Source organism: Sabethes cyaneus, chromosome 1, assembly GCF_943734655.1.
Source record: "Sabethes cyaneus chromosome 1, idSabCyanKW18_F2, whole genome shotgun sequence".
Taxonomy (NCBI): Eukaryota; Metazoa; Arthropoda; class Insecta; order Diptera; family Culicidae; genus Sabethes; species Sabethes cyaneus.
In genome coordinates, this window is record NC_071353.1 from 141,782,972 (window position 1) to 141,904,867 (window position 121,896).

The following is a 121,896-nucleotide window of genomic DNA, read 5'->3' on the forward strand; positions in this document are numbered from 1 at the left end:
CACTAAGTCAGAACAAAAATTAATTAGCTCCGGCTATTCAATAAAAATTAGTTAAAATCTTTAACTTATTGAAGTAAGTGGTGCTTATTATATAGCACGATATTTGTATATACGATCCGTAGCACATGAAGTGGATTAGCATAGTCAGGTATGGAAGGTTTACAGGTTACGGGGGAAAAATCAACCCTAACCTTAGTGCATAGATACTGACCAGTTTATTCTGTCCACGTGCTAGGACCCATTAATATTATTCGGCCTGAATACGCCGACCCGGTTTACCAGACCCCAGACGGTAGATCAACGAGTGATTGGCAAAATCCTCCGGAAAAACGCACCCGCGTTCGAACTCCCGCTTCTGAGGTCACACGCGCTCCAGGGGAGGCGGTGACGGGCCGGGGTGAAGCAGATAGTCCGAACCGATTAATACGTAGCTGAAACACCGCATCCGCGGTAGATCCCCTTCGCCTTTGAGGTCACACGCGCTCATAGGGAGGCCGTGACGGGCCGGGGTTAAGCAGTTCGATACAGCAGGGAAAACTTCGCACCTGCAGTCGCAGTAAGCAGATCAATAGCCAGAGGTGTTCATCGCAAGCAGCAACGGTCGGCCGACCAACAGCACCGGTAGCCGCAAACCAAAGCAAACACAGCATCGTGAGTAGAGTGGAAAAAAGTTAGGTTAATAAAAGATTGTAAAAGTTTAATTTAGGGTTTTGATCTCTTGATCCCGAAAGTAGACCCGGAGCCGACCCTGAAAGCCTTCGCGTTCTCAAGGTTGAGCTAGCCAGTGAGAAAAGAGGTCTTGAGAGCCCAGCCCCTACACGGTTCCCAGTGGTTCGACCAGGAACCTGGGGTGAACTTAACCGAGGCCCCTCCGGCCTCGGAAGTAACAGTAGAGATAGAAATGTGATTTCCTTAGCAAAATTATTTATCTTTATATTTTCTATTACTTTGCCGAAGAAATCATGTGTCTATCTACGAACACAAATAAAATGGATGTGTATCGATCCTTTCGCGAGCGCGAAACACATAAAACGTGTGCTTGCCGTACTCTCATTTGGGTGGTTAGGGACAAGGGGAATTCATACAAGTTTATAGCACTCGACTTAAGTTTTAAGGAGACGGGCTGATTTCATAACTCTGCTTGCTCTATTTTACCCCATGGGCTCGTGAAGCTATGGAAATTTAAAGCTTGAATATGCGATAACTCAGCAAGTAAAGGTCCAAGAGATTTGCGGTCTTCTGCAAAAACGTGTATTTTGAGAGCTTCGATAATTGCCCAGAACAATGTACACTTGTAAAATGCAACTAGCAAAAGCTAAGTATGAAAAACCAATTTTTAATGAAGTTTTAAAGAATATGGCATATAGTTCAGCACTCGATAAAGATAGAAATTTTATTTCTTCAGCAAAGTTGCTTGTTTTTACAATATTTACAACTTTGCCGAAGAAACTATGTCTATATTTCCTATCACAAAATTTTTTTTTTTTTATTTTCATTATAGTAAGCGATGACTAACTTTTGACAATTTTAGATTAAGGGGGATATTCATACGAACAAAAGTGCTAAAGACCATCAATGATAAAATGGAAACAAGAGACACTAGGAAAAAAGTTCCGCTTTTCGGCCTTCTGGACTACTGTGGCGTTGCCGCTTGCCCTGCAAGAGAGGTTTCAGTTACTCTTCGGGCCTCCTTCTGTATGTATCCCTTGCTGAGATACAGCTTTTGCCGCACTAGAGAGCCGCTTGAGCGCAGCTCGGGACCACATTGGTGCCCCATCGTCGTCTAGCTGCGTCGCGAAATCGGGAAGATTGTCCACACACCTTTTTGCCGAACTCAGGATTAGCGGAAGAGACTGAGGGTCCTCCATACAGTGAGTCGCTCTCGAACTTGCAATTTTGCACCGGCTCTTCCTCCATCGTTCTAGTTTTTTCTGAGTTGCCCTTGCTTTTCTGCCAGACGTTCTCCGAATTGTTTTAGAATATAACAGACCGTGAATTAAGGGATAATAATTATTGGATTATTCAACAATTCAGTTATTTCACGAGCGAATAATCCGAGATTTTCATTGCAAGCGTTCGACGTGATGTAAACAAACGAACTTACCCTGATGACAAATGTCTACTTTGATTTTTGTAATTGTTTTATTGAAAGCACGCTTCGGAGCGTTTCGAACACCAGAACACACAATCTGTTGTAGAGCCACATCTGGAACTAAAATTATGTTTTGAGAAAAGATATTCACACATCAGGTGCTGTAAAGCTAAGTCATCATCATATACGGAGCTGGACGGGTAACTGATGTTTAAATAAAAATGGTCTGCAGATGTCTGACATCCACGGAGGCAAGGAAAGGCACGATACACGAATTGATGTGGTGCGTAAATTACACAGCATTTATGACAATGACTATGCAGAAAAAACTACGCAACTCGATTAAAATATTTGCGATTTGCCCTCCACTTTGCTATATAGTATTCAGTTCGGGTTAAAGGTTGTCGCATGACATGGACGTTGGAAATTCTGCGGCTAAAATAAATCCGTTTAAATTTCAACATTACAACCGGAGAGGTGTCACACTATCGTTCTTCGCCTTATGACAGAATTAAAAAGAAACAGATAAGTTGATACCATTAATGGTTTCTTAAGAAAAAATTCAATTAACAGTTACAACAGAAAACTTTTACTTTTTGAGTCACCTAATGTACACAAAAAAATACTTAAAAGAGAAAAAAAAATTAACACAAACAAACTTCAAATTATGGGAAAAACTAACGGCAATTTCGTTACACATAATGTATGAAATAAAATTAAAGCACAAAGGAAAACTTCCTCGCAAGGTATTGAAAAATAGCTGCTAAAAGAGCCGAGATCTGTTTCATCTCTCAATTAACTCAAGATTAACAGACGGCTTCGCTACTGTCGCAAATAGGTTTCGACACTTTCAATATCTGTGTGTCCCGCGTTAAAAACGATTTTATCATGCAGACCTACCCGCTTCGACTCGATTCACTCTCAGCAGCAGTCAAAAAACGGCAGCGTCACCAAAGGAAGCCGCACATCGCAACTCGCAGTTACGTTACGATGAGTCATAGTCGTTCACGTTTACCTTCTCAACCGCGCCTCTTGCCTTCACTGCCTCGGTCCTCGCGTAGTCCCACAAAACCCCACCGGACGACGCCATCAACCACTTTCATCTTCAACGCAAGCTCTTTCCGCAGCAGCAGCAGCACCACCACCACGGCGGATCTCGTAGGTATCATATGCCGTGCCGCGAAACGACCTCGCCTCGCTATAGGGCCCAAATGGAGGAACCAGTTTCTTGGCCTCCCACGAGTTCGACTTTCTTCCATTCCCGTTGCTGCTGGTGCTGCTGCTGGCTCGAGCCTGGTTCGCTATCTCCCCGCGTCTTGTTTGACGTTCTCTTGACTCAATGTTTAATTTTCGCACGTTACAGTTATACTTAGCTCCACACCGCTCTCCAACGTCCCAACGCCAGCCAGCAGCGCCGCAGCAGCAGACCCGGCATACAAGCGCCGCAGCAGCAGGAAGGGAAAGACGCTCGATTAGATCATACAATATACCGGGGGCCGGGCGCTTCTTCGGTGTGAAGCAGAAGCAGCATTGTTTGCCGAGGAGTAGTCCATCTAGAAGGGTGCGATTTTTCGATTTTTCATCATCATAATGACATAATCAATATCCATTATGGATTAATTTTTGATGAAACAGTGCAGGAAACCGATGTCGTCTTCCATAGAAGGTTATCGTTGTCACTTCTGGCAAACAATATTTTGTCGCTGCTGTTTGTTAAACATTCAAGGCCACAAATTAACGATAATGGTTGGCGACGATTTAGACTGGCGTCCGAAGGAAATCAAAACATATTTCAAAAAATTTCTTAAATTTTCACCCAAGGAAAAGGTACTCTTCCTTAATAAAATTCTGAATAAAAGCGAACTCGTTCAGTTTACTTTTATATTCACTTTTGCACTCACATATTTAACGGTGATTTCATGATTTTTCTGTTCCATCAATCACACGAAAAGGAAAACCGGTAAGCTCGATTCCCATAATCATTATTCGCAAACCTCTCCGCTGCCGTCGGGGAGGATGAGGAACACCGATACAACGGTTGGGTTTGCAATGCTGCGCTGCAGATGCAGCAGCAACGAGCAGAGCACTTCGAACAGACCCCTGCTCGGTGCTGGTGCTCCATTGAACGGGAAGAGAAGAGCGACCTATCGCCGTAAAACCAACCGAGAGGCGCTTCTTCAGCAGACCGAACTTTAACTGCGCCGCGCCGTTCCATGTTTATTTATGCGGAAGAAAAACCAAACCGAAGAGGAGGAACGCTAAGAAGAGTGACATCAACCGGCACACTAATCGTACAATAACAATTAACACAACTGCTCGATGGCTCCGAGCCGAACGGTCCACGCGAGGGGCTCCGTTTCTCCACTGTTGGTTGCCAGATTGATTGGAAGAAATTGATAGGTTATTTCACTTCCCCGGATTGATAGCACTTGATCAAATGTCATATAACGTAAAACAATATTTACGAGCTTTGGCTGAAATTCATTAATCAATCAGCAGACCGTGCACAGGGAACAATTTAAATGTTCAGCTTAAGCCGGCGGGAGGTGAAATGGCGACCCTGCAAACCCATGGTGATTAATTTCCAGTGCACCGCGCCATGGTCGCACGTGTTTGGTTCATCGGTTGGTGGCACTGTGCCTCTCGCAAGCAAACACCGAATGTCTGTTTACATAATAAATGCGAGAAGTTTAAAATTAACACATGTTAGTTTACCACTTTATGGCACCTCCTCTAAAGTGGCAATTTGCAGAACTGTAACTCTCCCGTGAGGGGTTTGTTTCGTAAAAAAGCAATGCAATATACCGAGACAGTAGATTCATAACAATGTTTTATGTATATTAGCTACAATAAAACGAAAGTACTTACGTTTTAAGAATGAAACTCAATAGTCTAATGAGATTTCCACATTGGTCGTAAAAGGTCAAAATCAGTAACAATTTTTAACAAAAACCAAGCTTTTGTCACGTACCGCTTCATAATACAGAACTTTTAAAGACAGTGTTCGCTGGGTAAGTAATGGGACCATACTGGGGCATTGACATTTGACAAACAAACTGTTTTAAATTTAGAATTTTAAATTGCACAATGAATGTTTGTACTGGCTGGTATGTATTTCTGGCGAATCCACAATTTCAACATTTTTCCATTCATGCCACCATTTATCCATTTTCATTTCTCGTTTCCATTTTTTTCACTTGATTTTCTTAACTTCGCTTTCCCGCACACATTCCGCATTATAATGACCCTTTTATAATTTTTCATTCCTCTTTTCTTGTGTTTTTTACGATTTTTCCTAGAATAGAGAATAGTTTGTCATTATAGTATTGCCAACTTCAATTGCCTTTTATTTTTCTCATTTTTGTTTCATATGCTATTGTATTCTATATTTGTTTTCCTTACTTCTAGTTTTTATTGTTTGATTATAGTCACATTAACAGCTTGGGTCATTCGTGACTGCTGCGGAGTTGTGATTTAAATCTGGGTGCTCGGTAGGAGAGGCGTGAACGCTAACCAGTACACCGAGATTGACTCCTTTCACTTCTACTTATCCACTTTTTTACCATAATAATTTTCTAGTTCGATATTTCCGCCTTCTAATTCTCTTTAACATTCTCCTTACCCGCCTTCATTTTTCAGTTTTCAATATCTCTGCTCGTTTTACCCTTTCATGACCACTAGATTTCCCTATTTTTATTCATTCATTTTATATAACACACCGAAAATATCCGCCAGAAACGTTCATACATTCAGCGCAGTTTTCTAACCAGTTTGAGAGTGAACTTTCGATTGATTGTTAGTTTCATTACTGTTTATTGCACTTCTTTTCCTAGTTAAAAATTTCTCTTTGCGATTTCCATTTGATTTCACCACTCCGGTACCACTTCTTTTTTCCTGTTATTCTTTTCAGTTTGCCGTTCCGTTTTTACATTTTTCCGTTTCCCTTTTGTTTTTTTCCTTTTGTCATGTTTTTCACTTCTTTTCCCCTTGAGTGTTGTTTTCATATAACTATTTCCCATAATCCTATTTTTGATCCAGGTAGTCACACCCATAGATGGTAGAGTAAACATAGATGATCGAAGATGAATCCTTTGTATCCAAAGGAACTGTCCATGACGTCATTATATCCTTAGTTGGCAAAGCTGTAAATAATGTAAAAACAAGCAACTTTGCAGAAGAAATAAAATTTCCATATGCACTATAGAACATATTCTTTGAAACTTCTTTAAAAATTAGTTTTTCCTGCTTACAAGGAAACATCACTATCGGTCACAGGATTAGAGCTTAACCATATACACCATAGTGTAGTTCTGTCGATCCAGAACATCACTGTACTCCTCGTATAGCCCAAGTAACAATCCAATAGCAAATTGGTCTTATTCATTTCTTGTAGTAGTTTTATCAGAGCATTTCAAAGTCTGTTAGGTTTTATAATGTTTTCCCTCAAGTGAGCTTTATCTTATTTGATTAACATTTCTGAAGTATGACTGAAGGAGACTTGAAGAATCACCCATAAAACTAAATTATCAATAAGTGTAATTCACCTTATAAGGGGTTTTAAAGGATACTTCATTTTTGCTTATAAACGACGCTCCTTAAAACTTAACAATAGTTTTGACAAAAACTTATGACATTCTTCTGCAAGATTCGTTTATCTTAACAATACTGCCATAAAACTCTCTTAAAATCGTATATTCTTGTAAGAGAAATTATACGCTTGAATAAGAACATTCTAACGTAAACAACTAATCTGTCAAAATGGGCGTCTGAACCTGGAGAAAATTGAAGAATACAGATCTTTTAAACGAAAATTAAGCGAAAATCTGTGTAATATTTTGAAAACTCTTTCACATGAACAGATAGCGAAGTCACAAAACAATAAAGATCTCAGGCCTAACTGAACTGGGGAAGGACAGTGCCGGTAATGATGCATTTGCCAGAGGCGGTGCGGGTTTCCTCTAGAGCTTTTCGTATCAGATCAGAAGTCAGATGTCTTTGTACGGAAAATGTTTGAAGGCACTGAAGCAGTTGAAGCATAATTTTTAAAAACAGTTGTACCGATTGTAAATTAAACGCTTGGAACTGACGTGCAGTCCAAACAGCACAAACAACACGTTACGTCGGTACTTCGTTGATGTTTTCTTTGTTTTTACTAGAATGGTTATCTTGCAAAAACTTGGTGCCCTCAAGTAATTCAAACAATTCTTATTCAAGCGCAACGTGTCTTCTTCAAGAATACAATAAGTATTGAAGAACTTATCGCGCTCTTGGAAAAATTTTCTTTGTCTTGTGCAAGAAATGTTAGTCTAATAAGCGCTTTCGGGTTGATTTGGATTTGGACCATTGAAAAAATGGCGAACAGGGCTATTTTGATTACTTTTGAAATTGTAGGCAATTGCATATGGGCGCTTATAAAGATGGTATTATGCAATACCCTTAGTGATCTTATCTTTTTAAATAAATGTTTAGACATATAAAAGCCTTTTTGCCACAATTAGTTAAAAATTTGGTAGCTATCAACTTCTTCATGAAATCATTAATTTTTTTTATTAATTTAATTTTTCAATAATCTAGCAAAAATAACTGGCGCGTTAAAATTTTCTAACTTTCATGTCACAAAACATCGACAAACCGAGCGTGGCATGAAAAATTTCTCATTTATGAGCAACAAAGCAGCTGCTTTTATCACCATTTTTATTTTCAATTTTCATTTATACCCATTTCGAAATAGCAATATATGTGAATGCTTATAGTTTTTGGCTCTTGGTCAATTTAAAACATTTAAGGCTGTGAAAAGTGTATGATGTCTTGCAAGTGTTCTTTGAACAGGCAACCATAAAATCATCAACACTTGTGGCGGTTTTCTTTTTGTTTCAAGCGACTCTTGGAAGTCATTATAAAATGATATCGATAAGAATTACAAGTTTTAAAAGGATCTTTGGAAATTTTCTTGAGAACCTTCTTTAGTGTGGGCCTCCCTCGCCTTATAAGGGTTTTATGGCTGTTTTATCGCAGTTTTGTAGAATTACAAGTTTTGAGATCGGTTTTAAGCAGCAAATGCTGGAAACCTCTTCAAGTGCACCTTAAAATTGAAATTGTTACTTGGGAGGTGTAGCCTATGGAACTTTCTTGAGAAAACTTAACTTGAAATTTGTATGGGAATGTGACTCAATGGAGGCGCAAGGTACGTTGTGAATATGATACATCCTCAAGTAGCAGAACAAAAAGAAAATGATATTGAGCGAAAATGGATAATTTTATTGTGCAACAAGCGTTTCTAAAATCACTTTTTTATCCACCTGGAAGTGTTATTAAACTTGTCTCCTACTAATAATTTGTTAATTGCGTTACAAGTTATTCGTTTACGATACAGGATGAAATTTTCTCTCTATTTAACTAGATACTGTGGCATAATTGGGGCAAACTTCTCTGTGGGAAAATTTTTTTACAATGTTTACAATACGCTTGCTGCTGGATAACCAAATAAAGCTTTCTTCTTTATCATTTTATTGTTACGTATCATGTTGTTTAAACAGCAAGAAACAAGGTTTATGATAATTTTCATTTGCCAAACTTCGTATTGTGTTGTATTAATTAATTTCCCCATTGATTGGCTCATTGATATAAACGGTTTTCGGAGTTCCCACGAATAGTCCTTCGATTAAGGTCGAATCCAGCTGACACTTGGCGGAAAACTAGTTGTAGCCCGACGATGGCCTCGTTTGCTGTATAATTTGTCCTTCGCAACGGTACTTAAAGGAACATTCTGCTACGAAGAGATCGCGGTTAAGACTAATATGGTTAAGAAGCCATGGGCAATCCACCCTCGCCATCAGGATATCAGTTACAAGGATTGCTCGGCACAGATTTCTCCTGGTTGCTAGGATGTCCAGTCCAATTAGCATTAGGCGCGCTTCGTATCTTGGTAGCTGGAGCGAGTGCTTCCATGGCAGGCGACGGAGGGCGAATTGAATGAATCTGCGTTATATTTTCTCTAACCGATCAACACCGTTGAGATAATAGGGATTCCAAACCGCCGAGCAATATTCCAGCGTCGAATGAACAAGCGCGCGGTACAAATTTTTCGAGCAATGTATATCGTTGAAGCTTTTCGCAGTTCTCATGATTAGGCCAAGACTGCGGGATGCTTTAGCTTGTGCTGCTTGTTGGTGAGCTGTGAGTCAAGGAAAACTCCCAGGTTCTTGAGGCAAGACTCACTTTTCTCACCGTCTGGACCCTAGATGATAGTTGAAACGAATTGGCCGTTTTTTGCTGGAGAATGACACAACTGAACACTTGCTAATGTTGAACACCATTCTATTTTCATTAAACCATCTAGAAAAACTCTTCAGTTGCCGTAGCAGGAACACGTGAGCTTCTTAGTTGAAATTGTGGCGATAAATTTCGATTTATTACTAACACAACTCATTCTTTAAGTCAGAGATTATTTAAATTAATATTGCGCCTGCCAGCCAAATCTGTATTATTTACCCTAATGCCAATTGCCGTTATTGCTCTTTCTCTTTCTTACGACAGTGATTTCAGTATGTCGCAATTTAATCACAGTTCTGTACAGTCGCACTTTCAAACTGCGGAGTCTCATTTAGCGGAAAGTGCGGTATAAAATAACATGGAAAGTGTAGCGTAACGAGGAGAAAAGTTTAATAACACTTCCAGGTGGACAATAAAGTGATTTTGGAAACGCTTGTTGCATAATAAAATCATCCTTTTCCAAAGAATATCATTTTCTTTTTGTTCTGTTACTTGAGGGTGTAGGATATTCACAATGTTTCTTGCGCCTCCATTGAGTCACATTGCCATACAAATCTCAAGTTAAGTTTTCTCAAAAGAGTTCCATAGGCTACACCTATACGAGCAGTGCAGTGAAGTTCTGGATCGACAGGACTACACTATGGTGTATATGAGTAAGCTCTAAGCCTGTGACCGACAGTGATGTTTCCTTGTTAGTTTTTGTTAGTTGTATTTTACAAGAATACATTGTTTTAGGCAATCATCGAAGCATTCAAAATACACGTTTTTGCAGAAGACCGCAAACCTCCTGGACTAGGTTTGCCAAGTTTGAAAATCACAAAAACCGGTCGGTCGGTCCTGCCTTCAGAGTGACAACTACTTGCTTCTGGTGCTAGTCGCCAATTTAATGTATATTATCGCCAGAAGTAAAGTATTGTCACTGCAAAACTGGCTATCTTCAATGATCCACTATTCAGGATTGCTAATAAATTTATCAGAAAATTTAACAAATTAGGCAAAAAGTACAAATCGGGCTTCGCATGTCAGAAAACCGGACTTTTTGCAGGCCACTTGGCAATCCTATCCTGGACCCTGGCTTGCTAAGTTATCGTATATTCAAGCTTTAAAGGTAAAATGGGGCAAGTGGATTCTCCTTAAAGCTTAGGTCGAATACTATAAACTTGTATAGGTGCCGCTTCACCCACGTGAGAGTACGGAAATTCTTTAAAAATAAGTTTTTCATATTTAGCGTATGTGGATTGCATTTTACAAGAATATATGATTCTGAGCGATTATTCAAGGACTCAAAACACATGTTTTTACAGAAGGTTTTATATATCTAGGATCTTCCTTCACTTAGCACTTATTTAGCACTTATTTAAGCTTCATTTTTCCTTAACTTTACGATCCAAAAGCGATAACTATGCGTAACTTAATAAGTCAAAGTCCAGAAAATTTGCGGTCTGCTGCAAAAAGTGTGTTTTAAGTGCTTCGATAATTGCCTAGAACAATGTATTCTTGTAAAATGCAACTAACAAAAGCTAAGTATGAAAAACTAATTTTTAAAGAAGTTTCAAAGAATATTCTCTGTAGTTCAGCTCTCGATAAAGATAGAAATTTTATGACTTCTGTAAAGTTGCTTGTTTTTACATTATTTATAACTTTGCCGAAGAAACTGTGTCTCTATTTCCTAACACAAAAAAGTTATTTTTTTATTTTTATTATAGTAAGCGATAACTAACTTTTGACAGTTTAAGATTAAAGGAGATATTCATATGAACAACAGAAGTGAAGACCTTAAACGATAAAATGAAAGCAAAAGACACTAGGAAAAATGTTCCACTTTTGGCCCTTTTGGACCACTGTGCACCGTTCCCTTGCACGCCACCAAAGATGGTTCTTAACACCCGCCGTTAGAAAACTCCGAGTGCTCGCAGGTCCTCTTTTAGCAGTGTCCACGTTTCATGCACGTAGAGGACAGCCGGTCTAATTAGCGTTTTATAAAATGAGCACTTTATACGGAGGCTAAGATTGTTCGACCTCAGATGTTTGTGGAGTTTGTAGTACGGAAAACTTCCGCTGATCTTCCGCTTCCATAACGCGATTTACACTATCATATGCGGCTTTGAAATCAATGAGCAGGTGATGCATGAGGGGTCGAAATTCGCGGCACTTCTGGAGGATCTGCCGCAAGGTGAAGATTAAGTCCATTGTAGACCGACCCTCCATGAAGCCGGCCTGATGTTATATGCAATTAAATGCAATTTACAATGATGCCAAAAAAAATCATTGTAGTTTTTTCCGCTGCCCTTATCCTGTTACTTTTTCCTGTCTATACCATTCTTTTCTTTTCATCGTTACATGTATCTTACATCTCTTCTCAATTCTTCCCATTCCCTCTGTCTTTTTTGTTTCTTATTTTCCCATGTTGTTTTTTTATTTTCCCATTTGACATTCAATTCTTATCTTTTTCAATTTTGTTTTATTTTTTCTTACTTTTTCATTTTTGATCTTTCATTTTTCCTTATATTTACGTTTTCTAATTCCTTTCAAGCATCATCAGTTTACTTTTAAATTTGTTCTTGCCATTGCACAGTGGGCAGAATCGACCGAAAAAACAGAACTTTTTGTTGCCGCTGTTTTAAAGGGGTAAAAAGTGACTTTTCTTATGCAAAAAATCACGGTAAATCAACTGGTGATGGTCTCAACGAGCGGAAATGACGGGAAGTAACTCATTTTACCCCATTTACCCCTATTTTCTAAAAGTTTTGAAAGAATCATACACAAACTTTCTCTAATTTTAGATTCTGTGGTTAGAAAAGAAGAAGAATGTTAGGGAAAAGGTATATAAACAATTTTATTATATGCAAGTTAATCTAGTAGTCTGTTTTGCCTTATTTTACTCGACTTTTTTGTAGGGTAATGTCGTGACGGTCGGGCCACTGTTATGGTCAGGCCACCACGATTTTTTCAGTTTTAGTAGCTCGAGATATCTATGTTCGAGCAGTGTGAAACTTCTTACTGTGACAGCTTACTTTTCACAATATTGTGAGTTGCAATCGTGTACGCGTACTGAATTCAGTCGTTGAATCTTACAAGAAAAGTTTTTCAGGCGCAGTGAACTTTTCTTCAAGAAATAATTCATGAAATGCAATTATCGAGATAAACATTGAAAACGTATTAAGTGTGTTATGCTCCATACGAAGGCTATAGAAAACCCGCGTTTCAATAAAATGTTTGGGTAGGGTAAGGCAAAATTTGACAAAAGCGCTTATTGTAGAGGTCAGTCCACTTGTGCAGCCATGGTTGGGCCACCATAATTTTAAGCGCAAAAGCACAGTATTCGCTAGAGATCGTCAGTAATGTAAAATATGATGAAATAAAGCAAAATTAATATCTGAAAAATCTAGATTGTTGTTGTTTTTTCATTGTAGTAGCGCACTTCGGAAAAAGCCATTGTAGTAATATTGATTTTACAAGATCACCAAAATTTCGCAAAAACGTAATTAATAATAGAGTACTTGTACTTGTATGGGCCGTTGTTCACAGAATTAATTTTTTTCATATCTCTATATAGAATTTCAATACGTATTTCTTGGATTTGCAGCGGTGGCCCAACCTGTACAACATGGCCCGACCATGACAACATTTTTCGTCTTCACGTAAATACATATAACTTTATTATTTTTCATGTAATCAGTTTAAGATTTTTCAGAAATGTACCTTATTCTTAGACTGTTATAACGATGTGTTTAGATTTCCGAAATTCTGTTTCAAACGGGAGTTATGGGCGAATGCCAAAGCGTGGCCCAACCACGACGACATTCCTCTACTACAGACAAAATGCCAATTCGATACCAGAGATTTCAAGAATGCATGCTTGTTGGGAAGGTTTAAAAAATCAGAAGATCGAACGATGATCAAACATTTCACAAAAATGTCGTGTAAGGGAATGTTTTGCCCTGTTTTACCCTGTAACTTTTACTGAAATCTGAGAATGTATTAATAGAAAAAGCAGCAAATGTGAAAATGCTCTAATTTCGTTCAAATTTGGTGTGTTTTTTCCTAGTCGAAAATTTTTAGACCGATATTTTTATATTGGACGCCTAGAGTGCCCGTTTGTGAGTTAGGGTGGTTTCAAAAATCATCATATTTGCCATTCTTTCTTTCTTCGAAATTTCAAAATTTTTGTAGTTCAGAATGTGTTGCGCTATAGTCGAATATATTTTCTGAAAAGTTGACTGTAATATCTTTTATTTAGCACCAAAATCATTAAAATTGGTTCAGTGGTTCAAAAGTTATGAAGTTTTGAATGAAATAAAATCGGAAAGCATGACGATTTTTGTGGCCACCCCAACTTACAAAGGGGCACCCTAAGTGTCCAATAAAAAAATATAGGTCTAAAATTTTTCAACTGAGAACAAACACATCAAATTTGAACGAAATCGGAGCTCTTTCACATTTGCTCCGTTTCCTATCAATACTTTCTCAGATTTCTGTAAAAGTTGTAGGGTAAAACAAAGCAATACTTTCCCTTACATGACATTTTAGTGAAGAATAAATTGATCGTCTTTCGATCTTCTAACTTTTCATCCTGCCCAACGGGTATAACTTTATGAAAATCTCTGCTAAAAGTATCGAATTGGCATTTTACCTGTAGTACAGAAACCTTGAGTAAAATGGGGCAAAACACACTTGTAGTTATGTTAATTTAAAATAAAATTATTCAAAGACTTTTTTTTCACCATTCTTCTTCCTTCCTTACCACAGAATCTCAAATTAGAGAAAGTTTGTACATGATTCTGTCAAAACTATTAGAAAATAGGGGTGAATGGAGTAAAATGGGCTACTTATCGTCATTTCCGCGCGTTGGGACCAATCGATTTCTCGTCATTTTTTACATAAAAAAGTCACTTTTTACCCCTTAAAAACAGCGGCAACAAAAAGTTCCGTTTTTTCGTTCGATTCTGCCCACTGTGCATTGTCTGTGGACATTTCCCTTACATCTACCATTTTTCCTTTTCATTTTCTCCTTTCGCATCAGTTTCATTATTCTTTATCTGTGAATCTCTGATTTTTTTCACCTATAGCTCACCTTTTTATTGTGCTTTGGAAAAACAAAGGCATTTTCTTTTTCATAATCTATTTCTGTTTCTCTGCGACATCTCTTACTCGTTTATTTATTTGTTATAGTAATAGTTTCCCGAGTAAATGATAATAACAAAAAGATAACAAAAAAAGTCTCAATTAGACAATAAATAACAGAATTTGTCATATTTTTGATCAGACAAAATAATGAGGCAATCAGAATTATTACAAGTTTTGTTATTATATCAAAATTAAAATTGCCTGCCTTCCACAATTCTCATTTCTATTTCGTGCTAGAAATGCTAACTTAACTCGTACACTCATTTTTCGAGATTTTCAGACTATAGAGTCCACAGACAATTGATTTTATAAAAAAATTAACTCAAGTCATACAAATTATTTTTTGTCCCCCGATTTTCCAAGCCAATTTCCAAGGAAAGGGGGGTGACAAAAACTTTGAAATTGATTTGCAATAGCCTTAATTAATAAAAAAAATTCGATTTTTTGGAATTGTAAAAGTACTATGCCCCCTTAACCCTTTATAAGGCCGTGGCAATTATTTTGCCACCAACGGAAAATATTTGTTTTGCGTCTATAATGACATCAATATAATTATAGAAGCAAAATAAAAATTTTTTGTTGGTGGCAATATAGTTGCCACTGCCTTATAAAGGGTTAAACGGATTCGATTTCTTCTTCTTGATCACGGCTTTGGACCGAACACCGAACGCTTTTTATCTATTTTAATAGCCAGCTTGAATCAAAAACTGACAACCCCGAATAAGCTATCGGCCAAATCATATAAGCATTTAAGCTTCCTTCATTCAAGAGCAGTTCTGGTATGGGGATAAGACGGTTGCATTCTATGCGATTGTCGTGAGTTCAATCCCGGTTGAAGGAGGAGCAATTTTTGAAAATGTATGAAAGTTTTTTTCTGTGCTTTTTGTGAATGTTCTCGAAAGTAGCTGTCTATTTTTGACAATTACGTCGAAATAAAATGTCGATATAGCAGATAAAGGCAAAGAAGTTTTTGTTATATTTTAACAAAATTATAACAACACCTGTTAGATATATTACAACAAATTTTGATATAATTTTGTTCTAAGCATAAGTTCTGATAGAATTTTTGATATTTTAACTACTCACGAGACCAAAATTATAACCAATCATGTTAGAAAAACCGTCGTAACAGAATATCGTGATTTGTTATAATTTTGTTACGTTTGTCTGATCGGGTTGCTTCTTCTTTCTCTAATAAATCTTCTTTCCTTTCCTACCTGCAGTGTTACTTTTTCTCATTTTCTGTTGTTTGCATTTATACCATTTAGATTTGGTTCTTCTTGTTTCCTGATTTACGCAAACCACAGACAAACAGACATAACTCTTTACACAGACATAACATGTCGTCACGCACATTTTACGTGTACATTAGCACAATCTGTGATCGACATACGCAACTATAAACTTACAATAGAAGTACCCCACGGATCCGGAAGTACTTTACCAAGTGGCTTTCTCTACGTTTCGTTAAAGAGTGCCACTTTAGAAGAATGGGACCGTGAGTGTTATGTCCGTCTTGAAACAAATTAGGAGCACAGTTTTAATGTAACTTTAGAATTTTCAAATTAATTTACTTTAACACTTTGATTGCAGCACAATTTGATGTATGTATTTTGTGTCTGTCTACACTGAGTTCTAAGCTTGTACTAATTTGACCTCAACTTGTTGGCGTTTCATTTCGCATTTTTTTACTTATTTGAGATTTGTATTTGAATAATCTGAGCCAATCGACCGGACTGTATATAATCAAAATCTTAAGTAGAAAGTTGAACCAGAACTGAACGATAGTGTCCGTTTACCATCAAACACGAAACGAAAAATGTCACATTATTACGCCACCTGCACTTTGCTTCTTGCTTCATATGTACGGAGGTTAATCGCTTTATTCCGCTTACATCGTCATAATACTTGGCACTGCCATCCTGTATCCAATTTCATTCACGTCACCTTTGCCTTTCGAACCATTTCACAGACCTGTATTTCGCGCATTTCGTTCGCATCACGGTCATCCTCATTAAGATCCCTAGGGGAGATTGCAATTCTTAGATACTTTATTTTGAAAACCTGTGTCGTCGCGTAACTATTCGTTTTGCAAACGTTCAGTTTGAATCCATTAACTGTCACTTTTGAAAGCAAATCATTAAAATTAGCTCAAATGTTCTGCCCATTTTCTCCTACCCTACATTATGCAAGATTGGCAGGTAACAGATAACACTTTGCGAGGGTTGAAAGGGTGACGCCGGTCTGAGGTCATAATAAAAAGCACACAAAGACCTCGCTTACTTAACCTTCGCCGTTTTACTATCATCACCGAGGCACTTGTGCTTTGCAGTGCAATTTCCCAACGAAAAAGAAAGGCAAGTGTTTCGTTTCGCCACCGTAAACTGTTTTAAAGCACGAGCATATTTTATGTTGACATTTGCGGTCGAAATGTGGAATAAGGTCAACTCTGAAAAGTATAGTATTACGTTCGTATGACTCTCGAATTTCTTCCCTCCCATATCGAAAGCTTCACGGCCAGTTAACGTTGATTTGATATGATTTACTAAAAGCACTTTAAAATCAAGGAAAAATTAACGACTCTAAATGTGTTTGGAAACTAACAATTAAATTGCAGCAATTAACAAGCATTTGAGCACCCCGCAGCCCAAAACTGACATGGCATCCGGTTCCGGTGTTCGTAAAATATTTCGAACCCGTCCGGTAACGAGCTTCTCAACGCAGAAATACGTCTCTCTCTATAAAGTTGTCCATCGCTTCGTCGCACGATAATAATTGGCAATAATGAAGCCATGCCTGGAAAGTTTCTCCTGTTGTGAGTCTCCCAGGCCCAGACTCAGACCAGAAACGGGACCGAGCGGCAACGATCAACTCAATCAAGCGCCACCTGCACGCGCGTCGCCCGGACCCAAGTCTTTCGAGCAAGTATGGCACGGAAAAAAGCATTCCGCCCTCCGATACGACATAATGACAAGACGAGCGCCATCCAACAAACTAACCAACAATTGTGCTTACGTAATAACAAGGGAAAAACTATTTTTATTATTAAACGAGCTCTTCCTTCAATCTAGATGAACTTCATCTGCCATTTGAAGGCGATGGATAGCATTGCAATATCCACCTAGCGGACAGGCGTTCCATTGAGTCAACAGAGGGAAACATTTCCATATGGCATGTCTATTCTCGCACCGAAAAGACACAGCAAAAACCGGATCACTCGACAGCGGAAACGATCTTCACGGTGGACACGTGAAAATGCGGGGCACGGTATGCCAATTTTCAAGCTACATTTGGTGTAAAACAATGGAGAGTAAAGTGACCATATCCGTTTGCCATTTTCCGGAAGAGGAAAGTTCAGCACTTTCTTTATACTCCAGAGCAGCACGACCATCGCACCCAGCCGCTTGGTGCTGGCCGAGGCGATTGTGATTGTGATTAAAATTTCAAACAAGGCCTTAACGCTTGACTTGACTGTCATGTTTGAGAACAGCAGAGAAAAAAAAACCGGCATCAAAGGGAAGTTTCCTTGCACGCTGCATCGGCTAGGGTAAAAAAATTAATTTTACTCTTGAAAGTTGTCTGCATTTTTTCCTCAGTTCAATGAAGCCGGAAGAAAAAATACAATTTATGATCAAGATCAACGACTTTAAAAAACTTAATGGATGGGGCTTAAAGTTTCAGGTGCATTGCATCTACTAGTGTTAGTTTTTCGTTTTTTTCAGGATCCTGTATTTTCATTCAGCTTTAGTTACTCCAAATTTAGGAACCACTTGCATTTCCGCAATCGGCGGTGTTAAATTTTGACCTTTCGTTACTCGCGGCAACTTCGATCCATAGGCACGCTAAAACCTAACAGAATTCATTCGAATATTAATGACACTTGGTGAAAAAATTATGAAACATTTTCCCACCGTTTGAAATATCTTGGTCTGCGGATCAACTTTGCTGAAATACCCGTAGCACGAAGATAAAAATTATGGTAACAGTAGGATACAAAATACAGTAAAAACAATAAAATTTATCGTCCGAAAAGATAACCAAACTATCAAACTTATTGTTGTCCACCATAACTTTCACAGTTTTCAGAGATTTTAGCATAAAAATGATGGATTGTTAAGTATCTTAACAATAAAAAACTAGTTTTTCGCGAACAAACATTTTCATTTACAGTAAAAGTTATCGTCCTTTTATGGTAATTTTTGCAGGCGAAAAAACAAAATATAATTAAAAACCCGATTTAATCCACCTAGTGGTGAAAGGAACCTTTGTTATACGGTCTTACTTGCTATTTGAGATAGAAATCGACACATCTTCTGAACATAATTCATCTATCGGTTAACGTTGCGTAGTGCGTTGGTTTACATAAAATTTTTGAAAATTGAATAAGTTTAGAAAATTTGAACAAAATAGGAACACTTAAACTTTGATAGATCTTTTTTCATGAAATTGCTGAGTAAGGGTAAGTAAGTTGTTATTAATCTGAGTAAGTGCAAATAAAAGTAAGTTGTAGAGGAAATCTTATCCTTTAGCGTATGAATTGTCTAGTAAAGGTCTAGTTTATAGGTTTTTGAACTATGCATAGTTTCCTGTAATGCCATTCTATTTGAATCACACCAATAGAGTTTTCTTGAATAATTTTCATCAATTTTGATTAACTTTCGGTTACTCACGCTGTTGTATTTTATACAACACGTGTAGGTTTTTCAACGCCATATTGTTATAAAGTTACAAATCGTTATTTAACTAACGTATATTCTTCAACAAACTTATTGTGAGCAAAATATCATAATTATTCAATGCATTAATAATTTAAATTGTTGGGAAAATGTATGCAGCAAAACTATCAACAAATGTAAAATGTTTAAAATGTATCTGTCTGCTGGTAGTCAAGTAATTCGGAGTCAAAATTAGGGTATTCTTTATAATCAAAGTTCTACAGTTCCTAAACAAGCAAACATACAGGTATTTCAGCAAAGTTGTGTATTTTTACTACTTGTACATTGTACATGTACTACAACATGAAAAATTGCAAAAAGAGCAAAAATAGAAAAACTGATTTTACAAATTCGTATACAATACATAAGATATTTTTATCTTCGCTGCAGAGATAGAAGGTTCCTGTCTTTAGCAAAATTTCTTGTAATAATAGGCTCTATAACTTTGCAAAACACATCACAATGGCAACGAAGAAAAATATTTTTTTATTTTACTTTTAGCGGGATTAATCAAAATTTAAATTTCACCAGACGATAGAGCTTTCAATTTCAAAAAACTCTTCCAAAGGTTCGATAAACCTAAAACCAAGTTTTCTCAGTCAAAACCCTAGTGCACACGTTTTCTTTGGTTTGGGGCTATTTTGCGCGCGAGTAACCGTGTTATAAAAGTTGGCGCGAGTGTTCGAGGATTAATATCTTTTGACCGGTAAAACCAATTCTTATGAAATTTTGCATATATATTCGTAGCGTCAAAACCTCTCGTATGATATTAAAATAATTGAGATTAGGTAATTTATCTTGGTTAAAATCATTATATATTATTGTTAATTTTGGTGTGGTGTATACGGTTGCTCATAACTTTCAAATTAAACGTCCAATCAAAAAATCATTCAATAGTGATCTATTAGGATATATTATCTTTCAAATGAGACTAATAGCGCATAAATCGGTTTGGCCATCTCTAAGAAACAGGCGATAATTATTACCTTGTCAAAACAGGTTTTTTAAGCATAACTTTTAAACTACTTGTTTGTTTTCAATTAAAAATTCCTGAACAATTTAACTTTAATAAGGGCTTTCATTTGATACTAAGATCGTTGAAATCGGTCATGTAGTTTCGGAGAAACCCGTGTCACGTATTTTTCACATTTTTGCTTATAACTTTTAAACGAAACATCGTGTCACGAAACAACTCAATAGTGATCTACTAGACTATAACACCTTTCAAACAAAAGTAATAGCGAACGATTCGGCTCAGCCATCTCTGAGAAACAGGCGATAGAAAAAATCATTACATACATACACACACACACACACACACACACAGACATTGCTCAAATCGTCGAACCCTATCGATTGGTATATGTGACTTGGCCCTCCGGGCCTCGGATCAATTTCGTGTTTTTCGACCAATTTTTAAACCTTTGTTATAGTATAACAAAGGTAAAAAGGTAGTAAATTTATGATGAAGTATGGCCAATTCTATAGCATAAAATAAGAAACAAAAATATTTATAAACTTTGAATTTGAGGCACTTTTACAATAAATTTACCATAAGTTTTAATGTTAGCAATAAAAACTATTGTAGATGCATTGTTTCTACTACAAAATTTAATGTAAATTTTTTTGCAACAGCGCGAGTAACGAAGGGTTTAACACTGTGGTGCTGCAATCGATACATCTACACACCCCTCGTTGGCGTTGATTGCAAAACAATATTTTTAAAAATATCTTGCAACGCGCACGGACACTCTTAAAGTTTGTTTCTATCCTGGATATATAAAAAAGTTACTCACACAATACTTTACAACCGCCAGTAGTCCTAAGTATAAAATCGTAATTTTATGAGAAAAATTTTCCAAAATGAAATTTTCTTACATTTTCATAACAAAAATTGTGCTACGATGTTTGGTTGTAGAGTTACGAACTTTTGAAATAAGTCTGAGAAGGAGATGTCTGAGAAAATCGGTAAATTAACCTTGGATTTTTGTAGGAAAATAGCAAAGTTCTAATTTTTAAAACATTGTTCTTATTATTGCGCAAAATTTCCCAATACTTTGTATGATACATTAACTAGCGAATTGGAAAGCTGCCGTTACAAAAATTGTAGAAAAAAGAGATATGAAGATAAAGCAAAAGAAGCAAAAGATAGAGAAAAAACAAAGAGAGAAGAAAAGAGAGAAAAGAAAAGAAAGAGAAAAGCACTGAAAGAGAAAAGGACTGAAAGCGAAAAGGACTGAAAGCGAAAAAGAAAGAAAAAGAAAAGGAAAATGAAAGAATAAGAAAAAAGGACAAAGATAAAGATAAAGATAAAGATAAAGATAAAGATAAAGATAAAGATAAAGATAAAGATAAAGATAAAGATAAAGATAAAGATAAAGATAAAGATAAAGATAAAGATAAAGATAAAGATAAAGATAAAGATAAAGATAAAGATAAAGATAAAGATAAAGATAAAGATAAAGATAAAGATAAAGATAAAGATAAAGATAAAGATAAAGATAAAGATAAAGATAAAGATAAAGATAAAGATAAAGATAAAGATAAAGATAAAGATAAAGATAAAGATAAAGATAAAGATAAAGATAAAGATAAAGATAAAGATAAAGATAAAGATAAAGATAAAGATAAAGATAAAGATAAAGATAAAGATAAAGATAAAGATAAAGATAAAGATAAAGATAAAGATAAAGATAAAGATAAAGATAAAGATAAAGATAAAGATAAAGATAAAGATAAAGATAAAGATAAAGATAAAGATAAAGATAAAGATAAAGATAAAGATAAAGATAAAGATAAAGATAAAGATAAAGATAAAGATAAAGATAAAGATAAAGATAAAGATAAAGATAAAGATAAAGATAAAGATAAAGATAAAGATAAAGATAAAGATAAAGATAAAGATAAAAATAAAGATAAAGATAAAGATAAAGATAAAGATAAAGATAAAGATAAAGATAAAGATAAAGATAAAGATAAAGATAAAGATAAAGATAAAGATAAAGATAAAGATAAAGATAAAGATAAAGATACAGATACAGATACAGATACAGATACAGATACAGATACAGATACAGATACAGATACAGATACAGATACAGATACAGATCAAGATCAAGATCAAGATCAAGATCAAGATCAAGATCAAGATCAAGGTCAAGATCAAGATCAAGATCAAGATCAAGATCAAGATCAAGATCAAGATCAAGATCAAGATCAAGATCAAGATCAAGATCAAGATCAAGATCAAGATCAAGATCAAGATCAAGATCAAGATCAAGATCAAGATCAAGATCAAGATCAAGATCAAGATCAAGATCAAGATCAAGATCAAGATCAAGATCAAGATCAAGATCAAGATCAAGATCAAGATCAAGATCAAGATCAAGATCAAGATCAAGATCAAGATCAAGATCAAGATCAAGATCAAGATCAAGATCAAGATCAAGATCAAGATCAAGATCAAGATCAAGATCAAGATCAAGATCAAGATCAAGATCAAGATCAAGATCAAGATCAAGATCAAGATCAAGATCAAGATCAAGATCAAGATCAAGATCAAGATCAAGATCAAGATCATGATCATGATCAAGATCAAGATCAAGATCAAGATCAAGATCAAGATCAAGTTCAAGATCAAGATCAATAAAAATAAATGGAAAGCGTAAAATTTTTAAATGAAGTAAAAACGCAAAAGAAATGGCAACATAAAATGTTGAATGTGAAAAAAGAAAACACAATAAACTGGTGGATGGGAGAGAAGAAAGCGAAGGATGCAAAAGATAAATGCACTTTTTAATTTGAAATGTCAGAAACAAAAAGAAGAAGGAAAAGCAAAATGCTTAAAAGCAACTGATAAGTATAATTGGTGAACGCATTCGACGCGTCAAATTTGAGAGCTCTGGAATCAAGTCCCCAGGCCTACCCAGTCAATTGTTTTTCGCATTTCACATACACTTTTCGTCAAACTTTTATTGCCTTTGTCGCTTCTTTGGCGATTTTTCGGTATCTTTGCATCGTATTTTATCGTATTTCATCTTTTTCCACCGTCATTTTGCCTAGTTATCATCACTTTCTCGTTGTCTTTTTGCTGTCTTTTGGCTGCCTCTTCGTTGTCTTTTGTCTTATGTTTGCAGTCTTTTCACCGTCGTTTTGTTATATCTCAGTCGTAATTCATCGTTTCTTTTTTTTTGTTAAATTATAGTCACTTTAACTAACAGCTTATGTCATTCGTGACTTCTGCGGGGTTGAGATTTAAACCCGGGTCCTCGGCGTGAGAGGCGTGAATGCTGATCGTTACGCCGGGACTGACCCCGAATTCATTGTTTTTTAATGTCTGTTTTGGGCATTTTTGTCGCTTTCTGCAGCGGTTCTTTGCCATTTCTGTTGGTTATTTTTGTTGCTATTTTGGGGTCATTTCTTCGTCTGTTTGTCGTCTTTGACGTCTATTTTTGGCAATTTTTGTTATCTATTTCGACGTGTTCTTGTACCTGTGGCCTCTTCTCATAATTTTTTCGCCATGTTTTCATCGCTTCTTTGTCTCTTTTCAGCGATTTGTTGTCATTTTTTATCGCGTTTTATGGCATTTTACTTTTTGGGCGGCTTTGCATCATATTTTTGTCGTCTTTCAGCTTTTTTCAATGCGCTTTACGCATATTTGTCATGAATTTTTCGTCATGTTTTCGTAGTTTTTTTTTGCTGCCTATTTGCTGTCTTTTTGCCGTTTTTTCGTTGTCTTTCCATCATCGTATTGTTGGTTTTTCTTCGTATTCATCGTCTTTTTGTCATCTCTTTGTCGTAGTTTTGTCATATTTTTGTAGTGTTTTCATCGTTTTTTCGGCATCTGTTTTTGTTTTTTATTTTTTTTTGCCTCTGTTTTTGTTTTTTCGTTGTTGCTTTTTTCGGTGGCTTTCGTCTTTTTATCGTCTTATCATTTCGTTATTTTTTCGGTTGTCCTTTCGTTTCCGTTTTGCGATTTTTTGTACTCTTGTTTGGCGTCAGTAGTTTTATTACTGCCTGTGGGTTGTTCTTCCGTCGTATGTTCGACATCTTTTCGTCGTCCTTTTAGCATGTTTTGGCTACTTTTAAGCATGTTTGGCGTCTTTTTATCATCTTTTCGTCAACTTTTTATCCTTTTTTCGCCATCTTTTTATAACTTTCTCGTTATCATTTTCGCCGTCTCTTCGTCGTCTTCACCTGTTGCTGTCTTTTCGTGCATCTTTGGGCATCATATTGTTGTCTAAACTGTGCCTTTTCGTCATCTCTCTGTTATGTTTTCTTCGTGTTCTTTGTCTTCTTGTCATTCCTTCGTCGAATTGATATTACCTTTTCATGGTCTGTTTGTCATCTTTCCATCGTATTTTTGACAACTATTCGTCGTTTTTTAATGCCTGCTGTTGGCATTTTCTGTCGGTGGTTTTTTGCTACTTTTAATAGTATTTATTGTTATTGTTTTGGCGCACTTTCATCATCATTTCGTTCCCTTCGTTTTATTTCATCTTTCATTGCAACAAAAACGTTGTTTTTTACAGTCTTTTTGACACTCTTTCGTCGTCTTGCTGTAGTGCAACCGTTATCTTTTCGTTGTCTTTTTTGCATTCTTTTTTTGTCGTTTTTTGACGTTCTTTAAAAATCCTCTTGTCATTTTTGTCGTTTTCTTTGTCACTGTTTTAGTGTCTTTCCATCGTATTTTCATACGTATTTTCATTTCTGATAAATTATCATCATCTTTAGCTGTATTTTTGTCATCTTTTTATTGTATTTACACTATCCTTTCATCACTTTTTCGTCATCTTTTTGTCGCATTTTCATATTCTTCGCATTTTTGTTGTGTTTTCTGAAAGCCTATTTAACAATCTTTCATTATCGCGTAGAAGAAGCAAAGCTATTTTATGCGAATAAAGTAAGGATGCCAGCCAGTAGGTTATACAGTAGGTTATGGTACGTTCGCTTGACAATAATAAAGTTCTATCGCACTACAGAAATTCTATTAGGAGCTTTTGACTATGCAAAAAAATGCAAAAGTATTTCACTCGGCAGAATGAAGTTAAGCTTTACGAGAATTATTCACTAAATGCAGCGCATTTGTAATGAAGGAAGCTTAGGAAAAAATTTAGCCTTTTCCGTAAAGTTTACGAAAATCCGTAGATACGAGCACTTGTTGCGTAGGTCCACAGAAAATTCCAAAATCCATAGATGGCATCACTGGCATCACTGCCAAGTCGCACAGCGTTGACTAAGGGTACCGTCAGAGTGCAAGCGACAGGAACCTTAGGCCCCGTACAGAGTAAACGCGACAGCGACGCGACACGACTTCGCTCACATTCGTTTAAATACGCAGCCCTGATTCCGGCGAAAAAGGGCTCCGTATTTAAACGAATGAGAGCGAAGTCGCGTCGCGTCGCATGTCGCTTGCACTCTGGCGGTACCCTAACAATTGAATTATGTCGCAAAGACGTATCGATTGCCTTCTCAAATGACAAGTAAGATGGTATAACAAAGATTTCTTTCACCACCAGGATTAAATTGGGTTTTTGCACGAATTTCAGAGTTTCCGCGGTTGTAATTAACACGGAAGGTATCCTTCGTGTAAAAAGTGATGCTCATTTGACTGCAACACCTCAGCGAAAATTTGAAAAAATAGTGTATAGAGCATTTGTAGAGTCAATTATTATCTACAATACTGTTGAAGAAATTAGCTTTTTTTTATTACCAACGGGGTAGCAGCCCCATAGACCCGTAAATACAAAAGATAAAACTAGACTTTCTCGCTGTAGTCAACTGAGCATCTGCTAACCAAAACCAAAAATGAAGCCTACATGAAGCCTGGAAATATGTAAACTTATAACAAGAATTGCTTTCGCCCTTGGGCTTCGGTTCATTTGTTCACAAAAACGAATGACAAAGCCGGCGACATATTGCGATTGCAAATAAAATTTGATTGTTATAGCCCTCCTGACTGAAAAGGACTGACTGACTGCCTGACTGACAGACAGACAGGGCCATATTGTCAGGATTGTCCGTTCGATAGGTTCTCCCATGAATACTAATCGATACGGAGAGACTTGTAGCGCGGTGATTGCCTGTTTGCAACTCGTGTTGTATGAGCGCGGCGAAAATTTGGCCATAATGATGGACGGCTTCAGTCCTACAGCATCAGCAGCAACAACAGCACAGTAGGCGCTGATTATTACTCTGCGGGAGATTTCACCTATTATTGTTGTTGGACGTTCGAGTTGCCAAAAGCTATTACCGTGCGTAATTTGTGTGACTGCTGTGCCACAGCATCAGAAAAAACTTTTTATGTGCATTTATTGTTAAAACCTGTTAAAATGTAGCAACAAATTTCGCAACAACAGCTTGTTGGTAATTGTTTTGACGCCACGCCGCCAGAGCTAAATTCATTGAATACATACCTGAGTGTGTCAACCGTGCTACAAAAAGGCGTTATTTTGCGCCTAATTACAGTAATTAATCATGTTGGCCCACAATAGGGGCAATTAGTAATCACATTATTTTTTTTATAATGCTAATATAAGATTCCTCCAGCACTAGGTATTTACTTCGCAACAGATTGTTAAACTAACAATTAGAGAATAATGAAATGGAGTAAAAATTCTATTTTCAAATTACTTTTTCTTCCATTTCAGATGATCAAAATGATGGTCACCGTGGTAATCGTGTTCACAATCTGCTGGCTGCCGTTCAACTTTCTGATGGTAAGAGACTGAATAGCTTCAATAAAAAAGCATTTAAAAACAGTTAAAGACAAACTACAGAACCATCACCAAGCCAAACGACTGTAAAGCTCCTAAAATGAGAGTGCAAAGTTGCTAAATCAAAACGAATTCCAGCTAGAAAGCCTAGGTAGTTGGACAGTCTATGGTTTCAGCAGATGCGCCGGTTACGTCAGCGACGGTCTATATCTTATTTCCAACGTTCCCAACCAAGAAGTGTGAACAGGCAATTCGATATGCCGAATTGCCTTTCAACTACTTTTGCGCAAAATTGCAAACTTAAAGCCACAGTAAACACCGTAGAATTAATCACCTCTCTTCCTGCTCTGTACCACCACCCACTCGTCCCCGCAGGTTATAGATGTGGACACCGCCTGGGAGCTGCTGCCGTACGTCTGGTTCGCCTTCCACTGGCTGGCCATGTCGCACAGTTGCTACAACCCGATCATCTACTGCTACATGAACGCCCGGTTCCGGTCCGGCTTTATCCTGGTGCTGCACGGCGTTCCGGGACTGCAGCAGTTGTGCTGCTGCATCCGGCACAAACCGAACGCTCTGGCACGAAACGCCGGTTCCAGCGTGGCCCTCGCCGGTGAGATGAATGGAATTTACCGTGACAGTGCACTACTGTCGAGAAAGGCTAGAGTGCGAGTTAGGTGCCACCAAAATAACAAATCCACTCTGTTCTGTTCCTACTATATATACTGTTTCAGTTTGTTGCGCTCAAGCTCTAAATACCTCTATAGTGTTGTTGCTTTTCGACTTTGGTTTCACATTAATGCCACCATTAGTTTATATACGCGATTTGATCACTCATCTAGAGGCTTTTACTGCAGTCCGTGTATAGTGTTGTGACGCTTTCGTTGTATTCTCTTTAAACATTGTACAGGACAATAAGTCAAACATACAGACAGCTCCAGTGTCATTTGATGTTCAATTGTACTTAAAGGGTGTCCCACATTAAATTGCACCACAGAAGAAACGCTGTAGACACATTCCAGCGTTACGGGACACCATGAGCAACCGTTTTTTCGAAGCAAATTTGTTCATATCTTACCAACAGTCTGACGAATATCTTTCAAAATAGGTGTTTTGAGATGCTATTTAGTAGTACTTTCTCAATACGAGGGCAAAATATTTATTAGAATAAGCATCATTGAATAGTGGCGGAATACTTTTCGTTACGGGACACCATCGCAGAAAATGCGTATTCTGAACATGATTCAAACATTTGCAAAACTCTGCTCTGTTTCAAGTTTTTCAAAGTCGACATGTTCCGAAAATTTTTAGCTGAAGGCAGCCTGAAACTCAAAATGTAAAAGTATATTTAGGTTTTGCGTTTAGTTTTTAAGATATAATAAAAATCATTTCGTTACGGGACACCATGCGCTGTTGGGCAAACGGTATTCTGCAAATGGTGTCCCGTAACGGAAAAAATAAACTGCATTATATGGTTTATTTTCTCTAGCTTTCTGTTCAGGCCGTCATATTTTCTATATCTGGTCTAAATTCACTATATTTTGTAACAATAGTGTACTGGTTTGGTGTGTTATAGTCTGGTAATAAGACATGCGTAACGAAGTATATGTCAGGTAAAGTTTACTTCCAGGTAAAGAGAAATACTCATGTGAGAACTATACTGAAGTATTATAATGAAATGCTTGCCTAATCTTAGGGTTTGCACACATTAGTAATTAAAATGTAGGGGCTATGGATTAATTATGTAACGAATTTTCCCCATTGTTGACTAATCGCCCCCTCCCCTATGTAAGATTTTGCATGATTTTGGCCAAAATAACAAAATTCAAAAATTTTGTTTGAAAAAATTTAAAACGGTCAATAAGGTTCGTCTTGATGCGAAAGGTATGCTTTATTTGCGCTGCACCCCAAAATGGTATTAAATAGCAAATATTCGAAAATTAGGTATTTTGTTTTACTTCAGACGTATCAGTTAACGTATCATAACGCATAAATTTAAAAGTTTTTAAGCAACTCTACTATTTCATGCAACATTAACAACTCATGTTGCGAACTATAACTATAACATAAGTTGCTATAAAAGACTAATTTTGCCTATTCTTGAAAATAACTTTGTTTATAACTTGCAAATTATTCTACAGTCATAAAACAGTTATATAAAATATAAAAAAAAACAGTTGAAAAGGGTCGTGAAAACTTTCAAAAAAGAAACGCTAAAATAGTAGCTGAAAATGATGCCGTTCGAAGTACGACACTTACTATGCATTTTGCAAGCTAAAAATGTTCTCTGGGATAGGCTTTCTTGCTAGTGTGCTCAGCGAAGTCACTATAATTGCTAAAAAAGCTGACTAAATAACTTTCAGAAACGGAATTCCAAGTTTTTAGACTATTCAAGTAATTTAATGATAAAGTATTCAAGTAAGTCGCAATCGGCGTTAGGAATAAATGTCTTTAAGACTTAAACCTTCTTCTTTATCGAGAGACTTTCTTTCTTTTTCATTAACTTTTTTTTTGTTTTCGAGTACAGTGGGTTGTTAGCCTCAGGTCCCTATCTCACTGACGTGGCTGCCATCTTAAGGTGGGAGGAAGCCGCTCTGTCCCCTTCACTGTTAGCCTACAGCAACCGCGATTGCGTACTCCAGCCGGCAACACGTGGACGTACGGGTAGAAGTTAGTAAACATAGGTTATGGAATGCACATGTTCACCCTTTGCCTGGAGCCAACCTTAGTCGAGAGACTCTGCAGCTAGTTATTAGAGTACAAAACAATTAGGTTGATTTGTCTATTTTGGATAGGCTTTACGCGTACTTTATTTTGGTCACTTTTATTTGATTTTGCCGTAAATGTCCAAAATAACGTACGCGCCACGTCTGCCCAAAATAGATAAATCACTCTACGGGGCTTGTACAACGATCCTACTGACTTTGACAGCACCATCCAGTCGAGATTCTAACATACGACGACTGGTATCATACCTCGTTAGGTATTACTCATCAGGCATCACACCTTGTTTTGCGGTGTCCACCTTTCATATAATGTGTCCGTTTTTCTGTACAATGTCTAGAAAATATGATTACTAGGTAATGTTTTTGATGATAAAGTATTAGTTTTGAACAAAATTTACTAGTAGTATGGCTATATCAAACAGAGATACTTGTGTAGATATTGAATTTTAATCTTGAGGTACCCGTCTTTACCGCACATTCCTTAATATTACAATATATTATTATATTGTAATCATATTTATACATACTTATAGTAAATACATATTTACTTGCATTCGGTCATCAAAATAATAGATTTGTTATCGTCGATAAAGATTAGTTGAAACATGATGTGATAAGTGCTTTTTCATTCAATTACTTTTTGCCTTAAAAAAACGTTACGGGACACCATTTTGAAGCACCTATTTTATTTTACATAGCAATGCTTATCAAAAGTCAAGCACAGCGCGATTTTGATTGTACATATATGATTAAATAAAATCCATAGTTTCAAAAAATTTGGATTTAAACTCTCTGGTATATGGAAATAAATGCAAAATTTTCGTTACGGGACACCATTATAAAAGTACCTGTTTTTAAAGGCCGCTTATCTGGAAAATGCTTTCATTTTCCAAAAAACTCTGTATGAACAAAATGTTACCCTAGTAATGAAACATGTTTTGACGATATACAGTTTTAAATTATTTTGGCTTAAAACTATTGACAGAGAATTAATTGCAGCCTTGCCTAAATGATGAAAAAATCTATATTGTTAACCTCCCACTTGTAAGGTGCATTTTAGCATGAATTGTCAATAAACAATATGACAATTCAGGATTTTTGTAAGCTTTATAGTATGTTTGAACATACTAATACAAATATTTTTAATATTACTACTTTCAAAATTTGCTCTCATGGGATAGATGCGCTTGGAATGTGTCTGTAGTAAATTACCCATTGGGTGTTTTCTCTTGAAAATTTGAGTAGAAGTAGTTTAGAGTGTATTGTTTACACTTTATTTTAATCGCGGTCAGTTTTTGGAAAATTTGGAAATTTACTTTGCGCAAGAACCTGGAAAATCCTCAACTCCCTCATCATGAATGATGAGACTTACGTCAAGGCGGACTTCCGACAGCTTCCGGGGCTACTGCATTTCACCGCCCAGCACAAGTTTGATGTTCCGGAGGAAGTAAGGATGCAGAAACTTTCAAAGTTTGCCGAGATATACATGATTTGGCAAGCGATCTGCTCATGTGGTAAACGGAGTGCACCGTTCGTGACTACCGGGACTGTAAACGGGCAGATCTGCCTCAAGGAGTGTCTACAGAAGCGTCTGCTTCCTCTGTTGAAGCAACACGAGGGCCCTATGATCTTCTGGCGAGATCTAGCTTCGTGCCACTGTTCAAAAGATATCCTGGAGTGGTACGAAGCCAACGGAGTCACTTTCGTTCTCAAAAAACATGAGCCCCCCAACTCACCGGAACTAAAGCCCATCGAAAAATTGTAGGCTATTATTAAGCAGGCACTACGGAAGCATTTCAAGGAGGTAAAATCTGAGGAAGACATGAAGTTTCCGTACGGATGAAGCTACAGCCAGGTTGTACAAAACATTTTGAGTGGAGTTAAACGTGCGAGTTAAACGGTGCGAGCATACGGTTATGGTATTGAAGTAGAATGAAATAAATATGCCAAAAGTTTACTAATGGGTTATATTTTGTTGTCGAAAAGGATCGGTCGATTAGGCAATTTTCTACAGCGTTTTTTCCGTGGTGCAATTTGATGTGGGACACCCTTTATATATTATTTTCTAAACTAAAGTTATTCAACTGATTCAAGTACAAGCTAGAACTTTCAACATCAGCCTGCCTATTTTGGGCACGATTATGTTTCTGATTTTCTCTCTTTGAGTGTAAAACACGTATGGTGACAACCCAACACTACACATTCAAAACGAAATCACTAGATCGGTAAAAAAATTTTACCGAGATTCATCCAAGCATTATGATAAAATTTTATAATATATCTACCGTCAAGAAAAATAATCGAATCAATGGTTATACGCAGTTTATAGGGAACTCAACGGAAAAGGTTGCTAAATTCTCAGTTTAGATTTTCTTTTTCGATGCCCAATCTCGTCGAAATGGTTATCAACTTCGCGCGAAAGTGTCAACATTCCATATCCATACCAATTTATTCAAATTTATGCAAACAGAAAAACCTTAACCGAAACAGAAGCGGCCACCAAAGGGATGTGGGAATCTGTGATCATTCTTAGTAAGTAGGTATTGCTTTACTCAATTTCATTCATTGGCTTTCTCGTCTGCTAGCTATGCAAAGCATTTCTCATCTGCAACCTGAATAATTTGCAACACCTGATAAAGTTTTTCACGGTGCCTTGCTACTTACCTACCATGAGGTAGAGCCTTTGATAGTGACGAATATTCATGACAAATTTAAAGGACAATAAAATTTCAATTTACCATCTCAAAACCATCAAGCTTAGAAGCTAGTAAATCTCTCGAACATTCTAACACTCAAATTTAAAGCACAGGGAAGGAGGCACTCATGCTTCCGCCGAGTGTTGACAACAGGAATGGCCTTACCAGCCTTGAGCGGCTATCTCCAGGTTAGGGACGACACATGACGGCAATCCCACTGCTGTACGGTGGATCGTCGCTTCCTTATCTGGTACGCGATTGTATTCCAGGTTAGGGGCGGCTTACAATAGCGACTGATCCGGAGCGGGCGGCTGACTTTATGAAACACTGTGCCCCGCCAGATATATCCAAGACGGCAGACTTGTCGGCGAAACTAAGCATCGCAGTCCTAGCAAGCCTAAAAAACTTTATGACGAACAATGCAGGAAAGAAACCATATTGGAATAATCGGTATAGTCCCAGACAAATGATTATTGAAAACTCGGTACTTGGAATGTCCGCTCTTGAACCAGCATGCGTGGGTATCCTAGCAAGAGAGCTGCAGAAAATAAAGGTCGAAGTTGCAACCATTCAAGAAGTGCGATAAACGAAGACGGGAGAACGGAAATTCCGTGCAGTAGATCCTTTTGATCCTATCCTCAGTGACGGCAATAAATCACATAGAAAACAAATGAAGCGTGTCATTAGGCGAGGGCCAATAATAACCGTCTGTGCGTGTTGAGGAACAGGGGCAAATCCTTTAACCAGAGCCTAATTAATGTGCACGCACCGACGAACGACAAACCCAAAGACGTAAAAGTGGAGTTCTATAATCTTCTCGAGAGGACATATGATGAGTGCCCAGGACGTGGCAAAAAGATAGTCATTGGGGATAAATACGCACAAGTCGGACGCAAAGAGTTCTTTCGCCCCAATACCGGTAGAGAAAGCATCCATCATACCACAATAATTATCTCTGTAGTGCCTATTTTGTACGACGAAACATTCGGAAGCATGCCTGGAAACACCCTAATCAAGTGGCCTGCTTTATGGTTCGCCCACGTCCTGGTTGATGGTCGGCAATTTCCTGATGTCGCAGACGTGCGATCCTTCCGGGGCCCAAAGGTCGACTCGGACCACTATCTTGTAGTAAGCAAAATTCGTCCCAGGTTGTCCAACATATTCAATTCTAGACCAAAGATCCGACTGAACATTCGGCGGTTATCAGTGAAAGGAGTTACTGCAAAGTACTTTCAAAAACTGATAAGCGGATCAGTGCACAGCTAAGAGAGAATCTGAACGAGCAGTGCACTTTGGTCCAGAAAGCGATTTTAGACGGACAAAAATAATTGCGGCTAAACGGGATATTCTAGCTCAATGACGTCTTCAGCAACTTTTCGACTGATAAAATGATGCATCTTTTCAAGTGGCCGTTCAATATCTAGGTATTATTGTGATATCAATTCAAGTAATAATTTTTCGAAAAAATCTTTTTTCGGTTTTTTCTTATCTCTTACCTTATCTCACACTAACGCAGCCAATACTTGAAAGCATCCTGGAAAATGACGATTGCTTGAATCGATCATTTTTCTTGTCAACGGCCAGGCCAACTGCGCAGCATGTACCGCAGAGAGAATTCCAAAGAATCAAGTCGAATTAGAAACGAAATTTAATTCCATTCAACTCATTGAAATCAAGGGGAAGGCAGAAAGCGTGGACCTCCCGTACCAAACGCTTCCATTGAGGATATTGATAAATTTACAGATTATATTATGCAATATGCAGTCGTTGGGAGTATCTTTGCTAATAAAGGTTAAGTGATACTCCGGACCCTCGGGGATAAACTTATGGTTTTTAGGCCAAAAGCCAGGCTGCAATAGGCCAAGGTTATAGCGCCTTATTTCGCTCTCGGAAAATAGACTAAGCTCACCAACTATCATACCAAAAATGTTAGTATAAACCATTCTTTAAAAAATGACAAATCCTAAATTATAAACAAACGCAAAGAGGTAATTATTTACTTCCCGATTTGTGTCGTAAATTGAACCACCAGATAGATTGCTCCCGGATGGTATTGATCCAACTTCCTGTTGGACACGGCATAAAACATTTTGTTGCTGCTTCGAATTATTTCTTGTATTAACTGCGCCACTGTTTGCCAAGGAGACTCTTTTGCCACTCCCATAGTTGACTGACGAAGACGGCAGCTGACATGTATCCTTCATATTCAATTGATTCGCCAACGACGAATTCTTCATATTTCTCGATTTACACGGTTTTTTAATTTAGATTTTTCTGTATTCTGCAGTTTGTCTGGCACCGGTTTTAAACGCTGGACATATTTAACTTGCCCAATAATAATTCGCTGTACTTTAGACTCTCTTCTCCACGATAGCCTGGAAGCGCATTTCGTTAGCAGGAAATTTTAGCTGACGAAGTAACGACAGAATTTGTATTATACTAGTTTTCAATAACACTAACACGAACCACGCAAAACACTACACTTTTTAGAAATCGTTAAATGTAAAAAGTTTTAATTAAAAACGGAAAATTTGAGATGTCAAACTTTTTCACGTCCGCTCGCCCTCAAAAAAATCTTTTTTCGGGTTTTTCGTACATTAGTAAGATGATTTTGTAAGCAACACCGACACGTAAAATAACCAACTTTCTTTTGATCTGCTGTTGAAGTACAGCAATCCACCGAATAAGCCCTTGGGTGGTGCTGTTTGCTTATCATAATTTCCCAGGTTTCTTGAAATAGATATAGCTGATTTTTGGTAGACAATAAGACGGCGAATGGAGGCGGCTCGAACTCGAGGACCCAATAAAACCGGCTCTGACAGGAATGAGCAAAAACAAAAAAGTAAAAATTTTGAAACTCTATCAAATGTGTTGGCTATATAAATAGTTGTAATGAAATAGCAGACGTAGCTGAACTAATTTTTTTATCTGGATCTAGAAAATTAATTTGAAGTGATGTAGATGTAAACACAAAGTATACAACAAATAAATTGTATAAATAAATTATATAAAAAATAAGCCTTTGATAAACCCCAACAATATACCAACAATCAGCTTTATTGTTGATTGCGCAATTACGAAATTACGGTGGACGCCCGCGCAATACCACCCTTGGGGTTATTTGGGGGATTGCTTTATAACTCTTTTGGTTTGTACCGTACAGGCGTCTTCGGCCTGCCGAAAATTTAAACAACACAGACACCACAATAAAAAATGGATCATTTCTGGCGAACACACTATAACTCAAATTTAAGGGGACATAAACGACTAAAATTTTTGGAAAAACCATTATTTTTTTATTTCAGATTGTGATTCTACAGTGTTTTCCGCTTCTTTTGGTAGGGTTTATTTTTAATTCTCGTCGTAGTAAGGAAAGCCACTCTAATTTTCATCATTTCTTAGGTGGATTTAATGAATACCCCAAAAGTTCTTGTGCTGATTTGACTAAAACACATTTACCTTCCGATCCGTGAACTTTGAATTTACTAAAAAGCGATTATTAAAGCATTTTATTGAAATTACGCAACTGACTTTATTTCTCAAATTTGTCGTACCGTTTTAAAATCCGTCCATCAAAATTTTTCATCGTCCGAACTAAAAATCACAACAATGTTTACGAAGCTAGCGCGCATGTTTTTGTGTAGAACGGCATGACAAATGTTATTCTGCAAAATTTCTGCTGGTCATGCAAGTTTTCCCGGCTGCAAAATAACGACAATGCGTTGCGTGAGTTGTTTTCATTTTATGAATGACGGAAATTGAAACGAAAAAACGCAGGAAATTTGGCTGCTAGGAATTCTTTAATGAAAAAAAAGTATTTAAATAGAACTCAGCTCCCTTTGATTGATCGCGTATGACGGTCAACAAACTAAAATATTAGGGAATAACTAATTTTGCATTGTGTGTCATAAAAATCGCCGATATTTTTAATAATTTGTGTTGCATAGGACGGTAATAGGCAATTACGACGAAGCAGCAACATACCCTACTAATTTTGTGATGAACGAAAAACGATCACACAGATAAGCATTCCAGTGGGGCGTGGAACAACCTCGACGGAATAAAACGTCGCTCCTGTGAAACCACGATTTTCAAACTTCATGTACCTTTTTCTCGAAAACTAATTAACGTAATAAATCAAACTTTTTTTTGGTTTTATTTGTGAAAGTTTGAAGAAGACTTTTATAACTTTTGAGCTTTGTACACAAAACACGGCCAGACAAAATTTTATTTTTTCAGTTTTTTTTCTCAAGCTTTGGTTCCACGCGCCACTGGAATGCTTATGTGTATGATCATTTTACGGCCTCTTCCTGTGGTCGGATCATTACAAAATTAGTATCAGAATAAGTGGAACAGACTTTAACACTTCATTGCACTATGGACAAAAATTGCTTAAAAACGAACGAAATTGCGAAATTGTCGAGCGAAGATTGAAGCGTAACCCTAAATCTTTTTGGAAATATGTCAACGAGCAACGGAAAGATGACGGTCTACCCTCGGTTATGTTCCCGGGTGATAAAACGGCGTGCAACTCTCAGCAAATTTCTAAAATGTTCTCGATGAATTTCTCCAGTGTATTTACTGATGAAAGTTTGACGATTGCAGAGATATCCACAGCGACCGAGTGTGTTCCTTTCCTGGGTCATTCATTGAACAACCTCACCATCGACGAAGTGATGGTTACATCGGCCGCCGCAAAGTTGAAACTTTTTCGAGCCGTTGGACCGGACGGTATACCACCTGTGTTCCTGAAAAAATGCATCCACGCTATCGCTGCTCCAATGAGCCATCTTTTCAGCTTATCCGTTAACTCAGGTGTCTTTCCCTCAGCATGGAAATCAGCCTACATGTTCCCTGTGCATAAAAAGGAAAATAGGAAAAACGTAGATAACTATCGAGGAATCTCTGCTCTAAACTCAATTTCGAAACTGTTTGAGCTCGCCCTGTTTGAACCAGTATTTGCATTTTTCAAACAGTACATCTCTGATAACCAACATGGATTTATGCCCAAGCGCTCCATGACTACCAATCTCTTGACTCTTACATCCTACGTGATAAATAGTTTCGATGCTCGGTCGCAAACAGATGTCATTTACACTGATCTTTCCGCAGCTTTCGACAAATTGAACCACCAAATCGCTATTGCTAAACTGGATAAGCTTGGCATAGGTGGTCCGTTACTGCGTTGATTCCGTTCATACTTATCCGATCGCCACTTAAAGGTGAACATTGAGGGCAGTCTCTCTGGATCGTTCACTGCTCATTCTGGAATACCACAAGGCAGCCATCTTGGTCCTTTAATATTCCTTATCTACTTCAATGACGTCAACTACCTGCTTAAAGTCGAAAATCTATCCGACGCCGCTGTCCTTCAGGAGGAACTATCGACCTTTGACAAATGATGTGTCGACAACCGCATGCTGCTTAACCCCAACAAGTGTGAAGTCATCACATTTTCCAGAAAGCTGAGCCCGTTCACTTTTGACTACAAGCTGTCAAATACGCCATTACGTCGTGAAAACTGCGTCAAGGATCTGGGGATACTGCTCGACTCTAAACTTACAATCAAACAGCCCATCGCGTTCATCGTGGACAGAGCCTACAGAAATCTTGGCTTCATTATGCGCATCGGCAAGAACTTCAACGATGTTTACTGCTTGAAAGCTCTTTATTGTGCATTAGTCCGCTCCAATCTTGAATGCTGTGCTCCAGTTTGGAGTCCATACTATCAAAATGGAGTTAGCCGAATCGAGTCAGTGCAACGGAGATTCATTCGTTTTGCTCTTCGGAGACTTCCGTGGAATAACCCTTTCCAGCTGCCAAGCTACGAACAACGCTGTAGGCTCATCGACCTAGACCCTCTTCATGTTCGTCGCGATGTAAATAGAGCAACAATTGTCTCCGATTTATTGACCTCACGGGTGGATTGTCCGTATATATTGCAAAACCTTGATATTCACATCCGGAGTCGTACATTGCGCAATAGCCACTTTTTATACGCGCCGAATAGACGGACTAACTACAGCAGCTTCAGCACGATTACCGGTCTCCAACGCCACTTTAACCGCTTTTACTCCAGCTCCGAATTTGACGTCAGCCGTAACGTGCTGAAAAATCGCTTTTTTTCAATAGCGCGCAATTTTCAGGTTAAATTATCATTTGGGCAACAAGGCCTGTTGATGAACAAATAAACAAATTCAGAAACGGCCAGCCAGCTGACAAAATATAAGTGATTTAATGTAAAATATTATGATTTTATGTCCGATACGTAATCGGACGGCATTTTGTGATAAGTAATAACAAATCCGCCATTAGCATTAGCATTAGTATACGAGGTTGCACACATCGTAGATGGCTATATAATCGCATTATATACCTGGCTACGTCAGAACAACCGCAGGGGAGGTGGGTAGGAATGTTAGTGTAGCATCTGCTTTTGAAAGTGCAGAGTACCCATGCTACTTCCATAGATGTTACAGGAAAACAGAACATATCGTGTTAGTAGGGCAAGGCAAACAATAAGGATCATGAGGAAGCTTTATCCAATAATAAAGTATGCCTATAAAGTATGCCTATAAAGAGTTATGATCAGTGCATCTAATATCTTCTTCTTTTTCTTTTTCTTTTTCTTCTTCTTCTTCTTCTTCTTCTTCTTCTTCTTCTTCTTCTTCTTCTTCTTCTTCTTCTTCTTCTTCTTCTGCAGCATAGAGCCGGGGTGGCTTGTGATGTTTCAAGCACTCGTCTCCATTCAACTCGGTCTTGGGCCACTCGTCGCCAATTTCCTAGTCGTCTCAGAAGTGGCAAATTGCTTTCGACCTGGTCGAGCCACGTTGGGCCTCCCTGTTCCTGGTGCCGGTAGGGATGTTGATGAGGACTATTTTCGTCCGGCATCCTTACGACGTATCCGGCCCACCGTAGCCTGCTAACTTTCGCTAGATGTACGATGGGAGTCTCCCCAAGCAGTGCCTGTAGCTCGTGATTCATACATGCCGAATATCGTCCGCAGCACTTTCCGCTCGAACGCGGCAAGGGCCCGTATGTCATCCGTGAGCAGCGTCACGGCTTCAAGTCCATAAAGAATTAGCAGTCTAATAAGGGTTTTGTACGTTGTTAGCTTCGTGCGGCGGCGTATGCTTCCCGATCGTAGCGTTTTACGAAGGGCAAAGTAGGCCCGATTTCCCGCTTGGACGCACCGCTGGATCTCCTTACTAGTGTTGTTGTCCGCGGTCACCAACGATCCCAAATACACGAACTCCTCTACCACTTCTAGTTCGTCGCCGTTAACGGTTACCGTCCGTGAGAGACGCGCGTTTGTTTCCTTTGAGCCTCTTCCTTTCACGTATTTGGTCTTCGACGCATTTATTTTTAGCCCAATTCTCCTAGACTTCGCTTCCAGTCTGGCGTAGATTACCTCCGTCATCGCAAAGTTCCTGACTATGATATCGAAGTCATCTGACTATGATATCGAAGTAAAAAACGGAAGAGAGGAGACACGAAGAGAATCTCTCATTGTTACATAGGTCTGTTTGAAAAATTACCCGAGAAATGTTGCGATTGTGCAATGGAGACGTATGGTATTTTATTTTTACCCGCAAGGAAGCGGGTGTTTGGGCAATGAGGAACTTGAAATATTCATTTTCTTGCAGATCAACAAACAAATTTATTTTTTTAAAAATTGTGCAATGGGATTTGCAAATTTGGCAAGGGAAAATAAAACCTGTTTCAAATTTCGCTAATAAAACGTTATATAATTGTTAAATCAGATATCAAGTGAGAGCTAGATACGATTTTTTTAACATCGTTGATCTCCTTTGCTCGCTTCTCGTTTTTCCATTTCCAGCTTTTGTTCACAAATAAACTACCTTCTCGCAAGTCCCGGAAAAAACATTGAAAAGCAAACCACCGTAATGTCGGATCGGTCGAATTTCAATCGAGTCATTGGGATAGGTTATAAATAACACTCTATTTCATCGACATTTTGAACTTTACGTGTTATTAAATCACCATGTATTATTCAACAACAATTATACTGATAAGCTCGATGCCGTTTACGGAAATCATTCCACCGCTCTGTAGTGGCACAGTCACAATAAAGATAATTGAGCAAATGGAGCAGTTTTACGTCTCGTTGTAAGTTTTGGATTTATTTTGTTAATTTTGAGCCCAAATAAGTTTTTCTACGAATTTTGCAGAACATTTTTGACAATAATTTTCAAAGTGTTGGCAACTCCAACGCCGATCGAAGTAAGCTGTACAAAACATGACGCAGATCGTCACTGTATTATCAGCAACATAACCTTGAAATCAACAAGTGCCTCCCAGTACAGCTTTCCAAAGGAGTCGGTAATCCATCTGGAGAATTGCACCATTGATTATTTCTCATCGAAACTCGCCGAAAAACTATCGGATGCCACCGTTGAACTATCGATCGTTGACGGAAATGTACCCAAAGTATATGTGAAGCCCACTTTAAAAACATTAACTAGTTTACGGTCGGCAACCAGTGTAGTGCTTATCGATGCTGTTGAAAATCACAACTTGGAAGTGCTGGACATAGCAGGAGACTTGCATGCTGTTCCGAAAAAAGTTCAACATCTAAAAAATTTACAAGTTTTAGATTTGTGCAGGAACCAAATCGAACAGGTAACGTTGGATCACTTCCAAGGCTTAAATCACCTTAGAAAGTTGAACCTGGGACAAAACCGTATCAACTCGATTAGTTCATCCAGCGACGTCAATCTGCCGGCCCTGACCGAACTGTTCCTGCAGGGCAATCAGCTCCGCACGCTGGATTTGACTCATCTTAAAGCGGATAATCTGCAGCGGTTCTACGCGTCGGAAAATCAGCTTACCCGTATCGATGGCTTTCCTGGCCGCCGGTTTTCCAGCCTGGTACGAGTAGATCTCTTCCGCAACGAGTGGAATTGTGAATGGCTGAAGGAAACACTGCAAACACTGAACGATACCGAGGTGGAGACCCGTAGCTATCTGCCGAAGACCGAACAGGATTGCGATGAGAGGAGCACGGTTAAAGTAGACGCAATAGAATGTCAGGCTGTGGGAAACGCTTAGCCAGGGGATTACTGATAGGTGATATTTTGTTAAAAATAAACGAGTAAATCTTTTACTTTTCATAGTTTCCTTATACCTAAGAGCTCTGAAATAGTAAAAATCAAATGACACTGGAGTAGAAATGTTGGCAAAAATTCTAAGTAGTGTAGAACCGAACACACAATTTATAAACTTAATCTCTTCCATTCTGAAATAGTATTGTAAACTAATCTTTCGCTAACAAATTTTTGCGCTGCGCTTATTGCTCAATAGAAAGTTGTACGAAGCAGAAAATTGAGCTTAGTTAAGTAGCTAAAATTGCACTGCAAACAAACTTGAATAATGCAATATAAAATCTTACAGCCTTACAAAGCATTCCCGGCAAACAGACGCGTTAAATGGTATTAAATGTCTTAGACTTAGATTCTTTTCATGCATCTCTGAAGTGCTAAAGTTGCGTCTTGCTGCAAACTTACCGGCGGCATTCTTAATTTTTTCAATGGAAACGATCTAACTATAGTTATTGAACTTTTCGCCTACAGGAATCGATGAAATATCGCATCTGCATCGAGTTAACACATGCACCACATACATAAGCACCCGGCGGAAAACGGCTCTCAACGTGCAGCAGGTGAGATATTTGGGGGGGGGGGTTAAATCAATTTATTTTTCCACAGGAAATGGTGAATTAATAACCTTGGGGGGTAATACCAGTAGAAGATCTTCCTTTTCATCGTTTGGTAACAATTAATTCGGTTCTACTGTGCTGGTTGTTTCTCAAGCGAAACACTTTCATGAATTGTTCAACAAAGTATTGAAATTTGTTTGACGCAAACTAATTAACAACAGGCGGAGAGATTTTAATTTGAGATTACTGGCGTGCCCAGCCTGGGACACACTGGTACTAGTGCCCAACATTCTCTTTAAAATTTAATGTAAAAACAAAACAATTTCTATAACTCAGAAGTCCGAAGTTAAATGTAAACAGCCACTTAATTTACGAAAAGCAAATTGATTGCGTAAAAATAGTTGCATTTATCAAGTCCAATTTCAAGTCCAAAAATAAAATTTTGAATTTTGTGTCAAGCCTAGTTTGCGCCCCATTTCAAGTTCAAATTCAATTCATTTCATGCCCAATTTTAAATTTAGTTTCAAGTCCATTCTAAAAGCAATTCATTTCCATTTTTAGGTTCACTTTTATTTTAAGTGATGATGGAAAACGCCAAAGAAAATTTCAGTAAATTATGTTCTGTCCCATGGATTTTTTTCGAAACATTTTTTTCTTGTTTGATAAAATTTCTAATCTGAAGTTTTTGGAGCGTCTTAGTGGAATACGAAACCTGAAATTAAAGGAAAAGAAAACCTTTTCCAATTAAATTCCACTAGCTATTAATTTTATTCACGACAGATACGTATTTCGCCTATGACCTGCGAGCTTCACCAGTATCTGTTTTCGAACCAGTTCGTGTTTCAAACTTCTAATCTTTTAATTTTAACATTTTTTGTTGTTCCTCAGTTATGGCAGAAAAACTCGATTTTCCTGAATATTTCCCTGATTAAAAAGTACATATCTCATGAACCAAGCAACGTAGAGCATACAATTTCTTCTGAAAATATTTGTAAATTTTCTAAGCAAAGAGGGGAGAATCTCCAGAAACGGAAGCAAAAAAGAAAAAATGAAACTATGAATGAGAAAGAATGGAAAAATGAAAAACGAAAGAAAAAACGTGACAACATGAGAGAGAAAATAAGTGATAAAAACAGAAAAAAGGGCAAAAAGAAAAAAACGGGAAAGAGAAGTGGGAAAACGAGGCAAGAACCAGTAGACGGATCAGAAAAAGATGAAAAGTGGAAGAGAAATGATGTAAAATGAGAGAAAAGAAGGAAGAACCCAGTAGAGAACGAAGAAAACGAGAAAGAGAAATTGAGTACTGAAATCAGAGAGAATGAGGAAAAACTGGGCAGAAAAAGAGAAAAAATGGGACTAAAAAGAGAAAAGAAAAAAAGGGGTAAAATGAGTAAATACAGAAACAGGAGAATGGAAATTCGTGAATAGTAAAAGAGGAAAAATGGAGCAGAAAATAAAATAAAAACGGAAGGGATAAAGTGGAAAAGAAAAACGGATCGTGACAGAAAAGGAGGAAAATCCGGAAAATCAGGAACATAATAAATGAAAGAACCGAACAGACGAACAACGAACAAACAAAAAACGGAATAGAAAACGAGTTAAAAGGTGAAAAAGACGAAAACCAGGATCGAAGCAAAGAATAAAATCGAAATGGGAAGGAAAATGGTCTGAAATTGGGGAAAATGAAAAAAGAACTGAACAGAGGAAATTTGGGGCTCAGGAAAAGGAAGAAATCAGGACAAAAAAAGAAGAGAAAAAGGAAACAGCGGGCAGATAAAAGGAAAAACAGGAGAGAAAAATAGACGAAATGAGAAGGAAAACGAAACAGAAAACAAGAGAAACCAGAAGGAAAAAGAAGAATAATGCGAGAGAAATAAGAAAACCGATAGAAGTTCTTGTTTCTTCTATCGGTTTTCTTATTTCTCTCGCATTATTCTTCTTTAAACGGTAAAACGAGGTCAAATGGGATATAAAAGAAGATTCACTGAGTAGCTAATTCGATCAGCGGATCGCCCAGCTTGGATAGAGACTACAGAGAAGTACGGTATACTTAATTAAGTGTTACTCGCTGCTTTTCAAACATCGTCCAAAGTTGGTAGATCCACAGCTAGTCCTTTAGTGCATTAGTTCTATTATACTATTTATTGTTTCGGCCATTTGAGTTTCGAGCATCCGTAGGTAGGGTTGTTTTGGGCCTATTTCATTCGATTTTGTTGTAAGTGTCCAAATTATGTACAGCTGCTGATGGCGTCCAAAATAGATTGGTTACCCTAATCCTCTCAATTCGTTGTACGAGAAAACAGTTTCTTATAAAAATGTAAGTTTCATTTAGCATATACACAGATGAATTACCAGTGGATCTAGAGGTAACCCGTCTCTTGCTGCTTCTGGAGAAAAAATGGAAAAAATACCGGGGAAAACGAGACAAAAACTGAATAAACGGGATGGAAAAAGAGGAAAAACGAAAAAAAAACAAAAAGGAAAACTTGCATAAAAAATAAAAACCGAAAAAATCGTGACACAATGGAAGGAAAACGGGACGCAAAAAGAAAAAAAATGGAATAAAGAAAACTGAAAAACTGGAAAACGGAGCACAAAAGGAGAAGACTGGACAGAAAAAAGGCAAAACGGAAAGGAGAAGAAAAAGGAAAGAAAAGAAGTAAAACGTAAAGAAAATGAGGACAAACTAGACAGAAAAAGAAAAGAAACGGAACAAAAAAGGTAAAAAAAGAAAGTTGGAAAAAAAGCAAAACATACGGTAGCAAGAAAATGGAGAATCGGAAACAGAAATAGAGAAAAATGGAGAAAAAAATGAAAACGGAAAGCAAACGGAATAAAACGAGAAACAGAACTTGCAGAACAGAGTAAGAAAAAGAACAGACAGAATCAAAATAACGGAAAAGGAGTTCACGGAACAGAAAACAAAAAAAAAAGATACTGAAAAAACGGGCCTGAAAATAGCAGGAAAGGACGAAAACACCGACGACTGAAACCGGAACAGAAAAGAAACAACAGAAAAAGGAGACAGCAGTCAGAGAAAAAAGACGGGAAATGACATAAATAGAAGAAAGCCGGGAAAGAAAAGCAAAAAAACGTGCTAGAAAAGGTTAGAAAACGGAAAAGAAAATGGGGCAAAATAAGACAAGAGAGGGAAAATGGAACAGGAAACTAGAGAAACCCAAAAGGAAAGCAAAAAATTACGAAAGAGGAAAAAGAAAACCGATAGAGGAACCGAGGAAAACGGAAAAATGTAATAAAACAAGAAACTTTGGACACACTGGGTATAGAAAACTGAGGCTAGACCGCTGCAAGGTACTCTCCCAGATCCTGTTAGAAACCTGGTTTCGTAAAACGCTACGATCAGAAAGCATACGCAGCCGCACGAAGCTAACAATGTACAAAACCCTTTGAAGCCCAGTAGTTCTTTATGGACTTGAAGCCGTAACGCTGCTTACGGAGGACATACGCGCCCTTGCCGTGTTTGAGCGGAAAGTGCTGCGGACGATATTTGGCGGAGTACAAACAGAAAGCGGAGAGTGGCGGAGGCGTAGGAATCACGAGCTACAGGCACTGCTTGGGGAGACTCCCATCGTACATCTAGCGAAAGTTAGCAGGCTACGGTGGGCCGGACACGTCGTAAGGATGCCGGACGACAGTGCGACGAAAATAGTCCTCTTGAACAACTCCACCGGCACCCGGAATAGGGGGGTCCAATGTGCACGATGGCTTGACCAGGTCGAAAGCGATTTGCGATTTATGAGACGACTAGGAAATTGGCGACGAGTGGCCCAAGACCGAGTTGAATGGAGACGAGTGCTTGAAACAGAAGAAGAAGGGTATGAAAAATGGGACAGAAAAAAAGAAAAGAAAAACAGGAAAAACGGACCAAACAAAATGATAAAACTCCAGAAAAAGACGAAAAACGGGAAATAAAAGAGAAAAACCAAAGAACAAAACGAAAAACGGGATCCAATAAAAATGTAAGAAAATTTTCTCAATATATTTACTAGAAGATAACCGATGGGAAACAGGATGAAAAAAGAAGAATTTCCTTTACCATTTTTCTTCTTTGACTGACATTAAAAAAGAAAAACGAAAGATACATCGTGACAAGAAAACGGAAAAAATAGAAAACGAAAGAGAAGACTGGACGAGAAAAAAAACACGGAAGGGAAAAAACGACAAATGAGGAAAAAGAAGGAAAAACGACAAAGAAATGACGACAAACTGGACATAAAAGGGAAAAAATGGAACAAAAAAGGTAAAAACGGGATAGAAAATTAAGAAAAGAGAAGCAAAACCACGGGAGCTAGAGAATTGAGAAACGACTCCAACGAGAACACAAAAAGGAGGAAACAGAAAGGACGAAGAAAAAAATGAAAACGGAATAAAACGCAAAACAGAACGTGACAGAATAAGAGGAAATTCAGAGCATAATAAGAGGATTAACAGAACAGACGAAAACAACCAAATAGAAAAAGAGTTCACGGAACAGAAAACAAAAAACGAGACTGGTAAAGATAAAAAACAGGCATAAAAGTGGCACAAAAAGGACGAAAAACAGAGCAGAAAAGAGAAAAACAAAAGGAAAATAAGTACTGAAACCGGAACAGGAAAACAAGAGCAAAAGGAAACAGCGGCCAGAGAAATCGTGACACGATGGAACGGAAAACGAGACATTGGGCAGAAGAAAATGGAGAAGAAATGGAAAACTCGACAAAAAAGAGGAGATTGAGCAGAAAAGAGAAACTGGAAGAGAAAAGAAGATGAATGAGAGAAAAACAGAAAACGGAAACAGAAAAAATTGAGGACAAGCTGGACAGAAAGGAGGAAAAATGGATAGGAAAATAGGAAAAGAAAAGCAAAACTTACGGAAGTAACAAAAACGCAAGAAATACAGAATAAAATAAGAGAAAGAACGGAACAGATTAAACAGAATAATAGAAAAGCAGTTTACGGAACAGAAAACAAAACGCGAGACCGGTAAAGATGGAAAACATGCCTGAAACCGGTAGAAAATAAATATATGGTACTACCACCTGCCTTAGCAGAACATCCGTTCATAGCAATGAACCTATCATGTCAAAAGAGTTGTACGTATTCAACGATTGGTCACGCTTCCCAACTCTTGTATGAAGGGCCAAAAAGAAATTGGTCGATAAGCAACATCACTTACACGTACCAGGGATTTAGAGAATCTCCTTCCAAGGGCTACGTCAGCTGAGTCTATCGTTGAATAAACCGTCTTCATGCAGAATGACTCCAGCAGGTGGGGAGAAGAGCTCGCTCATTATCCACCATGTGATGTTAATCGGGCCAAGATTAACCCCAGAAAGTTGACTGTTTCACTCTCCCTAGGCCCTAGACAAGTGCTCTGATGATCCCTCTCTCTTCCCGATTCTAGTTTATTTTTGAAATGTGGTATACATGGGTAAAAATAGAACAATCTCACCAGCAGTCCTTTGAATGGAATAGAGTTGCGTCCTTTTAGTTTCCTTAAGTGCTTCTAATAATTAATTAAATTTTTTCTTCTGGTCCAATATCCATGTGCAGTATTAACACTCGTATTGGCCAAAGTTTTCACTATATAGCAGGAGATGCTTCATAAGCTAAAACGAAAAAAAACTAATTAAGATAACTTATTTTATGCTTACCTATTAACAAGGTCCTGTGGCTCCGCCGTCTACCCAAAATCTCGATTTTGAGATCAGGCAGCTGGGAACCACCCAGCATCGCACCTCCCAGCTTGGCTACTCTAAAGAGCATTACCGGGAATGGTCACGTAGGGGCTGGGTAGGGGCTTCGGATAGCTAGAGCTATATTGGACGCTCCTCATTTGCCTTCCCCATTTCATACCCATGCCTGAAACTGGTAGAAAAAGACCAAAAAACGGAACAAGGAAACAAGACAAATAGGAAATAGCAATCAGAAGAAAAAAACACTAGAGAGAAAATGGAACAGAAAAAGAGGGAAAACGAGACAAGAATGGGAAAACGGAATAGAAAACTAAAAAAAACAATGAGAAAAGAAGAAACACACGCGTGCGAGAGAGAGAGAGAGAGAGAGAGAGAGAGAGAGAGAGAGAGAGAGAGAACTAAAAATGAAACGAAGAAAATGAAAATAAAAGGAGAAAGATTGGAAAAACGAACCGGAAAAAAAGAAAAAACTAGAGAAAAGACGGAGCCAGGGAGATCAAAAAGGAAAAACGAAGAGCAAAACGAAAACCGGGATTCTAAAACAGAACGGGACATCTAAAAGAGGAAAATCGGAACAACCGAAGATGAAACACGAGAAGTAGAAGCGTTAAAAATAAACGGAAACGAAAAAAGGAAAGAAAAAAGACACAGTACGGAAGAGAAAATTCTAAAAAAGGTAAGAAAACAAGAAGAAAAGCACGACTGAAAATAATAAAAAAACGGGACAGGAAGAGAAGAAAAATGGAATAATGAAACAGAAAACACTGACAGAAAAAACAGACGAGCGAAAAAGTGGAAAAACGGAAGGAATAAAAAAAGTAAGAGCAAAAAAAAGGGAAACTGTACAGAAAAGAAGAAAAAACGAGCATTAAAGAAGTAAAGCGACGAAAGATCCCAATCCTAATTTCAAGTAAAATTTCGCGACTAAATTCTAATACAATGTCCAACGTCAATTTCAAGTCCATGTTTGCATATCCAATTTTAAGCCCAATTACAAGTTTATATTAATTCCAATTTTAAATCAAATTTAAACTCGGATTCCTAGTCAAATTTCTAGTAAAATTTAAATTTCAAGTCTAATGCCGAATGTCCAATTTATATCCCATTTTTACGTGAATTTTCAATTCCAATTTTAAATTCAATTTCGATCATACTATCGAATCCAATTTCATGTCCAATTTCTACTTTAATTTCAAATCTGATTTCCAAAAAAATCATCAAATCCTCTTTTAAATCTGATTGTATGTCTAATTCCAAGTAAAACTGCCAGTCTAAATTACTCCATGTTTAAGTTCAATTCCAAATCCTATTCTAGGTGCAATCTTCTCCCGCTGAATTGGAAATAAAACTGCAAGTCCAAATTATGGTCTAACTTAATGTCCTATGTCAAGTCCGATTTCAACTCCAAGTTCCAGTCTAAGGCCAGTTGCAAGTCTAATTCCTCGTCCATTTTCAATTTTGATTTTATATTGAAATGCAAAAGTCTAGAATTTTCAACTTAATCTATCGGTATTTTTGCACTGAGTAATAATAGATTCGCCATCCTACGATTATACTTCGTTATTTTCAGGCCGACACCTTTTTCTGGAAGGTCGGATGCTCCACTTTTCGTTTATGTCTGGACACGTTAGTGGGCTTGGGGGGTAATATCAGGACAGGATTTTTCTTTTCATCGTTTGATAACAATTATTTCGGTTCTACTGTGTGCTAGTTACGAAAAACTTACATGAATCGTTTAACATATAGCGAATTCATAAATTAACCTGGCTCAGGTCGATTAGCACTCAGTTTTAATCGAAGTGCTGTCAAAGCGTTCATAAATTAACCGAGATTGCATCTCGCTTAAACTGACAGCATTCAGTTTGAAGCGCAGGTTAAAACTGTTTAGCATTACGGTTTACGGGTCGATCTGTCAAACAGCCGTTCGTATCGTTCATAAATTTCGGGTTCGAGTTAGCACGAACCCAGGTTAATTTATGAATTCGCTAATAGTCTTGCATCGGTTGCATTATTTAACGCAAATTAATTAGCAACCGGCGAAAAGATTGGGATGAACCGGAACTGTTGATGGGGCGAAATCCTTGCTGAAAATTTACCTAACAGATGAAATACTCTTAGATAAGCGAAATGGTGAGCTGTATAGCTAGAATAATTAATTTATTTCTTTAATGCAAAGACTGGGTACAGAGCTAAAAATTGTAGGTTAAAGTTGATTGTTACCCATCTAATTTAATCAAACAATTTTTTAAAGAATACTCGAAAAACAAACGAGATTTGCAAAAATAAACCTCAAGCTTGCGGTGATGATACCGCATGAACCCGCATGGAAATAATTGGAAAGCACTTAGATGACTTTCTGGTGGCAAAGTTTCCAAAGCCGTCAAGCGGCAGCCTTCGTTGCATTTCAATTTTCAAATTGGTTAGTCATTTTTGTGACGGTTTAAAGGCATCAGCAGCACTTGAACGGAGTTTTCTTTCCAAATCAGCAGCTCGGCGGAACTTTGTTTACGATGCGAAGCGACAGTTCCCAAAGCCTGCAGCAATGAATTAAGCGCAGTTCTTCTTGTCTTGACGGCAAGAGTACTCTTTCAGTGCATGCCCGAAGGTGCACCCTTACGAGCGGCTCTCCTCTGTAAAATTGGCAAGTAGGTAGTTGCAAGTAGGATTGGCAATAGCAATGCGGATGTTATGCTGGGTCGAATACCATAATATGACTATTATTAGGTAATTGAACAGTGATATTATTCGTGATCTTTCAGCTTACGATGTGCAGCTGAAACGTTCCGCAAAATTTCCTCTTTTTCTCTCGTTTTCCTTTTTTTCTGTCTCGTTTCATTGTTCCATTTTTCTATGTTTGTTAATATTTGTCTACATGAACACTTATAAACTATAGGTTACAGAAATTATCATGTTTTACACTAAGTTTTACAGAAAAGGTGGGGCACGAGCACGTGTAACTCTAGTTAATTTATCCCAAAAAAAAGAATGACAATACATAACAATTTATGAGCGACAAAAATATTACCAAAGTTTGATATTTGATTGTTGCTGTGAGTACCTCTCAGCTTGACAAATGAGCATCCCTTCAATTTATTGTTTAGATCCGCAAATTAACTGGCTAACTTATAATTATCAGCACCTCAGATCATGGTCTCTTTATTTAGCATCTTAGTAGACAATGACAAAAATTCAACCCATAAAGAAACAAAATAACAGTTGTCGTCAATGGTAACTATGAATTGCTTTGAAGCAAAATTTACCTAGTGCCACTGCTCATTTGATAGGTTTTCCATAAAGCAAAAGCACCCCGTAAAACGGTAGCTTACCTGTATACCTCTTGCAAGCCCATTTCCCTAATTAGAGCTTAATTTCTTATTCCTAATCACCAGGTCCAATCAACCGAAACTTCCCTGCTTCGGTGATATCATCATCATCAGCTAAACTACGACTAAGAGGTTGGCAGTAAATAGCGGCAACGACGGAAGCGGCCTAAACTCTGCACACAGAAAAAAACAAAAGCAAAAAAAGGACTCGGAACGGAACGAGTTAGAGGCACACTGCCTCATACCATCATCAACAGAAGAGAAAAAAGAAAGGCAACGGCAACAGCATTTGCATAGTGAAGAGAAAATGCGCGCATCTAAGGATTCAGTTGAAAATGATTAAATGAAATTGCTCAGCTCAGTGAATTGGAAAAACTGTGTCGAGTTACCTAGGACGACAGTCGGAACCTCCAAGCAGAACCTAAAAACTAATAAACCGAAAAAAAAATATGTAAACGTATATTTACTTGAAACCTATTTTCAGATGAACGATATTTTCGTCTAGGAGACATTCCACCACCCACGTGAGCGTTGATTTAAAATGTAACGGTAGATAATAAAGAAAAATATACCTATACGTGAACCGTGATTAATTAATAAAAATGATTTTCGCTACCCGAGAAAAAAAACTAAGGAGAAAAAAAAACTATTAGATGCAATCAAACTCAAAATTATGCTGACAAAAAAAAAGTTGCTGTTTGTAAACCCCGCAATGAGCTCGAATTCTCCTTTCTAAATAAAGTTTTCGAATGATGTTTTCTGCAGGTAACTCATCCGAATACCGACCATGAAGATGACACGATAAAAAACTTTACGATGAAAAAGATTTATCTTATACCTAACAAATTACGCGCTTGATATGTTATAGTAGCTTTGACCGTAGGAAAGGAATGATATCACAGTCGATCCTGTCCAATAATGTTGTTTATCCAGACTAGTTATATAAAGTTGCCTGGGACTACATACACTTAATTAACTCTAGATGATACAATATGTCTCTCGTAAAACAAAAATGAGTGCCACTCCCTGTCGGAGGGAAAAACACTTTTGCCAATTTTCTCCCGGCCGATTGAAGAGTTTGACCAACTTACTTTGGGACATCCTATAGCAGAACCCGGGGGAAAAATATGAGGTCAAGTGTATTCCAATCCACTCGCATCGGAAGTTGCCATAGGCCCGGAAAATTGACTGAGCCCTTCGGCTGATGCGTTGCGGGCGCCGCGTGTGCGCGTGGACAGCCGTCCGTCCGGCACTAAATTGTCAATTTGCATTTTATTGCTACATTGATTCCCTAAACGAGCTTCAATCGTGTTTGCCGTGTTTGATCGGCCACACAGATAACAGCTAGTGGGGGTGGACGTGGCAGCAAAACATTGATAACGTACATACATATTCGAATCGTATGATAGACACTAAAGAGTAATGCTTTTCGACAAAGGGACAAATAAGCATGCGAAGCGCCAGAAAAAGAAATGCGACAACACTTTTGTGTGCCACAGGAGGAAAATCAAAATCAAGAGCACCTCCTTTCGAGGACATCGGCACGGATATGAATATTGTAGACCCATAAAAGCCATCTTTCTTTATCGTTTGTCGTTTAGAGAAGAAAATAAAACTTCCCGTAACGAAACCCGTTTCCGTGACCGTGACAAGAAATTGATTCTGATGAGTCAACCTTCTTCTCCGCTTTGGTTTGGAATTTATACAATTATTTTCTGTGACCAAATATGTCGTTTCAAACTATAACTGCGCCATTTTCAATCAGACCATGTTTACTTATGTAGTAATTATGTAGTCATTTTACTACATATTACTACTATGTAGTAATTTTATAACGAACGAAGTAGACTGGGTAATATCCTGGAGAATTCGGAACGAGTTCGGATAACAAGTGGTTACTCTGACGGCTGATAATAGACCGAGTATAATATATCTTGAGTATCGTTATTAAAGCCAATAAAATTCATTTAGTTTAGTATTAGTGTTATACAAATTAGTGGGTTCCCTCCGAAGCCTATAAATGTCGTTACAATCGGACGCTCAGATATTTGAGATGTCCTCATCGGAATTCATATTAATTAATTAATTTGAGATTCAATAATGTTTGATATCAATTTCATTTTATGTCGATCATTCGCCCTTCTCTTTCCCTTAATTAGAAAAGGTGTGAAGGTCTGTGCCAAGGTGCACGAAAGAGTGCCTCACGTAGGACTACGAATGCAGGTTCAATTTAAAAAAGCTTAACATTTTGCAAATGTTTGTCAAGTAAATTTTTAATATACTGTATTGTAATAGATAGGTACTCTGATTTCAATAAGTTTGATACAAGAAGATAAGTCTGAATGACCTAAATACCCGTGCTCTGTATATCAGTATTTAACTTCAATTATGGAGTCGTGCTAACGTAAGAACTGGTATGAATCTTAAGTAACTTTCGACACTTTACTTCTTGTTCTTATTGTACATATTGTAAGATACTAAGATTCTGTATACCAGTTTTATCCGTTTCGTAGAATTTGCGGTTCTACTATTAGTGTTTCATCAGGCCACAATCACACTTCTTTAGGTGATTGGCGACGATATCGCATTTTGAAAATTTTTGTGTGACTTGTAGCACTAGTCAACTCAAGGTCACTGGCTTGAAACAAACGTTAACTGGTTTCGAGCAGCAATATAAAATATTTGTCAATGAACGCACAACTTACGGCTGAACGGAAAAGTATGAAGGTCTGTGCCTAAGGGCATGAACGCTGCGCTAACGCAGAATTGCATATGCAGATACAATTCAATATCTCTGGACATTTTTCAAAATGTTCCACAGTTTGTTACGCAAATTTATAACTTTGTTAGATGAGGTCGAGATCATACTTTCCAAATGCCTGCATGTTGTGTATCAAAGCAAAGCCTTGGGCTTAAACGTCTTTCCAAGACTTGGCCCTTCTTTTTCGATAACTACACAGCCGGCTGGTAAAGTTCAGGACAACTACGGGGCTAGTGCAACAATCCTACTGACTCTATCTAGCAGCATCGCCAAGCCGAGATTACGACGATTGGATTGTTAGACCAGCATTGTACCACGAAGCTAACTGGATGGGATCTTGCGTATCAGTTTCTTCTAATTTGTAGTTCTATAAAGAATTAAACCATCAAGTCACAATCACACATCCTTTCGTGATACCACATTTTGTAGATTTTTGAGTAACTTTAGATAACTGGCTGGGAACTTCACACCAGCAGTCGACATACGTTTATTGGCTTTAAAAACTAGTTCACAACATAAAATATTTGTCATTAAACGCAAAACTTTTGGCTAAACAGTAAATAATAATCAATTGATCTAGGTTATCAATCACAAAACTAATTCACTCTTATCATTTTTTTCGAAAATAGTTAAAAACGCCATTTATTATACACTAGCTGACCCGACAAACTTCGTATTGTCACAAATTAACCTGTGTTGTACATAAATCATGAATCTCGGATGATCTTTGTCACAATCTCGAGTTTTGCAAGCCCCCCAGTGGGCGGCGCTACCGACGGCGGGTCACCGGCAACACTCTCAACCGTCTCGTCCTGAATGATCTAGTGTTACTATAGATAGTTTTTGTGGTCTTGTATTGACTAATGTTTTATGGAAGAGTCTCGAATTTCTCGAGTTCGATTAGTTTTTGAGTTTCGCAAAAATTTCTGTTTTATTTTATGAGAGACCATATCCCCCTACCACAGGGGTGAGAGGTCTCTAACTATCGTAAAATAAATTCAAGACTCCAAAATCTCCCACATGCCAAATTTGGTACCATTTGCTTGATTAGTTCTCAAGTTATAAGGAAATTTGAATTTCATTTGTATGGGAGCTCTTCTCTTAAAAGGGGAAGGGGTCGTAATTCACCATAGAAAAATTTTCTGCCATCTAAAACTCCCACATGCCAAATTTGGTTCCATTTGATTGATTAGTTCTCGAGATAAGAGGAAATTTGCATTTCATTTGTATGGAAGCCCACCCTCTTAAAGGGGAGATGGGCCATAACTCGCTTTCTAAAGAAGAGAGGGGTCTCAATTCACCATAGAAAACAATCTTGCGTCCAAAACCACTTACATGTCAAATTTGGTTCCATTTGCTTGATTAGTTCTAAAGTTATGAGGAAATTTGTATTTCGTTTGTATGAGCGCCCCCCCTCTTAAAAAGGTAAGGGGTCCTAATTCATCATAGAAAAAATGGTTGCCTCCAAAAACACCCACATGCCAAATATGGTTCCATTTGCTTGATTAGTTCTCGAATTATGAGGAAATTTGTATTTCATTTGTGTAGAAGCACCCCCTCTTAAAGTTGGGAGGGGTCCTAATTCACCATAGAAAATATTTTTGCCTCCAGAAACCTCCACATGCCAAATTTGGTTCTATTTGCTTGATTAGTTCTTGAGTTATGAGGAAATTTGAATTTCATTTGTATAGGAGCCCCCCCCTCCTTAAGTGGGTAGGGGTCCCAATTCATCATAGAAAAAATTTTTGTCTCCAAAAACACCCACGTGCCAAATTTGGTTCCATTTGCTTGATTAGTTCTCGAGTTATGAGGAAATTTGTATTTCGTTTGTATAGGAGCCCCCCCTCTTAAAGTTGGGAGGGGTCCTAATTCACCATAGAAAATATTCTTGCCCTCGAAAACTTTCACATGCCAAATTTAGTTTCATTTGCTTGATTAGCTCTCGAGTTATAAGGAAATTTGTATTTCATTTGTGTAGGAGCCCCCCTTCCTAAAGTGAGGAGGGGTCCCAATTCATCATAGAAAAAAAATTTGTCTCCAAAAACACCCACATGCCAAATTTGGTTCCATTTGCTTAATTACTTCTCGAGTTATGAGGAAAATTGTGTTTCTTTGGTACAGGAGCCCCCCCTCTTAAAGTGGGGAGGGGTCCTAATTTACTATAGAAAATATTCTTGCCCTCGAAAACCTTCACATGCCGAATTTGGTTCCATTTGCTTGATTAGTTCTCGAGTTATGAGGAAATTTGTATGGAAGCCCCCCCTTTTAAAGAGGAGAGGAGTTATAATTCCCCTTATAAAGAGGGGAGGGGTCTCAATTTACCATAGCATAAATTCTTGTCACTGAAAACACCCACATGCCAAATTTTGTTATATTTGCTTGATTAGTTGTCGAGTTTTGCAGAAATTTGTGTTTCATTTCTATGGCAGCCCCCCCTCTTAGTGGGGGGAGGGGTTTCTAACCATCACTAAAACCTGTCCTGGCCCCACAAAACCTCTACATGCATATTTTCATGCCGATTGGTTCAGTAGTATTCGATTCTATAAGGAACATACGGACAGACAGACAGAAATCCTTCTTTATAGGTATAGATACCGCTTTGATGTGTGCTTGTCTTCAACTAACATGTTAAATACTATTTAACCTTCTGCAGCTGAGGTGCCCTAATCTTAACGATTATACTGACTGCTAGACATCTAAACTTAAACTTAACTTAATACTTCTTATTAGACCATTGCAAATAATTTCAAAAGTTTTTGTCAACCTATGACATTCGATGATATCTATGATACAACCATTTTAAAACTTCTTACTGTGATAGCTAAGTTTTCACAATATTGTGAGTTTCAATCGTGTATTCAAAACACCCGTACTAAATTCAGTGACTAAATCTTACAAAAAAAAGTTTTCCAGGCGCAAAGAACTTTTCTCCAAGAAATGATTCATGAAATGCAATTATCGAGATAAATTTTAAAAATATATTAAGTGTGTTGTGCTGCACACGAAGACTATAGAAAAATCCCCCCGGTAAGGTGTTTGCGAAGGTTAAGGTGGAATACTAGAAAAGCGCTATTTGTAAAGGTCGAACCACTTGAGTAGTCATGGTTGGGCCACCATAATTTTAAGCGCAGAAGCGCAATAACCGCTAGAGAATTTCAGTCACATAATTGTGATGAAATAAAGCAAAATTAATACGATAAAAACCTAGATTTTTGTGGTTTTTTTAATTGTAGATGTACACTTCGGAAAAGGTGTAGATGAAGCAATATTGATTTTACAAGATCGCTAAGCCCCCCCTAGAAGACATTTAGCCCCCCCTAGAAAAATTACGCTGGATTTTTAAACTTAAGAAAAAACTATAGTTAGATATTTTTACATAATAAAAACTTGATAGTAATTTTTATATGCATCACAACTTAAAGTTCCTATACATCAATGTACATTTAATTTTAATATGCCAAGGAAATAAAATGGTCGAAAAAATGCACCCCTCCCCCTTAAAAATGAGCGCTAGTTCCGCCAATGGTTGCTATATTAATCAGCTTTTTGAAAAATTTCTGATCGATTGTTCCAAGTATTGCTAAAATCTATGAAAAATAGCTGAGTTCTAAGCTTGCAAATCATAACCACTTTTCGTTACATGGTCATTTCTCGTACTTCTACAGTGCACTCTAATATAGAAATCAAAAACATAGTTCTACGTTAAAACTCTTCCAGATCAACTGATTCACACCATTTCTTCATATGGTCTACCGAGTAAACCGTTGAAAATTCCTGACCACTCAGTCCTGGGTCGGTAGTCACTCTGTAACGTTAATTTGGCAGCACTTCGATGACAATAAACGGTCCTTTGTACCTCGGCTCCAGTTTACGATTGCCTCCTACGATGTATTGGTCTTTTACCACTAAGACCTAATTGTGGGGCAGCTCCGTAGTCGCAAGGTTACCGAGTCTGCTTTGACAAGCGAGTGGTCGTGGGTTCGAATCTTAGTAGAATCAGACTGTTCGATGTCAAGTGCAAAAGTCCCTCCTATAGTTGAGTGTACTGGTCAGAGTAACGAATGAGTCCTCGCCAGGGACGGCTATACCCATTGGCAGCGAGGAACGAGTGCGTAAAGTAGAGTAAGCTTTTGAAGGAAGATTAAAAGCCCCAGTCCTACATATAAGCACGCATAAAATTTAATACGCATATCGCTCATTCAATGGCGATTATAGCAAAAAGAAATGCAGTGCGGATCATACAGCAAACACCCGGGCAATATCACAATAGATCAACGATACTGGTCGCAGTGATGAGTCCACACATGAAAAAAACACCTAATCGTTCACCACATCCTTCGGTTTAAACGACAGCACAAGTATTGCTGGAGACATTCTCGTGGTCGCATTTGGGGTTGTATTGATCGTACTCTGCACGAATTTTACATTCGAAGTGCTCCTACGGCCACCAAAATGTGATCAATGCCATAGCCTTCACAATATTGTTGGAACACCGTCCCACGATCAGTGATTATACGAGACGATAATCCAAACACACTTCCCACATCGTAATCACTGGCAGCGTATTCGTGGATGTCACCGGCTTCACCAAGAGAAATTTGGAAAATCCACAAACAACGGCGAGTAAATGTACCGCTGTTTCCGATATAGGATTCAAGAAACCTCCAGGCCTCCCTTGCTTCGCTTCAAAGCATGCACATTGAGGACACGCTGTAACATAGGCTTGGGCATTTCTTCGCATTTTGGGAAACCAGAATAGTTCACTCATCATGGCTAATACCTTTTCTTCTTCAAAATGCCCCTTGATCGTCATGGTAGCTTCACAGCATTCTCCACCGTATAGCATTTGGCACTACCCAACACTTTCGTCTTTCAACTTTACGATACAATCGATGATGTTCGAACACATAGTTAACGAGAATTTGCATATCCTCATGGCATAATGGATCTCGCGAAAGTTCATCGATGATCTCGATGAGCCGCTCATCTTGCCTCTGCATGATGCTCACAAGAAAATCCGCGTTCGAAATCTCCAATACCACGACAGTGTTCGGTTACAGTTTCGATCTCTGCTAGCTCCTCGGTCAGTGATCCACTAAGACCGTCAACGAGTTGCATCCTTGTCCCACTTCGGTGTTTAATTCAGAAAACGTATTCCAACAACTTAAAAAAGTAACGAGCAATTCTCGGATTTATTTCTCTTTTGGTATATGTATCCCGAATCGCCGAACAATCCGTACGAAGAACGACAAATCTTCCAACCAAGTACTGCCTGAACCGCTCTACGCTCGCCACCACAGCCAGCAGCTCCAGTTCATAACTATGATATACGGATTCCGCACTGGACGTCTTTCTGCTGAAGTAACTCACGGGTTTTCTCCAATTGTATTCCAGCTAACTGGAAGCCTGCACTGGAAGCATCGGTATGTTCCATATCTGCATTTAGGTCGTACAACACGAGCAGAGGCTTACGTGCTGGTGTCCTCATATGTTGCGAGTTTTTGATTCATTTTTACAGCATTGTTACATAATTTCGCTTTTTGGATGGAAAACTACTGCTCAGTTATTCATCTTTTTATCCAGAAAACTCTCAATGCTGATCTGTCGATACTTGCGGCTTTTTCTATCTGTTCGCGCCTTTGAACGGCCTTCGGAATGTTTCTCGCATCGAAATGTCATAATCTAAAATAATGAAATTGCTTTATTATTATTTCGAGTAACTCTATTGTTTAGTTTAAAAAAATAGTACCGCTGGTATTTTTACTCAATATTTCTGTCAAGTGCCATACTTGCACAGAAAAATACGATCATATCTGTTGGTATTCTATCATTAAGTAAGCATATTTAAAATAATTAGTCCCGACGAATAGTCCTGTGTGCTATTCGTGCTTTCGTTTTGTCAAAGTTTATAACTTTATACGACTCGCGCTCTAAAAATCCTTTTTCTTTTTTGTACACTATACAACAATGTTGAAACTTTTGCTTTCGGGACACTCTGTCTTTTTTGTTTCAGAAAACGCATAATTACATATTTCTATCCCTTCACCGAAACCCAACTGGGGTGCACCTTCCGAATTCTTGCTTCGACTGCCCCAGGCAGGGTAACGAATGACCGTGATGGTGCTTGTACTAAACGATAGTAGAATAAATAAGGAAAAGCTTTCTCATGAGCTGTAAAACTTCTAATCTGGTTAGACTAACTTAAAATTTGGGTATACATAGATAGTTTATTTACACCGTATTGTTCAAAAAGAACCACAAGTCAGTTTTGGTTATTTTAAATATCTTTTATGCAATATTTGCTGCACAAGGGATTGAACTTGTTAACTAGTAAAGGATTAACCACTATTGGGCATCAAGGGAAAAACGACAGGAAAATTTGAATGTTTTTGTTCAATCTTTTCGTCTGCATATAAAATAGTTACGCAAATGCATGAAAGTTCTTTTACAAATATAGTACGAATTATGTAAAATACATATAGATACAAGTTTCATCGCTACCACTCCTCGAAAAAATAAAACAATTAGTGCTAAATACATTCAAATTATTCCGTCATTTCACCTGCAGTCGAACGTTATTGCTATTAGGTATTGGAATTTTTTGTTCGATGTTTTCTCTCAGTAAACTAATCGATAAACCGCTCCTACGCTCTGTTTAACATACAAAATTAACTGTAAATGTATTTATTTATCATCAGTTGACAAGATTGCTATGATCGTTTTAAAATGTGCTCTTCTATCTTAAGCTGACAGTTCGTGATGTCTTCTTCTATCATATGTGTCGAACGTTTGTTAACAATGGCACTTCTGGTTTTTTTTGTTCTCTTTCTCAGTCAGCTGATTTTTCTTAAACAACTTTTCTTTAGGAGGAATCGTACATTTTGACGAGTTACTTTTTCGTAAAGACATATAGGGAATATTGACTACGATATTGAACAACGGAAACACAGTTGGTATGCTATAGAGGAGACCCCAATAAAAACCATATGAAAACAATGATGTTCAACTTATCGTCAGAGGAAAGTTTGACGCAGTACTGTCAAGTCAGATGCAAGGTGCTCTAAACATCCCCATGTTATGGTGCTTACAAAAGGGGCTTAACATAAACCCCAGCAAAACCATTATTATACCATTCAAAAGGTGAAGAAAACATACTATTACTCTCCCCTCTTCTTCTTCTTCAGCATAGAACCGGGGTGGCTCGTGCTGTTTCAAGCACTTGCCTCCATTCGACTCGGTCTTGGGCCACTCGTCGCCAATTTCCTAGTCGTCTTAGAAGTCGTAAATCGCTTTCGACCTGGTCGAGCCATCGTGCACGTTGGGCCCCCCTGTTCCTGGTGCCGATGGGGTTGTTGAAGAGGACTATTTTCGTCGCACTGTCGTCCGGCATCCTTACGACGTGTCCGGCCCACCGTAGCCTGCTAACTTTCGCTAGATGTACGATGGGACTCTCCCCAAGCAGTGCCTATAGCTCGTGACTCATAAGCCTCCGCCACTCTCCGCTTTCAGTTTGTACTCCGCCAAATATCGTCCGCAGCACTTTCTGCTCGAACACGGCAAGGGCGCGTATGTCCTCCTTGAGCCTCGCGCGGCGGCGTAAGCTTCCCGATCGTAGCGTTTTAAGAAGAGCAAAGCAGGCCCGATTTCCCGCTTGGACGCGCCGCTGGATCTCCTTACTAGTGTTGTTGTCCGCGGTCACCAGCGATCCCAAATACACGAACTCCTCTACCACTTCTAGTTCGTCGCCGTCAACGGTTACTGTCCGTGGGAGGTGAAGGGATTATGGCAAATGATTAGCGATATCCCATTGAGTAAGCGAAATGCAAATAATAAATTTGCTGAAAATCCCACCTTTTGTAATAAACCATTTTAGCGTGCATTAACATATTGCTCACAACGCAGCAAATATCGTTCGCTCAGCTCGTGTGGCGAAAAAGCACACGAAAAGGATGATGAGCAAATGGCACGGAAGAAGTGCAATGCCTTTGGGTTACATAGGAAGAAGAGAGAACGAAAGAAATAGACGCGGGAAAATTCGGTTCTTGCAAATGTATAGAGCGAGAGAGGGATTGATAGCATTCAGTTGAATATTGTTGAGAACAACAGACGTTTATTTAAGTTCGAATTAATTAAGGTCACGACAGGAGGCACGCATTTGTTTCCTTTGAGCCTCTTCCTTTCATGTATTTGGTCTTCGACGCATTTATTTTTAGCCCAATTCTCCTAGACTCCACTTTCTGTCTGGCGTAGATTGCCTCCGCCGTCGCAAAGTTCCTGGCAATGAAGTCATCTGCAAAGTCTAGAAGCTACTCTTGGTAAAAATCGTGCCTCTCATTTCGATGCCCGCTCGTCGGATCACCCCCTCAAGAGCGATGTTGAACAGCATGCAGGATAAACCGTCACGTTGTCTCAACCCTCGCCGCGTCTCGAAGGGACTCGAGAGTGCTCTGATCAGTCGCGTCAGTTTGTCTGGAAAACCCCTTGTAGCCATTCCGAGTTTGGTTCACCTTCTCATAAAACTTGCGCGTGTCATTAGCTCGGAATAGTTGCTCTAATTCTTCACGATCTCTGTCCTCCTTTTGGCGCTTTTCCTCCTCAGGATCGTGGTCAACTGGTTCCTAGCTCGTCGGTATTTGGCCAGGTTCTCTCTAGTGGCAATACTTAGATAATTTTTCCAAGCAGTTTTTCCCCTCCACCGCTTGTTGGCATTTCCCATCAAACCAATCATTTTGTATACTCCGAGGCTCAATACCTAGTGTCTGAAGCCTCTCCGATGGCCGAGCGTATTCTGCCCCAAACGTCTTCGAGGTTTGAAGCACCTAACTCCTCGGAAGAAGGCAGTGCCTCATTCAGTATTCGCGCGTAGTTCTCGACAGCTTGCGGGTTATCTAGCTGCCGGATGTTCAGCCGAGGAGGGCGGCTTTGACGTATCCGGTATACGGTAGACAGCTTTGAGCGCACATGTACTGCTACTAGGTAATAGTTAGAACCAATATCTGCACCCCGTCGGGAGCGTATGTTCGTGATGTTAGAGAAAAGCCGGCCCTCTATGAGAACGTGGTCAATTTGGTTCATTGTATGTTGGTCAGGTGATCTCCAGATGACTTTGTGGATATCCTTGCGCGGGAAAAAAGTGCTTCGGATCACCAGGCCTCGGGAAGTTGCGAACTTTATACACCGTTGGCCGTTATCGTTCGGGTCGGTGTGCAGGCTATGGGGTTCTACCACCGGTCTATACATTACTTCCCTACCGACCTGGGCGTTCATATCCCCGATGACGATCTTGATGTCTCGTGACGAGCAGCTGTCGTACGTTGCCTCCAGCCTCGCGTAGAACATTTCTTTCTCATCGTCGGGTCTAGAACGGCCCTTTATCCTCAATACACACAATCTTTTGTTGATCGCCTTCCAATCTATCACGCGATCCTGCATTCCGCCCAACACTACAAAGCCCGTTTCCAGTTCGTTGGTTGGTGCCTCAGAATCTGCATCGCTTAATTTAGTTGATTTGAGCACATTTGAAATCACAACGGATATGATTATACTCGTCGCAAAACACTAAAATCCTCGTTTTCTGCTGGTCCAGATGGGATTCCAGCAATTGTTTATTGCCGCTGTACAGATGTTTTGGCAGAACCGTTAAGGCCCAGACACAACGCATACGGATTTTACTGCGTTGCGGCAATTTGACAGTTTTTTCATGGGTTTTCTGTCAAAATTCCGCAACGTAGTAAAATCCGCATGCATTGTGTCTGGGCCTTTATGTCGTATATTTAACCCTTTATAAGGCAGTGGCAACTATATTGCCACCAACAAAAAATATTTGTTTGGTTTTTATAATTATGTATATTGATATATATTATAGACGCAAAACAAATATTTTTCGTTGGTGGCAATATAATTGCCTCGGCCTTATAAAGGGTTAACAGATCGTTCGAACAAAGAAAATTTTCGGTGATTCGGCTTTCGAAATAATTGTAAGTACTGTTGTTCTTGCCCATACGAAAGCTACATTTTCTTCGATCAACATAGATTTACGCCAGGACGATCCGTTTGCACTAATCTTTTGCATTTCACGTCGACTCGCATTTGGAGCAGAAATTTAAAATCGACGTAGTTTACACCGATCTAAATGCTGCATTTGACCGCATAGATCATCGTCTACTTTTACGGAGACTTTCCCGGCTTGGTGCATCGCAATGTTTCGTCTTAAGTTTCGACTTAAGTGATCGAACACTACGCTCAACTCATATTTTTCCACCGCATTTATCAATAAATCGGGTGTGCCTCAGGGCAGCAACATGTGCCCTTTGCTCTTCTCGTTGTAGTTCAACGACGTAGGGGAACTGTGGGTAAGACGAACAGGTTAAGAAGAACAGCTAATATAATACAGAGAACTTATGATTTATAAAACCTAAATACAGTTTACTTCAGTTCAACATCTTGTTTTCAAAAGGAGCTAGTGAAATATTTAACAAAAAATGTTTTTCAATGTGTATTTTGAGTATTAAAAATGGTTCGAAAAAGTGAACTTTTTTAGTGCTGCGGGTGAAACGGACAATGTGTGGGGGTAAGATGGACAGGTATTGTAAATCGCCCCAACTGAGAGCATATTATTATTTTTGACCCTTAACAAATTGAATACGTAAAATATGGTAGTGTAGCGTGCAAAAAATGAAGGGGGCAGTCCACCCCCTCCCAATAGAGGCAGCCAATAGAAAATTGTTTGGCAGCGGCAATATGAACAAGCATTCCAAAAACTGTTTTATGCCTGGCCGCTGCTAATTTGTTTGAAGTTCACGTTTGCCGGTTAAATTTTCATTTATATGCTTGAGATATCACTAAGAAACAAAATCAACCATTTTATTATAATATGTTCATTGACCATCTTACCCACACTAGCAGTTGTCCATTTCACCCCATCATTATACATTTTTTTAAACTGTTCACAATTTTTCATACGCAAATAAAATTACGTATTATTTCAATGCAAACGTTGCTTGAAAAGGTATTCAATCGAAATACTTCATGCTATGGGCAACATTTTGGAATTAAACCACTCAAAAAGCTTAATTTCGATGGAGAAAAAGTTACATCCAGACGCAGTATTCTTTCCAATTTTTAGTTTTTCTGCACTTTATCAAAATTGGAAAGTTCTAAATGATGATGGAAACGTTCAGACATCATGAGATAGCAAGATGGTTGGTTGCCCATCAAAACATTTACGAATTTTAGTGCTTAACTAGTAGGATCAACCACCTGTCCGTCTTACCCACCCTGTTCGTCTTACCCACAGTTCCCCTAACCTTACTTTTAGGCGATGGATGTAAATTAATGTACGCGAAAGATTTAAAATTATATATCACACCATTCAGTCCCTCGAAGACTGCTGTCATTTGGAAAAGCTGCTGGATATTTTCGTTAACTGGTGGCGCAAGAACTGGCTCTTCGTAAGCACGGCAAAGTGTTAGGTTATGACATTCCGCCGAACTGTCAACCCAATATTGTTCAAGTACAATATTGATGGTCAGGTATTCAAGAGAGCCAATAATATCAGCGGTTTTATATTCAAAATTCAACAGAAATTGAGCAACACTTCACCGACCCAATTAATCATTTTGTCAATGCGAATGGCACGCTCTTAGATCACATTTACCAATTTCCCGGAATGCTTTGACATAATTGCGCCATATTCTCCGTTGTTGCCTGTTGATTGTCACCACGCACCATTACTTTTACTACTTGACGAGGTGGACGCACCGATTTCGGACGACCGAAGTGAACAAATCCAATTCGACTACTCTGCATGTGACTACGACATGCTGAATTCAATTTTTACAGACGTGGATTGGAGTAATCATCTTTCTGTTATTGGTTCAGTTGACCAGATGCTTTTAGATTTCTATGATTTGCTTTTAGACTGTTGAGCCGTGGTGGACTCCTGAACTTCGAAGCCTGCGTTACAACCTTCGTGAAATGTGGAACCAATACTTCCAACTAAAAACGAATTTGATAGAATTAAACTTCATGAACGCGAGGCAGAGTACAGAACTATTCTTTCTGCAGCACACGAAAACTACCTATAAATTACCTTCGCGTTTGTGGGATTTTATTAAGAAAAGGAAAGTCGGTAACAATGTTCCTTCCGTCCGTTAGTCTCGAGAAAACAACTTCTCACTCCAACTTGGAAGCAGCCAATCTGTTTGCCTCATTTTTCGAGAGTGTATTTAGCAAATATCATCACCCGTCTAGCGAAAAAACTGCTTCGCTCACATACCAGTCCTAAATATCAATCTGCCGCCTAAACAGTTTTCTGCAGACAAAATTCAGAAAGCTCTGGAAGGTCTCGATTCAACGAAAGGACCTGAAATAGGCGACCTACCTCCAATTTTTCTGAGAAACTGTGCCGTTTCGCTTGCGTTGCCGATTGTCGCCATTTTTGATCGCTCTCTCCAGGAAAGGAAATTCCCAGCTACATGGAAAATGACATCCATAGTTGCAATTCACAAGTCGGGATGTCACAGTTCGGTTGTCAACTATCGGGGTATATCCATCCTTTGCTGCCTTAGTAGAGTATTTGAAAAACTGATTCACCGAAATTTGTCCCAGAGCAATGATACCGATCATACGACTTTATGAAGCATCGCTTTACAACATCGAATCTAATGTGCTACGTGACAGCGATATTACATGAGATCGAACTCAGGCGACAAGTGGACTTGATTTATTGTGATTTTTCCAAAGCCTTTGATACTGTGCCGCATAATCTCGTCATCGAAAAATTGGATTCTCCGAATCGAACGCGTGCAGAAGAGATTCATTAGCTTTGCGTTCCATGATCTTCCTTGGCGTGGTCCTGTGAACTTTCCTTCGTATTATGATTGGTGTCGCCTCGTCCGTCTTGATACCATAGAACGACACAGGTTCAGCAAACTGTACCTATTTGTCGCTAAAGTGCTCAACGGAGAAAGTGATTTTTCGAACATTCTTTCGATGCTTGGCTTTCGTACTCCTCCGCCGTAAAAGGAGAATTACTGACATGGGAAAAGTTAGAAATACTATCAAGCACAGCGTTGATAGACAAGCTAAACAATTCATCTACCCAAATCCTGCAGTAGCTAAAAACTACTCAGCTTAACTCGTAGTGAAGTACGCACAATCACGGGACTGTAATTGCGGAGTCCTTGCATTTGGTAGGCATAAGTTCTTCGGAAGGAAGTTTCCTTCTTACTTCATATCAAAGCTGTGAATCCCAAAAAGGTCATTGGTGTTATTAACCAGCACACAAGTACAGGATTAAGGTAGAGGATCCATATTTCGCCAGGAAAATGGCGAAATATGGATCCTCTACCCTACAACTATCTAGCTCAATTCCATTCATGGGTTATGAGCAGTCCGTAAACTGTGTACGTGTACGGCAATCGGCAAAAGCCGAATATTAACACTTTCGCAATGGCCATTTAACCCAATGCCCTTCTGGCGTACAAAAAAACACCAATTTTAGATCCATACTCATTCAGGACAACAACAAATTCTGGCCCGGATAAGAAAGTGTTCGTGAGGTGTTCGCGCCAGCTACAGGTACAGTTTGGGCACAGAGAACAGACATCCAAACTAGGATTAGGGTTGCCAAGTGGCCGGTTTTTGGCCGGCCCGACCGATTTTTCACTTGCAAAGCCGATAACCGGTCAATCCGGGAAAACGCCGGTTTTCCAACATATGAAGCCGGATTTGTACTTTTTGCCTGATTTGTTAAATTTTCTGATAAATTTGCAATCCTGAGCAGTGGATCATCGAATATAGCCAGTTTTGCAGTGACAATACATTGCTTCTGGCGGTAATATACATTAAATTGTCCTCAATTATCTTCAATAATCCATTAAATGTTCGTTGTGGTTGCGACTGTGATGTCCTGCCGTTCACTATCTCCATAACGGACTGCTCATCCCATTTACACGGAAAACTGTCAACCAACTTTCACTTTCGCTCTGTGCTGGTTACATGCTACCGGCGACTACCCAAATAATCGCCTCTATTCTACATAGCGATCCGGATCCGATCAGAATTTGCGCTTCGATCGGAATACATCGTATGCTATAACACACGTCGATCGGGACGTATCTGATCGGAGCGCAGAATCGAGGTGAATACGTCATTAGCACTGCCGTCAAACCCCCCTATTTAAAGCTTTTTAGAAAATTTGATTTGCTGCTTTTGAGCAGTTTTTACGTTATTGACATTTGAAAAAACCATATTTTTTTGGAAAAAATGCCTGTAACTTCGGAACCGAAGGAGATAGCGACTTTATTCCTTCAAACAAAATGCGCGTTTTCCATGCGTGTGAAAGTGCTCAGAAGGCATGATTTGTGAGAAATAAACACGAAAGAAGATGTAAAGAAAAAACGGATTTTTTATGTCCACTCCGTCAAAAAAACATTAAATTGCTCCATCCTATCAACCACAAGAGATAGAGCTTTCATTTTTCCGGCAAAGTAACTTAAAATTTAATGTTCTTTAACTTTGCAGAACATTTTATTCAGCTAACTTAAGTCATAAAAAAGTTAATATTTTGCACTCGCTTACTATGATGGTCACCCTAATGTCATATACATCAAAAAATGCGAAAGTTAAAATAACAAATTTACTCAGAACATGCTATATACCTAGGACTAACGGTTTTAGCGTAATTAATTTTGTCCTCCTAGATCTGGGTTTCATCCCACGGTGCGTCCCAATGTAAAAATCTGCTTTTGTAGCGTACCAAGAATCACCTTGGGCGGGCAAAATACTTGCAAACAATACCGCTGACAAGCGCAAAATGTTTGTCAGCAAAATAAGAAATCATCTAGCAAAGCGGCAAATATTGATAGAATGATTTTTGTATGCTGAATTAATTTCGCGACTCAACTGCATCCCATAAACGATTACGTCAGATCGAGAAGTTCGACAATTCGAGTCACGCCAATTCGAAGAATCGGCTCGTTTATTAGCAATTCATCATATTCATATTACCCGGCCGGCCGGTTCGAACGCTAGGAGCCAACGCTCTGAGCAAAAGATTTAATCACACGTGAAACGCATCGATAATGTGCGCGTCTGAAAGCTACGAATTGTTATGCAAGCCGCCTATCGTGTCGATCAAATATTGTTATCTATTGTCTATTAAATCGTTGAATTGCCCATGTAAGTATGCTTAGAATGCATTGGTGAACTTTACGGTGCACCAGAGAGCCCGTCGTTCGAATGGAGCTAGTTATTCAGTTTCATTAAATATTTGCAGATGCAAATTTGGACCAAATTCAAAGAAATTGGAAACTAATCTTCATTGTAAATCTGTGCAATGCATTGTTCATCTAAAAACTACCGGCTTTTGACCGCACATTCAACTAGTTGTTACTGCATACCGGAAAAATAATTTACCTCAAAGTTTCTAATTTTAGTCAAACTTGAATAGGAAAAGTTCCGGTCAATTTAAAAAAAAATCTGTTAAAAACGCAATATTTCAAACGATTTTCGGTAAAATTAATGACAACGAAAGGCAACCCAAGCCGCTATGGGCACTAAAATAATTCCAAACATAACAAAAAACAAAACAAATTTGTCATTTTCATAAAAAGACCCTACCGCACGCGCTAGAGCGCCAAGATAACTCGTCAAAATCGTACGATACCTCCGGGGTTGACCGTTCTACAAATCCGTCACCGGACCGGTTACGCTGATGCCGCCGCTGCTGGTGAGATGCACGTAGGTCGGCGTAACCAAACTCTGCACCTGGGCCGCCTTTTGCGGTTTCGGCGAAGCGGCTTTCGGCAGACCCGGCGAGTTGCCACTGTTCTGGCTGTTGCGTAGAAAGAACGGATTGGTAGCAGCCGGACCGCCATCGCCGCCACCGAGGCCGATTCCACCGTTGTTAGTCGCTGCTTGGTGTTGCCCAACCTGGGTCGCTAACAACGGAGGCTGCTGCTGATGCTGGTGGTGAACAATGATGGATGCGTGATGCAACTGCTGCTGATGCTGCGTTGAAGCCACCGCCATCGGTGTTACTTGCGGGACCTGTTCTTTGAGAGTGCTTACAATATTTTCCAAACTGTGTTTGTGGGCGCGATTGTTTGTGTGTGTGTGTATGTGGATATAATGAAAAAAAGTAATTTTGAAAGGTGGAGAAAGTGCATACGAAAAAAGATGAACAGAGAAGTCCTGGTTAGAGCTACGAACTATTTACAACCGCGAACGCGAGCCATGCCGCTTGGCTTTTATGTTGTTTGGCGTGGAATTTGCATAGCCTATTACAAGAGGCCGTAAAGTGGTAATGACTATTTGACGAGCAGAAGGCTCGTTTCCGTTAAAGATTGTTCGAAAATTAACAGCAATATCATGTGGAGGAATCTACTGTAAGTTAAAGAAACGTTACAACAAAGGGAACATTACGCCAAACGACTTAATTGCAAACGGTATCGACCCAAGTATACGGCGCACAGTGGACAAACATTTTCAAAAACTGTCAGTTGTAGCTTTAAAATCCCATTTGAATAAATTGAATAGAATGAATAGATAGAACTGGAAAGTTTTTAACATAAATTCAACATGGAACTCTTTTGCTATGAGCGACAGTAAGATGATTAGCATTTTCCCAGCAAAATTAACAGATAACATTTGAAACTAAAGGATAAGTTAAAGAGCAAAAAATATTTACAACTGTTGCTTATCGTGATAAAACCTGATAATCCCTTAAAAGGGCCTGTCTATTTACAGACACGCACAAAAATTGCTTGTCCACTGTGTGCGAACGTAACCTAATCGTACAAAAGGGTCAGCAATGCAATGGCAGGGCATCCGCGAGCGGGCGCGCTAACGCGACTGGAGAAAGGCTTACGCTGTAATCCGGTTTTCCGACTCCTGCTTCGAGGCCAGCGCGTCCTGTAGCTCTCGCCTCAGTTTGAGCGCGTCCTTCTCCAACAACAACACCTGATCGTTCGAGGAGTCCGCATGCATTTCCTCACTAAAACCGCCACCACCATTAAACGTCGAGCCAAAATTATTCTCACCAAATTTTCGCATGCCACCGCCTCCGTTGCTGTAGCGCAGCTCGTTGCTCGTTACGTCACCGAAATTATTGCCGTAAAACTCGTCGGCATTACTGATTCTTCCGTAGTTCAAATGTAAACTGTTTCTCCGAAACTTGCTAGCAGCGGCCTGCGAGCCGCTGGTACCCTGTACAAAGGAATCCCGCTCCCGGAGGGCCGCAAACTGTTGCTGCTGCTGCTGTTGCTGATGATTGAGCTGAGCTTTCAGATTAATCACTTCATTCTCCAACTTCAACATCCGATCGACGATTTGATTCATTTCCGAACGAACTGAATGGATGGATTTTTTCATTTCTTCCGACTCTTTTTGCAACCGAAAATTGGCCTGGTTCAAAGTCCACGAGCGTTCCTCGATCATCGTCTTCATGCGCTCCATTAGGGCTTCCTCACGCACACGGGATACCTCCCGAATCTCCCGGATAACATCACTCACAATGCCCGGAGTGTAATTGCCTGAAATTAGTGCACACGTCAGTTTTCGAAACTCAAAACCTTATCTCTAAATTATTAAGAAACCTTTACTGTACTTCATTTTAAAACACTATTTCAACATACAAAGGAATCTCTAAACTCCGTAACGCCTTAAACCTAACCGAACTATGATGTATGCATGGCGCAAAACGATCTACGCAAAAATGTACCTTGAGAGTGATAGGTCGGTGCGGGGCTCTGCAACCCAAAGCTATTGTAACGCATTCCTACCGGCTGACTATTAGTGCTCAGGCCGCTTATGCTGTCTCTACGGTGACTAAGGCCCCAGTGGGGGGTATGTTTCAAAGCTTCCATCTCCACTAAAATGCGCGTATTTTAGGCGGGGCGGGTCGATTTTTTTTTGTTTCATATTCGAAAATACAAAGAAGCAGAGGGCACGGGATGAAATGACACAGAGACATAGAGGAGAAGGAAAGAAAGGGATCATAAAAGATAGAAAGGATCGGACGAAAAGAGAGAGAGAAAAAAATATGCATTAGCTATGTTTGTGTGAAAATAACAACAAAAATTTGCATTCAAAAAAGCATGCGGTGCTGAATTACACGTGTACTCAATGGTTTGTGCTTCGCACAATCACTCATGAGACTGCAACACACCCCAAAAACACAAACGTAAAAAAACGACGCAAAAGTCGAAAAGTACCTACCTTTGGTTTCATGTAAATTACGACATATCTTCTTATTGGTATCGTGCAACTTGCTTATCTCCTTCAGCAACACCAGAACCAGATTGTTCTGATTGTTGCTGGCATTGTTGCCACCGGAAGTGCCACCACCACCAATAAAGCCGCCACCGTTGTTGCCGGGGGTGCCTCCCGCGCTGCCATTATTGATGGAACTACTGGCGTTCAGCATGTTTAGGTCCGCTAGGAGGGCCTCCGCCATCTCCTGCTTAGATTTGGCACAACTGTTCTTCGATTCGTTGTCCGATGAGTCATTAATGTAAGGGTCCGTCATTCTAAAAAGGAGAAAAATACCGAAATCGGTTATTTCTAATATCGCAATCATTTGGAATGAAACCTCTAGGAACATTTTTATCAGCGATATAATTCATGAGTAGTTTATGGGAAAAAATATAAAAAACTGGCCAATTTCCTCGGAAACTCCGGGTGTAATTTGCATATGACTGGTTATGGTTACATAACTCTTTATTCCTAGCAGTGCAGGTATGGGCTAGCCGCGTTGGCGATGTTGAAAATGCGTTACAGTCGCACAAAAGTTTTCTTGCCAACATATCAGCTCCGGACATGCAGTACTTAGCACAAAAATTTACAAAAACTGTTTTTTAATGTAATCTCATACTAACGCAGCTACCTCTTAAAAGTATCGTGGAAAGTAACGATTACATAATCCATCGCTTTTCTTGTCAATAATAGCCTGCGAAGCTTCTAAAGGTGCGTTTAAACTGGGCAATTTTTCGGCAACATGTGGAATGCAACATTTGGTATGCGACATGCTGCTAGTTGTTACCCAATGCTGCTTCTGTTGCCACCTGAACATTTGTTATACGTTGCTATGTTGCTTGGAAACCTCGGGCAACAGTTTGGAAAAAGTTGCATGCCACATGTTGCCAATCTAAACGCACCTTAACGGATAATTCACTATCACTCCTCCGACAGTCAACTCAGCAGTGACGTAAACAACCATGACATTCTGGGATCTTAAAAAAGTACTTTCACTTTAAGTAGGACCAAAGGGCCTGTTATTACCAAGCCCATTGTAGAGTAGTTCTACGCTGCTCGCTGGAACTATTCCGCAAAAAAAAACTTCGTAATGGCAAGAAGTGACTTACGACATCCTGAGCGAACTGCGGAAAGGACTCCAATGCGAGGCATGCTGCTTCAAGGGACTAACCCATTTCCCAAAGTCGAACGGAGCCTGCACGGAACCAGAGCACCCGGTGGCAATGCACGAATCAATGATATATCGCGGGCACAGAATTATAAATACCTGCAGTTTCTGCGTTGTCTCCGCTGAGACGCATCACGTTTCGAAGGCATACAGTAGGAAGGATTTAACGTTTGAGTTGAAAATTCGGGTTTTCGTATGTAGAGTGATCTGGGTTAAGCGCCAAATGTTTCGCAGACCTGCAAAAGCACCCCTGGCCTTCCTGAACCGTGTGACAATATCAGTCTTGGTACCACAATCGGGCATTGTCTGGCTACCAAGATATTGAAACGCGTCCACCTGCTACCTGGTGGCTCGAAGAGGTCATCTAACTTACTCTGCGTATCGTTTTGGCGTTGTGCGAGCAAGACAATGTCGTCGGCTAGGTTGAAATCATTCCAAGGTAATCCTCGATTTGGTCTGCTGTCAATTACTCCAACTAATATCTCATCCGTAAAAGTAGACAAACAGAAGCGATGACAACTGTGCCTCAATTTGATGGACTAGCTTATCTGGAACTCCTCTACACCTAAGTGCACCCCAGATATTCTCGTGGTTCAGTTGATCCAATGCTTTTTCGAAGTCAACAAATACCAGCAGAAGAGAGTCCTGGAATTCGTTGATCTGCTCCAATATAATCCGAAGCGATGTGATGCAGACTACACATAATCGGCCGGCACGGAACCTAGCTTGCTGCCGCCGGAGAGTAGCGTCGATCTTCTCCTCTATCCGACAACTTTGAGAATAATGCAGAGCAAGGGTAAAACAGAGTTAGGTCTCCTTTTTTCAGGGGCTTTGACCAATATGCCCTGCATCCAGTCCACCGGAAAAGTTGCGATTCCGCATATATTGCTGAAAAGCTGATGCATCATCTGGGCTGACAAAGATGGGTCAGCTTTGAGCATCTATTACGATTTGAGCGCTCTATTGGATTTCATACCCTTGATGACTGCTTCAATTTCATCCAGTGATGGCACGTCAGAGTTGACGCGATTAATACGACGAACTGTTGGTGTCATACGGATATCACCATTGGCAGCGGCGGCTTCTCTTTGTTTGGCGAGGGAGTTAGTCCCGGCTCCAGGCTTGTCCCGCATACAAGCACGTTTAATAGCCCTCTGCAGTTCAGCGTAACTGTGTTGTTTGGGATCCTTATTATGATTATTGGATACTTCGCGTAGAGCGAATACAAAAATACTTCATACGTAAGATCTGCGGCATGCTACCCTGGAGAAACACTAATGCTCTTCCGCCTTATGAGGAACTTTGTCTGCTAGTTGGGATTGTACCTCTTGAGCAGCGACGAAAGGATATCATCGTCAAGACTGCCCATAAGATTCATTTTGTTGGGTACACTTGACTGTCCTGCTGTTTTGTCGCAGCTTCAGTTACACTGTCCTCTTCGGCCTTAACGGAACCAACAGTTTCTACGCGTCAATTCGCATCGCACTAACTATGGACTTCATGAACCAGTTCGTCGCATGGTTTTGGAGTAAAATCGTCGCAGAAATAGCATGGACTTCTAGCTACTTTTTTGTGCGATTGTAAATTGTTTATTTGTCTAGTTAAGTTATTTTACTGATTTTGTACTATTTATTTCTTTTGTATATCGTTGTAAAAGATACTGGGATTTTGTGCCACCTCGAGTAAGATTATGTAGCTTACTCAAAGTGGCCTTTCCCAGTCCAGTCACATTTTATTAAGACATAAAGTCGGATGAATCAAATAACTAAATAATAATGATAATAATAATCGTTGACGGGCAACGGTCTTAGCCGATCTGGTTTGCGCTCGCCCAATGCCGGTTTTCGCTTTTCTCTCCGCTAGTCGATCTTTCTCCAAGTTTCCCAAATTTTCAAGCGTTGAAGGCGTTCTTGATGCCGGTCCATTGCTCTTCGATGGTTCCACCAGGTGGCAACTCCCAGGCTCGGAATTGAAGTTGTACGTCAAAGGTGGTTTTCACCTCAGGATTTTCCAATCGACGGACGTCGAAACGCCTCCCAACTTCCTTCTCTCGTCGTTGGGCAAGTGCGACGCGCAAACGTATCTCAGCGGTAACAAGGTAATAGTCGGATACAATATAAGCGTTGCGTTTGTTGCGTACATCAAGAACCCTCCTTCACGGGTATGAAATGGGGAAGGCAAATGAGGAAGCATCCAACATTGCTCCAGACATCCCAAATCCCTATCTAGCGCCTCTATGTGGCCATATCTGGTAATGCTCTATTGACTAGCCAAGCTAGGTGATGGTGAGTGGTTCGCGGCTGCCGGATCTCAAAACTGGGGGGTTTGAGCAGACGGCTAAGCCACACGGCCTTATTAGTTGGTATCAGCATCTTTGGCTCGGGCAGCACGTTCCTCATTCCTCCCTTGTTAGTAGGTAAGTCTAATATAAATCAATTTAATTATTTGCTTCGTTGTCGGTCATGAAGCACCTCCTACCATACTGTGAAAACTTTGGACGAAAGTAGTTTAAATATGTACTGCACAGCTGTTTAGCTGGCAGTAGAAACTCTTTCTCCTACAGATCGGTAGCATCTGTTGGTGCATAGCACTGAATTGCTATAAGGTTTCTAACCCATGTTCTGAATTTGGCAACAATTATTCTTTCGTTTATTGGTTCCCATTTCATCAGGGTCGCATGTACCCATGGGCTCAGTAGAAATACAACTCCTCCTTCTCGAATAGCATTTTCACCTCGTATGCCAGAGTAGAGCAAGACTTACCCGGATGATGTCCAGTGTTCGCTAACTTCCATTGCAAGTAAAACCAGCTTACCCTACTGGGCAACGGTTAGTATATTCCATGCCCCGATTCATGTGCGTGTTTTCACGCTAAAGGTCGTAACTTTTTTTGTTTTCGGGTATAGTAGATTGTTAGCCACGGATATCTCTACGGACAAATTTATAACAAAATAAATTGACAGGGCCAGACCAAAAACCCCTAAAATTGGTACAACGCACGGAGGGAGATATCGAAGTGAATGTCGTAAGGACTAAAACAAAAAGGACTATACAACATCGACAGTTGGCGGCACCTCTCTGATTTTTAATTCACCATAAAAGAACACTCGTCCCGGTCCGGCGACGTAATCAAAAGGTAATAAGAAAGCAGGGTCCAGCGTCAAACGGTTCTGTGTGAAATTCACATACACAACAAAAATGCGTCAATGTACATCAAACACTTGCATTGTTTACTAGGGAACACAATATTTTGACAATTTATATTGCATTATCTTTTAAAGAGCAAACAGTATCGTAAGTCTGCCAAATAATTAAATTTTACTTTTCCTCTAGAAATTTTAGATCCTTTGAATAAACTCTTTAATATGAGACAAATATGCTTTACCTTACATATAAAGTCGGTTTTAAAGGTTAGGCTGATTGGGTGTCCTTTGACCGCAGTATCTCGAACGAAGTAACTAATTAACTTTGTTGAATAATCAAATAGATAAGTCTTCTGATATTTTACGCCCCTTAATTTCCCCTTTCTAAAGCCTGGAGACGCTACTACATATTTAGTAGCTGTCTATAAACCACGATCTTATTATTGTTTGTTGTAGACACTCCGAGTCGTGCATACATTTCATTATAATTTGAAAGGTGCGTTGTTTTTGGTCGTCCCCCAAATTCTAATAGCCCACGTGGTTCATGGTCAGCCCCATACGTACTAGTTTATATTGTTCTACATGTGTATTGTTCATAGATACGCTACTGTTTATTTATTAGGTATTTAGTTTAACTTTATGGTTTTGGCACAATGTCACCCCCTAGAAGGGGTGAGATTGTGCCAAAGTTTATGTAATTTTAATATTATCAATGTTCATTGTAACTAAACCATCTTTCTGGCAGTTGTTAACTAAACATTGAAATATATATTGACAAACTTTGAATCAACGTAATCGCTAAATTGTGTGTATAACTAGCTAAAGAACAAAAACCTATGCTTTTTTGGCCCAATGTCACCCCGGCAGACGGTAATAAAATATCTATCTCAGAAATATGCCAACGAATCATGGCCCAACATTGCTCTAGTTATCCAAAGCCGCAATCTAGCGCCTCCACGTGGCCATACCGGGGAATACTTCATTTTTTTGTAATTGAGTAGCCAAGTTTGCCACCAAGAAATACATGGTTTGGCAAGCGATCTGCTCATGTGGCAAACAGAGTGCGCCGTTCGTGACTACCGAGACTGTAGACGGGCAGATCTACTTCAAGGAATGTCTTCAGAAGCCTCTGTTTGATTTCTTTTTTTTTTTTTGTATGCCAGAAGGGCATTGGGTTAAAAGGCCACTGCGACAGTCTTAATGATCGTCTTTTGTGGCAGGCCCCGATTGCTGTACACAGTTTAGGGATCGCTCATACCCATTGATGGAGTTGAGCGGAATAGTTGTAATCCTGTGCCCCAATTCGGTACTACATGGTTTATAAAACCAATGACCGTTTTGGGATTTAGACTCCATACCTGATATGGAGTAAGAAGGAAACTTCCTAAGAAGTTGTGCCTTGATAATGCAAGAGCTCCGCAATAGCAGAGCAGATGCGCTGAACTTTCAGGTTCAGAGTTACAAAAGCGGCAGGTGTCAGATGATACCTTGCCGATATTCTTTAAATGATAAAGAGCGGGGCTGTGTCCTGTTAGGAGTCCCGTGATCGTGCGTAGTTCACTACGAGTTAAATGGAGTAGTTTTTTAGCTACTGCAGGGTTTGGGTAGATAAACTGTTTAGCTTGTCTACAACCCTGTGTTTGATTCCAACGGGATGCTATTTCTAGCTTTTCCCATGTCATCAGTTCGCCTTTCACGGCGGATGTGGAGGTGCCCAGAAACGGTTCAGGACCAATAAATTGCTGAGCTGATCCTTGTCTTGCTAGGTTGTCAGCAAATTCATTGCCCTCGATTCCGCAGTGACCGGGCACCCAAAGTAATAAAACTTTGTTTTGGCGGGAGAGTTCCCTCAATGCTGTGCTGCACTCCCAAACTAATTTGGACACGCATTTGGCGGACTTGAGAGCCAGTAGTGCTGCTTGGCTGTCCGTGAAGATTTTCGCATGCCTGTACTTTCGTTTCAAGCATATTGTCGCACAGATGTATATGGCATATACTTCTGCTTGAAAAACGGTGGGCCACTTTCCTAATGAGATGGTTTCCCTGATGCCGGGTCCGTAGACTCCGGAGCCTGTGCAGGCCCCCATTTTTGAACCATCTGTAAAAAAACAGATAGTTCCAGATGGAAGATCTGGCCCTCCATTATTCCACATTGAGCGATCTGTTCAATCACCTCATATGGAACGTCCATATTGGGCCTGGCTTCCATGCAGTCAGAGACTGAAGTTACTAAGGGTGTCAGATTGAATTCCCGAAGTATGCGAAGATGACCGATTTGGTCACCTTCGAGTATGGTTTTACTCCTTTGCAACCGTAGTGCGCCGAGCTCTGCTTCCTTCTTCACATGAAGATGCAAAGGCAGTAAGCATAGCATTGCCTCCATGGCTGCAGTAGGTGTTGTACGCATGGCACTGGTAACTGTAAGACAGGCCAGGCGCTGAACTTTGTTTAGTTTGGCTTGGGCTGTCACCTCATTCACCTTTGGCCACCATACGACTGCAGCATAGGTTATTCTAGGCCGTGCAATCGTAGTATATGACCAGAAGGCTAATTGAGGTTTCAATCCCCAGGTTTTGCCAAACAGTGACCTGCATGCCCAGATAGCCGAAGTTGCTTTCTTAACAGCATAATCTAGGTGGGCAGCCCAGTTCAGTTTTTTATCGAGAATTATTCCGAGGTGTTTGACTTCATTACTGAAGCCCAGTCTGACACCATTCAGTATAGGCGGAGTAATGGTATGTTTCCTTCGCCTAGTGAATGGTATAACGACTGTTTTGGTGGGATTTACATTAAGTCCCTCTTGTGAGCACCATAACATGGTGGTGTTTAGAGCTCCTTGCAAGCGACTTGACAGTACTGCGTCAAACTTTCCTCTGACGATAAGTACAACGTCGTCGGCGTAAGCAATGGTCTCATAACCAAGCTGTGACAGCTTGTGAAGGAGTGCGTCGGCCACCAGTGACCAGAGCAGGGGGGAGAGAACTCCTCCCTGTGGACATCCTTTGATCACCGAAATCGTGACCGACGTATCTCCCAATGATGCTGTAATTTGTCTGCTCGAGTTTGATTTCTTAGTTCAAATGATGTCCTGGAGTGGTACGAGGCCAACGGGGTTACCTTCGTACACGGACCCCCCAACGCACCGGAACTAAGAATGAAATGACAAATACTGGCCTATTATGAAGCAGGCACTACGGAAGCATCCTGAGGAGGTCAAATCTGAGGGAGACATGAAGAAAAAGTAGGTTTTTCCGTACAGAAGAAACTGCAGCGAGATGTTGCACAAAACTTTTTGAGTAGAGTTAAGCGTAAGCTGCGAGCATACGGTTATGGTATTGAAGTTTAATCAAAAAATATGCCAAAAGCTTAATATTGGGTTACATTATATTGTCTAAAAGTTTGAGCCTAAAAGGATCGGACAATTAGGTAATTTTCCACAACGTTTCTTCCGTGATGCAATTTCATGTAGGACACCCTGTAGGCAACCATTTAAACACACGACTTTATTTCAAATGTTATATTATTAAAAGTAATATTTTTGATAGTGTAATCCACTGTCGGAGAGCGAAATAAGGCGCTATATCCTTGGCCAACTGCAGCCTAGCTTGTAATCTAAATACCGTTAGTTCATCCCCGAGGATTCGGAGTATCATTTAATCTTTATTAGGAATGGGAATGGGAAGCGTTTGGTACGAGAGGTCTACGCTTTCTTCCTTTGTCTTGATTTCAAGGGGTTGAAGGGAATTTGGTATTATTTCTGGTTCCTTTAGATTCCTTGGAATTCTTTCTGCTGTACATGCTGCGCAGTTGACCTGGTCGTTGACAAGAAAAGTGATTGATTCAAGTGATCGTCACTTTCACTCCTACACAAGTACACCTTGAGGTCACCAAATCGGACAGAACCACAGATCGAACATGTTTTGATCAACTGCCAACACTTCATAGACGTCTGATCCTATTGAAACGCTAACGCGCGGCTGCAATAGCCTACTGTCACTGAAACTGAACGGATCCCGCAAAGGCTTTAGGCCGTGAGCCGAAATGTGTCGGGCTAAACTGCACTTCGATGAATACCTAAACGACGCCCAGGCAGAGATCCCTGGGGAAAGCGATTTCGACAATGCCACAAAACAGGAAAGAGGTGCCAACCTCAACGATAGGCGAAGTTAAGGAGGCCATCATGCAGCTAAAGAATGATAAATCTACCGGCCATCGGAGCTGAGCTTATTAGAATTGGACCAGAAAAGTTCACCATTTATCTGCACCGGATAATTGATAGAATTTGGGATGCAGAACAGTTACCGGAGAGTGGAAAGAAGGGCGTCAAGTTGGACTGTAAGAACAATCGTGGGATTACCGGTTTCAATGCAGCCTACAAAGTACTGTCCAATTCATTTTCCGTCATTTATCACCAACTGCGAACAGATTTGCGGGAACTTTTCAAACCGGCTTCGTTGAAGGACGATCAACAGCGGATCAAATATTTACACTGCGGCAGAACCTCCAAACTCACAGATTTCATCAGTCACAGATCACCTTCCATCCCTGAAGGTTAATATTTAAAAATGAATTGTTTTCATTTTAAATTCATAGATTTGTGACAGAATGATTAAAATATCTTTCGAACTGGACGACAAATGATCGAGTTATTAACTCTTAATACCTATCTTGGTCGAATCTTGGTCAATAGACTAGTAAATCTTCTTTAGCATGGGTATTCTTAATTTTTTCCTTTCAAGCTCAGCTCTGTATAATATTTAAAATCTGGCAATTCAACAGTTTTTCCATTGTATTATTCACCAAGGTATAGCTGAAAGACTAATTTGTAAATCAAGATCATTACTATCGATGCAACTGTAGCAACCACTTTACCACTGTAGCGAACAACCACTTTAAGTTGCACTAAGGTGCACAATATGCATTCCAAATCATATAATTTAAGTTACGGACTTCGCCAGGCCGAGCCTCATATAAATACGGTATCCAACGTTTGATTTCTATCGCTAATCGCCGTCTGTACGAAGGACAGAGTGCCAAAATCGTTGCTTTTGTGCGTTACTCCTGTTGTGCAGGCAACAATTTTGTAAACTACCAGCTATTTACCCAAGGCCGAGTACATCGACGACATGCCACGGTGTGCACGGTTCTTATCCTGTTTAATCAATCTTTGCCACTCAACAAGCTAAACTTAATCCATCCAGAAGTGAACGGAAAAAGAATTAGCATTGCGGCGCCACTCGCCAATTAGCACTTACCGTTTGGTTGCTTTGTCGAGTAGTCTGACCATCACCAAATCACTTAAAAGAGCTTTCAAATCACTTCAACAGTTGCAAACTCGGTTAAGACAACTCACGTCACTCTGTCAGATCGATTGCTCAACAATTTATGATTACATGCATTAGCAGTGAATCATACTCGTTCGTCGATCACACACAATAAACTGGTAGTTAGTTCACTAAAGTATTTCCCTGCAGCTTGCCGCTTGTTTGCCCTGGCTTGTTCATCTGTTATGCACGCACGTACCAATCAAAAGCGCGGATTATACCTATCAACTTCGAGTCAGGTGTGTTGTTGCATTTTCTATTTTTCCTAAATACCGCGCGCAATGATTAATCGCCGAACGCCGTATGTTTCCAAGCGAAAAACACTTCTGTTCACTTGCGTTACCACAATGGCAATAATCGAAACCGAGCTCAGCTCGCTGCCGAGCCCGCCACCAAGCGCGCCTTGTAGCTTTGCCTGGCGCTATATGTTCCTCAAAGGAAAACTCAAATAATACATGAATCAATTTTTCCGAGTTCATTTACACACACGCTTCGCGCTCACATCACCATGGATGGACGGACGGACGGACGGACGGACGGACAGGTATGTACCTACTACATACAGCAGCAAAAGGTGCACTCGCGTAAGCTGCATAATCGGCAATTTCCATCTCTGTGTGAATGATTTCGCACTGAGAGACATCCGTTATTTTTTATGGATGGATCTTAGACGGAGATCATCAAAAAGACAGTGATAGCCGCTGCTGCGTGGCCAGTCCCAGCGCTATTTGGGCCATTGTTAATGAGATCTTGCTTGAGAGGAGTTGGAATTGTGTGCGCAACCGTGGCTGCTGGTTTTTTTTTCGGGGGGAAACGAAATAGTGTCACCTTAAGCCGCTTTCTTTTCGTTAGTTTTCCTCCGATTGCCGGTGGCTGTGAATGGGAAAATCAACTTTCACAAGATTCTTTACTTACACACGTTGCGAGCTGAGCAGATCGTGGAATGACGAGTTGGAATTCTGATGCTGCAGCGCAATCTTTCGCCCGTAAAGCTGACCGATGGGTGGTGGTGGTGGCGTTTGCTGGTGACTTTGGTTCGGGTGATGGTTGATTCGGGGCGGCAAACTGGCAAACTCACTACCGTCGTTGACGGTTGACAGAATATTAGCACCGAAGCGATGGTACTGATGGGGCAGAAGCTGCTGCGGGATGATGTTCGGCACAGGTGACTGTTGCTGTTGCTGCTGCTGCTGCTGAATGGGCGAGAAAAGACCCGATGTGGAGGAGGACATGTGCAGCGGGTCGGCGTAGCTCTGTGGATGATTCGAAAAAAAAAAAATATTATAATGCGACCGATTTTCGATCAGCGCGGACAAAACAAACGAATACGAACGAGTGGGTAAGCAGCTTTCGGGTGGGTGGATTTCTTATTGACACTCTGACTGACTGAGGTCAGCCGAATTTATGGCACAAAAAAATTGCGACTCGCGATAACGTTGCTTCAAACTACGTTTTTTGAATTAAATGAGTCCGTGATGAGAATGTCGTGGCTATTTCTTTTTTTTTGAATAAGGATTTTGATCCAAAAGTCACAAAAATTGAGTGCCTCACTGAAAGAGGTCAGACACCCGTAAAGTCGAAAACCAAAAGTTTTATATAATTTAAAGAACAAGCAACTCTCGAAGTATGTAGTTCAATTGTACCATCAACACCAAACAAACCATCAAACAAATTACAAGTACATCGAACACGCGTAACACGCATAGTGAATGCTAATACTTGTCTTGAGTGTGACTAGAAAACCAAAATACATGACTAACCACCAACCAACTAACCAGGGGCATTACCCCACTTACTATCGGACACAAATCACTTGGGATTGATTTGGACTTACCAAATTGGGTGGCAGCGAGAGCGGCTCCGCAAAGCTTCCTCCCTTTAGCAGCGTTGGACTGTCCAGCTGATCGGATGATGGATCCTGACCACCGGAACCGCCGCTGCTCTCCAAACCGCGTATGGCATTGGCCAACCAGACATCCAAATGTTTCGATGGATTGAACATCGGCTGCTGCTGTTGCTGCTGCTGCTGGTCCAGCAGGTTGTGGGAGTGCTTCTTCGGTGACTTCCTTTGGCGATTTAGGTTATTCTCTGCTGAGTTTAACACCGATTGTTGTCCCGTGAATTCCGTGGAGAATGAAAAAAAAATGGAATGGAAAAAAATAAACATCATTAATTATTCAACAGGCTCTGGCTGTCTGTCCGTCCGCTGGCGGTTCTCTTTGTCGTACAGAAACAACTTTAAGCGAGGGACTATATTGTACTGTCATGTATTAGTGTATCTTTATCGGAACACCACTAAGACGTCAATATGTACGATTTCCCCTCGTAAGCTTTTTTTTACGTACAAGGACAATCGACGCGCTGCGGATTTTTATTTGCACAGAAGATAGGTTGATTCACGCAAATGTAATAAATATATCTCTTTTGGACGTGCTGCTCGCTCTGATTCTCCGCCAGCACCAGCACCAGCACTCTGGCCGGGGCCTGCTTGGAATGCATCGGCTGAACTCGACCGACAGCCCGACGTATCAAAGAGTTAAACAGGCGGCGCGCCGCTTGCCAGTCGACGGGCCGTGCGCGCAAAACAAACGGGCTTAGATTTAACATTTATAACCGAAATGTTATTATTTGCATTTTGGTATCTATTTCGTCACGTTCATTAAATCAAAACTCGTGTTGTTTCAGTGCGTGGTTTACTAGTCGAACCGGGCCGGTCTCAAGCGAAAAAAGATAGGCGGCATAGCGTATACCCATAGTGGAACTTGAGATAAGGTTGCTGGTCTTGTATTACGCTTCGAACGCAGAAGGAGCTCATTTTAGATATGCAATGATATGCGTTTATCAACTGGGATAAAATGTACCTGTTCATATTAATTTTATCTTTACACATGAACAAAGGTTATTATACTTTCGAATTGTGATAGACGGCACAGTGTGTGTTAATTAAGCAGACTTTTTTTTAATTCCGCATCAACTGATGTTAATTAAAATAAAAGTAGAACACAAAAATATTCGGATACACTCAAGTACTTTTTTTACGCGGTTTAGTTTTTTGAGTATTAAGAACGGGGTAACTTAGAGACCATTCATTTATTTCTCAATACATTTGGGAGTAGCTCGACATTCATCACGTAGATTGTAAATAGTTCCTTAGCTGCACCGTTTTCGAGTAATCGAAAAAAACAAACCGTGTAAAAAAGACTTGAGTGTACGGCACTCCTTTTGATAAATTCCATGGTTCATAGTTCTAGTGGTTACAAAAGCGTCCGCAGGAAGTTTTTCGGAAAGTTTTACAACTTTATGCAGTCCTCCAGTGAAACAGTATCGATTGAGGTATAAAATTCTTGTCCAGGATTTTTTTTCGAAACCCGTAAGACAGTTTTACATAACTTCTCGTTGTCTCGTTGGCTGGTAAACGGCTGGGTAATGCGTACCATCGGTGCCTTGCGCACTGAGCCCACAGTAGTCCACAACCTCTTATCCAGCAACTCTTACCCCTACCTACCTCCTCATGGTTCCAGCCGGGATACGAGCATCCCGGTGGAAACCAAGGTCGTATGCTTACAGGGGAGGAGGGCTCCTACGAGCTACGTTGACCTTCCGGCGATACTGTGGGGTTGGTTGCGGGCTTTGCAAGCCTGAACCACTAAAAAAATCAAAGCAATGGACTCCGTAAGTAATAATAACTCTAATCGGAACAGTCGGCAAAGACCCAGACGACGAAAACGGACTAACGATTGGAAATTAGGAACATGGAACTGTCGGTCTTTAAATTTCCTCCGAAGTACTACTTTCTGAAGAAGTGAAGAACCGCAAGTTCGACATCGTAGCGCTGCAGGAGGTATGCTGGAAAGGAACGATGGTACGTACGTATAGAGATGATCATGCAATCTACATACACACGAGCTGGGCACAGCTTTTATAGTGATGGGCGAGATGCAAAACCGGGTGATCGGGTGGTGGCCGATCAACCCCCAAATGTGCAAATTAAAAATCTTCCGATTTTTTAATATTAGCATAATTAACGTGCACAGCCCTCACCTCGGAAGTACCGATGATGACAAAAACGACTTTTACGCGTAGTTGGAACGTGAATACGACTGCTGCCCAAGACATGATGTCAAAATTATCATCGGGGACTGTAATGCTCAGGTTGGTCAGGAGGAGGAATACAAACCGGTAATTGGATGGTTCAGCGCACACCCGCAAACGAACGAAAACGGCCTAAGATGACTTCGCCGCCTCCAAGAACATGACCATACGTAGTACCTTCTTTCAGCATAACCTGTACCATCGGTACACCTGGAGATCACCCAACCAGACGGAATCACAACCGGATCACTACCTAGTGATGGTAAGGATACGTCAAAAACTATCTGTTGTGAACAACATACGATGCTGGCGCCCGCCACGGTATAATCTAGCGCAACTGAAGCAACCGGAGGTCGCCGAAAACTACGCGTTATCTCTCGAAACCGCGCTACCGGAAGAGGGTGAGCTGGATGAAGCCCCTCTTGAGGACTGTCTTGAGACTTTCTTGAGGTATCTTGACTGACGACCGTGCGGTGATGGAAAGGTGGAAGCAGCACTACGATGCACATCTAAATGGCGTGCAGGCGGAAGACCATGATAGCGGAGGAAATGACCACATTGATGTAACAAGCAACGAAGATGTGCCACCCCCATCGATAAGGGAAGTTAAAGAAGCCATCCAGCGGCTGAAGAACAACAAAGCAGCGAGAACTTATTAAAATGGGCCCGGACAAGTTGATCGGCTGTCTGCATCAACTGATTGTCAAGATTTGGGATACAAAACGACTACCGGAGGAGTGGAAAGTCGGGGTTATCTACCCTATCTACAAGAAAGGCGATAAGCTGGATTGTGAGAACTATCGAGCAATCACTATCCTGAATGCCAATCGCCAATAGCCAATAGATTTGTGGGAAGTTCCCAGGCCGGCTTCATGGAGGGTCGGTCTACAACGGACCAAATCTTCACCCTGTGGCAGATCCTCCAGAAGTGCCGCGAATTCCGAGTCCCCACGCACCACCTGTTCATCGATTTCAAAGCCGCATATGATAGCGTAAACCGACAAGAGCTATGGAAAATTTTAGACGAAAACGGCTTTCCGGGTAAGCTTACTAAACTTATGATGGCTACGATGGATGGGATCCAGTGCTGTGTGAGAATCTCGGGTGAATTGTCGGACCCATTCGACTCTCGCAGGGGACTTCGACAAGGAGATGTTTTTTCCTGCCTGCTATTCAACATTGCGCTTGAAGATGTTATAAGACGAGCGGCGATCGAAATGCGGGGCACGTTTTTCAATAAATCCAGTTAATTTATTTGCTTTGCTGACGATGTGGATGCTGTCTGCAGAACATTTGAGGCAGTGGAAGATCAGTACACCAGACTAAAACGCGAAGCAGAGAAGATTGGATTGAAGATAAATACGTCTAAAACGAAGTATATGGTGGAGGGCGGGACCGAGCACGACAGGGCCCGCTTAGGCAGTGCCGTGGTAATCGACGGGGATGAGTTCGAGGTAGTCGACGGTATACCTTGGCTCACTGGCAACAGAGGACAACAATACCAGTCGTGAGATTAAAAGGTCTATTATCAGCGGAAGTCGGGCCTACTACGGACTCCACAAACATTTGCGGTTGAACAATCTGAGCCCCCGCACAAAGTTCATACTGTACAAAACGCTAATTAGACCGGTTGTTCTCTACGGGCACGAAAGGTGGACACTGCTAGAAGACGACCTGCGAGAACTCGGAGTTTTCGAACGGCGGGTGCTAAGAACCATCTTTAGCGGAGTGCAAGAGAACGGTGTATGGAGGCGAAGAATGAACCACGAGCTCGCGCGTCTCTACGGCGAACCAAGTATTCAGAAAGTGGTTAAAGCTGGACGGATACGTTGGGCAGGACATGTTGCTAGAATGCCGGACAACTATCCTGGAGACCAGCTATGGACCGAAATAGATGGAGAAATTATACTGCGCAGGCCTTGTCGTAAGACGTTAGGCCAATTAAGCCAACTTCTCATTGTAGAGTTAAGTCTTCCACACAATTGTGAAGAACGTGCTGCTCGAGCCACAAATGCTGATAGGTGAAGGGTGAAAACATGTCAATCGGTAACGGTATGTAATTCAAAAGTTCATAGCTTTTAAACCAAGCGTCGTAAAACATATATTTTAAATGCAAATACTAGAAAATTGTCTAAGCAATCCAGAAATACATCAGTTGGAAAAATTTTCTCACAAAATTTTCCACAATGCGGAAAAATTCTAAAGAAAAGTAGGAAAAAAATAGATTCTAATGCTTGGAAAACTTTAAAAATTCGGTTTGAAAAATGAGTTACATGCGTGAAAGTAATTCAGATTCAATTCACTTTGGCTCGATAAGACCACCGTGACCTTGACTGTAGCCTTGAAACGGTCAAAACATGAATCTTAAGTTGCCTGAATGTGCCGGTATTTGGAACCACTTACGAACAGCGCCGTAGCGTGCAGTTGGTCAGACTGGCGCCTGTCAAGGGCGCTTGCTTTAGGGGGCGCCAAAAGCGGCCTTATCCTCAGTGTTTCGGAAAGATACTTGCACCTGACTAGCAAGTTACACCGATATTCGATAGACAACAAAAGTAGGCAGTACGGACTGCTATCGAAGAAAACTATTGCTACGTTTAATGGTCTTTACTTAACTAACTTTATTATAATGTTTGACATAATTCGGATGAATTTGAGTGTGTATTGAATGCGAGAGTCAGATCTGTGTATTGAATTACAATGCGAGAGTGAGTACTGGCAGATAAGGTGGATTAGGATGATAATAAGGATTAGGACGCTCAATAAGGCACTCTCAAGTGTAGCGAAGTACTAAATATAGGGAGTTGTACGAATCGTGTATGAGTCTAATTCTAAAAAATAATAAACTACGAAGGAACATTGATTTGAGAAACGAGGGGGTGCCAGATCGGGTCTTCGCCATGGCCGCAACACAGTGTCACGCTACGGCTTTGGAACCAGGTCTAGAATCTGGGTTTAAAATCTGATCCAAAATCTGGTAAAAATGTGGTGCAAAACATGGTTCACAAACTAGTCCAAATCCTTTTTAAAGCATAAGCATAAGCATAGGATACCACCCGTGTGCTGCTACTCAGTTATTGACCAGGACCGATGAAAATTGCAAAATGATGGCAGGAAAAAGCATACTTGGGACAGCACGCTATTCCTCATTATACAACCTTATCATTATACAACCCTGCATGCTGATCAATACCGATGCCGGTCACGTCCGAATGCGGGTCCTGGTGGGATGGGAAGGAATGTTAGCCCAATATTTGTTGCTACTAAAGACCAGGGAATCCTCTGCATCTTTACAAGTATTTCGGGAAAGGAATTGTTGTTAGTAGATGGGGGGAGCTAGATAGATAATGTAAGTATGTAAGCACCAGTTATATGAAACTAACCTGGATATTCGAAAACTTTCTTGTAAAGCCAGTAATTACGAAAATTAAGATATAAAAAATACCTTTTCCACAAATTTAATATAATGCCAATGGTACTCATATACAACCATAATTTAATTTATATCGAAAAATATTATGCACATGCGAGATTTACGGCTCGAAAACTACGTGACAACCTGAACTTATTATACCTGAAAATAAAAATCAGGGATAATGAAACGAGCCATTATAGTCCCTAAGTTTATAAGCATTTCCTCTTACCAACGCTTATATGCAGAGATATGGCGCCCTACACACTTCAATTGGGTGGGTTAATGTCTTGCGGAACAAACTGGGCAGAGAAAGGGTCTGCATACCATTCTTGAACGACTTTGCTGTAATGACAGCTTGCCAAATCTGGCCAAAGCATTACGGGATGGTGGTGGAATCAGTTTTTGGAGACACTTCTTTTGTTACAGTTCCGACGTCATTGTCTTATTTGTAACGAAAACTTTTCTGCCACAGCTGCAAATGCCCGGCCAAATCATAAATTTTCGTACAAATTTGTCGGCCAAATCAAATTTAAATTTGCTTGGAACATCACCCGAGCCGCTGCCAAGTAAAATTTTTGACCTGGCATTTGCCCGAAGTCAGCCTTGACATGAGTTCGGTTTGGCTGTTTGTTAGCTCGATACGACTTGATTCCTTCCCGGAGTCGAATTCTCCTCACGACACTATGAGCAGCACCAAAGTGTCTGGCCAAATCACGGTCCGACAGATTGGAATTCCCCTTGATGGTCTTCAAAATCGTACCACGCAGTTTCCGGTCGACAGTTCCACTCCGATTTAGCTTGAGGCTTCCGAATCGTCGTCCTTATGTTTCCTTACCATTTGATAACGCGCCATACGGTATTTCTGGGCAATTTAAGCTATTTAGCTAGCCTAGATGCAGACCACAATGGATTTTCCATATAACTACACAACACAACACAACTACAATTTTTTCCCTTCTTTCGGCTTCCATGTTATTTGTTTACAAAATATAGTCGTTTTGCGGAATGTCAAAAATACATGGATGAAGCTAACAAACACCGACACGTAGGCATAAGGAACTTCCAAAACCGTGCACCAAGAGCGCCACAATATGAGCAAAAGTTTGTTCAAATTCTAAATGAAGCAACTTTTAATTCAACGGTTCATCCAGCAAATGCATGCCGAGCTTCTTCACGTCGGGCAAATAGTTCTGCTGAATGCTCTTCGTCAAACATACTGGCTCCCGAAAGGAAGGTCCATTATCCGTTTCATCACACATCGATGTTTTAAATGCTTTCGAACCAACCCAACGACAGCCAGTCAACTAATAGGAAACCTTCTAGTGTCGACAGTGATGCCATTGCCCCCATTCGCCATAACCGATGTGGATTACGCCGACCCCCCGGATTAAATAAGGGTCCCGTCGTCCGACGCAAATCAAGACATACTTAAGGCTCAGACACAATGCATACTGATTTTACTACGTTGCGGCAATTTGGCAGTTTTTCCATGGGTTTTCTGTCAAATTTCCGCAACGTAGTAAAATCCGTATGTATTGTGTCTGAGCCTTTAGCCGTCTTCGTTTGCAAGGCAACTAAGGCTGTGCACCTGGAAGTCGGCTCCAATTTGAGCACCGATGCTTTTCTGGCATCCCTACGAAGATGCAATGTTCGCTGTGGAACGATTCATGAATTGCACTCGGACAACGCCACCAACTTCCGAGGTGTGAGTCGTGAATCAATCAGCCTATACCAGCAATTTCAGAATCAGCAGGCTGTGAAAACCATCGAATCCTTTTGTAGCAGCTGTGAAATCGAGAGGCACTTCATCACACCAGACGCACCGGAGTTCAGCGGCCTCTGGAAGGCGACCGCGCTATCCTGTAAAACACCACGCCAAACAACTTAAAAGCCAAGTCACATGGCAGTTATGATCTTTTGGCATGAAATCGACATTACTTCCCGAGTAACAATTTGAGTTTTATTGCACTCTAATTGCGGCTTTTATGACAAATTTTGGTCACCAGAACCGTCAGAACAGTGTGCAATGAAACAGCATTGTTACTTGGGTTGCTTTATGCCACTTCAGCACGGCCTTTGCGTATTGGCATGAAGCCAAATTCTATCAGGAGATCGTAGGACAGTTGAGAGACTTCAGAAGAGGAAGAAGTCGCTCTTGGAGACACTCTTTCAAATACGCCGGTCCATTCATTGTATCTGTGGTCACAAAACAAATGAACAGCATGAACACAGGAACAAATTGCTTGCCAAATCAAGCATTTCTCGGCAAAGTTCGACATCTTCTGTTTTCGGAGGTTCTCTGGAACATCAAACTTATCCTTTGCAGTGAAATACTGATTCTCCGGAAACTGGTTGGAGTCCGCTTTCACGTAGGTGTCGTCGTCCATAAGGCAGCGCTGAGCACGAATTTCGCGACCGTATTCTTTTGGGGCCTTCTGAACCTTGAACGTACGTAATTCAGCTCGAGTTTTGGTCTTCTACACACTTAAAATAAAGTACCGAATTCGGCAAAATTTTGCCGAGATTTGGACAGCCGAGCGTTCGGTAAAATTTTTTATGATGCCAAATATTAGTAACGATCCGTAAACGTCGATTTGCAAAACCGAAATTTTCACCGAACGCTCGGCTGTCCAAATCTCGGCAAATTTTGCCGAGTTTTTTAAGTGTGTACATAAAACTTTTGCTCAGATACAGCTGTTTTTGCTACCTCTAGAACGAAGGAGTTTGGTTTGGAGTTTTTTCTCCACCTTTTGACTCACGATCGACAGTCAAATGTTCTTCGAACCGTTTTATGACACGAGAAAGTATTCTCAGAATTCACAGAATTCGGGATTACCAACTATTTACCGATGGCACGATGTAGAAGATTCGCATTTTCGATGTACTTCTGCAGATTTTTTTCGCAAACGAACTGTTCTTTCGACTCCATTTTTCATATCTTTGCGCACCTGATAAAAAGACTAACACTGTATAAACAATGCACTTTGAACATTTTCCATGCAAGGTTTCAATTAATTTTACCCAAAGGTTCAAAAGTGAGGCAAGCAGGAGTAACAGGTCTTGGAGTTAATATAGCAATATCTATATGGACCAAGTCCGACACGTGTTTAACAAAATCATCCGATTTGAGGATGAACGGCTGGATAATGCGCAATATAGACCCCATAGTGGTCCTTAACTTCTCTTATCCAGCAATTTCTATCCCTGCCTCCTCGTGCCACCAGCCGGAATACGAGCAACCTTAGCGAAGATCGGACAACCAACCCCCGTAGAAACTAAGGTCGTATACTGACAGGGAAAAAGGCATTATAAGATGGCAACCCCATCACGAGACTCGTCAAGCTACCCAAACCCACCTTACTACAAACAGTGTGGATCATCTTTTTAAATTTGGTGAACCTCCTCATTTGTTTAAAAATAGATCAGTTAAAAGTAGTTCGTTTTAGTTGTTTTATTAAGACACTTTGTCAGATGATTTATAACAAACAAACAAAAAGAAACAAATACTTCGCAACAAAGCCGCCCTCCTCGGCTAAATATTCGGCAATTGGACAACCCGCGAGTTGCCAAGAACCACACGCACGTACACTACCTTCCTTTGTAGAGCTAAAGATGCTTCGACCCTCGAAGACGGATGGAGCAGGATACGTTCGGCCGCCAACGAGACCGCAACGGCGGTGCCAGATGAAGAAACCTCGGGCGCATAAAATGATTGGTTTGTCGGGGAACGCGAACAAGCGATAGAGAAGAAAAAAGAGCTTAAAAAACTATCTAACCATTGCCACGAGAGAGAATTTGGCCAAATATCGACGAGCGCGGAATGAGTTGACCACGATCCTGAGGAAGAAAAAGCGCCAAGAGGAGGACATAGATTGTGAAAGGTAGAACAACTATTCCGGGCTAATGAGATGCGTAAGTTCTATGAGAAGTTGAACCAATATCGTAAGGGACACACACCGAAGCCTGATATGTGTAGCGACAAGCGGTGGAAGCAGTTCTTCGATAGGCATCTCAACAATGACGATATAATAGAAAGAAGGAAACAAAACGGAATTTGGAAGAATAATAGAGCCTCTGGAAAAGACCGGCTGCCGGCTGCTAACCCTAGAAAAAATGGCAAAGAATCACAGGATGATTTCGAGCATTTGGGAGCAGAAGAAACTACCGGAGGAGTGAATGGAAGGTGTGGTTTATCCAATCCATAAAAATTGCGATCGGCTGGATTGCTTGGATTACGCTGGTCTATGCCGTCTACAGGGTGCTCTCCCAGATTTTATTTTGTTATCGTCTCTCCCCAATTACAACAGAAGTCCCAGGGCAGTGTCAGGTGAGCTTTATGGGGACCCATGATGCTACGGATCAAATTTTCACCCTCCGACAAATGTCAGAAGTACAACATGCCAACGCATTATATTTTTGTGAATTTCAGGGTAGTATACGATACTGTACGAGAGCCATTTTTGCACAACCTGACGCAGTTGATGAAGCGTACCCCGCAGCGAGTGATGTGCTACGTGCGTGTTTCGGTGGCACTCTCAAGGAATCCTGACGATGTGCAAAATGCAAATCAGACTGGTATGCTCTACGGATTTGAGACTGTAACTTAGGCTTACAGAAGACATACGTGGCACATATTTGAACGAAAAGTGTTGCGGACTACGTTTTTGCCGGAGTGCAAACGGAAAGCGAAGAGTGGCGCAGGCGCAGGCACTACTTGGAAAGATTCCTAGCGTATATCTGGCTAAAGTTGGGAGATTACGGTAGGCTGATCACGTAACAAGGATGCCGGACGACTGTGCAGTGAAATGCGTTCTCTTCAAGAATCCCACCGGTACCAGGAATAGAGAGACCCAATGTCCTAGATGTGTGTCGAGACACTCGACGAATTGTCGATGAGTAGCCACGACCGAGAAATATTTAATACAGCAAGAGCCACCCCGGCTCTTTTCTCCTCTTATGAACTCCGTTTGCACCGAACTGAATGGAACAATCAAGTGAATCAGATATATAAGAAAATAATAGGAAGCCAGAAGTCACGAGTGGTCCAGTGATTTCGCTGTTAACACGCACTAATAATCAGCGTTAGTGTGGCAGTTTTCCCATGGGTTAACCGACGAATTGGCGTCAACGGACGGGTTAACGCAGCATTCTGTTTGGCCCTACACGGACGCAGGCTGGTGACGGTGACAATTTCGTGAAAAATCAATGACTAGGCTTTACGATCGAAGTTTATGGTGAATAAAAGAGCACCTAACGGCGTAAAATCCAGCTTCTGTTCGAAGGGTAGCAGATTTTTCTATTCATTGGCACCAAAGCCTTTGTCAATATTATTTTACGAGCTTGTTTTGAAATCGGACGTAATGGAATGACAGTGTAAATAACGTGTCCGTAATTGAGCACTATGTATAATAGTGACGTGAAATGAATAATTTTGCAAAACTGTTCTCTATAACGTGGTATTGATTCGGATTCAAAGTACCTGTTTGCAACTAAACTACGAACGACTGTTTATAACAAATTATATGGATCTTGTAATAAATATTCAACAAATTTTCAATATTTCTCAACGAAGAACGGTTCGCTAAAAGTGGTTTTATCAACTTACCACACTTTCGGCCAGCAACGCACGACCCATCATCGACACTTTTGACGACAAACCGACGACGACAAGATAGAAAGATATCACTCGTCGAAAAAGAGCTCACCAGCACCAAAACCGGCACCAATTTGACGCGAAAGAAGCGCGCTCGCGTAGGTGTGTTTAGCTATCATCAAACCATATAAAAACCTCGCTCGCAACGGCGATTGCGTCTTACGATTGTATGGACACTCGTTTTTTCCCTGTTTGTCTCCCAAAAATATGAGACCTAAACAGAAGATAGCATAATTTGGTCACCATCACACCGACATTACTGAAGCCATAAGCAGGAATTTATAAAAACGGCAATAAGCGTTTCGGCCGAGGAAAAGCCGATGCCGATGGCGCTTGCTGTAGGTGTATGCGTGCTTCGAATGGTAATTTAATTAATTAGCATAACTATTTTCTCACCGTTACCGTTGCGTTGTTGGCTGGTGTTGTGTTCACTGCTGTTATTGTTCCCAGGCTGATGGGAGGGTTCCCGGTGGAATGGCGAGGATGGCAATCGCTGCTGTTGCTGGTGCTGCTGCTGCTGTTGGGATTCAAAATCTGATATCGTGACCCCGGTCACTGAGCCGCTTTCCAGCCGTAGGTCCGACAGGCTAGAGACTGTTACTTCATCAAAGCTGGCAGCAGAAAAATCGCTGCTCCAACCGAAACGGGGAGAATGGAAAATAGAGAAAGAATGAAGCAACGGTTGTGTACTCAGCGCAAAGCAAAAAAAGGTATTAACAGCGAAGAGAATTATGCGTTTATGCAATTACACAAACGCGAAGGGGAAAGCAGGTTTACAGAAACGCATGTTGGCAAGTTTACCGACGATAAACACGAGCGTAGCCTAGGGCTCGGCCAAAGAATGTTTCACTAAAATAAGCAGCACTACTATAAAATAAACATTCTGAATGAATTGCCTCTTGGCTCTCTCTATTAAAGTGCAAGTTGCAGTAAAAACTAAATGAGCTAAGGAAAACTTAACATTCGCGATTAAGACCTTATTTACTGCTTCCCTTGGCTGCGCCACCGTTAACACCTTACGAACCAATTTACCTTTTCTCCATGACAATTCGCTCTGCTGTACGGGAGTATTATTCAATGCGCTTGTAACGTTGCTGGAGGGAGCAACATACATTTATTATGTTCCCTAAAACCAGCGAACAGCTGTCTGCACCGTTACCGCTGCTACGGTTTATCGTTTCACAGGTGTCAATATGAATGGATTGCTCCGGGGATTGCTCTGTATTTGTAAGATTAATCACTATGTAACTTTACATACATTGCTCCGGAGATAGTGCACTAAACGGTGCCAGTTTTCTTTAATTGGCAGTATTTAAGACCGGAACCGTTTGCTTTAACACTACCATTAGATAGATCTTTTTAACATCACATCCAATCACTTCCACATTAATCATTCGGTAAAATTTCATCTAACTTTGTTTTGTTTGGTAACTGTGCACTGTCTTTAGGGAAAAAGCAATTGCTTCCAATGAACCTTGAGTCCACATCGACATCAATACACATCCAGCTTGAAAACGCCGTCATCCGCTAGCCGGACAGGCGAGCGAGCATCGATCCAAGCATTTTAACACTACGAATTACGGACAAATTCTACGTCGCACCAAATACCAAAAGCTACGCGATTAGGAACACCTATCGAGGCTACGCTGCCGTGCAGCAACCAAGGCACATTTGTCTCACACAAATAAAATCACAATCGTCTTCCACGGCACGGCACGGCTCCGCTCGGAACGGCACTAATTAAAAGTCGATCGAGTTTCCTTCCTGTCCGCACCCGTGTTCGCGACAATCAAATAAATACCTGGCAGCAAAATGCAGCAAGCAGCAAAGAAAACGGTGAGAAAAAAGGCAACAACCATTAGACCAGCAAGACGGTACCACTATACCCAACGACCGATGATGGGGATCGGAACAAACACAGCAAAATATCGCACTTCTTGACACGAATTTTTCGACTTCATTTCACATCAATTCTCGCGTCACTTTTGATTTCGTCCAATGTAACAATTCCACCATATTGAGAAACACGAGATCGAAGTTCTTCGAATTGAACTTTAAATTGTTTCAAAATGAAATAATTTTCAGTCATTCACTCAACGTGGTTGATGAATAATAACATTCAATATTTAACGGAGATTTTAAAAAGCTAATTAAAACTAAGCAGTTTTGGTTTATTATGGAAAAAGTTACATTGGACTGTTTACCATCTCATGCTGTACTTTGGACGTTTTTATTTTTCCAGGCTATTGCACATAAATTAAGCGAGATCACCGTAAAATACGTCCGTTGCCGTGCTACGCTATTTTCGAGGTTATTTTTCAATATTAGACCGCTTGTTTCACTTAAAATGCATGAATAATGCGAAAAAAAACTTTCACTTGCTAAACGTCCAATGTACAGATTGGGTTTGTTTTGATTTTTTTTGCACTTTGGACATCAGATGAGGACGACCGAAGTAACAGTCAGTCATTCATAATTCGAATGTGCACATTGGACATTTTGATAATGCTAATTTTTTCACCTCAAAATAATTCTATTTGGGCAGGTGTTTTTGTATAACATAGAGTTTAAAAAGAGCAATAATTTGTTGTGATAAACCGGATTTGTTTACATTTGTTACATTGGACGAAATGAAAAGTGACGCGAGAATTTTCATTTGGGAATTTCTGTCTGTTTCTGCGATGCAACGACGATGACAACGAACTGATCGTTTTAACGTCAGACAGAAAGCAGCTGGTCTACACGCTTATTACGAATTGATAATTTTTGGAGGATTTTAACTGTGTCGATAAAATTAAACAAAAGGTCGTATGTGCTGGAACTAACACTCTACAACTAACTAACTGGAACTAACATTGAAATATTTATTTTTAAATATTCGCTTTTAGCTTATGACAGATAAAATAACAAATTTTGCCATCATCACTGTTTCGTTATTAGAGACAATGGAGTAGAGTAAAGAAACCTGCAGAAATCTACCTATCTAACTAACGAGAATGGTATTAGCTCCGTCGCCATGAGCCTCTGGGTCTGCCTCTTCTACGCTGCCCTTGTGGATTCCAGTCGAGTGCTTCTCTGCAAACCTCGTTCGCTCCTTTCCTCAAGGTGTGTCCGATCCACTTCCACCTACGTTCACGAATTTCTGTGGCTATCGGCCGTTGATGACACCGACGATGGAGTTCCCCATTGGATATCCAGTTATCAGGCCACCAGGCACGAATGATGTATCGCAGGCACCGGTTAATGAATACCTGTAGTTTTTGCGTTGTCTCCGCTGAGACGCACCTCGTTTCGTAGGCATACAGCAGTACGAATTTAACGTTTGAATTAAAGATTTGGGTTTTCGTACGTAGAGTGATCTGGTTTGAGCACCAAATGTTTCGCAGACCTGCAAAAGCACCCCTGGCCTTCCTGATCCGTGTGGCTTTATCAGTCTTGGTACCACCATCGAACGTTGTCTGGCTACCAAGATATTGAAAGGCGTCTACTTGCTCAACTTGTTGTCCCACTGCTGTGAAGTTGGTAGAATTGTCAGTGTTCACTACCATAGACTTAGTTTTCGCTACATTTACTGTGAGTCATGCTGCCTGTGAGCTCTCGGAGAGGTCATCTAACTTGCTCTGCATATCGTTTCGGCGTTGTGCGAGCAAGACAATGTCGTTGGCTAGGCCGAGGTCATTTAGCTGCTCCATCGTTAAAGGATTCCAAGATAATCCTCGATTTGGTCTACTGTCAATTGCTCCAACTAATATCTCATCCATAACGATGAGAAACAGAAGCGGTGATAAAATGCAGCCCTGTTTCACGCCAGCAGTAACCCTTATGGGGTCAGACAAGACGCCGTCGATCAAAACCATGCACGAGAACGGCTCGTACTGAACCTCGATGAGATAGACTAGCTTATCTGGAACTTCTCTACGCCTAAGTGCGCCCCAGATGTTTTCGTGCTGAGTCGGTCGAACGCCTTTTCGAAGTCAACGAACACCAGCAGAAGGGAGTCCTGGAATGCGTCGATCTGCTCCAAATTAATGCGGAGCGTTGTGATATGGTTTACACATGATCGGCCAGCACGGAATCCAGCTTGCTGCCGCCGGAGAGTAGCGTCGATCTTCTCCTGGATCCGGTTGAGGATTACCTTACAGAGTACTTCGAGAGTAATACAGAGCAACGTGATGCCACGCCAGTTACCGCATTCAGTTAGGTCTCCTTTCTTAGGGACTTTGACCAATATGCCCTGCATCCAGTCCACCGGAAAAGTTGCGGTTTCCCATATATTGCTGAAAAGCTGATGCATCATCTGGGCTGACAAAGATGGGTCAGCTTTGAGCATTTCGGCTGAAATACAGTCTATCCCTGGCGCTCTATTGGATTTCCTACTCTTGATGGCTGCTACAATTTCATCCAGCGATGGCGCCTCCGAGTTCACGCGATTGATTCGACGAACTGTAGGCGTCATACGCTGCTGGTTTTGTTGGTCTCTGACATTTGAAACTCGGAAGAGTTGTTCAAAATGTTCAATCCATCGCTTAAGCTGTTCTGTACGGTCAGTCAGTAGCTGACCAACTCTGTCCTTTAGCGGCATCTTTGTATTCATCCCCCCTTATTAATATGGCGACATGGGTTGGGCTATTTTTAGACATAAATTGTGCCTCTTCCTCCACCTACTATAGAAACCACCGACCGAGAAGTTTAATCTAACTTTGTGTTTACTGGCGGGACGACGACACTATGCAGGCCCTTGCGACTTACAAGGTACTGCGTATGAACGCTGTTCGTCTGTCAGTCTCTGCAGTCTCCTTTTGTCCAGCGCCTCTGTGGTCCATAGGTACACAGGTACCTGCGAGCCAAATGCCCTGGCGGGTGTTGTGGGTTCGAATCTGGTTATAATCTCAGATTATAGCTTGGTTCGACCCATGCACCTTCCAGCATTGGACAAAATGTAGGAGTCACAACGACAACTTGTTAAGCGTAGCTACCTATTACTCCCCCCCCCTTCCTTTCCTCTCTTTCCCCTTATTCCCAACAAAAATCCTTCATTGCTTTCCCTTACCATCCCTTCATCAATTGTAGAACCATCGTTTCAAAAAATAATAATATATGCCTGACCGCCTTTCAAGGTCATGACTAAAATCACGAGGTTTGGTCTACTATCAAAACAGCCATCAGCAGTGTAGCGGAGGGCTTCATCGGGCATGTAACCCGGAATCAGTGGAACGATTGGTCTGACGATGCATGTAGGAGGGTGACGGATGAGGAGAACGCTGCGCGGGCGACCAGGATGCGCAGTGCCACACGTCAGAACGTGGAAAGATACAGACAGAATAAGATACAGTGAAACCAAATCTTTCGGGAGAAAAAGCGCTACCTGGAAGAGCAGGAATATGCAGAGTTGGAGCGGCTGCATCGTTCTCAGGAAACGCGAAAGTTCTACCAGAAACTAAACGGATCCCGCAAAGGCTTTGTGCCGCGAGCCGAAATGTGTCAAGATAAAACTGGCAGTATTCTGACGGACGGTCGTGAGGTGACCGATAGGTGGAAGCAGTACTTCGACGAACACCTGAATGGTGCCCAGGCGGAGAACCATGGCGGCGTGGAAAGCGATTGCGACGGTGCAACAAACGGAGAAGAGGTGCCAGCCCCAACGATAGAACGAAGGTGAAGTTAAGAAGGCCATCATGCAACTAAAGAACAACAAGTCAGCAGGTAAAGATGGCATCGTAGCGGAGCTTATTAAAATGGGACTAGCAAAGCTGGCCGTTTGTATACACCGACTAATTGTTAGAATTTGGGATACGGAACAGCTACCGAAGGAGTGGAAAGATGGGGTTATCTGCCCGATCTATAAAAAGGGCGACGGGTTGGACTGTGAGAACTATCGAGCGATCACCGTTCTCAATGACGCCTATAAGTGCTGTCCCAAATCATTTTCCGCCGTCTATCACCAATTGCGAATAGATTTGTGGGAACTTATCAAGCCGGCTTCGTCGAAGGTCGGTCTACAACGGATCAAATACTTACACTGCGGCAAATCCTCCAAAAGGGCCGTGAATACAGAGTTCCCACGCATCATTTGTTTGTTGACTTCAAAGCCGCATATGATACCATCGACCGGAAAGAGGAAAAATCATGGACGAGAACATCTTCCCCAAGAAGCGCATCAAACTGATTAAATCTACGACGGATGGTACACAGTGCTGTATTCGGATTTCGTGTGGATTATCAAGTTCATTCGAATCACACAGAGGACTTCGTCAAGGTGATGGTCTTTCATGCCTGCTGTTCAACATAGCGTTACAAGGTGTTATGAACCGAGCGGATATCAACACGCGGGGCACGATATTCAACAAATCTAGTCAATTCGTTTGCTTTGCCAGACTAAAGCGCAAAGCATAAAAGATTGGGTTGAAGGTAAATATGTCTAAAACAAAGTACATGCTGGCCAGCGGAACCGAGGCCGAACGACACCGCTTGGGCAGTAGTATATTGATCGACGGCGATGAGTTTGAGGTAGTCGATGAATTTGTCTACCTTGACTCACTAGTAACGGCGGACAATGATATCAGCCGTGAGATTCGGAGGCGTACTATCAGCGGAAGTCGTGCTTATTATGGGCTTCACAAGCAATTGCGGTCGAGCAGACTAGGTCCCCGTACAAAGTGCACCCTTTACAAGACGCTCATTAGACCGGTTGTTCTCTACGGGCATGAAACCTGGACAATGCTCGAGGAGGACCTGCGAGTGCTCGGATTTTTCGAACGACGAGTGCTAAGAACGATCTTCGGCAGCGTACAGGAGAACGGAGTATAGAGGCGGAGGATCAACCATACACTCGCACAGCTCTATGGCGAACCCAGTATCCAGAAGGTGGCTAAAGCTGGACGGATACATGCTGCAAGAATGCCGGACAACTACCCTGCAAAGATGGTGTTCGCCTCAAATCCGGTAGGAACAAGACGACCAGGAGCGCAGCGAGCAAGATGGTTAGACCAGGTGGAGCGAGATCTGGCGGAGAGTACTCGGTGTCCGAGGAATTGGAGAGGGGTGGCCCTCAACCGAGTTAAATGGAGAAACTTTGTTCAACAGGCTTTGTCTTAGGACGGCAAGCCACCTAAGTAAGTAAGTTCAGATTACGCTGGATTCTTTGCAGGGGGCGTCTAAAGCATTCCCAACTAGTTCTCTTGTGTACAGGATTCAATCTCATGTTATGCTCACGCAGCGAAAGAGAGCGTAAAACTCTGCGTTTTACAAATATGCTCATATAGTGAAGGTAGTATAAAGTGACAGGCTATGGCAGGCTGGGCACGCGAACAGAATGCCCAACGAAAGCGTAACTAAAATTCTTCTAAGCAAAGGACCAACCAGAGACCGTAAATCCCAAGGCAGACCCCATACTCGGTGAATGTGCACTGCAGAAGACTTTGAAGCACGGCAATCGGGTACCGACAGTTGTGGAAGATCTCAATTCATTTGGCGCAGGATCGATCACAGACCGTCGCGTTGCGTCGCCACTGAAGAAAAGTAAGTAAGCTTTGGTGAATTTTGAGACCCATAATTTCGCATTAAATCTCTCATTAAGAGTTAATTGAACAATAAGAGTTTATCCCTCGAGATCAACTGTTAATGTTGTTTGAAAGCCTTAAAAATACTTAATAATAAAAAATTGTACCACATTTACTTAATTTATTTTCTTATTCACCGAATGTTTCCACATCTTCTTTTTTAGTGACGCCGAATTGTTACTTAAGCCAAATGCCTCATTATCAGCTCACGGTTGGAGTGCTAAAAATAGAAAAAAGTATTTTATAAATTGGGATCGACTTTCGTAAAATGAATAAATTTAAGTTCTCAATGATAAGATTTTGATGTCATTCAGCTAGTTCAGTCATCAGCCAACATGATCACAAGTCGTGTGGTTTCTACCATTACCATATCCTAAAATAAAACCAGATACAATTGGTTACTAACAACACAACACTATTGAGTAGCTTAAAAAACATGTTTAACCTCATCATACAACAAAAATATTATAATAACGAAAACATTTGATATTTTATGTTACATGCTTTCAGTTGATGCTCAAAACTCTACTATGGATTGAAACTTAATTCGTAGCTTTTCCCTATCGGAACAACATCGGGAAATAGGACTAGAATACAGAACGCACACGGATTTTCTGTTCACGTACTATTTGCTGCGATTTCCTGGCTGAGCTCATTTCACAGTCGAACAGCGTTAGGCGCCTTTCGAAAAACAAATACCGATGCCCCATCCAACATTCTCGCCATGTTCCGATTAGCAAATTGAACGAACGACAAATTGACTAAGGCAATTACTGGTGTAATTCTTTAGAGAAAAAAAAGAATCAGCTCACGGGCAACGCAGTCAAATACACATACCTAAAAGCTTCCTGAAATCGAACCCTACGCGTGCCAACCTTTACCCTCCCGGAGCACATGTGTTCACGCCTGATTTTCATCGATAGGTACTATACCGTGGCAGGAACGGAAAATCACATAACAAGTGAAAAAGCCAAAGGAAAATACACACTCGAGCAAATTCCAACTTAACAGACCGGCGGCGCGGCGTTCCGGTGGTCAGTCTCAACGGGATGTGCAAGAACCGTCACTACAGGTGCAATGTGGCAGGTTTATGATAGGATTGCTTGTTGGTGCTGGCTGGTCCGATGTTACATCACCACTGCACCGCACCGAACCGTGCTGCTGGCTGAAATTGACATAATTTGACTAATTAAATTAAAAGCGACTGCTGGAAGTTCGAGAACTGATTCGCATGGTAGGTATTCGCGTTCTAGAAGTCAATCGGAGTGCAGCAACGCAACGAATATGCTCACCTCACCATAGCTAAGTTCCTAAAGGTTGTCAAAAAAAAAGGCCAATCCTTTAATCCAAGAGTTGTAACGGATATATCCTTGAAGGTTGAAGACGAAAAATTGGTGGATTTTTACGGTGTGCTTAAGAAAAATTTGGAACACAGTTTACTAATTAAATTAATCGAGCTAGCTCGATAATCCATGCAGTTCAAGCTACATATCAAGTTTTCTTTAAATGTTTTGAGGAGTCTTTGAACAGAAAAATGTTCCTTTAGTGAGAAATCAACATTAATACAAGTACGTAAAACGTCTAATTTTATTTTTTGAGACGAAGTGAACTTCGAAGGCTTCTATATCGACCGGTGCGAGAAAGAACAACGACGCAAGCAAACCATATGTGCAGGAGGTGATAACATTCCAAGGAACCAGTGTTTGTGCTCGAACTAAACCAAAATGAAGAAACCCTCGGAGTCGAAGGAAAACCTCGTCAACTCTAACGCTTCCCTGGCTAGCGAGTACGGTCGCGCAACCGGGGATGCGGAAGATGACCGACGTTCGAACAAGAGTACGTATTCGGAATTCGATCGGGAAATTCCGGAAATGATACTCACCAAGACGGAGAAGAAATTTCTGCTCAGCGCGGAACGGGGCGATTGCGCAACGGTTCGGAAGTAAGTAGGTGGCAGACAATCGATATCGGTACTTACGGCTTGGTAAAACTCGTGCGAGCAGTCATACTAAATTCAAAAACCAATTGAATAACCTTTTAACTTTCTTTTTCCGCATAATTTGAGAAAAGCTGTTCAGAGTTTTTTTGCTTCTAGAGTTGGTACATTTGCGTTTACGTTTCGCAAATTTGACAGATAATCTGTCAGATTGTATGAAAGATCTTCGCTATACTAGTTCAGCAGAAAATAGTCCTCACTCGAATTGTTTACATTTTGCAGTTACGCCATTTTGGAAAGTGCCGAACTGTCAAATTTACGCTGCGCAAACACAAACCGCGGAGGTATCCGCGGATTGAACCAAGCTTTAATATACCTTCATCGGAAACTTGGTGTGGAAGATTTATCTGACATCATCGCTTACCTCCCTGGGGAACATGTAAAGTACCCCTGTCAGTCGTTGCTTGCCGTCTATCGTCAAGTAGGTCTCGTCATCCTTTATGACCACGACATCGCGCTTCGCCGAAAATATGTCTTTCACCAGCACCTTCAGCCGCACTTTCTGCGGGATTGCCTGCTACTTAGAGACGGCCGACCTCGACCGATGCTTCTGCATAAAAATATCAATTTTGGCCAGTTACTTCTTCGCCGTTTGACGGGTTGCTTCGATCTCCCGGCCCAACACGCGAAGCAATGAGGCCTCTCGGTCTTCCTCTGCAGCTTCTGCTGTACTTTAAGATTGCGCAGCACCGTCTGGCGGCCTGGCCCAGCCTTTCGTTCAAAGCTCTCGTCTTTCGGCGGAAGGTTGTTGGAAATGCTGGATTGTCAATATCCTCCCGATGTGCAATTTTGTCGCTTCGGGATGGAGCTGGCAGTACGAACAAAACATCAAGCGTAGTTGCTTGACTGTTTTCGCCATGGCTGCTGCAAATTAACTGATCAAATTTTTTCCGCCAAACTTTTCTGTACACAATAAAGTTATAATGATTGGCGATGCATAGGTGGATTTACCACCAGCAATCGCAAGGGGAATCGGCTGAAAAATAACTAAAATCAGTCTTGGAATTGGATTTAAAATTGAAGTTAAAATTTGACCTAAAATTTGATTTGAAACTAAATCGAAATTGAACTTAAAATTGGAATTGAAATTGTACTTGAAATTAGACTTGAAATTCGAGTCCCAATTGTACTTGAAACTGGATCAATAATTGTAGCCTATAATTAAAGCTAAAACTTGATTTACATTAGACATGATATTGGGCTTAAAATCCGACATATGATTCTACTTGAAATTAAACCTGACATTGGACATTATATTAGACTTGAATTTAAAATAATTTGGACTTGAAATTTCGCTTCAAACTGAACATGCACTTGAAATTAAACACGGTTTTACTAAAAATGAATTAAAATTGATATTCTTCGTTTTCTCTAAAAGATTTACCTCTTTTCTGTGCTGCTTTCTTCTCTCTTCTCCAGTCCAGTTTTCCTGTTTTCGTTCCGTTTCCTCTCCGTTGCTGTACCATTTTCTTGGTTTTTGGACTTGGAGAAAGAGTCTCGTTTTCCTTTTTTTTCTATGCCGTGTTGCCTGTTTCGTTTTCATTCGTTTCCTATTCCATTTTTACTTACTTTCAGTCCTGTTTTTCCTCAGCTTTTCCTTCCCCTTTTTATACTTTTCTCTTCGTTTTTCGCCTTTTTTCCGTTTTCGTATTTTTCTAACTCTTTTTAGTTTGTTTCCTTTTCGCTTTTCGTCTTCATTTGTTCCGTTTTTCTCTTTTAGGTTCCCCGTTTTCCATCCTTTCTGTATTTTTATTCTGTTTTTGGCTCTCTTCTTGCTCCAGATTTCTGTTTTTGGTCTTTTTCTTTTCCATTTTTTCTGTTTTTACCTTTGTTATACTATAACAAAGGTTTAAAAATTGGTCGAAAAACACGAAATTGATCCGAGGCCCGGAGGGCCAAATCACATATACCAATCGATAGGGTTCGACGATTTGAGCAATGTCTGTGTGTGTGTGTGTGTGTGTGTGTGTGTGTGTGTGTATGTATGTAATGATTTTTTCTATCGCCTGTTTCTCAGAGATGGCTGAACCGAATGGTTCGCTATTACTTTTGTTTGAAAGGTGTTATTGTCTAGTAGATCACTATTGAGTTGTTTCGTGATACGACGTTTCGTTTAAAAGTTATAAGCAAAAATGTGAAAAATACGTGACACGGGTTTCTTTGGAACTACATGACAGATTTCACCGATCTTAGTATCAAATGAAAGCCCTTATTAAAGCTAAATTGTTCAGGAATTTTTAATTGAAAACAAACAAGTAGTTTAAAAGTTATGCTTAAAAAACCTGTTTTGACAAGGTAATAATTATCGCCTGTTTCTTAGAGATGGCCAAACCGATTTATGCGCTATTAGTCTCATTTGAAAGATAATATATCCTAATAGATCACTATTGAATGGTTTTTTGATTGGACGTTTAATTTGAAAGTTATGAGCAACCGTATACACCACACCAAAATTAACAATAATTTATAATGATTTTAACCAAGATAATTTACCTAATTTGAATTATTTTAATATCAAACGAGAGGTTTTGACACTACGAATATATATGCAAAATTGCATAAGAATTGGTTTTACCGGTTAAAAGATATTACCCCTCGAACACTCGCGCCAACTTTTGTAACACAGTTACTCGCGCGCCCAATAGCCTCAAACCAAAGAAAACGTGCGTACTAGAGTTTTGACTGGGAACACTTGGTTTTAGGTTTATCAAACCTTTAGAAGAGTTTCTTGAAATTGAAAGCTCTATCGTCTGGTGGAATTTGAATTTTGATTAATCCCCCTAAAAGGGAAATAAAAAAATTATTTTTCTTCAGTGTCAATATAACACATTGATATGTTCTGCAAAGTTATAGAGCATATTATTACAAGAAATTTTGCTAAAGACAGTAACCTTCTATCTCTGCAGCGAAGATAGAAATATCTTATTTATTGTATATGAATTTGTAAAATCAGTTTTTCTAGCTTTGCTCTTTTTGTAATTGTTGTATGACTTTTTCATGTACTACAAAATTGTACAAATAGTAAAAATACACAACTTTGCTGAAAATACTATACCTCTATGTTTGCTTGTTTAGGATCTGTGGAACTTTGATTATAAAAAATACCCTAATTTTGACTCCGCATTACTCGACTACCAGCAGACGGATACATTTTAAACATTTTACATTTGCTGATAGTTTTGCTGCATAAATTTTCCCAACAATTTAAATTATTAATGCATTGAATAATTATGATATTTTGCTCACAATAAGTTTGTTGAAGAATATACGTTAGTTAAACAACGATTTGTAACTTTATAACAATATGGCGTTGAAAAACCTACACGTGTTACAACAGTGTGAGTTAATAAAAATTGATGAAAATTATTCAAGAAAACTCTATTGATGTGAGTCAAATAGAATGGCATTACAGGAAACTGTGCATAGTTCAAAAACCTATAAACTAGACCTTTACTAGACAACGTATATGCTAAAGGATAAGATTTCCACTTACAACTTACTTTTATTTGCACTTACTCAGATTAATAACAACTTACTTATCCTTACTCGGCAATTTCATGAACAAAGGATCTATCAAAATTTAAAAGTGTTCCTATTTTGTTAAAATTTTGTAAACTTTTTCAATTTTCAAAAATTTTATGTAAATCAACGTACTACGCAACGGTAACCAATAGATGAATTAAGTTCCGAAGACGTGTCGATTTCTATCTCAAATAGCAAGTAAGACCGTATAACAAAGGTTCCTTTCACCACTAGGTGGATTAAATCGGTTTTTCTTTTTTTGTCTGTCCCACTTTTAAGTCATTTGTTCCATATTTCTACTTTTATATCCCGATTAACCTCTTTTTTCGATATTCCTCCATTTCTCTATATGTTTTTCTCTCTTGCGTTATTCTTATTTTCCAGTTTGGTTTCTCTTGTTCTCTGTTCTGTATTCCATTTCTTGTCTCTTTTCCCGCTTTTCTCAGTCGTTTTATTCCTTCCTGCTTTTTCCTTTTTCTCTGACCCTTTTCTTTTCCTCTACAGTTCCGATTTTCGTGCTTTTCTTCAGTCCTGAATTCCTTTTTTTTCTTCGATTCCAGTCCCGTTTTCCTTCTTTCTATTTTGTTTTTGACACTTTCAACCCCCTTTCGACTTTTTTCTCCTTTTTTTTCGCTCCCAATTTTCGTCTAATTTTCTTGGTCGCTTTTTAACTCTTTTTCAATCCCGTTTTTCGTTCGTTCTTCGTTCGTTCTCTTATTACGTCATGCTTTCCCTTCTTTTCTTCACGTTCTGTTTTGCTTTTCCGTTTTATCCCTTTTGTCTTCTGTTTACAATCCCCCCTCCTCTTTTATTTTATTTGCTGTCTTATTTTCTCTTTTTCTCCTTTCTATTCCTTCCGTTTCCTTCTTCACCCTTTTATTGCATTTTTTCACTTTTTCTGTCCAGTTTTTCCTGTTTTTCTTTCTCGTTTCTTTATTTCCTTTAGAATTCTTTCCTCTTTTCTCTTATTTTTCTTCTTTTCTCTGCGGATATTCAACTGTTTCTGTCCAGTTTGTTTTGAGTTCCTTGTTTTTTGCCTCGTTTTTCCTCCATTTCTCTCCGTTTGCTTCTTTTTCGATTTTTTATCGTTTTATGTTCTGTTTTCTCTCCCATTCTGTCACGGTTTTTCGTTCGTTTTTTTCATGACAGTTTTCATTCTTTTCTCTTTCTCACGTTTTTCTTCCTTTTCTAACCCGTTTGTTCAGTTTTTGTCGCGTTTTCTTTTGTTCTTCTTTTTTTTCTCCTTCTGTATCATTTTTCCTCTTTACGTAACTGACTTCTGGACTTCTGGATTACAGAAATTACTTTGTTTTATATAGAAGGTGGGGTAAGTGTCAAAATTCGGACTCGTAAGCTATACGACCGGGTGCTGACGCAACGCCATGAAAGTGTTTTGCTCGTAAGCGATGCAAAAGCCGATTACAACCCAATCCCTGAAATCAAATCCTACAGAGCTTTTTCCTAGCAAATTCAAAACTGTTTTCGCAGATAAAATAGGGTTGCCAAGTGGCCGGTTTTTGGCCGGCCCGGCCGGTTTTTCACCAGCAAAGCCGGTGGCCGGTCAATCCTGCAAAAAAGCCGGTTTTCCGACATAGGAAGCCGGATTGGTACTTTTTTCCTGATTTGGTAAATTTTCTGATAAATTTATTAGCAATCCTGAGCAGTGGATCATTGAAGATAGCCAGTTTTGCAGTGACAATACTTTGCTTCTGGCGGTAATATACATTAAATTGTCCATCAGCACCAGAAGCAACTAGTTGTCTTCTAGTATCTTCAATAATCCATGCAATGTTCGTTGTGGTTTCGATTCCACGACTACCGCATAATTACCGCACATGCACATTACACATTCCAGGCAAATCCTCTAGTAATATGCTGCCACAACCCCCGCAATTTTTGAAGGCAGGACCGACCGGCCGGTTTTTGAAATTTTCGGACTTGGCAACCCTAAGATAAAATCATGCTTTAGCAAGGGATCTGTTCATGTGTGGCGAGAAAACGAGCTTTTTTGAGACGGATGAGACTATGACTTGGGGAGTATACAAAGCGGAGCTCCGCAGCAAACGAATTTTACCCTTCATTAAGTCCCATGATGGTCCAGCTGTGTCTTGCTCAGATCTAGCCAGCTGCCGTTACAGCAAGGACAACGGTACAACGTGATAAACGGAAATCTTACAGATGTTGTAAAAATCTTTTGAAAAACATCGTCTGTATAATTCATTCTCGATTGAAGTTTTGTATTATTCAAAGCCGATTGGTATTCTTAATTACTCAGTTTTTGAAAAAAGTTTTAATTTTTCAACCATCTATTTGAGCATATTCTAAACTATAGTAAGAAAATATTTATTGGCTGAAATTCATTTACAGGATCATTCGTGACAACAAAGGAGATCCGGACGAGTTCGATATTAACTGCGTAGATCCTCTCCATCGCTCTGCCCTCATAGCAGCAATCGAAAATGAAAACATCGATCTTATACGACTTCTCCTCACGGAAGGTATTCGTGTTGAGGTAAGATTTTTTTTTTGTTAAATTAAACCCAAACAAATGGTAATTTTTGACAATTCATTTGCTAAATTACAGGACGCCCTGCTTCATGCCATCAGTGAAGAGTACGTCGAAGCGGTCGAAACGTTGCTCCTCTGGGAAGAGGATAATCATATTCCCGGTCAACCTTACGTAAGTTTCTTTCACTTCAAAAAGCACCGATTGTTTTAGACACACAAAAATCGCCCACTACTTACAGAGCTGGGAAGCTGTAGACCGTTCATCATCTTCGTTCACGGCGGATATTACACCGTTAATATTGGCAGCCCACAAAAACAACTACGAAATCCTGAAAATTTTGCTAGATCGAGGAGCAACACTACCTATGCCACATGATGTCCGGTAGGTATGAGCATATTTCCATAACTCGTCAAGAATCCATCCCAGCTGTGACGCTCTCTGAAACTGCAAATGAGGCACGTAGATTGATTTATATAATTATCCGTTTCCAGCTCCCTCTTACAGATGTATATTTATTGATTGTACGTGCTAACTCATACAGATCAGTTGTCACATTTTAGTACCTATCGGAAGACATGCCGGAAGTACCGTTTAAGTCGCTTTAAATGCCAGATCACGACTTTGCGGCTGGCTGTGAGATTCGCTTTCCACCCCACACCCTCTTCCGACTGTGACAAGCACATATCATTACCAGTGCCAAACCTATTCCTGTCATATTGTGTCGGGGTAAAGTAAACTAAACTACGATTATCGTGTTTGCATGTTTTTGCAGCTGCGGATGCGACGAGTGTGTGACGTCCAGCGAGCAGGACTCCCTACGACACTCCCAGTCGCGCATCAATGCCTACCGGGCGCTGTCGTCCAGTTCGCTGATAGCGCTCAGCTCCAAGGATCCGATATCGACCGCCTTCCATCTGTCGTGGGAGCTGAAAAGGCTCAGCCGAACCGAGTCGGAGTTCCGAGCGGAGTATACGGTAAACTAGTATTTTTCGTTTTTTCCCCATTTGCGTTCGTATCATGTCGATTAGAATTTGTTTTATTGGTTCTAGTTTATATTGAAAATGATTCGATTATTAATACTATATTATTATACATATTATTGTATCCATTCTATAGAATTCATAGTTCTTCGATTACTATTTATCATTAACGAGCTGGAAGCGCTTGTTACCTTAAAAAAGTAGAGAACAGGCAGTATGTCGTTCGCTGGCTACGTAACCGGCAAGGATTCTGAACGAAATCCAGAAATAAACGCAAATCCATGAGCTTCTTAGAGCAATTTATACTATCAAGGGGTGTCCCAAATTAAGCGACTACCGCAAAATTAGTAATGCTGTAGATTGTAGATCTTTTATAAAGTCTGGTGCTTAGGATAGTTTCCCTATTGCTGAAAGGCCGGCGATGCCAAAATCCATTTTCTCAGCACCAATATGCCGAAGGATATCGGTCAAACACATTACTGAAGTGTATCGGCTAAGATCATGTGATGGAAACTATAAAATATTTTGTCTTGGTCATAGAAAGTCGTTCTTGGTCGTGGACTAACCTTCAACTTTCACCCAGAATAGACTGACCTACGTTCAGTTGGGAACCGATATTTCTCAGTTGACATTTGACCAGCGACTCTTTTTCCACTAGCTTCCGAACTCCTCCGGTGTTTCTTCGTCCGCAGTAGTCATTTTCTTCCACAAGCATGATCTCGATGGAGATCTTCCGACGATATTTTTCTATACGCATTGGTGACTCTCACAGCCATAAGCTTCGCGTTTCATACTATTCAGCTTCGCGCGATTCCGCTTGAATCGTAGTGCTGCGTCACCAGCATTTCTACCTCCTCCAATGACTCACCTGTCACCAATAGCACGCTGGCATTCGCAAAACAGACGGTCATTACGCCTCTGGCCAGTTTTAAAGATTGTACCCCGTTGTACCCATCCCGTTTCAAAGCATTGGGCCGAGGATGGAGCCCCACGGAACTTTCAACGTAATGTTTATCGTCTTACGCCTTTTGGCAGTCTCCTAAACAAGCGCCCGACTGCTCAGAATTCCGCATAGAAAACCTGGGCCCTGCACTCTATGCAGCAACTCAGCGATGACCTCCCAACTGGCACTGTTAAAGGTGTTTTTACGTCGATCTTTACAAAAGCACCAAAACAATTATCGCTTCGCTTCTGTCTAAACGACTTCTCGGCTCACTCAACCACTGTCCGAATTGCATTTATCATGGACTGCCCTTTTCGGAACGATAACTGCATTGCATTGTTTGACGCCGTGTTCACCTTCCGTGTGCTTCATAAATCTGTTCACGATTATCCCGTTCACGATTATTATCCTCTCGAGGAGTATTCCGCATGTATCCAGCAGAAATATCTGTCCGTCTGTAACGTTAGATTCCCCGCAGGCTTTTCTGACTTCGGCTACAGCACTAGTGCATCTTCTGGATCTTCTATCTGTCTGGGAAGTTACCAACTTCTAGGTATCTTCTAGCCATTTGCAGCACCTGAACATGTCCGGGAACGAGTGTCATGCTGCCTTCAGAGCCCCGTTAGAAATTCCATCCAGACCGGGAGCCTTCTTGGTTTTAGCCGTCTAACCACTGCCAAGAAGAACCTAATGGGTGAAAAAAGTATAATGAGCGAAGATAAGTAGTAGCTTGAAACGTCCGGACCAACTGGTATTTAATTTTTTATTTAAAAAATCCCCGAAAAACGGCAATAAAATTGAACAAAAAGACTTGCTGACCGTCAACGTTGTCCTTCTCTTCTAAACCGTGCGGTGTTGGTGGCTACATCGTAGGCAAAAGCATGGGTTGGGAAATGCCTACCCACGATAGCGATTCACTTATCCGGACACATCTGTTGACAGTCACAGGACCTTTTACTTTCGCCATCGCGATTCAGTACGTGTCAACTCAGGGTTTGCTTTGCTCTACCTTCCGTTTCAATGCTACCCTAGCCAATCTGACCATCACGTTACACTCCACAGTCTACTGCAGGTCTGGCTCTCTGAACCCATCTTCTGGCTCTGAGACAACTTGCGTGAAAATTGCTAACTGTCTCATTCCCCTAGCAAGCTAACGGGTGACAACTAAAATTTTGGATTTTTTTTTTCAAGCTGTCAAAAAAAGACAAAGATACTTGCAATGTTGCAAATTCTCATCACGATGAAGGCTCATCACCTGCTCGTCAGCGATTTGAATTTTATCAACTGGCAACTCGATCGTATCCTGATTGCTCGCGATGAATCGCCGACGCAAAAACTGATGAGCAAAATATGAATGGATTACGCTCGCAAATACTCGCTCGGTATCTCTGTCTCACACTCATCGCTAATCATCGTTACTTGCTGTCATTCAACCAAGAATGTATTTTGCTGAAACGTAAACAAGCATATTTTTTGGCAAATTACAAAAAAAAATATTGCTCGTTCAAAAATAAAACGATATTCGTACCACATATAATAATTAGTTACTTGCCAAACGTCAACATATACTTGCGACGCCATACACAACCAGTAACTTCAAGCCCCACACGGACAAACAAAATGGTTTCAAGATTTAGTTTCAATGAAATGCAAACCTGGTGCAATATTATTATTATTATTTGGTGGCTCGAAGGTTCGAAGCTCTGAAAAATAATACATCTTCTTGTGTGACTAACGATGAAGGTTGATAATAAAAATATCGTCGGCCACTGTTCAAAATTTGATCCTGCCAACAAGTCTGAAAAATCGCTTGTATATTGTAAACATTTGCAAACGTTGCTGGTGCTTGTTATTGTCACGAAAAAAAGATTTATGCTGCACTAAACGTGAATGTAGAAAAATTATGAATAACATGTTAAAAATTTTTATGAGATTAAAAGTCTTCTGGGTGTAGAAGAACGTTAATGTTTTGAAGCGCATTTATGTATTCTGTCGCAAAAATGTATATTCCAAGTACCTCAGGTGCTAATAGTCGAACTAAAAAACCCAAAAACCAACATAAGTATTAGTTACAAGTTTTTTTGACGGTATAATTCAATATCAGATAACGCTTTTGCCTGTTTTCCAAAATTGATAAATCATAGCTACTCATCGCGATGGGTAAAATGCGAGCTATTCGTTTTTGATTAACATCACTAGCGATCAAATCATTGCATGAAAAAGAGTGAGTGGTAATTCGCTTTTCTCTCACTCTCATTAAATAATTCTCAGCTAGAAAAGCATTGCCAGAGAATTTGACGTTATGGAATCACCTTTGAGTGTGTTTCGAACCGAATCAGCACTTTTATCGATGAATAGCAACATTGGATACTTGAAGCAGATCAGATTTACCCAAATTAAAGATTCATTGTCCATTGCTGAAAAAAATAGTATACATTTGAAAACGGTCCGCAATCGGCTGTTCGGCGAAGCTTCCGTTTGATGTCGGAACAGGAGCGTTGTACGGCCGTCATGTCAACTTTGCAAACCAATCAACTATTTGTAATTTTATGCAAAACTGGGCAAGCGTAAACACAACAAAAAGTATTGAGAAAAAGAGGAGAGGGAGAGCTAACACATACAAACTCTCATTTCTCTCTGAGCTTGTTTGTTGTTGAGTATAAGGGCTTCGAAAAAAATCCAAAATTTTAAATGTCACCCGTTAATCTTTCAATGATAACATTTTTTATTGTTCCTGTATTGTTAGTCGAAAAACTGGGTCTTCCTGAATATTTACCTGACCGCAAAGCAAACAGTTGTCTATGAAAATGTAAATAAAGATGCATTACCGAAGGGTCTAGACCGTAGTCCATCTCCTGTTGTTCCTGCAGAAAACAAAGCTAAAACGGAAAGGAACACGGAAGAAAACATGACAAAGACTGGACGAACCGGATAGAAAAAGAGCGCAAATGCGAGTGAGAAAAAGAAGAAAAACTGACATGAAAAAAAACGACAAAAGCATAAATCATAAGAAAAAAAAACGAAACGAAAAATAGACCAAAAAAACGAAACTAAAAAAAAGTAGACTGAACAGAAAAAGAGGGAGAACTGAAGAGTAAAGATAAAAAATGAGAGAAAAAAGGAAAAGCGACAAAGAAAACAAGACAAACAAGAAAGAAAACGGGGACAAACTGGGTAGAAAGGAGTAAAAACGGAACAAAGAAACAGAAAAAACGGGATAGAAAAGGAGAAAATACGGGAACAGAAAAATTAAGAAACGAGAACAAAAAAAGAGGCCAATGAAGAACAAAACAGAAGACCAACGGAATAAAACGGAAAAGAAATATAGAACGTGACAGAAAAGTAGGTAAAGCAGGACATAATAACAGGAAGGACGGAACAGACGAAAACGAAAAATAGAATGTGGAGTTAACGGGACAGAAAAAGAGGAAAAACAAAGTAAAAGAGGAAGTAAAATGTACGAGAAAAGAGAAAAACAAGAGGACATTAGGCTGTGCACAACATCAGGACCTGATAGGAAAGAAAAGAAAGAGGAAAAAGCGGAGAAAACAAGAGAGCAAAGAAGAAAAAACGAGACTAATAGAGCGAAAACGGGACAAAAACAAGTAAGGTCACGTATTTTGACAGATGTGGGAAATGTGGGAAAATGGGAAAGGAAAAGAGAGAAAATGGAAAAAAGATAAATTAAAAGGGAAAAGAAGACCTGCCCAAGAGAAAAAAGAAAACCAATAGTGGGAAACAGGAAAAAGATGTCAGTCAGGATGTGATTGACAGGAGAAAGATGGGACAATATGGGATCGAAAAATGGGACAGAAAAAGAAGAAAAGAAAAACAGGAAAAACGGACCAAACAAAACGATAAGCCGGAAAAAAGAATACCAAAAACATAATAAACGTGACATAAAAGAAAAACACGGGGCATCTGAAAGAGTTAAAAAGAAAAAACGAATCAGGCGAAAACAAAATCGAGAAACGAAATAAAAAGAGGTGAAAAATGACGAAAACTGAAAACGTAAAAAGCAAAATGGAAAAGAAAAGACGGAAAACGGGAAATTACAAAAAATAAGTGAAAAACAAGAGGACATACTAGGGGAAAAACAAAGCTGAAACTTGAAAATGAGACAGAAAATGTAGAAAAATTGCACAATGGAAAACATGGAATAGATAAAAGAGGAAAAAGAAGAAAAATGAGAACAAAAACGAAAAATGCGGTACAGAAAAGAAAAAAAAACAGGACCAGAAAAGTGTAAAAGATCAACAGTAAAGATATAAAACGTGTGAAAGAGTAAGATGGTGATTTCAAGAAAAAAATTGTGTCTGGTTTTCTCCAACGTCAAATTCAATTTCAAGTCCAAGTGCATGTCCGATTTGCAGTCTAATTAAAATTAAAATTTTCAGTTCAATTGTAGGGCTAATTTGACTCTCTTGTGCCTAAGCTATTTCTTAGTTTTCTTAAATTTTTTAACTTTCGTACGAAACAAATCAAGCCATGTATTTGAATGGATAGATTAGTGTATAATGAATATGAGTAAATATTGATAAATATGAAGTATCTGGAATTTACAGATAAATACCCCTGCCGACCAATGTTGGTCTTGGTTTTGGTCTTGATTTTTGTCTTGATCTTGATCTTTGTGTTGGTCATAATCTTAGTCTAGGTTTTGATCCTAGTCTGCTTCTTGATCCGGGTCTTGGTCTTGATCTAGGTTTTGGTTTTAGGTTTAGTCTTGGACCTGGTCTTGGCCTTGGTCTTGGTCTTTTTATTTATTTATTTATTTATTTATTTATTTATTTATTTATTTATTGTTTTACTTATTTGTTTATTTAGTTCGTCAAGCAAAAGTAGACTACATACAATATTACTTAATATTATACAATGACATACTTACATTACAATGACATACTTACATACTATATATTATTCCTATTGGTTAGTCGTGTTCTTGGGCTTGGTCTTGGTCGGGGCCGTAGTCTCGGTCGGAGTCTTGATCTTGATCGTAGTCTTGGCTGTGGCCTTGGTCTTGATTTAAGTTTTGGTCTTAGGTTTGGTCTTGAACCTGGTCTTGGCCTTAGTCTTGGTCTTGGGGTTGAGTTTGGGTTTGAGGTAATCTTGGTCTTGGTCTTGGGCTTGAGCCTGGTCATGGTTTTGGTCTTGGTCATGGTTTTGGTCTTGGTCTTGGTTTTGGGTTAGATCCTTGTCTTGGTCTTGGTTTCGGTTTTAATCTTGGTTTTGATCGTGGTCTTGGTCTTGAGCTTGGGCCTGGTCATGGTTTTGGTCCTGGGCTTAGACTTGGTCTTGATCGCGGTCTTGGTCTTAATCTTAGTCTTGGATTTGGTCTTGACTTTTGTCTTGATCTTAGGCCTGGTCTTGGGCTTGATGTTGGTTTTGGTTTTGTTCCTGGGCTTGAGCTTAGGTTTGGTCTTAGTCTCGGCGTTGGTCTGGGTTTGGGTCATGGTCGTGGTCTTGGTCTTAGGGATTTCAAATCGTTATCGACTAGGGTTGTTCCGTTCGGTGTGAACAATTTTATTCACGATTAGAGTGACCAATGTTCCGCTGGGAACCGGTATCTCTAGTCACGATTTTCCGAGCTTTCGACTGGATAACTAGGGTCTTCAAAATTATTCTTGAAATTCACAGTTTAATCTTTTTTTTTTTTTCAAACCGGAGAAACACGAACGCGAAGAAACTTAATTTTTGTATTTGGCAACCGACCTTCGATCTTCTATGATGAATACAATGCTCTATTGTTACGAAACTGCCGCTTTGGAACGTAATTCGAACTAAAAATAATTTTAACTTTTTCTTTCCTTCATTCAACAACCAGACAATGCGTCAGATCGTCCAGGAATTCGCCACCTCCCTGCTGGACCACGCGCGTACCTCCAACGAGCTGGAGATTATGCTGAACTACAATGCCGGTTCAACGGACAACTGGGAACCAGGCGAGCGCCAAACTCTCGACCGGTTGAAGCTTGCGCTCAAATTTAAGCAGAAACTGGTAAATTACGGAGATACGGAGAAAAAAAACAAAAGTTCATTTCAATTCATTTCATTCCTCTTCGATCAGTTCGTAGCCCATCCGAACGTGCAACAGCTGCTGGCAGCCATTTGGTACGAAGGTCTACCGGGATTCCGCCGAAAATCGCCCACCGGACAGATCATACAGGTGGCCAAGCTGGGGGCTATGTTTCCGGTTTACAGCATGTTCTACATGATGGCACCCAACTCGGAGATGGGCATGTTTATGAAGAAACCGTTCGTTAAATTTATCGTTCATTCCGCTAGTTATGCGTTTTTTCTAAGTAAGTTTTTGTGGTTTCCTGGTGATCGAACCCGTATGACGTTTAATTGAATTTATTTCCAGTGCTGTTGGGTGGTGCGTCGCAACGTGTTGAATATCTAGCGATCGAGTGGTTCGGACCGGACTGGATGCAGGACATTTTGAAGGAATGGAAACGAAAGGAACGCGGCTCGCTGCCCGGTTTGTTCGAATGCATGGTCATACTATACATAATAAGTGCGCACCTTTTTTGGGCAGAAAACAAATTATTTTGGAATTTCCATTAAAAATTAACTGCTTCCAGGTTTGATATGGCATGAGATCAAATCGCTTTGGCATGACGGATTGATGGAGTACATTTCGGATCTTTGGAACATAGTGGATTTTATCTCGAACTCCTTCTACATCGCGTGGATTAGTTTGCGATTCACTTCCTGGTACACTGTGTGGGTAGGTGGCATTTAGAATCTCTAATCTGTAGGGTTCTTAACCATTTAAAATTTCAACACAGCGCGACGCAAATCGAGGACTGAACCCGTGGTATCCGCGCGAGCAGTGGGATCCCTTCGATCCGATGCTGTTGTCGGAGGGAGCATTTGCGGCTGGGATGATATTCTCCTTTCTCAAGTTGGTGCACATATTTTCGATTAATCCTCATCTGGGACCTCTGCAGGTGTCGCTCGGTCGAATGATAATCGATATCATTAAGTTCTTCTTCATCTACACCTTGGTACTGTTTGCATTCGGCTGTGGTCTGAATCAGCTGCTCTGGTACTACGCTGTGTTGGAAAAGAACAAGTGCTACCATCTTCCATCGGGGCTTCCGGATTTCGAAAACAACGAAAAGGCTTGCGCGATTTGGCGTCGTTTTGCCAACCTGTTCGAGACCTCACAGTCTTTGTTTTGGGCTTCGTTTGGCTTGGTTGATCTGATGGCTTTCGATCTGACCGGAATTAAAAGCTTCACGCGGTTCTGGGCTCTGCTGATGTTTGGCTCGTACAGTGTGATTAACATCATCGTGCTGCTGAACATGCTTATCGCTATGATGAGCAACAGTTATCAGATTATTTCGGTATGCCGCTCCCTTCTTCTTTTATATGCTAATGTATAAAAAACATATTATTTTGATCGACCATCAGGAACGCTCCGACAGTGAGTGGAAATTTGCTCGCTCCCGGCTGTGGATGAGTTACTTCGAGGATGGTGACACACTTCCTCCGCCCTTCAATCTCGTACCTTCCATAAAAAATTTCGACAAACTTTGCAAATGCAATAAGGATAAACGTTCGACAACAAGTATTATGGTAAGTGTGAGGCGCCTGCGGCGCTTCTACAATCCCCAAATTATCGAGTAACGATTTTTTTCCATATTTTCCGATATCCGGCTTTTGCAGAAGAGAAACAGAGAAAAGGCACAGCGACGGCATGAAAATGTTATGAAGCTACTAGTGCGAAGATATGTAACCGCTGAGCAGCGGAAACGAGACGATTTCGGCATCACGGAAGATGACGTTATGGAAATTCGTCAGGATATCAGTACGCTGCGATACGAGCTGATTGACATTTTCGCCCAGAACGGAATGCGAACTCCCAACATCAAACCGACCGATGGAGGAGCCAGTGAGTAACAGTTAACACTCGGAAACTTTGAATCCAAATTCAATCTCTGTGAATCAATTTAGTTTTGAAAAGAAATTGATTATTTACTGTGTTTTCTGATTCACAGTCGCCGGCAAAAAGGGACGCGTGATGGAACGGCGTATTCTCAAGGACTTCCAAATTGGCTTCGTAGAAGGCATCCTGAACGAGACCTATCGGAATGCCAAGGACAAACCAGCTGCAGACGTGTTTAGCACCATCGCCAAAGCGATCGGAGGTCGTTCCAGTGCCAAAAAGTGAGTCAATTTTGCAGTTCAAAGTTTTACCTCAAAACTCTAATGCAATTCTTTTCGGGTTTTCACAGGAAACCAGAGGATTGGAATGCACTGGTACGCAAAAATACCGTGGTTGGTGACCCGATTGGTAACTCTACCGAACTAACCATGCGCCGCAGTCGACAGAGTCTGCGTAAACAGATCGTGGAGGAATCCCAAGGGCTCGACATGAATACGGAAAATTTGGTTGCGTACAATCCCAAACTGTCGGAAGTGACCCCGGTGACGCGTGTCGCTTACGTCAAATTCATGAACAAGAAACTGAAGAAGGATGTAAGCGAAAGCCCTCCGGATGAGATCGGTATTGAGAACGAGCGCGAACCTAAAGAATCGGTGAAAAAGAGTTCGCTTAAGAAACTAGTTGACATGAAAGAGAAACTCAACGTAAGTTCACAACTTTATCCTATATTACGAGTGTTGATATAAAAATTATTGCATTTTACAGAATCTGGCAGATGGTGATATGCAACCGGCAAAAGAAGATGAAGCAAAACAAAACGCATCGCAGTCTCCACAAAAACCACCGGTGCCGGAGCAGCCGACCACTCCGGAGAAGTCCAACAGCGCACGGATCGATCTCAGCAAGGTACGCGTCCGTTCACCCATCACCGAGGATCCCAACGAAGAAGTAACCAGCCTGGATAGCGAACGGTGCCTCTCCCCGAAACCTGCCGATGGTGATATTCCAGATCGTCCCAGTTCACCCATCCCAACCGGCAGCCCACCGCTGGATAAGAAAACCGATGCCGGCAAACCGAGCCCGGCTGAAGTCAGTTCGGCGGGATCGATCAAGCTTAAGGAAACCACCCCACCGTCGCGAGAAACTACCCCACCGAAAGCAGCCGCGACCGCAACGGACGACAAAGACACTCTTTCGCCAACCACGTCAATTAAATCGCCACCCACGCGGTCGAGCTCCCCGTCGCCGAGCTCGAGTGGTTCTTCGAAACGCCCGGAACCACCCTCGCTGTCCGTCACTCCAACCACGCCGGTTCGGTCCCCTTCGCCGGCTATATCCGACAGGGGAAAGTCAAAAATTACCGGCAAAACAATCAGTGGTTGGATGTAAGATGGCACTACCGTACTTACTGGTTTAATTTCAATAACCCCCCGAGTGAGATGTTTTTAAATTCTACGAAACCGGTTATGTTTATGATTTTGATTCTTCAGTTTAATAGAAACGATGTTTGTCACCACTTCTCTACTCCATGTTGTCGTGTTGCACGGAACCGAACAGTTTTGATGTTTATAATTTCTTGTTTGAAGAAAATATAATAAAGAGATTAGGTTGATTTCAATGAAGAGCGTTTGGTTCTTGAAAC

General features: G+C 40.2%; 3 protein-coding genes across 5 annotated transcripts; 2 read left to right on the plus strand and 1 right to left on the minus strand.

The window, feature by feature from the left end:
- The first annotated feature begins 40,411 nt into the window (after nucleotides 1-40,411).
- On the plus strand, nucleotides 40,412-41,696 carry LOC128745275 (leucine-rich repeat-containing protein 19-like). Its single transcript, XM_053842307.1, has 2 exons — nucleotides 40,412-40,473; nucleotides 40,536-41,696. Exons 1-2 carry the CDS (start codon nucleotides 40,451-40,453, stop codon nucleotides 41,413-41,415), a joined length of 903 nt encoding a protein of 300 aa, XP_053698282.1. The 5' UTR covers nucleotides 40,412-40,450; the 3' UTR covers nucleotides 41,416-41,696.
- Nucleotides 41,697-67,148: 25,452 nt separating this feature from the next.
- Nucleotides 67,149-96,747, minus strand: LOC128745363 (probable serine/threonine-protein kinase tsuA). 3 transcript variants are annotated; one of them, XM_053842422.1, is made up of 8 exons: nucleotides 95,884-96,743; nucleotides 95,248-95,480; nucleotides 83,529-83,782; nucleotides 82,610-82,947; nucleotides 72,025-72,335; nucleotides 71,528-71,677; nucleotides 70,676-71,339; nucleotides 67,149-69,889 (listed from the first exon to the last, which is right to left on the minus strand). In XM_053842422.1, the coding sequence occupies exons 1-8, from the start codon at nucleotides 95,892-95,894 to the stop codon at nucleotides 69,490-69,492; spliced, it is 2,361 nt and encodes a 786-aa protein (XP_053698397.1). In that variant the 5' UTR covers nucleotides 95,895-96,743; the 3' UTR covers nucleotides 67,149-69,489. The 3 variants fall into 3 exon arrangements, with proteins under 3 accessions (XP_053698397.1, XP_053698412.1, XP_053698405.1); XM_053842437.1 differs by lacking the exon at nucleotides 95,248-95,480 and having other exon boundaries at nucleotides 96,653-96,747; XM_053842430.1 differs by lacking the exon at nucleotides 71,528-71,677.
- A 7,387-nt stretch (nucleotides 96,748-104,134) lies between these two features.
- On the plus strand, nucleotides 104,135-121,643 carry LOC128733075 (transient receptor potential protein). The gene is made up of 15 exons (XM_053826674.1): nucleotides 104,135-104,352; nucleotides 110,296-110,440; nucleotides 110,513-110,608; nucleotides 110,676-110,818; nucleotides 111,210-111,411; nucleotides 118,185-118,358; nucleotides 118,428-118,662; nucleotides 118,725-118,877; nucleotides 118,945-119,090; nucleotides 119,152-119,712; nucleotides 119,780-119,944; nucleotides 120,035-120,260; nucleotides 120,367-120,535; nucleotides 120,604-120,962; nucleotides 121,054-121,643. The coding sequence occupies exons 1-15, from the start codon at nucleotides 104,135-104,137 to the stop codon at nucleotides 121,641-121,643; spliced, it is 3,582 nt and encodes a 1,193-aa protein (XP_053682649.1).
- Nucleotides 121,644-121,896: the final 253 nt, after the last annotated feature.

Excerpts from the sequence above, each read along its gene's own strand:
- LOC128733075 (XM_053826674.1), top strand. The coding sequence starts at position 104,135 with ATGAAGAAACCCTCGGAGTCGAAGGAAAACCTCGTCAACTCTAACGCT. Across the intron at positions 110,441-110,512 it reads CGGAAGGTATTCGTGTTGAG|GACGCCCTGCTTCATGCCAT; the intron begins GTAAGATTTTTT and ends GCTAAATTACAG. Across the intron at positions 118,359-118,427 it reads TCAAATTTAAGCAGAAACTG|TTCGTAGCCCATCCGAACGT; the intron begins GTAAATTACGGA and ends CTCTTCGATCAG.
- LOC128745363 (XM_053842422.1), bottom strand. Across the intron at positions 71,340-71,527 it reads ACCGACCTATCACTCTCAAG|GCAATTACACTCCGGGCATT; the intron begins GTACATTTTTGC and ends CACTAATTTCAG. Across the intron at positions 69,890-70,675 it reads TCGGAAAACCGGATTACAGC|TTTGGAAAATATTGTAAGCA; the intron begins GTAAGCCTTTCT and ends CCACAAACACAG.
- LOC128745275 (XM_053842307.1), top strand. The coding sequence starts at position 40,451 with ATGGAGCAGTTTTACGTCTCGTT. Across the intron at positions 40,474-40,535 it reads GAGCAGTTTTACGTCTCGTT|AACATTTTTGACAATAATTT; the intron begins GTAAGTTTTGGA and ends CGAATTTTGCAG.